The sequence below is a fragment of the Hesperophylax consimilis genome, chromosome 23 (assembly GCF_061612785.1).
Source record: "Hesperophylax consimilis isolate HC1 chromosome 23, BYU_Hcon_1.0, whole genome shotgun sequence".
Lineage (NCBI taxonomy): Eukaryota > Metazoa > Arthropoda > Insecta > Trichoptera > Limnephilidae > Hesperophylax > Hesperophylax consimilis.
In genome coordinates, this window is record NC_142858.1 from 28,571,058 (window position 1) to 28,715,236 (window position 144,179).

Below are 144,179 nucleotides of genomic sequence, written 5' to 3' on the forward strand. Positions count from 1 at the left end.
TGTTACAGTAATAAGTTAATAATATTCTTGTATTTATGGCCTGCACATTAAAGTTAATTAGCTGAAGTAACTCAGGGCTGTCAATTTTATTATGGATGATTTTAAATAAAAACTCTAGATCGGAAATAATTCTTCTCTCACTTAAATTTAACAAATTAAAAGTTTAGAAGTTTCTGGAAAACCTTACCCAAAACATGAAGTCGAACCATAGAAGTCGCTGAAAACTTCCAAAACCTAGTCCCCCTCAACACAGGATCTCCTAGTGAGGAGGACCACGAATATAATCAATATCTATTATACATATATATAAATATACATATTCTTGTTAAAATGTAAAAAAAACAAATATATATATATATATATATAGGTATTAAATAAAAAAATTCGTTAATCGTAACAGATAAGTGTAGTTTAGTTGTTCTTTAGGTATATTGAGTTTATAATTTAAAAAGCTTACTAAATTTTTTTCTACTCTTTTTATTGTTTGAGAATGCACGTTGTAGTGGGGAGACCCTATAGTTGAGTTATATTCAAGCTGACTCCTCACTAGTGATGTGTTCAGAAGTTTTAATCCTGTAATGTTGGTAAAATATTTGGCCACTCTCAGCACAAAACCAACATTTTTAAGCCCTTCTAAGCTAAGTTTAGAGTCAAAAGTTGTATGTCATTAAATTCGGAAAAAGATTGGAGATTCATTGTGTAATTGAACAAAATTGGTATTTTTTATTCAAAAAAACTCTCGTACTTATGCATTTATTAAAATTTAGGTAGAGCTTGTTTCGATATACCACTCAAATAATTTAGTTCATTGATTGATGTTCATTTAATTATTCAAGTTAGCTGAGATAGTATGACAGTCGTTCAGGCTTCAAATTATTTTAAAAAGCTTCAAATCATCTGCGAACATAAGTACATCGATGTCTTCAAAAATACTACTATGTGTGGTTCACAAAAAAGATAAATAAAACAGGTCCTATGTGGGATCCTTGCGGTACGCCACTGGATGGAAAAAAATCATATGATAATACCATTGATGTATTATACTAGATTAGCCCTGTCTAGTTAAATCCATTTTAAAAATGACACCACATAGCTTACGTCACAAATATGGAGATGAACTTAACAACCCAACTGTGTAAACTCCTTGTACAAGCGTTCAAACTCGTAAGCGAAACCAAGGAACAGTGTTCATTTTGTTACCGAGTTGTTGATTTGATATGAATACAAAGCCATCACCAGACTAACATTTTTTTGTTAAACCAGGTCTGAATCAGGTAAAGGACTAATAAATAACACAAAATGATTTTTATTTTCACATTTTAAGTTTTGGATTCTCTACACTACATATTGAACCAAAACGGGAAACGTACACGTATTTACTATTGAGTAGAAGTTTTATGAATTTACAAAATTATTTACTTAAAATAGTATATAATTATCAAAGAAAGCGTTTACTTTGTGGCTTGAAACTTTAATCAAATGAAAAGTTATTTTGTTTTTAACCGCTTTGTTAGGTTTATAAGACAGCATTATAAAAACTAGTATAATATTAAAATAAAGCGAGAGAAATCATATTAGACGAGGACAGAGCTTCAGAGAGGGTGTGGAGGGGTGGGACTCGGGAGGGTGGGGGTTACATGGTAATAATATCAATTTATTTATGCCCATTATATAAGCTTTTACATTTTTACATTGTGTTTGTCTCATTTTTTGAATATAGGCACAACTTTACATATCTATCGAAATAAAATGATTGTACCTTCCTTCCCAAGGATTGGAGTGAACCGCGCCAATAACCTTGCCAAATGCATGCCGATCGGACCGACATTTATTTCGTATATTAACTGCTGTAATGTCATACGATTTCAGAGAAATGCCTATTCGGTTTATTTTCGTAGTGCCATTTTTGTGAAATATATAGATGGTGCTTAATCAAAGCTAGACAATAACAACCAGTAATTAAAATAACCTTTCTCAGATTAAGCAACGACACCTAATTTGTGGGTATATTACATTCTCTCCTCCTCACAGCATGCTCAAAGATTATAAAGGACCTGAAGGAAATTGCAGTCTAAACGTTTGTGAAGAAAATGATTTGAGCACACACGGTTTCCTGATGATGGTACGGTCAACGTGTTCCGATATCGTGATAATTAATGTATTCAAAATTTACTAACAATTTAACAGGAAACCTGTTAATTCATTCATTAAGGGCCTGCAATCCCTTTTTTAAATAAATTAGAAAAACTCTGTTCCGACATTGTGATAATTAAAATGTATTTGAAATTTAAATAAATTAGCAAATACTTTTTTTTCCGTATTTGTAAATATACAATATGTTATAAATATTACCCGGTTATTTTCACTAAATTGAATCCGGATTGCTAATATCCATTGCTCAATTTTTTTTCGGTTTGTGGGGAAACCTAAGCGAAAATAAGACATTTCATTTAAAGGGTTAAGAATAATTATCGGAATGTATATAGAAAATATTTATTCCTATACCTAACATTTTAAGCCTATATGAATGTTCCTTTTCATGTAACATATCTTCCACCACCTTCATCACCTCTACAGCAATAGTTATAATAAAAAAGGTAAGTGTAATATATATATATAAATACTTTGTAATATATATATTTTTTAATGAAAAGAAAAATGTAATTAAAATAGTAAACACAAAATAAATTATTCAACAACGCGATTTTTTCATATAATTAGGTAAAAACGCGTGATTTTAACCAACACATCAATAATTATCATGTGCCAAGCTCGTGCCATGTTGTATTGTTTATATGTATTCGTTAAAAGCGTATAACACACTCCATGACGTCATGGTTGTGACTAGTTTGAAAGATGACATCAGAAAATTTACTTGTCGTTAGTGAAATTCTATTAATTTCTGATATTTGTTAATGCGCTGCCTCCAATCGATCTGTAAGGTACTTATATTTTTTTGTATTCAGATAGCTGATTACATTTTCTAAAAAAAAGTCTGTGATAAGTACAATCTAAAATTTTTGGAACTGGGTTATTTTTGTGATTGAAAAAATGAACTTCCCCAGCATAGCTGACAAGCAAAATAGCTTACTCTAGACCAGGTGTGGCGAACCTTTTTGGGCTCGCGTACCAAAAATCCTCAAATATTATTTCTAGATTGTGTGGCATACCCAAGCTGTAAAAAAATTAACCAAATAGATAAAATAAAATAAAGTTTTTTTTTTTTAAATTTAAACATACCTAAGCTTAAAAATTACAATAGAGTTTCATAAAAATAAAGTCATAATCAATAAATGTACATATAAGTTATTTATAAATGAGATTTTTGCTGTTGTACATTCAATGAAAAATTCTTAATATCTGTATCATATTTCGTCACTTTTAGTAACACACACACGACCAACTGGATTCATCAGTCATTCTCGTTCTTGAATCACATTTTATGAAATTCATTTCTGAAAATAATGACTCACAAGCATATGTAGAAGAGAAAATTGATAATATTTCTCTAATCGATTTCTCTGGAAAAATTGTCAGTTTCGGCGGGGAACATTGAATGAAATTTTCAAATGTAACGTAAGTTAAATTTGAGTTGAAACAACCCAATTCTGGTTTGAAAAAAATCAACAAAATGACTGTTACATTTGAAAAGAAAAGAAGAATATGTTCAGATATTTTTGAAACAACTGGTCAAATCAAAAAAAATATTTTTTAAAACAAAAAATTAACTTGGAAATCGTTAGTGTGCCATCCAAATGATCAAACGTGCCACCTCGGACACGCGTGCCCTAGGTTCGCCACACCTGCTCTAGACCAATGATACTCAACCTTTTTCTTCTGCGGGTCACATTCATATGTTTGTAAAGCTACGCGGGCCGCAACACTATACTGGTCAGTTTTGCCAACGGATCTTGGCCTGATGTCGCCGTTTTTCAAACATTAAGTAGCCGAATTTCAGTTGCAGTAATTCTAATGAACTCGCATAAATTCTGCCCACATATTCCCTGCATATTTGTCTGTCATATCTTTGTTTTTTGGAGATAGATCTGCAGTGTGATCTAGCGTGTGCAGTAGCAACACTCTTATACAAGATCTGATGTTGAAACGACAACGACTATCCTCTTCGGTTTCAATGTCTGTATGTCAAAGTCGCAATTAATCTCAAATTAACGTGATATAGAATGCCAGATTTTGTAAATCATGTTCCTGATATTAGATGTATTGAGGGCCGCACAAAATAGCTTGGCGGGCCGCAGGTTGAGTATGACTGCTCTAGACCAACAAAAGGTAAAACGCAATGCACAGTGCCCATTTCGCATTGCGACACAATGCGTGTGCGTTTTCATAAATGTGCAGGAGAACCAAACCAAAATTGTGTTGAGGTTATTTTTCAATGGTTATGCCTTGTCTAGTTGTATTTAGTCTATGGATAATACTGATACATGATAATAGTAATAAGCAGTAAACTTATGAAAATAACTTCAGCTGTTAAAATTCCTGGGACAGGTTATCACAGATCAATTGTTACAACTGAATTACCAAGGTGCTGATATGTAACACCCAATTGGGGTATGTTATGAATCTGAAGAGAGTGGGGAGGGGAAGGAGATAGAGAAGATGAAGTTAGCCAAGAACCTGGCTAAACACGGCTAAATCCATTTCGATTCGGAATGGTGGTCTTTCACCAGGGCGATACTGAAAGTATCTTTCACTCTAGAATGTGCCGCAAATGATCGTAATGCCACTTCCAGACGTGTCGTTTGGATGGCAATACCAACACGCAATGCAATGTATCGTCCAAACAATTTGGGTTGCATTACATGTAGCATTGCATTGCACGCTTTTGGATTGTGGGGGTGCTGCTCTACCAACTGAGCTAATGGGACTATTTCCATCGGTCATATTTAACTGTATCGTACTTTGAATAAAAACTACCAACATTATCTTCCTTTTACTCACCGCACATTCTTATTGGCTGCTATCTTTATGGATGATCACAAGATTCAACTCGAACTAAATGCAATCTAGATAGTGCCTTGGATAAATATTTCATATTTTTATTTTAATGTTCGACATCTGCAAGTCTAGGATGAATATTAGTCCGGTCAGTAGATTTTACCATATTACTTAATTAATATCATTCCTCAAAATATTAATATGCAAACATATGAAACTGCTAACAGCGGTTTAAAGCTAATGAATCCACCTAGATTCAACGTTTATTCTATATTTTTAGGTTCTATAAATTTGGCACATTATGGCAAAACAAACTTGACATAATATGCCAAAACTCGCTCGAGTGGATATAAATAAATATATTCTAATTTTATTAGAAAGATTTATTTTCTACTTGTCAAGGTAGGTTGGACGGCAAGTCAGTTGTTGGGTTCTCATTTCTTATGTTACCTGAGATACTTGTTTAAAAGGCAAAGTTTGCAATCTTGGAAAAGACGCTATTGTTTCACCAATTCAGCCAGGAGAATCTTCTCCATCCTTAGTGTAGTTGTCAAAAAAAAAAGTAAAAATGAAATGAAAGAATATTGGTAGATTCAGAAAATTTTATTTGTTGATATATTTTGAAAAGATGCACAAAGATTATTCGTAATATAGGTATTTAGATACAACATTGAACCATGTGATAACATTGAATTGATATAAACAGTAAATAGTAGAAGACGTGGGGGCAGTTATGTTATTATTGAATAAATATTCAAAGGATTCGTGAGAAGACCCACTACATTATTTTTTTATAAAAGAACATAACAAAAATAATGTTTCAACAATTGGCTAAGTATAATAACAGGAATATATTATATCACCTCTTCACTTCCCATTCACAATATGACAAGATACAAATATTACTAATAAACCATTTCAAAGGATAAACTTTAAGAGAGGATGTACATAATATATTAGATATTTATCATTAATTACCACCCTTGGAAAAGGATGTCTGTCCTTACAAAACCACTACATAACCACTCGAGTGATTGGTTGTATATATATATGTTAATATCATTTCTCAAAATATAAATATGGAAATATATGAATTGCTTACTGCATTTTAAAACCAATGAATCCACCTAAATTTCGCTGTCTATCCCATATTTTTAGGGTCCATAAATTTGGCATATTATAAGCGATCACTCAGAAACGTTTAAGCAAATTTGCCATAATATACCAAAAATGACTCGAGTGGATAAACTACATGTGGAAAGTTTGTTCTTATTAATTGTGTGCCATTTCGTGACTCAAGCCATTGGCCACCAAGTTATAGGATAAGCAAAGGAAGGTGGAGAAAGCTGTAGAATTGCTTTATCTCTTTACAACTGAATTCAGTTTTGGAGTTGGAACAAAGTAACTCTTCAAGTTTAGTAACTATTACAATATCAATGTTTATGAATACTTTGTAAATGGAGTATATTATTTGGTTAAGTGATCACAGATATCAGTGTTAGAGACTTCACTTAAGCTTCATACATAGGTACTTACAAACAAATGTCCAATTCCACCAATGAGAAAAAGATAAGAAATTTGATTTTGTAACATTTTCCAAGAGTGGACTTCAAGATAAATTTTATAATCAATTCACATTATTTTTAAAAACATTGATTTTTTTTCCAACAGTGTAAATATAATTTTCAAAGTTCCTTTCTTATTTTGGTTTTTAATGACTCAATATTATTTATTCTGACGATTCAGAGCATTGACCACATTACAGATGGTTTTAACAATTATTATAAAACTGCGAGTCCCGGAATGGACTCTTAATAAATATTATTTACCTACCTACCTAAATCAAGGATCTCAGAAAACAAACAGATTTGCTGAATTGCAGGATTCTCGATGATAAATGTAGGCAATATTTGAACTTAATTCCAGAATCCTTAAAAATTACTATTCATTCTGACAAATTACTGATCAAAACGCTCACTTGAAAATGAGAAATACGCCAAGAAGTTTGGAAGATATCCTTAATAAATACAAATTAGGTGATGTAAAACATTGAAACAATCAGTGACTGCAATTAGGTATGTGTTAATACCGACGACATAAGAAATAAACTTGGAAAAGAACGACACAATATCCAAAGATACACATATATGCAATTAGGTATGTATTAATACACATACTATGCACACAAATTCACTTCAAAAATATATTTCAAATATTTAGGAAAGAACATCTTAAAATTAAGCACTAGTAGCCTTTGCAATTGTTATTTTGATTGACTGTTTCCTTTTTTGTAATAATATAATACTCTAATACCAATCAATGCTTTGTCTTATTTTGAGATTAACATTCTTGTCTTTTGTTAGTTTGATGCCATGTAAAATGTTCTAAAGCCAATCTTTTGGAAAATAATAATATTTTTGAATGTATACTTTAACCGTTTTTCCATGAAGTACTTTTCTTTTGCACATGTAGCCGAAGGAAACAACAAGGTAAAAAAAAAACAATAAAAACATAATTTTTAATTTCAATGTATTTTCCAAAAGAATCGCATAAAGAAATCCTGTTCAAAGTAAACTAAATGAAAGAACACAGTAATAATGTAATACTTATAACTAATAGAGATTAACCAAACAATGTAGTTTAGAGAGAATTTTACCTGATGAAGGCTAAGTATTTAATTTAGTAAGTACAAAAAACTTTGCGAGCGGGTCATTGCGAAAGAACATTCATTTGTATCCATATTCCACATAGCACCAAATTAAATGATCCAATCATATTATTATAACTAAAAAACACATTACATACATGAAATGCAATAATTATATAAAGCGCATATTTAATACCAAAAATACAACCAAAAAATACTTCAAAAATTAAAAACTATAAAATCCTTTGATTGGAGTTCTAAGGAGTTTCTAAGATAGGTGGCCAAAATACGACAGGTAGAATTGGTGAATTAAAGGAACAACAATCCACTTCTAAATTGTCTGAATTCGTTGAAATGTGTTTGATTGTAATTTTATAAATAAATAAATACTTGGCTCAGAGGGAGATGAAATTATCTACTTTGAGAAATGTACACACACAGTATATAACTCACGCCGTTTTGCATGTTATTGTGTAAAATTGGCAGTTCAGTGTTGGGCACATGATAACCATAAATTACAAATATTTGTGATCAGACGGATAACATAATGCTTCTTCATAAATACATAGTTCCATTCCAGTTAAATTGAATGATTCAGATTATTACTAATTTAGCAAGAAATCATTTGATTATCATTTTGAATACGCAATTAGATTGTCTAATCACTAACAGAAGTGTGGAACAGAACCAAAAGCCATAAGGATCTGGACTTGGAATGAAGCAAACCCTTAAGTTGTAAGATATTTATTGTTATTTTATTACAACAAGTACAACACAGAATAAATGCCTAATATGATAAGATTGATAATTAGAATATAAGCATGCTTAGCAACATATTAAATTGTTACGTGGTAGAGAATTATAATTTCTGTTCAAAAGCTAATCGTAAGACACTGAGGCATACCAGATTACGTACAAGTTAATAAACTTGTACCCTTGATTAGGGGTGGAGCCAAGCCAAAAATGAAGTCTTATTACAAGAAATAAATCTAAAACCGGACTTGTTTGAAAGAGTACTAAGAAGGAAAAATGATCTAATATTAAATGAAGATATCATAGGCAATGGAAGTAAATGCATTGAGATGTATGTACATTATCTAAGTCATTTATAAACTACATGATGATGATGGAAAATTACCTACCTACATTTAAAAACTGAGGGAGCTTTCAATATCACTTAAAAGTACTAAAGAAAGCTAAAAGATTACCACTTAAGAGTGGCCACACAGAACTTAGGCCAATGACAAATATCATATTGCAATACTTGTTATGATAACGCACACAGGGTTGGTTAGGTTTATACAGTCGCACACAAGACACAAGTAATGTTTTAAAATGATATGAAGCTCAACTAACTGATAGAACAATTCCCTGTTTGGCCAATCAACACTTTCAGACACATTTTACAATTCGTGATAATTTCTACTATAGAAATAAACCGAATGTTCTTTCATCATTGTATCGCCATCCACAAAACAAAACCTTTTGCTCTAAATCATTATCAAATAGTTAAAATAAGTAAGAAATCTAAAGAATATCATTAGAAGAAATGTTAAGATTAAGAGAAGAGATTAACTATTACAAACTATAATTACTAATCCTAGTCAATATTCAGAAAATGGCAGTCTCATAAATGGTTAGGAAGGTAACCTGAAGCGTGAATGCAATACACAAGGGCAGATGTGTACCCAGCAATATGCAGAAAAACTAGAAATACTAAGTGTGATAATTATACATTTCACACTAAATTACCCAATATACAAATATTCTCCTTCACACACTATTAAGTTACATACACTTCAGGAATTATTTCTTCCTCTTCACACAATACATATTCATAGTTGAAGAATAACCTATCCTTTATTTACTACATCAAACATTACCCCCTGAATTAATAATCATTTACTTATATATACACACTTCCAGAATTACTTAATAACCCCTTCTTCTTCACATAATATTAAATTTACAAATTACCCATAAATTCCCCTCCAAATAATGTCAACTAATGAATGGTCGCGTACAAAAAAAAACAGAATTAAGATTAGCTTAGAAATTAAAAAATATCAATTAATTTTTTGTCTTCATTTTTTCTTTGTTGTGTTTCCGGTTACAAAATATATTGAAAAGCAATGAAGTACATTAAGCTAGTAACTAACCCTATTTAAAATAATAGAGTTTTACATGCTAAATGCATCAAATAGATAGAATAGCGCAAGAGGCCAATGGATGAGAAAATCCAAAACAAAAAAAAAAATCTTTTTTTTTTATGAACAATTTGTCTTGATTGTTTTTGTGAGTGAGATGCTAACGTATGTGTTAACGCAAGTTAACACTGTTCCACGTTGGTACCTTCCCAATCTCCGACAAAGGATCGTGCTATATTAAAATTCACCAGAACATATAAAAGGCGAAATAAATAAAATAAAAAAAATACTAATCTTAAAAGGGGAGAACAGATCGCATAATTTCACAAAAATAAATAATACATTGAATAAGGCATATCACATGGGCAATAGTTTCAGTACATTGACTGTACTTGAATATCACAATTTACAATTACGTGTGCCCCACTGAACATGTGCAACCCTCGGTGAGTTCATAAAATGAATCGCAATGCACTCGCTCGCAAACGCTTGTAAGGCAGTACAACGTAGACCCCGGCTACACCCGGTCGGAAGATGCCAATAAATTGTTCAATAACTCATCATTTAAAGACTTAGCAATGATCCAATAAATATAAGCCTACATGGAAATGATAAGAACAACAATTTTTCTAGAGAGCACTTTCATCATGTCATGTTGACCCCCAAGCTGCGGCTGGCATACTCGTAGACCACGTAGCTGATGGACACGGCGGGGATGACCTTGATGAAGTTGGGCGTGATGCCGCGGTACAGGCCCACGGCTCCCTCCTTCTTGATGATGTTGGTCAGCACGCCTCTCATGGTAGAATCCACGCCCTTTGTTACGTTTTCTGCAAGAATAGTAAAATAATATTAGTTAAAATATTAATACCCACTTGGTCATCAATATGTATTAGTTTTAAGCCACCAGATTCTTAGTTGCCAGCTTAAGTTTTAGTTGAAAGTCATATGTTATAAGTCACCAATAACAATTCTTAGCTATAAGTTATTAGTTATAAGTCAATTCATAAGTTACAGGTTAAAAAATGAAGTTGTAAAGTGCCCTTAAGGTGATTTTTCCACAAAAACAGTGCAATCATTATTACTATGTATAGATTAGACAACATTCAAGCAAACAATTAGATGAAGGATCATGGTACATACCCTGTGCTTGTAGACGCGTCCGCACCAGGGCCAGGGGATAGGAACACACCTGTCCCAGGGTGGAGGAGGCACTTCCACAAGCCAGCAACAGCAGGATGCTGGGCTGCTCCGATGGATGACTCTTCAAGTATTTTTTCTTGAGTGTTTCGTATACGGCCAAGTCGATGCCAGCGTAGGGAATGATTCCCAATATATTTGGAATGTACCCTTTGTAGAAACTTCTTAAGCCCTCACGTAGGTATATTTTTTTTGCTGCATCGGCGATACCGTTGTATTGCCCTGTCTTTCTCAGGGCTAATCGTGTTTTTAATACTTCTAGGGGATAAATCACGCTTTGGCTAATTCCTCCGGCCATCGCTCCAGCCATGAACCTTTCGTAAATTTCTAGTGGTGCTCCTTTCCTGTCACCGAGTATAAGTCTCTTGCACTGCTCGTAGGCAGCGAACTTCAACGCTGATTCAGGGGCAATCTTGATAATGTTGATGCCATTGCCTCTCCACAGTCCCTTGAGGCCGCCTTCTTTCAGCATGTTTCCCAAGCAGCTTGCCATCTTTTCTCTGGACGGATTGACCTGTAATGAACAGATAAATAAATATGTCAATTGTGTTTTACACTCAGATAGATGTAGTAATGAGGCAAAATATAAAATAAAGAGAGATAAGTAATTATCATTACATTTAGTCGGTTATTACGTTAGTGAGTTTATTGAAGTTTATTTGTTTGTTTGTTTACCTGAAGGAAAACTTTGAGCCTGTCAAGGGGCGCCGTGCAGGTTCTAGAGACGGCTCCCGCCACTCCCCCCGCCAGCAGATGTCTCCACCACATCCCCGTCTGCATTTCACTTTGGGTGAAGTCATCTGGCACATTCATATCCTCCCCAATGTCCAGATACTGAAATATTACAAGATTATGTTTAATTTTTTATCACATTAAAAGAGCTCCCATCTGTTTTACTAGTTGTTTAGATATGGATTGTATATAGTTATAGTTCAAATAATAAAGAATGCTTACAATAAATAAATACTGTGTTTTAAAACATGTATTATACATTCTAATGGGTTTTAGCCAGTTGTAGTATAGAAAATAAATCTTTGTGAATAAAAAAAATTATATATATCGTCAGTTTTTTTCCAAAAATAGTTAGGTCCATTAAAAGTGTTGGTTTAATTTTGATTTTTTTGTTAATTGTTCATATTGAAAGCACCTTTGTTTTTGATTTTCCTTTCAAAAAAGGTAATTTAACAAAGTATTTTATTTCTTATTGATTACATCCTGATTTATCCTTCGCTTGCAATATTTTAATTTCACTTTTCTCCAAACTTCAACTATGGATTGTTTTTCGAAGAATACCGACAATATAATATGTATACAGAGAGAAAAGGGCACAATAACCCAAAAAAGTGTATCATGTTAATACCGTTTCTGGGGTATTTAGCCAGTTTGATTGATTTATAAAAGATCTAAGAAGAAAAAAGCATAATAACCCAGAAATAAAATTAAAAAACGTAACCTTTAAAAAGGCAGAATAAGAATAATTATATTATGTATGCGTCTTAAAACCAATAATTTCTCAAATGTTGACTAAGCTTCAGATAATGGTATTTACAAATAGCATGAATCTACCAAATATAAAATTTATTTTTACTTCATCTACTTGTTGATAAAAGCTTGGGTAAAGCCTAACATATTTTATGTTATTGTTAATGAAAATGGTAGGTATGAAAGGGCTATTTTATTATTACTGAAAATACAACAATTCTCAGCATAAATTATCCTCATTTACTTTCATTCGATATGTCACGGTAAAAGTTGCGTAAAAAACATCAATAAATTACCAGGAACATGATGACAAAATGTTTTCATAAGAACAACTATGAATCAGTTAATTTATGCATGTAAACCTTGAGGTGATTTTTCTCAAAAAAATGGTGCTAAACAAATCATCAACTATTTATTTATTATAAAATATATTGAATGAGTTCCGAGAAATTTCAAAATTGGTATCAGCATATTTATATTGAGGGTAGGTTTTGCAATTCGGGCCGAATTCGTGGGACTTTTACAAACGACAATGTGCGCGTGACGTCATAATTACTGACGTTTCCGAATAAAGCGGCCTGTTGCTAGTCAGCCGCGCCGCTTTCGTCACGAATTGAGTAATTCGCATGTGAGCAACAATGTACCCACGCTGTAAGAATGGGCCTTCAAACCCTGCCATTGAGATTTTTTTAAGAGAACTGATAAAATATTACACAAGCCAAGAATAAATATGAATAACTATTTGCCAGGACTTTGGCGGGTTGGGTTAGGAACATCTGACAGGAAGCCACAACGTGCTCAGCGATGTCAAACACAATTTTACCGGATTTTTTTTTTTTTAAGTTTTGAATTTAAAAAAAAATTACCCTTGTGATGAGTTGTCGGAAGACCCGGTAAAAGTCTTCAAACACATCTCCCGTCGTCGTTCCATTAACATCTTTGAGTTCTAGAGACATTTTCGCTGAATCCTTTTTATAAACTTTTAAAAACTTAACGCACGTTTTATATATTATTTAAATTTCAGGTACTGGTAAATAATATCACTGTTCGAGTAACAAATTCTTTGGTTAAGAATAACGGAATAGAACACTTGGTATTGAAACTCGGAACTCGTTACCCGGGCGATGTGTGTGACCACGCTTTCGGCAACACAACCTTCCCGGTACAACTCCGTGACCAGACTGAATGCTAGAAGTGTGTCGTTCCGGCCGGAGCGAATCAAATGAGTCCGAGTCCGAAGGCGTTTGAATCGATCCGAGTCCGCAAAATAAAATGGATCGAGTCCGGACTCACTCTCACCTCTCGCTCTCAACTCTCACCTCTCGCTCTCGCCTCTCGCTCGAAACTCGCACCTCGAACCGAACTGTGTTTGGATTGTTGATCTGCACTGGTTGACGAAAATATTTTTCAAAAAGAAAGTTTAGTAAGTCTTAGTCAAAAGATAGCAACAAGCATTGCTTTTTCTTTTTGTTGGTCTGCATAGGGCAAATTTGCGGAATCTCAGATGATGTTCATAAGCAGTAATATGAATTTTGTGTAGGTTAGGTTTTTTGTTGGGTAAATGGACCTTTTGTATCATCATAAAAAAATTAAAGGACGTAATAAAAAGTTTCAATGGTGGTGGTTCCACTTCCAACGTACGATGTTTTAATATTCCTTAATTAAATTTGTAGATTATATATATTGTAACTGTCCGAGTAAGCTGCAGGTTGCGGTGTTAGTGATAAAACTGTTTTAATCCACTTGAAGCAAATTGGGAATGTGAAAAAGCTTGAAAGGTGGGTACCTCACGAATTGAGTGAAGCAAATAAACAAATTATTAAATAAACCTACTTATTTGATTTTTTTAAAATTGGTAATTTTTTAAAACTTTTGAAAATAAGATTTTATAAGACTTTTGGTGGCTTAAAACACAGTTTATTGTTTAGGTTACACAGATTACAATAGCAAAATAGTCACAGTTTACAATTTACACGAATACACTTTGAAAATAACATTTATCGACTAGGCAAGGATTTATATAGGGTCCTTGCGGGATAGTAATTGGGAACAACAAAATAGAATCGAGTCGCGGCACAACTGTTCGGGACTAGCCTAGGTTTGCTTGGGGCGGATTACTGTCTCTCAAGGGCTGTGCGCAGCACAGGTAGCCAAGAAGAGGAGCGCGCCTTTAGCGAGTCTAGTAGTCTTCAAGTCGGTTGCTTAGCAATGGTAGTAGATAGCTGTCCTCAGAGGGCCGTGCGGGGCACGGGTAGCCAGCTGAGGGAGGGTACTAGCCAAGGCAAGCAGACAGGAGAACTGTACTGTGTAAGGGTGAGTTGCTGCTTTTAAGGGCTTCATTCTGTGTCAGCAGCGTAGGGGATGGTCGGCCGCGTGGGGGGGGATGCGTAGAGAGCGTTCTGCGCATCTCGTCGCCTGCGTGCAGCAAGACAGGGACAATGCCATATGGGGAGAGAGAGATGGTGTATTGGCAGTAATATTCCGCGCGCTACATCCTCCCCCTCTGGATCGAGGAGCGTCTCGCTGAAGATCCAGATTTGTAGTAAGCGAGATTTCTTATTTATTCTTCTTAGGACGGCCCCGTTTGCGCAGGGGAATCACTGGAGCTGGTAGTGGTCTGACAAACCCTTGGTATGGAGTCAGCACCGATGTATGGTAAGTGCCAAGCGAAACATCCGGGGCTGTCATGGCAGCTATTTCGTAGCTTGTTGGTCCATGTTTTTGTAGTACTAGGTATGGGCCATCTCGCCGTGGAATGGGTTTGGCACTAAACTCCCTTGCAGCCTTGCTAAGAGCGTGTGATTGGACAAGGATATGATCCCCGGGCTGGTGCTGAGGATCCTCTCTTCTTTGTGACTGCCCATACCACTGCTAGAGCTTCTCTTTCTGTCGTGGAATAATTTCTTTCTGCGGGTAAGAGTAGGCGGTTTGCATACTCTACCGGATGCTCATCGGGGCCCTCCCCCTGGACCAGAACTGCTCCCAATGCGTAGTTACTTGCATCTGTTTGCGTTCGCTTTGTTGAATTCAGGAATTCTGCGAATTGTTCCTGAGTAAAGCTGATGAAAGCGCCTTCCCCATTGGCTTGCATCTTGAAGCGAGGGCTGCGGCGCGGACGCGAAATTTTCACTGATTTTAACACTTTTGCACAATGTATCTGGCCACTTAGTTGGGCGCCAGTTTATAAGACTTTTGGTGGCTTAAAACACAGTTTATTGTTTAGGTTACACAGATTACAATAGCAAAATAGTCACAGTTTACAATTTACACGAATACACTTTGAAAATAACATTTATCGACTAGGCAAGGATTTATATAGGGTCCTTGCGGGATAGTAATTGGGAACAACAAAATAGAATCGAGTCGCGGCACAACTGTTCGGGACTAGCCTAGGTTTGCTTGGGGCGGATTACTGTCTCTCAAGGGCTGTGCGCAGCACAGGTAGCCAAGAAGAGGAGCGCGCCTTTAGCGAGTCTAGTAGTCTTCAAGTCGGTTGCTTAGCAATGGTAGTAGATAGCTGTCCTCAGAGGGCCGTGCGGGGCACGGGTAGCCAGCTGAGGGAGGGTACTAGCCAAGGCAAGCAGACAGGAGAACTGTACTGTGTAAGGGTGAGTTGCTGCTTTTAAGGGCTTCATTCTGTGTCAGCAGCGTAGGGGATGGTCGGCCGCGTGGGGGGGGATGCGTAGAGAGCGTTCTGCGCATCTCGTCGCCTGCGTGCAGCAAGACAGGGACAATGCCATATGGGGAGAGAGAGATGGTGTATTGGCAGTAATATTCCGCGCGCTACAATTTTTTTTTTGAAAATTTGCCTTTTTGGGTAATTCGAATTTTTTAGAAAATTTGATTTTTTTTGAAAATTTTGACTTTTTTGAAAATTTTGACTTTGTTGAAAATTTTGACTTTTTTGAAAATTTTGATTTTTTTGAAAATTTTAACTTTTTTTGAAAATTTTTGTTTTTTTTAAATAGATTTTTTTTTTAAATTTGACTTTTTTTTAATCTTGCAAATTTTGTATTTTTAAGTATCCTTCCTGTAGTTAATAATAATATGTGTAACTAATTCTTTACCTTTCGAAAATCGCGAGTTGCGAAGTAGGTATAAGGCTAGCTTTAGACTTGTAAGTTTTTTCGTAAATTTACGACTTCTAGTCAATGGGCATATTGCATTTTGAAAATCCAATATGCCCATTGGCTAGAAGTCGTAAATTTACGAAAAAACTTACAAGTCTAGCTAGCCTTACAGATAACAGGATACACAAAATTATTATTTCGTGACACTCATTCTGACGTTCCACCGGGTTCTGCGAATCCAGCTGATTCAAATTCAAGTCCACAGGACTCGAACCTCAATCGAATCAAGATGAGTCCGGCGGAACGGTTTCTAGTTTGAGTCCGCCGGACTCATTTCAAACGTTCCGACTCAAACCGTTCCGCCGGACTCATTTCAAACGTTCCGACTCAAACCGTTCCGCCGGACTCGCTTGATTCGTTTTGTAGTATGAGTCCGGCGGAGCGGTTTGGTCGCCTTGATTCGAAGGAGTCGGAGCGAATCCAATGAATCGAGTCCTTTAGAATGAGTCCGGACTCTGATTCGAGTCCGAAAAATGAGCGGAACGACACACTTCTACTGAATGCTGTTTAGTGAAAACTGACACTGACTGACGGTTTGACGATAAAGTAAGCAGGGTTGCCGATGCACAGTTCTAAAATATTCGCAATAGATATACAAATTCCCCACAATTATCCAACAACTTTCTTTACCTCCAAAATTAAAGAAAATTCTATTGAAATAACATTTCTATTTTATTATCTAGCTGTTTTCTGATATTATCATTCGTTCAGGATTTTAAAAATGGAATTTTTTTTCTAAATAGAACGAAATAATTCAATATGCTTGGATAATCAAGAAATGGCCAGAATCCCCGATTTTTTCCACAGAAAGATTTCCTCCGCAAAATATAAATTTTTTTGAAAAAAAATTGGCAATTTCCCACGAATTGGCAACCCTGAAAGCAAGTGAGCCGCTGCTACTCGAACTTTGGAGGCCTACGGACCATGGACCTGATAGTGATAAGGGGATAGAGAGAGAGAGGGCGAGTCAGTAAGACAAGGAGGGGGCATTAATCAAATATTCAAAAGATATATGTATCAACTTAAATTTTCGCCCGTTAACGACAGTAATTGTCTTTACAGGTTGTTAAGCGCGGTCGCGCGAATTTTCTGAAAACTAAATTCATACCTACAACAAAGCGTGGTATAAAAAATTATTTTATCTCAACCTTTTTTGGACGACATTCAAATTTTTCCAAAAATGATTTTTGATTAGTGTTGTTTTCAGACGTAAATATTTGTAACAACGAAAATATTATACTGGTCAGTACGAACACCTGATCAAAAATATTGTAGTGTTTTCACTATCGAGACTACAGAATAAAGAAGAGACGATGTCAAAGATTCGGTCGAGTTATGAAAAAATATCACATTTTTATCACTTTTCATAAAATATCTGTCTGTCAGGTTACTCGGATGACACCAGCATGATTTTTTCGCGTCGTCATTGTATTGCCATCTCAGACATTTTATTTACATGCCGATTTTATCATTTAACGAATGGTGAATCTTTTGTTCTTTGCACGCGGAGAGAAAATTATCATTAGCAAAATCGGGTTCCACGAAAAACACGCGCAGGTAAACGAGGAAAACGTTTGGAAATACCGCCAATTATTTATGCTATTTACCACTATACAGAAAATCCTTGAAAATATAATCTATACCGATCTGAAAGAAAACGGTTAACGCCAATTTACTTAAGACTATTCTACTTCTAGGCAGGCCTATAAAATTGATCACAGCTCAAAAAAAAAACTATATGTATTTAAAAATGGATCAATTACCGTCGGAGATAAAGTGACCTTACTTCAGGCACAGATACACGCCCACAGCACATTTTTAAGTAGTATTTACAATCTATTTTAACATCAAGTTTCTCAATTCCGAAGTATGTAATGTAAACTCCACAATTAAAAACACAAATATTATGAATATTACAAATTTGAATTCATATTTTTTATGTCTGTAAATACGATTTATATTTTTGTGCCAAGTTTGAAAAATTCGACATTATAGAAAAAAATTGTTTTTTTAGGAATATTCAGTTTGGATTTCCTGAAAATATTCATACACCGAATTTTAGAATAAAAAAAAGAACACGTTTTCAGCTACAACAAAATCAATGATGCCATTTTTGTCATATTAGCACTGTAGTACACCCAATGTTCATTACATTACATTACATTAGTACATTTTAATTACAATATTTTTTCCTACTTCTCTTGATTCAGCGTAGAATACATAATGTAATATCTACAATAATATAATGTACACTCCTCTTATTATTATTAAATATTGTCATTGTAATTGTAAACCTTATTACTTATATGTACTTTTTCCTTTAATAAAAAATAAAAGTCACGAGCATGCCGAGAATGTTGTATAATATTAAAATTTCATCGTATGCCATTTCTGGTATTCGAATTTATTTAGGAGTGATAAATAAATTAGTGTAATAAATTATCAAGGGCATGTTATGATGCTAATGTAGATTAAGCAGACAGAAAATGATATATTTAAGAATATAACACATTTCTGGCGACCAGCAAAACTTTAAGGAGTGCAGATTCTGATAAATAATATTATATTTTGAAGACGGAAAAGATAAATTATTGTGTCTGATAAGGAAGCCACGATTCTTGGTTTGGATGTATATTATAATACATTTTGTATAAAATACATATTATTAAATTGGTCAAATTAATACTATGTACGTTTAATGTTATGTAATTTACAACTACATGATACATTGTACGAAAAAAGTAATACGTATTTATGTGCGAGTTACATTTGAACCACCCCAGCAGACCATAGTTTGTAAAAATTTGACCTTGTCGTAATATTATTACATTACGATTACGTTGAGTCAAAAATACATCAAGAAGTAAATATACAACCTGACAATATTAAATGCAAACCTCAGCGGAGTAATGGTAAGAGCCCAGCGCCAGGTTCAAAGGTCACACGTTCGATTATCGGTTATGTGGATTAATCGGATATCTGGGAAGCGAGGAAACGTCGAAAATTACCTACAGCAATCCAAGGGAAGGAATAACCAAGGAGTCTTCATCCAATGGATACAGAACTGCAGATGGCAACATGTTAACCAAAATAAATTAGCAAAATGACAACGTTTGAATTAATTCAAATATTGTATATTGCTTCGTCCAAATATTAAAAAAAGTCGCATTAACCACTCGGGTCAAGTAGTGGTATATTTGTCACCAATTGATCCGTCGCCACAGTGGGCTGAAAATCGCCTTTCATAAGACATAGAGACTTGAATTTTCAAGGATATTTTTTTTGGCTAGAAATGGATTCTGCTGATCATTATTATGCTATAAATTTTCGTATGAAGCAATTGCGTGTACAAATGAAGGAGTTATCATTTTTTTAAGAAAAAATTGTATGGCACTGACATTCAAAATGAAGCTATCTCTGGAATCATAAGGTTGGCCATTATACCCTTACAAACAGATATACTACTACTTGCAGAACTTGAAAATAACTGTGCGTCGTCGTAAAACTCGCACACGGCGCGATATGGTTCGTGAGTCGCGCTTCTGCTCAGAAGTGCGTACGCAGCACTATATAAACAGATTTGAAAAGAGCGAATGAGCATACTCTTTGCATTTAAAAGTTTATCATATAAGCTCTAAAACAATTCTATAAAATAGAAAAGCGCCGAACAGATCACACAGTCAAACGATTTAAAAAAGTGTTGTTATGTTACAAATTCAATTTTTTTAATTGAATTTGTCCGTTGTAATATTTAAATCTGATCTTTTAAAACAGTATTTTTTTGGGGTACGTTTAAAAACGGCAAATCTGTTTGAATTTAATGTCAAGCGAGAATACTAGATGTTTTATTTGTCTATACCAGAGGGGTTTATCCAAATAATTATAGATTTAAACTAGCCTTTAATATATGATGAAAAAGCACTTAACGTAAAACCATAAAGTAAGTACCCCATCAAACGAGCCTGTAAATGTCACTCGTCACCTCCATATAATTTTTATCAAAAGATTCACAAGGACAACAATGTTCTATCGGATGTAATAACCATATGAAATAAATATACAATATGGAAGTAATACTTCCCTATAGTAATATAAGGTTATAGTGCCGTGCATTCCATAAAGACTGAAAAGACTGAACTGTTCCGAGGTAAAGAACATGTAGGATTACTTATTAATTTATTTATTGCATCTCACTATACATTAAACACATTTATTTCACATAAAAATCAACCTCACTAGGACTAAGCCTGTAACGAGGTTAATTAATTTGTCCACAACACTCTATTACAACATAGTTTCAAAAGCTTCATGCATAGTAATTTTTTTACGCGAACTTGATAAACTACACACAGCTTTTGGTCACGGAGAAATGCACGCCACTATAGTTAACATTGACACCAGTAAATCACTTAAAGTATCTAAACTTAGCCGAAACTGATAAAAATAATTTTTTTTTCGGAATAACTTTATTGAGTAAAACCTCAAATTGTAATATTTAAATATTGAAGACAATTTGATAAAAATAACTTTAAACGCAAACTTCCAAGAAACTGATCAAAAACCTGTTGCACCACGAGTGCATAACTTTTAGATAAATTACCCTGTTCAGATTTATTCAGACAATATAATACATATATATTATTATATTCGTTATAAATAACATTTAGAACGCAAACATAGCTAAAGATTTGAAATAACTTTCCAGTGGTTTTTCTCTTGTAAACTTCATTTACCACTTTTTACGAAACTAAAAAACACATTAGACAAACGCACTATAAAGGTTATAATCACTTAATTATTTTTTTGATTACGCACATAAAAAAAATGACCGGTTTTAAAGAACTATTTCAAATTATTCGGGAGCGTCTATGGTAAAACTTGATATGCTCCCTTTAAAACTGGTTATATCACATTTCTGACCATAGTAAAAATGATCATTTGGTGACAGATATAGCACTACATGACCCGAGAGGTTAATTCATTATTCGGAAAAAATATATTGGAACCTACCGGATTAGAGCCGTGGGCGTACTTGCAGCCTCGCCGCGCGGATGCACTCACAAGGGGTAGACCCATGCCTCTATTAGTCGGGGTGTCTTTTCACGGCACGAGTCCGCTACCTTATCTAGAGACGCTCCCTTCTGCGCCGGTCTCGAACTCAAGACGGTCACAATCGGTGTGAACTCAGCGCACACATTTTGAACGAAACTAATCATAATTGCCGTGTTGTTAGTCTTCCTATCGGAAATTAAACGATACCTATTACTATCCCTTAATGGGTGCAAGCTTTTAGAAAGTAATTTCAGTTCGTAAATGGAAAGTTCCAAGAACTAAAGCAAATAGTACCTACCGTACTGCAATAATCCCTATGTACTCGCTTCACGATAATCTTATGTTATTATTGTTATTATCAACGACGCCTTTCGTTGTAGAGTGGTTACGATTCTTAACTATGAATTCAAAGGTCGCGGATTCAAATCCCGGGGTGCTTAAGTAAAAAAAAATGTTTTTTTTTTGTATTTTACAATCATCTAATATAATACATAGTATATTTGCGGCAAGTTCCTGAGTGTGATAGATACTTTCAGCACAGCCCTTGTGAAAGACCGTTGCTTGAAATGGCTTATGCCGTGTTTGGTGACAAGGTAGGATTCCTTTGCACTTCCTTCAACCTCACAACATACCCCAATTTGGGATGACGTAGTCTGACTGCAGCTGACATAGTCTGACGCTGAGCGCAGATTGTTGAGAGCAGTTGGAACTCTTGTGGGTTACTCGAATAAAAAATAATATATGCATAAAATATAGGTCGAGGGCAAGCTGAAGGTCGCGGGTTCAAATACCGGCGTGCGCAAGTAAATTTTATTTGATTAATTTATGTCATTTCACAATTTACTAATTCAAAATAATATAAAGTATATTTATGGCACGTTCCAGAGTGGAAGATACTGTCAAGAGATCAAACGTAATTCATAATTGAAACATTGCTTTAAATGGCTTTGGCAGTGTTTGGTGTCCAGATCTGAAAAGCGGGGTACTTTTCCACCTTCCTCTTACCATCTCCTTCCCCTCCCCACTACCTTCAGCCTCACAACACACCCCAATTAGGGATGCCAGTCTCACTGGCTTCAGACGATTGGGAGCAGTTGGGACTTTGGTGCGGTTGAACATAAAAAAATTCGTCGAAAAATAAACAAAATACAGATGGATAATGTAACTAAAAATATTAACAGTTACTACCCGGCTTCGGACTAAGTTCAACAAGTAGCAATGGCTCGCCCTAAAACATCCAAACAGCTGTTTAAATATTATTAACTTTGCGATCGGTAAGCACTGATGCTTACACAAACAGATTGTTAGCTGTATATATTCTACTAGCTTACGTGTACCCGGCGTTACTCGACTTTTCACTACTCTCTATAAATATAATATGGTTGTATTGTATACAAATATATACATATAAACCAGTAGAAATTATATAATTTTCGGTGAAAACCCTATCAAAATTGCGTATTTAGAGGAACTAAACGCACAAACCGGCAGACGCGGCTAGCGATTTTAGTTTGTACTATTCGTTTATTAGTTATAATAAGTGAAAATATACAGAATTAATTCGCGGTGATCAGTTGATATATATTGTCATATGGAAAATTCGATTGTTTGTATAAAGATTATACAATAACATCATTAATGCCATTTTATTTCAAGAGTCATGAGCCGCCATTGGCCGTGCTAGGTACACCCTCTCATTCCTCGTCCACCATCTCCTTCCCCTCACCAAAACATACAGCCTCACAACATAACCCAACCGGGAATGCCATAGTCTCACTGGTTCCAAACGGTTCGGTCCCTTGTGCAGTTTCGCATTAAAAAAACATGTTTTTGTAAGTTACCAACTTTTGGCAGTAACCCCACGAAACACGAAACATGTCTGTCGAAGGTATATTGAATATTGTGAAAAGGGTTTCAGTAAAAAAGACTGATGGTTTTTAAAAACATTATAATATTAATATTTGAATTATTTATTACTATTATGTACATAGTTGTATTAATTTATGAAATGGTAAGCATCTAGGTTTTATCGAAATCATTGTCAATTGAGCCCTGGTAATTCCCACAGTCATTGAAATTCTGAAGAAACCCGTGCGAAGATGCAGTAATGGGATTTACATCACCGATACGTACCATTTAAGGATCATTAGTAAGTAATTGATATACATATACTTTCATAGAACCTTCGTGAAATCGAACACTAATTAGTAATAATAAATGACTAATTATAAATGACTACCGTGAGAAGAATACGAAAGCCACGTCTAAATAAAATATCAACAATATAGGTGATTTGAATATGATTAACAACAAAGTGATAAATGTATTTCAAATTAACTGTCTTATTCATTAATTCGTGCTAGGCGCATGTAATTCAAAGTGCTGATATTGTACGACACGAATTCATGTTCACGACATCATTGTCAATTGAGTCTTTGTAATTCACACAGTTATCGAAATTCTGAATAATCCCGTGTGAAGATGCAGTAATGTAAAGCACATCGATAAAAAACAATCAGACTGCACTGGATCAAAGTGGATAACTTGGAAGCACTAAAGTTACGAAAGCAAAAAACATTCATGGCAAAGTCATCAACAATCAAATCAACCTGAATAAAAGCCCAATATTAGGTTCTTCCCTATTGACAAAGACCACTACCTTCATATACTCGCATATATCATATAAGCACGAAAAACTATTTATCTAAGTGCTAAGTGTGTAAAATGCTGCCGGCGACGTTCGTAAATTAGCGAATACGGAAGACGCGAATAAACGGGTTTTATCTAGTAAAACTTGGTTAATTTAGAGTCTGTCACGGGTAATGTGTACCTAAGTACCTACGCACGAGTACGGTTCTTCAGACACAAGTCTGTTCGTCTAAATAACAATAATAATACTATTCTTATCAGAGATGTTAGAAGGGCATAGTTATTTTATACGAGGAAACCAATTACATAAATAAAATTGACGGAACGAATCATACAATAATTATTCAAGACAGATTTTTGCAGCCAGAATCGTTGCATTCAACTATCAGGCGGATCGCATAAATAGATCACCCACACTGGGCGACAGAAGCGTAGAGAATGATGCAACAACCAACCAGATTGATGAAATGAAAACAACAGCGAGTCGCCGTTTCGTAATTACTAAAACATTGGTATACTTTTTGAAAAACAATAAAAAATCGCTATACACGAGAAAGTGCGTTAAATTTCCTTGTGTGGATTCAGGGATGACATTGAACTATTTACAGTGCGGTGGCACTAGGCCTAGTAGTAGCTATTTAAATAAGCGCCTGGAATGCGCAAATAAAATATATAAACAAAAAGTTAACGTTGACAGAAATCGGTGTTGACACAAATAATATAGAATATACAAATACCAGTATGATAGGAAATAACCGGTAGCCATGATAGCATCATATTATCTAGGAAGTTACGAGTAAAACAGATAAACGGGTCATTATTACAACAGGGACTGATAATGGATATAATGAACGAGTCGCCAGTGAATACATACGTATAGAAGAATTTCCCAGTGGGTGAAGCTATCATCTTTGAGCTTGTTGAGAGGGTTTTCAGCCCATATAAACATGTCCTCCATCGCGACCAACATTTGTCACTGAATCCACAGACCGAGTAAAACAATTGCACTGATTTTTAACTTTTATGCCACAAATCGATAGATAAGTCAAAACAATAATAAACGTTGTTAGGAAGAGCGGCGAATGCAGACCCCGCTGATAGCACTTGACAGTATATTATGAAGTGATCCAGATCATCCGAGAGCAGTACTAACGGGTTGGTCTGTGAATTCTTCGCCCGTGTTCCGGTAGCTATTTGTGCCCAGATCAATGTCAGGAAGCAAGTTCTGTCGTCTACGTATCCTCGCGTCACTCGGCTTCTCAAAGTGGTACGAAATGACGAGCTATTCGCTACACCTGAAAAATAGGAGATAACCCCCTATCGATCAGCTAAATTTTGTTGTAATAGTCACCTACCCAACTATATAGGATTATTATTGTTGGCGATGCGCTTTAGCACCGTTAGTGTTGGGAATAAAAAGCTCCCGGAGTTTTTTTTTTGCAGCGGCAAAAGGCCTTTTCCAAGTTACCTAACTTGAAATGGGTTTGAAATCTTTATAATTTGAGTAAAACGCATCACAGTTTGTTGTTATTACCTTAATGGCGGTAATTTTTGGTCAAGTTTTTGTCTGAACTCGATGGGAGCTTTTTATCTTTGAAATATAAATAGGAAATCACAGTTCTCTTTTGATCTCTCTTCTGAATGGACTAAATCATAGATTTCATAAGTATAGACTAAATATTCCATTCCGTTACTTTTACGTTCCACTTATAAGTTTCCACCAATATAGTTTCGGAATGGATGTAACTGATTATATATCAGAAATGTTAAACGTGAGTTTATTCGAGAAATGTTAAGTGAGACTGGTTGAGGGAGACCCTTTGACCTCTCCAACAGGACTGTCTCGGAACATCGCCTTGGACCGCAGTGGGAGGGATGGATTCATACGTCCGTCACTCCTAGACTCACTGACCCCCAGAACTTCACATCCTTCCTTTCCTAAATAGCCCCCCCACACAGCATCCCAAAGATGATATAGGACCTTAGGGGAATTATTTTCAGCGGGGCCTCCTGTGTAGAGCTAATGTAAAAATAAAGACTGGCATTTGGCACATGGCGGTGGGATTACAAAAAAAAAGAAAACTGATAAATCAAATAAAAGTTTTACTATGAGTCAGATAATGGCTATTGAAACTCACGTACAATAATGATTTTATTGTTTATTATTAATATTAACAACGAAGTTATAAACGCATTATTTTAAATGCGAATTTCGGATTAGTGAATTTAATGTTGGAAATGAGTCAGCACATTATAAACACTGAACAATTAGTAAAAACAAAGTTATGTTAATACCGACTATGGCATGCCGAATTCTTGTATGTTGTGAGGCTGAAGATAATAGGGGGGGAGAGGAAGGCAGGGAAGTGACTGAAAGATCTGGTCACCAAACACGGCAAAAGCATTGACAAAAGTATGAACTTGACTACAAATCGATAAAGATAACTTGGAGTCGGACTGCAGGGTGGTTATTGCAGATTTTGTGGATATAAAAAAAACACTGATTTAATAAACAGTTAGTTTGTTACATTTATCCTCTTTTGGACGCATACAAATATTATTGTGTAAAGCTGAACACTATTTGAATGCTTTATTAGAAGAAAACACCACTAGTTTGAAATAGAGCAAAATTCTGTCAACAAAAGCTTTAGATGCATTTAAAGATGCACTATGATTTTTTTCATGACTATAATTCAATAACACAAAAAAACGTGTTTTAAATAATTTTCCGAACTTATTTTGCGATTTATTTCTATCGAGGGAATTTCATATAATTAACGTTTTGGCATAACAAATGTATAAATATTATCTTAAAAAATAATATATATATTTTTTGGAACTTAAAGAGTTAACGAGAAACTTGTTATAAATTGGGTATGCATATGCACGTATGGGTAAGTATCGATGTTAACAAAACGATAAACACTATTTCGCCTATGGATGATTGAAAGAGGTCGGCGTACTCGGACCCGACAATAAGCAGTCATTTTTATTGATATTCAGCAACCAGCAATGACTGAAGACACATTTGGTTCCTCGGCCCAGTTTCACAAGACCACGTTTGCTCTGTGATAGAGAATTACTGCTAAATTACTCAATTGGCTGAACCGTAGATAATAAAAACTAGAAAGATGGGCAATAACCCATCATTAGACAGTCAACACGTTTTCATGCTATATTTCCCCTAGTTTCTATTATCTCTGGGTCGAACAATGCTTAGTTTTGTGAAAAGTAAAGCTATTTTCTCATGGCTCTATTTCATCTAATTTCACGGCGCCAGAGCTCATCGTTCGAGAACGCTTCAGCACATATAATTTCAAATTTACATTAAATTAAAGAAAATTTATAGCTCGATCAAATTTGGAAAAGCTTACTAGTATATTTTTTACTACACGTGTAATAATGTCTATTAATAAATAAGTGCGCAACCAACGTATACAAATACAAAGTGCAACAAATAAAAACATGTGTTTAATTTCCCTTCTAAATCGCAAGTCATTTTTCACGTCGTAATGTGTGTGAGTGAATATAAAATATATAATAAATAAATGATATGATATTATATTAGTATAATGCGTGTTAGTATTAATTTATTTTTCATTTTGATAATTAAAATCTGTATTTGAATAGAGGCGTAAGACAAAGAACGCGACATTATCGACGAAGCATCACACGGGCCAAGAGTCAGGGCCAAAATAGATCATCTGTTTGAAGACAGAGACGGAACCGAGTTCAGTGGATTCAGCTTCGAAATTAGCCAACTTGACGTTCAGCTCGGTTTACCACAGCGACCAAGTAGTGTGTCCAGTATTAAATATCGCAAATAACACTTTAAAATTTAAAATAAAAACACATCATTGTTTTTTAATGTTCGGTAGGTACCCGAACAAGATACCTGGGGAGGGGAGGGGGGGTAATGTGCACTAACTTCGGGAGGTGATTCTACATAATGGTAGAAGTTAAATAACTTAAAGGGAAGGGAAGGAGATGGGGATAAGGAAGGTTGGGATGTACTTGGATATTCAGATCTGGTTGCTAAACACGACTAAAGCCTTGTAAAGTTTCAATTCTGTAATGAAGTGATTCTGGATCGGACTGAAAAAATAGCCACCAGACAATAATACAAACTTGACGATGTGTTATTGAAATAAAATAAAAAATAATATTTACATCTCTTCTCATCGAACAATACATATTTAACCCCTTAACAGGAATTATCCTATTTCAGATAGAATAATTCATCCTTGATGGAAGTCAAGCTTTAAAAAACATATTTATCTTTGGGGATGCTGTGTGAAGGGTATTTTTGAGGAGAGGAAGGAGTGAACATGGGTCTTGAAGAGACCTAGTCTTGAGTAGTAGATTGTGCATACTAAATTACAAATCAAGAATAAAAATCTGACTGAAAGAAATTAATGAAAAAAACATTAAAAACGACGTAGAAAACTAATAAAACAGAAATGAATAACTTAAGTAATAGAGTTTATACAATTTACTATATATATTTATACTTAATTTCATATTTTGTATGTACAATGTTTAAATAGTCGCTATAATAAAAAAAATAATGATCAAAATATCTTTCCAAAAGTAAAAGTAAGTACCTAAGTACCATTTACATACTATCTGTATTATTATATATATAATTTATTATACTTTCCTTATTAAGGTAAGCGTTTGTCTAAATTTAGATCATAGACTTCAAACTAAAAAAAATCTCCATGTGACGTATTTACAATCTTTTCTCTACTGAGTTGATTAAAAAAACATAGGTAAAAAAGTCCTTCGTGGTTTGTTTTGATGATAATAATGAATAAAACTAAGTAGCTACAATTTGCGAAATCTACTAGTGGGTTAAGGATCATAGGGGCCTATCTACAAAAAACATAGTTCTGAGATAAACGTAAATAAAGATTGGAATGCTCATGTTCCCAACTATATCTCTTACATGGCTAGATGTACGTGTCGCTGAGCTTCGTGTCGCTAATAAAAATGATTAAGGCGTTAATGAAGCCAAGCTTAATTAGGCCCCTGTGATCCCGTGCCCACGTATTCACTGTAACAACGTTCACCATCAACGCCTTGTACCGAATTTTACGAACTACTGACCAAGTTAAGATTCGATTCAAGAAAAAAATGTACATAATTTGTCACAATAAATCGCATTGACTATCTAAGATATGCTGCTGCATAGGACAAAAAAACTAAAATCATATTTCTGGATAATACCATGATTTAATTTTCGAGTTACATATATTTAAAACTTATAGTGGAGTTCGTCTCTATCGAACTGAGTTTTGACGCTGAACTTTGCATGGCGGCTCGCCAACGGTTCCCCTTTTCCGAATGGTTTAGTATGAGACGATAAAAATATTTACGTTACATTGTACGGTCAAAAGTGAGAAAAATTGGCGCACTTTTAGACAAGGGTTTCTTAACCTGTGAGTCGTCATCTAATTTTTTCAACAATGTAAAGCTAAAATCGAGAAGAATCGGTGAAAGAAAAGAAACATCATTTCCCTACTCGACTTAACTTTTTGAAGATGAAATGTAAATGTCATTGAAAATTTAAACTTCGACAATCTTATGGTAGAGTTTGGTATTAAGTGAGGTATTTAACCCAAGGGTAATTGAGGCCTGCATGTCCAAAAGGCACTTGTTCCCTCAGTAACAGGACAACACAAAACAATGACAAATCAACAAGTGTTTGAAAAGTGATGAACAAAGATGTGGTTAAATAGGTTACGTAGGCTAGTTTTAAAGGTTAGTTTTTTATCACTCTTTCAAGAATCGATATTCTATAAAAACCTGTTAAAAGCTAAGGTTGGTATTAAGGCGGGTCTCCCGCGACGCGTTTCCACAAATATTGTGTCTGTCGACATTTTTGTATGCAGACACCATGTTTACGCAAACATTTGTTTCAATATACGTCATTTTCATTTGTTATGTCACCCCAAATAATTTGAATTGGCTGTTCAAAAGATTTGTATTATGGCTGAATGAAAAGGAAAGAACAGATATTCAAAATATTCTAAATAAATAACATTTCATACAATTTCTCACGAAATTATATAATATTCAAATAAAACAAATGCGAGAAACTGCAATTTTGCAATACTAATTATCATGTAACCGCTATATCTATATTCAATTGTCACAAAATTTAATTTTACTTTTATCTATGTTACATAGGCAATCTTCTCATGGAATGTAACTAATAAAAATAAAAAAAAAGTATGTATGTAAATATTTAATATACCACCACATAATTGTATCTTTTTGTCTTTTTACATACATATATATATATATTTTTTTTAAATACATACATTTCTTTTGGAACAAATATAATATGTGATTTACCCGCCTCAGAACAGACTTTGTCTAGTGAGGCGGGTAAAAGAAAAGAAAACAATGTAAACAACCATAAATTTAAATAAACGCCCGGGTTGCCGGCACTGAAACTGAACTGAATGTTTGTGGAAATGCTGAGTCCCGCCTTTAACAAGATTTAACTTTTGTACATTAAAATTAATTTTATTGCACGCTTTAAATAATATAAATTATGCGGGCTTAACTTGTGGGGAATCTTTGTACCTGGAAGTCTTTGTACCAGTTTCTGAATGCCGAAATAAGTGTCTATTATGTTCACACTTATAACAAATTTAAAATCCTACCTATTATGGGTAAACCCGGGTGCAGGTAATTTTCCGAGAAGTATAAATAATAATCCTACGCCAATAACTAATTTTAAACAATAGAAGATATTAGTTTTGGTCTAACGCAGTGATACTCAACCTTTTTGTTCTGCGGGCCACATTCATATGTTTGTAAAGCTACGCGGGCCGCAACACTATACTGGTCAGTGTTGCCAACGGTGTGAGCTTAATTCCCCCTTTTATTATTCGAAATGGGGGGGGGGGGGTTGTTAGGGAATTTCTGTAAAACATAATAATTCCCCACAAAAAAAATTCAAAACGAGTGCTCCCCACAAAATATTTGAAATCCATAGGGAGGGGGGGGGGGGGTTGTTACAGAACTTCGCTGAAAAAAAAATCCGCACAGCCAAAAACATCATATGTAATTCCCCACCCACAACAATTTTTCGAAATCCATGGGGGGGGGGTAGCTACGGAATTCCATTTTCGAAAATTTCCGGCCGCGAAAAACATTATATCAAATAGATATATAAAGATAAGTTCAAGAGGTTTTTGTTATGTTTAGTCGTTGGTAGTAACACCGGTAACCATTTAACTTTGGAACTGTCAAAAATGTATGTGTTGCCACGAGCAAAATTATTTGCGCGCATATTTGTCTGTCAAATCTTTGTTTTTTAGAGATATATCTAGCGTGTGCAGTTATGGTGTGCAGTAGCAACACTCTTATACCATATTATATTATATAGATAGTATATTATACTTATACTATCCTCTTCGGGTTTCAATGTCTGTATGTCAAAGTCGCAATTAATCTCAAATTAACGTGATATAGAATGCCAGATTTTGTAAATCATGTTCCTGATATTAAATGTATTGAGGGCCGCACAAAATAGCTCGGCGGGCCGCAGGTTGAGTATGACTGGTCTAACGTCTATTCCTGAATTCCAAAACGGGTAATAAATATTGCAAAAAAAAAAAATTACAAACTTCAAATAAAAGAAAAACCGTTACTGCAAGATTATAAATATCTTTATATTACTAGACAAGACAAAATCATGTAAAGCTAGCTTACAATTAACAATTTTTTTAAATAAGTAAAATAAATACAAAAATTACTAGGTAAATACGAAGATTCCATATTTTTTACAAGAGCCAATTAATTTGATTTATTGAAAAAAAAATCACTCAATACAGATTACGTTATTTATTGACTTAGCGAAGTCCTGTTTTAAATCAGCCGTTTTGCATTTTGTTCGAGTTTCATTCTTGGTTCAAGATGTTCACATTTTGGTGATGGTAGATTCTTTTTTAAAGTGTGATATCGTAGGGTTCATTTGGACTTTATTATTCAATTTTTTTTCAATATTATGATACCTACCTGACCGAAGAAAGTTTTAAAAAGGATTGTTATTAAGATAGTGACGTTTCTTTCGACAATTTGTATAATTAGTTATTAAAAATTAAAATATGGTTTATAATTAAGTAAGTAGGTAACAAATAAATAAAAACACTTTGTTTACACCACTTTTAATAAAAATCTACACATTTCAAAGCCAATGGCAATGCTTTGCCAGGATAATGAAAATTAAATAAATTTTATTGTTTGCATTTATATACTTTTAGAAATATTGAAGAAGGAAGTAGGTATTCAAGTTACTCTTTTGGAGGCAAAGTCTACTGTTCACAGAACTAATATTTTTTTAAATTATTTAATTTTTGATATATTTATAGTGCAGACCTTTGCGCCAAGCAAAACGATGGGATTAATTATTGCAGGTTTGCTAACTTTATCAATGGTTGTCATTCTGCCATCAATAACGTCTTGGAAAGGGAGGTAAGTAGGTACCTACGCAGATAAGTAAGTTCCAAAAGATACACAAGTTGCAAAATTAGAAATAATAAGTACCCCCTACAGGATTCGAAAACTTCTGTACGTCTAGCCTCCTTCCTACCCACCGAACTATCGACCACCTGGAATTATTACCTATGGAATCTATGCAAAAATTTATTAATATTTATGATCTTGATGAGAAAAAACATTAAAAATTAACAATAATAACCGTTACGTGACGCTTGGCAATTATTGTTTATTGTGATAAACAATGATTCCAATAATATTTGACAACATATATACGAGTACATTAATCAACTACATACATTAATTATATCAGTTGCGATTCAGCCTCATGTTAAAAACACAAAGGAAGTGAAAATGAAAGTAAACAAGTTTTCATATTTTTGATGGTAAATTAATTATTATTTAAGCATACACAAAGAAATATTATTCAAATACAAAATTCGTCATCATTTAGAATAGATTCTTTGCCAATTTTAGAGAGAATAGAAGGAAATATATCGCAGTTTTGGCGACCGGGCGGAAAGAGCCGATGAGTCACGAAACTGACCGAATGAAGCGTCATTCCGTGCAAGAGCGTCGTCCCGTCTTGCCACGCAAGAGTCGCTTTTACTCCCCCAAAAGATGTTTCACATAAACAAAACAAGATATCACAGCCAACATAAGATATCATAAGGCCATTGAATGAGGTTCATTCACACAATACGCACCAAGTTCGAAGATAACGTATCGGCCAAAGGTAAAATTAGCAGCGATTTTGATACTGGGTGGAACGTGTACTGGACATAGGCGAGCTAACACGTGTCGCTGGCACCGTTCGTGTCGTGCCACGTGACAGTAGAATTATGTACACAAGAGCTTCAATACCAATATCATATAATGTTCAAACAATGCCGGCAATTTCCTATATAGGAGATCATTTTCATAAGTGTTACTAGTGTTACTCTTATATAAGATTGTTGATTTGATCAACACAATTCGATTTATATTACAAATTACAAAAATTAAAAATTACGATTCACATACACATCGCGTTATTTATAGATACATCGTTTTGAATTTTGATTTTGTTTTCGGAAATGAATGAATGAAAACCTTGGAAGTGAAAATTAACCTACTTGCCGACATCTGTTTGAGTTGAAACTCAGCAGATAAGATTTTTTTCAATGGAATGAATGAATGCAAATCTTTGAAGCGGAAATTAACCCACTTCCCGACATCCGATCTCAGCAGCTCGTTGTCGATGCCAATGCATTATTTCAACTCTTGGTGGCAATCAAGGATACACACGCGGACCTGTACCCATTTCTCGAAAATTGGATGACATAACAGAAGTTAATCTAAAAAATATGTCGGTCCTGCCCAACAGAGATGTACATATTTTTAAATATGTACACCTATTAATACAAATATGGATAAGTAGTTAGTAAAAAAAATCATGCTATCATATTCTTAAAATAAATTTGTCTTCTTCTTTTATACTGGTTGGCATTTATTGGAAGATCTTCACCGCTCTAAAAAGTAATGAGTTCTTTGATTTTGACTTCTTTCGAAGGGGACATTTAAATTGGTTATATTTTTGCAAGTTATACTTACATTTATCGGACGTGATAGGCATTTTCCTCATCTCACGTTTTGACGATGACACATCTTCGATAAACCTTATCATAACTGAATACTGTATATACACTATCAATCCTTTTATTGTTTCCTCAAGAGACCAATGCAATTAATATTTACGGATTACGTCTCAAATATTTTGAACACCAACGAACAAGTTGACGTTTTGTATAATGATTTTGCGAAAGCTTTTGACAAAACTTATCATTTAATTTTACTAAACAAACATGAAAATTTTGGTTTATCACACCGACTGCATTTGTTCTTCCATAATTATTTGTCTAATAGTAAACAATACGTCGTTTACGGGCAGGTAGCTTCTAAACTTTGCCTCACAAATTCTGGGGTACCTCAAGGGTCTAATTTAGGATCTCTATTATTTTATGTTTATGACACCTCTGTTCATAAAATTTGTTAATTTTTTGTTATTTGCTGACGATATTGCATACGGAAATAAAGACGAAAGAGAACTCCATTCGTTCAAAATTCGATGTCGACGGCACAATAGAGTAGAGTAATCGAAATAAACTTTACTTTAACAGCGGAATGTGTACAATTATGTGCTTTACAAGGGTAAAGCATACGCTGTACTTTAGGTATAAAATGCCGGGAACTTCGTTAAAACATATTTATTAAACGAAGGATTTAGGAATCACTTTTGAAACGCTTCTGACTTTTCGTTCTTTATCCATTCGGTGTGCAACATTGTCATGCGAATGATAGGTTTTGTAATCTGCAACGCGAAATCTTTTTCTAAAACCGCAGTCATAAAAATGTTTTATTTAACTCTGGTTCGTAGCATTCTCGAGAGTGGCTCGGTAATATGGGGACCCGAAGATGCCATACACTCAAATGATAATAAAAAGGTACAAACAAAGTTTTTGTACCTTTTCTAGTTTTCAATTAACATCCTGATGAAGCTTGACTGAAGCGAAACCGGTAGATGTGAGAAAATTAATAAAAAAACCTGTGGTTATTAAACAAAGTATTTTATTTAAACATAGAATGTCTAATCACAAAGTATTTGCTTCCTAAAAATAAAAAGATTTAATAAATGTATAGAATAGATTAATGTACTTGTAGGTATATGATTACTTACATAAATGTTATTGGATTCACTTTTCACAAATAAATGAAAAATAAATTATTTAAATGAATTATCAGGCTTATCAGGCATTTACAAATAATCTCCTGGGTTCAACTCTACTATCTCACGCATTCCTGGGAAGAGATAAGGGTGATCACCACTATTAAAATAATTACCCCTAATAAACACTTGTGGGAAATGTACAATTTTGCCCAATAAACAGAGAGATTACTGGTACAAGCAGTCATTCATTCGTGGATAATTTTAAAGGAGCTATTTTTCTAAAATATATCCTGATAACAAAAGAGTAACTGTTTAATTGAGCCGTGGTACGGTTTATCCGGCTATTGTCTACATATATCAATTTCAATTTGGGAGACGGGTATGGGTACCGCCGCCCCGGGAAACATTTATTGGGTAACGAACATCTCTGCCATAGGTCACCCCAAGAGTTCGCTAGAGAGGCTGGTTTGGGGAGACCCTTTGACCTCGCCGCGGTGGGAGGGATACATTCAAATGTCCGTCAATCCTGGCATACTGATCCCTAGATTCCTATTCCTTTAAAAAGATCCACCACGCAGCATCCCAGAAGATGACATGGGCATGATATTATTTTCCTCAGGGCCTCATGTGTGGGGTTAATGTAAAAAGACGGTTGGAAGCAGTTGCGAGTCTTCAGCGGTATTCACATAAAAATCCCAATATTGTCGTCAGAAATACATACATAAATTTTGTTGTGAGTGGTCACACTCTATACAGATCGCTCAACATAGTAGACTAGTATCGTGTCTGAAAGTAAAATTTTCACCATGGCAATGTTATCAGTGGATTTTGTAATATATAAAAAATCTAATTTTAACTTTGTTTGCTAACTTTTTGCATCATAATTATAAGTGTCAAAAGCCATTACAAATATAATCATTCTGTACTGTGACTCAATCCATGAGGCTCGATACAAGATTGACAACGTTGATTAAATAAAGTAGATTGATTTGGCAATACGGTTAGTATTGAATTTTCCTCAATTATCTAAAACCGAGAACCTTTTTATTTACCAACTACAACCTCCAACATGATAAAGAACATATATGTGATAATGCATAGTTTATAGAAATGTGATTGTAAATTTGATAAAATTTGGCCATCGAATAAACCTAACTTGTTTGTAGAATATTAAGTAGATAGTATAAATAAGCATTTAGTTTAAAGAGTTGATAAGAAAAATTACCACGGTTTTACAGCTTTGTTTAGTCGTAAAAGACGAGGAATGTTATCAAAGAAACAAATTGTCAGTAGTTGAACGCCATGTACAGCGAAATAATATTGTCAACTGTCAAAGTGTTATACTGAAAGAATTAGAAGTTTAAGGGGATGCCATACGTAGTAATGCAAAATCATGTGTTTTTGGTTTGAAAATTTGCTCGCCTAGAAATGTTTCAGATGATTTAATTAAATACTGCGAGTAGAATACATCTTAGCCTTTGAAGTAATCGAGTATTTTTTAGATAAGTCTTTTTATAAACCCAGAAAAAAAAATGTAAGGCCTATGAAAACTACTTTAAAGTGCGTTAAAATCTCCTACTTACGAACCCATTTTCGGTTATGATTTTATTGTATAATGTGGCAAATTAAGTTATTTATAAAATGATCGAATTTTTTTTTATATTTATGACTGAACATCCACAAAATAAAATAAAAGGCACTTTTTGGCCATGTTTTTTTCTTGCATAAATAAAAACAGGCGGATGGTGTTAAGCGGGAATTTAAACCTTATCGCCATCTACGTAAGGGTTGTTATTGATAGCGGCTCGATTTAAAATACTACACGACGTAGTGCATCGCCTTAAGGGAACTACAGTCTTAGTAGACCTAGTGAGGTTGATTTTTATGAGAAAAACGTGATTTATAGGAGATAAAATAATTCAAAAAGGTTACATTGTTTATAATATAATATTACCAATGGGCAATGAGTGAAAACACAATATTAGTAAGTGAAAATAAAACATACATATTATTGTTACTGAGGCTTACAAAGTTGAAACATAAGATACAGAAAAAAACGTACAGAAGAAAATTGTACGTAGATCATTGATGTATAAATAGGTTCCGGTGTCCCGTTTAAATATATATTAAAATGATTAAAAGTTTTTTATTAATCTCTGCAAGAAAAAAAACTCAACAGCCACCGTTGATAGGCACACGGAAGACGACATTCACGCAAATATTCTCGTATGAAAGAGTTTTTTTCCATCCAAGGCAATATATAATTTAAATGAAAGTGTGGGATGATTTATAAAAATATAATATTAAATATTACCGATATCAGCAATAGCAATCAAGTTGAATACAAGAGTTGTCTGGAGTGTGTTATGATAATACGCAGACCTAATCATAAGGCTGGGATTCCCTCTAATGAGGAATATCGCCGTCCGGCTACAAGTCGGCCTAACGCACAATCATGATTCATAGAATTACTCATAGCTTAAATTACTCATGGACTTAAATTATGTAACAATATATTTTTGTATAAAAAAACTTTTTATCATTGCAGCTGTAAAGGAATTTTTGCTAGTTCTTTAACGTTACAGTCAAATCTATCGAAGCCAGAACCAAGTTAGCCTCTCAGAAGTACTGTACAGGTCCTGCAGATAGTACCAAACTGCTGAAACAGTACAAATCGTAAGCGCGTTTCGCTGTTGAATTTGGCAGCCACCTTTGGTCTAGAGCCCCAAAATACTCGACTCTGTGCAGAAATAGCGGTCCGATTAATAGATTCCCCTAACTTAACAAATGGACTGCAATATTTATGCATGCTGTCCTTGTTCTACCGATATTAAATTGGAAGATGCTGCGAGAAACTAGCGTCATTGATCCCTTCGGCACCAGTGCATAGTCGGGAAATACGCCAAACGAGCACCCAAAATATCTACACACATTTGTCGGATGATAACGTTTTCTTTCTCGAGTTCCCCTACTACTTGGGTATCTTCAAAACCCATGTTTACTCCTTCCTCTCCCCAAAGAGACCCACCACACAGCATCCCCAAAGATGACATAAGTCAATGATTTAACTATTCAATTATTGTGTTTAACTGTTCATTGTAGTAATCCGAAGAACTTCACTGGAATGTTTCCTCAAACTGTCTCAGACTATGGACGTTCGAGTGGTGTACAGTGCAATAACATTTAACAATGCTAAAACACTCAAACACTTGCTTCCGGGAAAACTTCTATCGGTATTTGTATTATTTTCTCGTGATGTGCTTCATAGATAACACATGAGGAGCGAAATTACAAAACTAAATTCCGTGCATGAATTTAATTGCCCGCAAAAAGAACAACTACGACCGTTGAAGAAAAGTGAATAGGTGCTCAAGGTCGTCCAAGAATACACTATTAATATTGAATACCGAATGAAGTGATTGTAAATTCCAGATATTTATAGACATAACGTATATGGATTGCCCACCTCACTCGATAAACCATAGTCATTGAAACCGGTTTTCGTTATTGTTTCTGTGCGCCTTGGGTTCAATTTAAATTAACTAATGCTTCGATTAGAATCTAGAACGGATAACTACTAAAATACTGTCATATACATTTATTATATTATTTAATAAACACGATTCTTCAAAATATTAATACAGAAACATGAAACCGCGGTTTAAAGCCAATTAATCCATCTATATTTCACCGATTATACCATATTTTTAGGTTATTTAAATTTGGCACATTATGGCAAGCGATCGCTCATACGTTTTTGCAAACTTGCCATAATATGCCAAAAATCACTCTTTAGAATAAGACGATAAGCCTTTTTCACTCGCTTATCTAATTGAACAATCACGACAAAAAATATTTACAGATCAAACTCAAAATCAAACTTCTGAGGAAATCAACTTCAGAATTTTCCGACAGTTGATAACATTTTTTATTTCCAGAATATATTAGTGTTATAAATTTTAGAATTTATAATGTGTAATAAAACTTGAAAAGTAGAATTCAGCTTAGAGTTTCTATTTGCAACCCTGAAAGAATTCAGTTTTTTAAAACGTTTTTCATTATATTCAGATAAGGATTTGCATAAAAAACAACCGATTTAACAGAATCTCAACCTTCGGAGATATTTTGAAACATTTTTAATTAAAAATCGATAATCCAATTGCATAAATAATTTTAATTGACGATTAAAATCTGGGAAAAGATAGAGTATTAGTCACCCTTGACGTGATTTTTTACAAAAATGGCGTCTTACACGTTATTTTTTTGTAATCCTTCCGCCCCGGAGGGGGGTAATATATACCCCATAAACAAGAGTTCGGTGCGATATCCAAGTTGTTTTTTACATCACATACTCTATAATTTAGGTACGTCTAGAAAAAATATTCAGCAATAAAAAGGAATTATTTCGTTACTATTATTATAATATCTATCCAATAGACTCTCCACTCCCCCCCCGATCCCCGTTATCTCCGCAAACAAGCCACCAATGTAGACGTAAAAAGTTCATTTTACTGGAGAATGGGCTACAATAATAAATGCACTTAACCTTCCAACGCTCGAACGCTGTTAAGTTAAGCTTGATTCTGTACCATCTCTTTTGCTGGTTTGCATTACTTAATGATTGACTTCTGGGCAAAAATGTGCGATATCTGAATATTACTGGAAAGGGCAAAAAGAGTATTAAGAGATACGGTCGCTCCGCGGTACGTGGGGGACCCTAGTGACCCCCCTTTCGGATGATACGTGATTTTAACCTTCAGTTACGTAAAGGTTAAAACTGTTGACTTGTGACATCACTGCTCTAAGATTTAGAGAACGGTCGACCGGAGATCGCAGTGAATTGAAATGCTTGGTTAATCATCGGCAGAAAAGTTGTGAAGGTTGTGTCCAGACACGCAGCCTTGGCATTCGGCGGGCATGCCTTTCATGCACTCAACAATATGATATCAGACGGATTGAACAATGTAATACTATCTAATCTCGCTGGAATTAAGTAATGTCTGGCAGATTGCACACAGAACACCGGGGAAATCTTCATAAGCCCACCACGTTCGATGTCAAAGTCGTAAGCTGATACAGGATGACCGGAAAGTAGAGCAACATTTCAACTGCAGATGGGAGACCCCAAGGCCATTCCGAAACCACAGCGGTAGATACTCTTCGTATCGTCTCGGTGAAAGACAACCGTTCTGAATCGAAAAGTTGCTTGAATGGCTTTAGTCGTGTTTGGTGACCAACTCTGAATATCCAGGTACTTCCTGACCTTCATCTTCCCCTTCTCCTCCCCGTACCCTTCGGTCTCAAAACATACCCCAATTGGGGATGCCATAGTAACCCTGGCTCCGGAAGCAACTGGGAGTATTTATTTAAATTTTCGGAACGGCTTTGAGGTCCCCATCACAGCCAATCAAAATTATGCACAACTTACCAGACAACCTGTATTTAACTTCAACATTTAATTAATATAAGGACGACCGATATTAATATATATATGAATTCTATACTTTAATAGATTTTCCTCATAAATACATAAATTTTATCTGCTCATAAAACCGCCACAATACACACGGGACACATTTATATAACATTATTATTTTATCGATTCTGATATCACGATCATTCATTAGAATACAATGACATTATAACAATGCGAAAATCGGATTATTATCTTCGCAATGTCAATAATTCATCATCTTGGGAATTTCAGAAAATATAATTTCTACACATGGAATACAAAACTGTTTTAACGTAAGTACAGGTACTAAGCATGAAAGAAATAGATTTAAAACCACAAGGGATGTATAGTTTACACACAAAATCGTGATATCTAAATAAGAGTGTCTGAGGTGGGCAGTGGGCGCACCGTGATATAACAATCAATTCTACACCCTTTTCCCGAGATTGATGAAATTTTGAACACCTAACCTTCAAAACAAGATGAAGATCACTGTCTACATGGTATTTTCGAAAAATCACCCCACCCCCATTTCGCATCCCTTAAAGCAGAATTGTGTTACTGTTGATGAAATTTTGCACACTTGACGTTCAAAATGAGGAAAAAATACTGTCTACATCTAATTTCGAACACGGTGTAAAGTCTGAACAACGCCGGGGACTTAGCTAACATACTAAAAAAATCATAATTATTTACGTAGGTACAGACGCGCAAGAGTCCCAACTGCTGTCTAGCGCCAGTGAAACTATGTTATGTTGTAAGGGAGTGGGAAAGGGAACGGAGAAAGGGTTGGAAGCACCTGGGTATTCAGATCTGTTCAAATTACACGGTTAGAGCCAATTAAAGTAATATTTCGATTCTGAGCGATGGTCTTTCACCAAGGCTATATATAGGGATACTCACCAGTACTGCAGATTATATTATATTAGTACGGCAGATTCTGAGCTAGCAAATAAGGCCTCTAAAGCCGGGGATGAAAGAAAAAGAGATACTTACCAACCTTGAATATATTTTTAAAATGAAGGTAATATTAGTTATTACGTTACTCGGAAAGTTCCACTCCTTTTCCCGCTTGAAGAGTTGAAAAAACACTCAACACTCGTAAAAACAAAGTTTCTTTACTATCCACAACACATCTATTTTTAATTTTCGATCTAGTGGCGAAGTCTCTTGGGGCGGTTAGTAGGTTTTGATTTGACTGTGGATTGCAGGACCTTCCTTTTAGGGACTGGCTCTTAAAGGGCTTTGAAAATTTATAATGTTTTGATTATTTTTGGTTCGACCGCGCAAACAAACTCACCAAATGCAGATCGGGTAGGACCGACACGTATTTCGTGTATTAACTCCAGTAAAGTCATCTGATTTTAGAGAAATGCGTAGGGGGGAGTCCCGTAACGCCGGACGGCACCTAGTGCCGGACACTCGTACTATCTCGGCAAGTTATCTTGATTCGACTTGTAACTTTATTTTCTTATATTATATCTGCCTTATGTCTTTGCTTCCATGTACTTTTGTCTAATCCTGTATTTTTAATTTTATTGTATTCGTGTTATTATTTTGTAATTTGGACGATGTCCGTTAATAAATAAATAAATAAAGTTACAAAACGTGCGATTCAAAAATGCCGACAGGGGTGCGGTGGAGCGCAACACAACAGGGTCACGGGACATAGCTGGCCAGTGACGCGAAATGGCCGAAGTGGGAGCTGGCGATTGCTGTTTTTGGCGGGAGAACGATGTGTCACTTAAGATCCAAGTTAGTGTTACCGCTAAGTTTTAATGTGTACGTGTTTATGGTTATTAATAATAGAGATATTAGTCCATTACTATTTGTAGATTGTGAAAGTTTTTGCTGATTTCCAAACCAGTTTTGATACTACACACGTAATTTTGGCGATTCCTTGTCCCTTAGCAACGGACATATAGGTGTCTCTTAACACCGGACAAGGAACAAGTTTTTTTCTTCTCTTAAGTATGTACACTTTTTTATAATAATTGTTCAAAACTACAATAGCCGATAAGGGAAAACAAACCAAGGGCTTGATGCTCAAAGGAAAAAGGGGAAAGAAAAAGGAACCATTAACTCCAATACCTGAACATGACACAGAAAAAACGACATGCGTAATTTGCTTAGAAGACCACAACGAAGACTGGATACAGTGCTATAGCTGCAATGGGTGGGCACATGAAGCATGTGCAGACATCCCTGAATGTGCAGATGCCTACTTATGTGATCGATGCAGATTGTTTTGAAAGTGTCTGGAACTGGGGGTCCGTCCGGTAGTAGGTACAACTTGCAAGAATTGCATTTTTTATCACCAACTTTTAATTTGGTTTTATACAATAGTTTATGCAGAAGTTGCACGTTTGTCGATTTAATACTTAGTTGAGTTAATTATTTCATAAATAAAGTGATTTTTCTCGAAGTGTTTTTTTTTTTTTTTTAAACCTTAGGTGTCCGCCACTGGGGGACTTCCCATTATATGTACGCGTGAGTATGTGATTGTCACCAAGAGTTGAAAGAAAGCATTGTCATCGACAACTAGTCTACCTGCCGAGATCGGATGTCGGGAAGTGGTTTAATTTCCGCTTCCAAGATTAGCATTCATTCATTCCCTTAAAAAATCTTATCTTGTATTATTTTTTTGATATCCACAAGGTTTTCCAAAAGTTCCACAGCTATTATGGAAGTGAAGTTGGGATTGGGAACTGAATTTCAATTTTGAAAGTTTTATAATTGAATTAAAAGGTAAATAATTAATGACATACGAAGGCTTCATAGCAACTGTGTTTGTTTTAGATTTAAATAATAATCAAATATGTGCACAAGATGTATGACGTTTTGCGTGCAAAAGTTTTACATTAAAAAAATATATATTATAGGTGATTATTACGTTGTTACCAAGTGGATGCGGCAAGTCGCCGGATTAGTATGTACATATTATGACTTAGGTATGACAGTATGTATGTATTATGACTTGTGACAGTATGCTTTTTTACACACAGTTCAGCATGCGCTCCCACCACTGAGAGGTCAGGTGAGGCTTCTGTTATTGTTGAATGCTTTGTTCATTAGAAAGGTGGAGAGGTTACAATGAAGCTATCGGCGGTATACCTTTAACAACCAAGTGTCTTTATTTTAAATGCTTCGATAGTGAAAAAGATTTATTTTTTTTAATTTGTGTGTTACAAAAATATTACCTACAGCATAGATTTTGACTGTCCAACTAGGAAGGTCTCCCGTTCTAGGACAGTCAAATTGACAGTGAATATACTTAATGGTGAAATCACCGATACAATTTATTTTGAGAGATTACAAGAGTGAAAGCGAGGATACGTGTAGCCTTTATATTACTATATTTTAATACATAATAAAATAAACAGTAAAATAATATGAAAATAATATAAATAAAATAAAAATAAAAGAAAATAAAATAAAAATAAAAATTTAAATTTGTAATAAAAATTTTAATTTGTAAACATAAGAAATAAATCAGGCGCTTGTATCACATAATTATCATACAATATTTTTTAACATCTTATTTTTTAACGTAAAATAAAATGAAAATAATAGAAATGAAATTAAAGTGAAAGAAAATAAAATTAAAATAAAAATTTAAATTTGTAATAAAAATTTAAATTTGTAAACAGAAGAAATAAATCAGGCGCTTGTATCACATAATTATCATACAATATTTTTTAACATCTTATTTTTTAACGTAAAATAAAATGAAAATAATAGAAATGAAATTAAAGTGAAAGAAAATAAAATTAAAATAAAAATTTAAATTTGTAATAAAAATTTAAATTTGTAAACAGAAGAAATAAATCAGGCGCTTGTATCACATAATTATCATACAATATTTTTTAACATCTTATTTTTTAACGTAAAATAAAATGAAAATAATAGAAATGAAATTAAAGTGAAAGAAAATAAAATTAAAATAAAAATTTAAATTTGTAATAAAAATTTAAATTTGTAAACAGAAGAAATAAATCAGGCGCTTGTATCACATAATTATCATACAATATTTTTTAACATCGATTGAAAGGTTAAGACGGTGCTGGCAGCCGTGTGTTTATATATGATATTTCGACGCCCGAAAGCCAAAAGGGCGTAAGCGACAATTTAGTAGAAAATGAGTAAAATATACAGTTTTCATCACACAAAAATTCTAATCGAAACTCTACGATTTACTAATTTTTAACAAAATTGTCGCTTACGCCTTTTTGTCTTACCCACGTCGATTATGGTTCGGCTAGTGAGAATCTGATACATTCGTTGATAATGAGAACGATGGAGATATAAGCGGTCAAAAAGCATCCCTTGGAACAACAAGGTTTCATCTGCCGTTTTGGCTAAATATATATTTTTTAAATTTAAATTTATCTATTTAAAACATTATCTAAAATACGTCGAACTTCTAGTTAAGTTTTCAGATAATAATATTTTAAATAACGCTCCTATTTATTATTAGAATAACAAGGTTTCATTTGAAATTTACAATCTACGTACTTAGTTTTTTTTTAAATACTACACATTTATTTTTTAGAGCAACAATTTTTTATTTGAAAATTTTGGGGGAAATTTAGTTCTATCTGCGTGTTATGTCCCAGGTGTAACTGTGTACATGGCACAGCTGATTCCCCTACACTACGCTACATACATAATTCATATTAATATTCTGCTACTTACAACCAAAAGTATTAGGAAAGGACACTGATCCCTAGATACCTAGATCCCCAACTCTCATACCTATTATGTTCCCAGAATGTTCTCTCCCTCCTTTCCTTAAAAAAGACCCTCTACACAGTATCCCACAATAAGTCATAGGCGCTGAAAGAAGTATTTTCTTCCTGTGTGGTGTTAATGAAAAAAAACTTATGGCGCATATACTCTTGCTAGCCGAAGCGCTGAGCCGAATCTGTGAACCGTTGATTGAAATTATTTTTTCAACGAACGTCGGTCGAACCATGGGAAAAGAAAGGAACTAATCAACCTCAAACTACGCGCAATCATACCATCCAGACCCAGACAGTTGTAAAAAATATTTGAATAAATAATAATACGTAGGTTGAATGGATTTCTACATAATTTAGACGAAAAGCAAACACAGGTCGAAATAGCGACGTATTGTTTAATTAACGTAACCTTATGTTATCTACCGGTTACAGACGTCACATCGGCACCGGGACAAGAGTCAAGACAAGGAATATGTCTGTAAGGATGATAATGATAACGGCAAGACATTGAGAAATTAGCAACAAAGTCGGGGGAGAGAACACGAGATTACGAATCAGCCGATACGCGCAGATCATATCGTTATTACGACATTTTAAACATTCATGCAATACTCTTCAGATTTGCATCATGCATAAGAGTGAAGGTGCGTGATTTATTCATGGTACAGATCAGAAACCTTATCATTTATGTTAATACCATTGTTATGTTTTAATAATCATTGGTTTGAATATTTCTAGGAATCTGCACGGAGAAAAAAACTGTTAAAAAAGTGACAGCATGCCAATTTCCCGATAAAATATTAGTAATTTAAAATATATCGAAACACGTGATTTTACCTAATAAATATCATGACGGAATGCGACAATATAAGTATTTGTCATGGTATTTGTATGAACACGTGTTCCGCCGTCCTCATAAAACATTCGCTTTTAACTGATACTTTGTTAGGAATTCTGTCAATTCATTCGTTAAAGGCCTGCAGTCCCGTTTTTAAAAGAAAAATGAAAAATTTGACTAGATTTTTAATAAATTAACACTATTTTATATCAGTAAGTTTTCTCCGTGTGACAACGATCGAATGAAATCCAAATACGAACAGGCGTTTTGATGGTTTGGACACGTAGAGTTGTAGAGCGGATAAGCGTAGCACGGAGAGTATTATTCAAGACGCAGTCAAGAATTGAACCTCTAGATTAAAATGATTGTCAAAATTCGCGATGGTGCAATTAAAGCCGATGAAATGATAAAGTGAAAAAGTAATAGTATAAATATTTTAACCGGTAGAGCCAATTTGTTCGCTTTTCGAAATAGCTCATACGATCTGATAGAAATCGTCGTGTCTCCCTCACTGTCATGGAAAAAATATGATCTAAACTTTGTTAGAAAGAGAAAACACCACGCTTTATTTCAAATGTACAAGTTAACCAGATAATAATTAAAATGTACACTTTTTTAAAACCAATGGTTTGAGAAAAAATAATTAAACTTTGTGAATTTTATATCAATTATTTTCACACGAAGCGACAAAAAATTGAGGTGGTAATAAGGTTTATAATATATATTTGTCTAATAAAATGTGTGTTTTTTTCGTTATCACTAATATTAGTTCAGTTTTTAGACGAAAAAACGTAACGGTGAGCCATTTAAAAACTTTTTAAATTTGATTTAAAAATTTTCTAAAAACTTTATATAAATAACACATTTTATCACCCTTCCAAAATAGTTTTTAGTTTTCTAACACGTTCAGAAATATCCCATTTATTAGTATTTTTTTGATACGGTCAATATGCCAGAGGCCTGAGGGGTTACCATTCATTCGGCGGGGATATGGGGACGTAATAGTTAGGCTATATGTAATTTATATTTTTTTCGTAAAGAAGTCACAGGCCGCCATTGCTACGCATATTATTTAATTTAATTATCTCATTCGTTCTTGATCTTCGCCATAGATTCAGTCGATAGAAAATCCACTTAATCCCCCGCGATAATACCATTACAATATACATTATGAGATTAGTTAAAACACCTATTAACAAACAGCAGCAGCTAAAATATTATGTGAAGAAATAATCCCAATAATTATTTCAACACATAGACTAAATACATCAATGTTTCAACAGCAATCGATAACATCAAATTGGGACGACTTTTTTGGGCAGAACATGACATCCCAGCTTCATGAGATGACAGTGGAAGTGTTGATCACCAAAAAGCTTGCTTTATAATTAATGATAGAGGCTTCAGGACGTACATAGGAGTGTTGAAGAAGCGCAGCGTTGCCAGATTATTATTTGATCAAAAAGGGAGCAAAATGCGGGACAACTCAAAACATGCACATATGAATACATATTTGTAAACGTACATTTCTGTAATACATTCTAAATGACAAAAAACTGCACAATTTTCCGAGTACTCGTACGAAACACGAACGTTCCTCGCGTTCAACATTACTTTTTTTTCTTAAAAAACGGAACATCCCGCAAAAATCTTTAGGTACCTCTGGCAATCTTTGAGAGTTTACAAATTTTCCGCAACCGTATCTGGGTAATATGATATTAAAAATAACTGGGATTATTGATGTAGTTGTAGCCGAAAACGAATTTTTTAATTTTTTTTCGAATTCGGGTTTTTAATGAAGATTTTCAGGAAATCGGTGCAGCGCACTGCAAACTGAAATTACCTGAAAATCTTCATACAAAATGATATTATCAAAAAAAAATATTTTGGACTAAACAACATTATTGATGTTGTTTAGTCGAATTTTTGGTCGAATTTTTTAAATTTAGCATTCAAAAGTCACCAGCCGCAACTGAATGAAAGATCATAAAAACGGTTATTTAACTATCGTAAAGAACGCTAATGAATACGTAAACAAACACCAAGAGAAAAGTTTATCTGATCGGAAAAAACAGCTACAAAGGTCAGGTGGTGGAACGCTGTTGAGGATACCACCAAGTCTTGGGGATTAAATAAATATCGGAAAACAAAATGATAGAGTTTACCAGAGGTAGACATATTGTAGCGCCGGTGATGACTGTGTTGATGAACGGTGCATTTTGTTGGTAGGTAACAAAATTATGAATAATCTATTTATTATTCAGAACAAAGGATAGATTTATCAATAAAATAAATTATTATATTTGTTGCTAGCGACAGAGATATAAAGGGGCACGGCATTACAAATATTGAGACAAATTTACTCTTATCAGCACAAAAACAATCATAATACTTTAAGTAAAATTAATATTACAAAAATCTTACGCAACAAGAATGGAATATTTATACGCGAAAACACTTTAATCAGAGCAAGTGATTGTCGAGACGGTCTACCCAGGTCAGGGCAACTCAGTTATACTTCGCTATGTAGATTGTTCTTTCATTGATTGTCTTTTTGACCATGTCTACAAATGCAATCTTTTCTTCTTCTAATTCAATTACTTACTTTATTTTCAGAACATTACAAAATAAATATTCATATCGTTTTTTTAAAAGATACACAGGAAAAAAAGAACAACCTTACTAATAAAAAACACTTCCCAACCGTTAAAAGGAATTTTTGTTAGACTGAATAAAGACTGGAAAACTGGAAACATTGTATATTGGAAGACAAACGCATGTGCCATGCGCGTGAGTTTCCCGGCAAAATGACAGTTTTGATGTGTGATACAAATCACGTTTTGTTCATAATTTCCATTTGAAGCCCAATTCACAATTATATTAATAAAATTCAATATATTTACTATTATTTGTGTTATTTTTGACAGTTTTAATCCATTAAAATGTCATGTTGTGAATTTTGTTTCATATTAGCATAGCAATTTTACAATATCTTCGAAATATTCCAAAATTCGATGAGAAATTATTATTATTAAGAGCATCTGAAAAATAAAGAAAAACTATGCAAAATGTGTTAAATCGTCATAAATCCTGAAAAATTGAAAAAAACCTTATATTCGTGTTAAATCGTCATAAAACCTTAAAAATAGTAGAGTTCCCGTATCGGGAAATCCGCGTGATCTCATTTGTCCCCAAATCAATATGGTTTCAAAACAGGTCTTAGTACAGATGATGTTTTATTTAATCTAACAAACCTCTGTGTCACTTAAATCTTAGGCAGCCCTGTGCAAGCGCAATTGGAGCAATTTGCTCCTAACGCCGAATTGCCAAGACGCCAAGGAGTTGAGGAACCAAAGCGATGATAAATATATATATATACGTGGCTACCCCGTTTGACTGTGCAATCTATCCAAGAACTATTTTATGGCTGTTAAATATCAGTTTTTATTTTACGTTTCTATTAGTAAGGTTGTCACATACACGGGCGTGTATGGACTGCATACATTTTCGCCACTAGTAAAGCTGCAAGTGTTTTACTGATAAATGCGCTCCTAACACTACACAACCGAAAAACAACCATTAATGTACCGTAAATGGCCTTGCAAAATCTAAAATACGCCAATCAGGGGGTTAATACATAAAATAAGATTTTCAGCAGTCTAAATTCTGCTTAATATTAAATATCCGAAATGATTATGTTTAATAACAAGATAGCTCTCCCCACCGGCAAGTTAGTCCTGGAGGCTGGAAGATAAAGCAGTCTATGATAGAGAAGATAGGAACATAGAAATGAATGCTGTCTATGGTAGTCGAGTTTTCAAACCATTCGCGAATCAGTCTGAAGAAACGTGACACAATATGCTCATCCCTTCTGTCTCTTAGATGGTTCTTTCAGAGCACGCCCAAGAGAAAGTCAGTTGGGTATACTCCCAAGGTAGAGAAATCTCAGAGATTACTTCCGAACTCCCTTCAATATGAGGGAATATTTCTATCTATGTCTGTGCGGGCTCGAAACCTTCGACCCACGTCTTCAAGTCTACTCCTAACCAATGCATTGCATTGTATTGTAATATGTAAAAGAATTTTAGAGAAACCCGTTTCTCTAAAATTCTTTTACATATTTCCTATTTATTCATTCTTCTCCATCACATATATAACACTACCGATTCTGTCAATAACATTGCACTGGAATATTTGTATTATACATTCCTGTGACCTACTTCAGTACAGGTTACGCCTAGTAAGGTAGGTAATGTAAATCACACAATTAAATGAAACAGAAAATTAATTAAGTACCTAATTACATTGTTTGTTGTTACATGAAACTTTAAAAAATCAATAAACAACACTGAAATCGATTTTTATTTTATTTGGTTGATAGGACCAGCATTTTCATAATAAGCAATAATTATTCGTCTGGAAAACCCATACAAATTGAAAAAACCTCCCGAATAAGAATAAATGCCGTCGACGGAAATTGAACCCGCAGCTTTCTGACTGCCGGTCAGCTGCTCTAACCATTATGATATATCGACTTATTCCAAACCCGCCAAATGATTGAATATGTAATAGTATTTTTCATTCAACAATTATTGCTCATAACAGTCATAACATTTTTTTTGTAGGAAAGGCTTTGTTAGTTTTGAATTTCCCACTAGATGGCGTCGAGATATCTACATTTATTGGTCAAATATTTTTTACTTTTCATACATTATTATTATTAATGATAAGTTAATGTTTATAAACAAGGTTTTTATGCAAAGAGCAAAGGATATCCTTAACTTTAACTTAACAGTCAAAGTAGAAAAGAGTGGTTAATCTTTAAGAAACCGGTTGGTTAAGATTATATTTTAAAGCGAATAATAAATACACAATTTATTGAAGAAAAAAAATAACAACCACTGTTAGAGAGTAAGTATCACATCACAATACGGACTTGTCTCAGTCAAAGCGTTATCGCTTGGAAACCGTCACGAGACTTAATAATTATGTTATTTTTATGGTCTGATAAACGTTTATTGGCTTATTTCACGTCTACCTTTTACCCGCAAGAATAAATATTATGTTCACGACATCAAAACAGACAAAATATACATCTTTATTATACCTACATTACAACTTACAACGCGTCAAGAACATAATTGAAGACTGAAAAATAAAGTTAATATTGCAGAGTGCGATCTTCAAGCTAAAGAAGAAATGGGAAAATTGCACTAATAAGAAGGAAATGGTGCAAACCCTCATATTATTTTCCATCTCATGCTAGAACATTTGTTCTGCTGTTCGGTATCATGAACAAGTCGTGGCGACTGCGTTATGGGCTATTGTTGAGTTATGCATTATGTAAAACTAGGTTTTGCAAGATTTGCGTCTTGTTTTAGGGTTAAATCTATTCATTGCCAGTAAGACCTTACATGGTGCATGAACCTCGATGTTTAATGATGCGTAGAAGGCAAAGGGTGGAGAAACTAAATATAAGCACAGACTTCTGAAAAGAGTCTACAAAGCGGCATACCAAGTGAGGGAAACAATAAACAACCCTAAAAAGATTTGCCGAGGACTAGCGAAATGAATGAATTGGACTTCCTTGGATGGAGGATGTAGTGTGGTTTGATTAATGACCAACGAAACAGCGGTGACGAAAACAAGCAGAACTTTATAATAATTATTTTTTCCCTGTATGGAATCAAACAACTCAAACATAAAAACCATAAATAGTGCATTATTGATCAAATAATTGCCACATTGTCTAACACAGTGCACATATCAAGCTTATTTATTTATTTTGATTTTCATGAATTTATGCATCTACCTATAACGACACTGAGGAGGTATTTAAAGTTAAATCAGTTCAAATTTTGAAGCGTAGTGCCTAAACAAAAGCAATAACAATAATATTTTGACGGATGGAAAAGAACGGATTTTTGGTAAAACAAAAGAGGGGAAACAGGTTGGAGGTTAAGGTAATGCGCCATGGAAATAATTTTTGATAAATTGGCATACATATAATACGTGTTAATTAATGATAATAATCATGAGAATAAGACATGCGCCAACTGTTGACAGATCACGCGTACAATTATAATACTTATATATTTTATTCGACTAACGAGCATAATAAATTTTTACGTAAATTTCTTTCTTGAACGATCAACAAATTTAATAGGAAAATTTATTTCTTGAACGATCAACAAATTTACTATGTAAATTTCTTTCTAGAACGATTAACAAATTAAATATGTAAATTTCTTTCTTGAACGATTATTAAATTTAATACCTACGTAAATTAATTTCTTGAGATGGATTAAATGTAGTTTTTATACTTTTAGGAACTCACAAACATTACCTACCTTTGGCATGAAATGCATTTAAGTTCGCGTGTTCGAACATGATTGCAACCAAAATTTTTATAGAATGCTTCGTCATCGACAACAAGTTTATCTGCCGAGTTTCAGCTCGAACTAATATCGAGAAGTGGGTTGATTATCGCTTCCAAGATTTGCATTCATTCACTACCGAAAACAAAAGTGAAATTCAAATAGATTTATTATGTATGTTCTAAATGTCTCGTTGCTTACACTGTACAAACAACATTAATATAAAACGCATAAGATATAGGAATATCACAAATTTCAGGTACATGTACGTATAAAAGGTCATGGGGGCAGTTTTACTATTTTGTGCGACTTACATAGTTGCTGAACTGTCTGTAAGTGACGATGAAAATGTCTATGGTCAATGCAGAATCGTTACGGAGTTGAGTCGCTCTGTTGATTGGCGCGCTCTGATAGACAGAAGTCCTCGCTTTGGGGGGGGTGAAAAAGTGCATGGGATCTTCTATGAGTATACTTGTTAGTGACAAATAAGTTAAAATCTTTTAATATAAGTGGATTAATATAGTTTCAGTGATAATGTGATGGAAGGAGTAAACACGGGTCTTGAAGAGTGGGTAACCATGGGTTTTGAATGGGGTAATTTCTTTGTTTTTTTCATTCTCTAAAAAAATAAAGATAATGAATGTATTTTTATGCTGATAAATAAATTTTCTATTTTCGCCAAAACGACATTTTGATGTCACGCCGGGCAGTGTTGATGACAGAAGTCTTACCAGCTTGCATCGGTTTCTATGTCATAATGACGTTGTAGCCAGTTGGAACCGTTTCGGAATGAGCGGGTTTTAAAATCAATAACTATGAATGCAAATATTAAAATTAAACATTTTTACCACAATTATCAGAAGCAGAAAAATAGTTTGTGTATATACCACATTGGTTCTGAGCGGACAGAAGAAACGTTTTGATTTATTTTTAATAAACGAAAAATTCACTAAAGAGTTGTTAAACCTATTACAGCATGCAAACAATGCTAATAATAATACAATTGCCCCAAATTTCTACCGCAAATATAAGTTCACGTTACAAACTGTCTTCAGGCCAATGTTAAGGCGACATCAGACTCAAATAACGGGGGTTTGCTAGACGTTCACATTTTAATTATTTCTGATGAACATTTTACTGCAATCTCAAATGTTTCTAGAGGGATCCCGATGAAGGTGAGTTATTTATGTTAAGGATTAATAAAACCAGGACCTTACGATTTAAATATTTAATGTAAAACGGTTTGAAAATTATAAAAAAAGTTCTTCAATCATAAAATTTTTTTAGACGATGAACTAGTGAATATCCGACGGACACCTCTAGAAACATTTGAGATTTTAGTAATACGTTCATCAGAAGTAATTAAAATAAATCCAATGGAAAGATCGATTTTCGAGGCCTGCAAGGGCAAAGTACTGGTTTTCCATTACGCCGAGCCGCGCGCCGAATATTGTTTTTACACGACTTCATCACTTATGTCGGATACCCACTTTATAGGGCAAATTGAACTGCGGGTCTGTCCAATACACCATAGCCGCGCGACGCATATTTTTGTACTCGGCTGCTTCACTTACGTCGTTAAGATTCTGGCTTTATTTTAGGGTATTGTCTCGTCTTAATGGAAAACCAGTATTTACCAACAAAAGTTAGTTACGCCCAATTTATGCGGTCTGGCCATCTTGCGCCAAACTGTCCAATGGCAAATAAGGAGCTACAGTGTAGAAATATATAAATATTAACATAATTTATAGAGCTACCGAACGTCATTTCTGATTACATAGATTTATTGTACTACACATACAGACCAGACTGACTTCGACGCAATCAATTGTCTTCAGATTTTCTCCCAATTGAGGGCGGTTTTGAAGTTACACAGTATTATTACTTACATATTTGTACGGATTCAAAGTCTCGCACTCGCGATTCCCCACCCTTTTATAAGGGGAGTCTGGTGCTATTGACTATATCTATATCTGGTGCACTGCAAGATACATCATACATCCGTGTCAATACAAATAGAGGCATTTTAGACATATTAAAAACCTCTCCGTCCTGCATCAAAGCAAAAATAATTGACTGAGCGTGGCGAAGTCTAACATTAACTTGCGCGCCTTGCATTTCGCCTGTCTCTCAATTTGTGTGTGTGTTTCGTGTCTGGTCAATCCTGTCAAGATGGTAGCCGTGTTGGATAGTACTTTTTACTCCGCCAGAGTTCGCATGAATGCGCTGTCAAACCGAAATAATCAACATTGCACGAGGTCTACTGTTTACAGAACTACAAGTTAGCTAATGAATCTGATATGTACTTAAATAAATGAAACAATGTAACTTTGTTTGAGACATTAAATATTTATTTTTTAATAGACGCCGACGGGTTTCGGAACAACCGTTCCAGGCATAGACATATGAATATTAGTAGACCTGCCCTAAGTGATTAAAAGCGTATTATCCCCACTCCCCATACCGGTTCCATTGAGCCGGCTGGGCTCGCGTACGGCCTCAAGTGAAATTTGAAAACGTGACGTCATCATTCTTGTGCGAACTATGGTCGAGGCATCATCGGTTAATTTTACGAAATAACACGGCAAAATGTTTACTTGTACTATGAAAACTGGTAAAAATAGATGCGAAAAAAGAGAATAAACCCAATTGTCGTATTACATTCCATATATAAGCATTATTTTATTTTATTTTAAGCATATTCACATCGTATAATATGAATCAGTTGTTACTATCACATCGAGAAACGTCTGGACGCGAAACACAAAGCTGGTTGGTTGCTGGGAAGTAAATTATGAACATTTATAAAAGTGTCTTAACTAAATACTCTGAAACTAACTACGGCTCTGAATATAGAAGCTGCCTTACTTTGCCGAATTTGGACTTCGCAAATTTGTTCATAACGTGGCGAGTAATTTGCGCTCCCATGTAAAAATGTCTATTCATTCAAAGCAGATTTTACTTTTAAGAAGTAAATGGTGATATTATAATGCGAGATGCCTATTTACTGTCAGATTGATTTATTGACGAATCACAGTCAGCTTCACTCCCTTCGTTCTTCAACAGTTGATTTTACCCCTCGCCTTTATCTTCTCGTCTATTAATTCCTATGTCTGTGGTTCCAGGGCAAAATATTTACGAATTCAACAATGGGTGAACATAATGTATTACTTGATGTAGTCACGCCCACAACCCCATTGATTAAAACAATGGTTTTTCAGTTTGGTTAGATATTTTGGCCTCAAATACAAATTTAGTTTGCATGAAGAGGGCGACACAGCCGTTCATCTTAAATATAGACATCGCAAAAATGTGCTCGCTAGTGCGGAGGACTGACGGAAGTTTAGCGCGTGTTACATGTTAATGTGTATTGCGATCACAGACATAGGAATTAATAGACGAGAAGATAATGGCGAGGGGTAAAATCAACTGTTGAAGAACGAAGGGAGTAAGGCTGACTGTGATTCGTCAATAAATCAATCTGACAGTAAATAGGCATCTCGCATTATAATATCACCATTTACTTCTTAAAAGTAAAATCTGCTTTAGAATGAATAGACATTTTGACATGGGAGCGCAAATTACTCGCCACGTTATGAACAAATTTGCGAAGTCCAAATTCGGCAAAAAAATTCGGTTCCCTTTTCAGAGTCGAATATTTCGTTTAAGTATTTAGTTAAGACACTTTTATAAATGTTCATAATTTACTTCCCAGCAACCAACCAGCTTTGTGTTTCGCGTCCAGACGTTTCTCGATGTGATAGTATATGTTTCTAAAACTGATCTATATTATACGATGTGAATATGCTTAAAATAAAGTAAAATAATACTTAATGTAATACGACAATTGGGTTTATTCTCTTTTTCAAATCTATTTTTACAAGTTTTCATAGTACAAGTCAACATTTTGCCGTGTTATTTCGTAAAATGAACCGATGATGCCTCGACCATAGTTCGTACAAGAATGATGACGTCACGTTTTCAAATTTCACTTGAGGCCATATGCGAGCCCAGCCGGCTCAATGGAACCGGTATGGGGAGTGGGGATAATACGCTTTTAATCACTTAGGGCAGGTCTACTAATATTCATATGTCTATGATTGCGATCAAATTTCCGATCAGTCAAATGTGACAAACGGTGAAAAACTGCAACCAGAGCGATGGCGGATATTAGGACCCTGTGATAAATTGACGAGGTCTCGTTCCTTCTGGCTTAGTTCGTGACGACGTGACAAGGTCTCCATTACAATAATTAACGCGCCGCCTGGAGGTTTATTAATGCATTGCATTTGACTGACGAACTGTCAGTTTTAAGGTGGAGTTCAAATTCCGTTCACATTTCGCAATATCCAGGAGTGTATGCATTACGATATTAAATAAAATATTCCAGTATTCAAAACCGAATGTAAAGCTACTTAGGGATGGTAAGTCAGCTTTTCCATATCACTCGGACATGCAACTCTCTGTATAAAAAGATATAATGTTTCATCTGAATACTGCTTTCATTACTGCCATAACAATTTTTGTACAGACATTTTCGTTTTGGTTGAAAGGTGAAAAATTTGATACATATTATATACCTACTAGCAGTTCTGTGAATAGTAGACCTCGCGAAACAAAAAAGCTTGTTTCTAAATTTGTCTTATTTTAGAAATCAAAACCAAAATTTGTCTGAAATCATTAAAATTATAAGGTCCTTAAATACCTACAAACTTCATTATAAACCATAATAATATTTAATGTAACATTTAAAAAAAATCTAATAAGATATATAAAAAATTGTCTAAAGAAACGTCACTATCTCAATGACCTTTTTTTAACTTTCTTCAGACAAGTAGGTAGGTACTATAATATTGAAAAGCTCAGTAAAAGGTTAGTAATGTAGTCAAATAAGATTTTCTGGAATAATAAAGTGGATGCTGCAGCTTTTCAAAACTGTAAACGAAACGTAAAAACAAAATTATGGACAGATGAAATACAAAACGGTCGAGTTCAAACAGGACTTCAGCGAAGTCAATTTTTTTTCCGACTTTATGTCCGGGTTGAATCTTCCGTATAGGAAAAACTAAACCCTTCCACACACTTTTCCACAAATGATCATCTAGTGACTAGATTCTACTCCATCCACATTATGCAAGTGCATTATATAAGCATAATAAATTCAAAACAATACAAGAACAACAAGTCATTAATAAAATTATTATTATTGCGATAGATATTATTGAAATAAAAAGTATTTTAAAATCTGATACTATCAGCGCGTACATGGATAAATATTATTTTAAATGTCTTTAATTAAAAGGAAAAGGAGTATCAACTTTATTTTATGAAATGTATTCGTTTGCTAATGAGTCTTATGAAAAGACTAGATTATTCACATTATTTTATGAAATGTATTCGTTTGCTAGTGAATCCGGTGAAATATAAAATATGACTAGATTATTCACATTATTTTATGAAATGTATTCGTTTGCTAGTGAATCCGGTGAAATATAAAATATGACTAGATTATTCACATTATTTTATGAAATGTATTCGTTTGCTAGTGAATCCGGTGAAACGACTAGATTATTCACATTATTTTATGAAATGTATTCGTTTGCTAGTGAATCCGGTGAAAAGAGTAGATTATTCACATATTTTTCAGTCGATTAATAATTATAATACATTTATATACTCGTAGTTCTGGGTTATATAAAATAACAAATGAATTTCAAATCGAGTATAAGTTTGCAAAACAATACCTAACATTGTACATTGCTTGTTGGACTTGCGTTTGGTAGATATACGAGAAGTGGATGATAGTACGCCTACCTAATAGAATACTCAACCGAAGGCTTTATTCCCCGGAGTTAGGTAACAAGGACTGATGGGATTTCCTTTAGTTGTGCTATTGGATCATGGCAAAGCAGATGTATATGAAGTATTTACATCAAAATTAAACGCAATAATGCTCTTGGAAATTGCTCTCCTTTGAGGGGACTTCTGATTTCAAATTGCAGGAATCCCCAAGAGGACAAAAGGCAATGAAGTAGCCGGGATTTGATGCGGAAGTTAATCTTGGCAATGCAGATAGGTCTACTTCTTGAAACGTTGTATTGCTTATTTAATCTTTCTTCAATCCTAGTGGAAAGAAAGTAGTTTAGTTTGTATTTCTTCAATCCTAGTGGAAAGAAAGTAGTTTAGTTTGTATTTCTTTCTTTCTTTTGTATTATTTTATTTTTATGCGATGGTTATTTAATCTTTTGATATGAGTTAATACACGTTTTTCTTTACTCGTGTAATAATCCTCGAACACCATAAAATAGGTTGTACATAGATTGGTGACCGAGAAAAAAAGTACTATAATTACTGACTAACTAACTAACCATCACGCCGTTTCATTGGTATGTAGAGAGGATGGACCGACAAATAATTCGGTCTTTGCACACTCCCTGCCTCGTTCACATTTATACATCGTCTCACGCATACTCTTCTGTTATTCTAACATAATTGCAATGTTTGTAATGAAGCTACATCAATAACTTTATGAAACTTTACGAAATACACACGGAGAGAATTGACTATTGCTAATTTATTAAGAAACTCTTAAAAGTATTGGTAATTCCGTTACAAACGGGATTGCAGGCCTAACAAATGAATTAACAGGTTATGAATACACTATCATGATGTCGGAATAAGTGTTCATGAAAATCCGAATATTTTTTTGTATCGTCATGATACCTATACTATTGAGGCAAGTCGACATTCTAAAATTGTTTATAAGACATGTTAATTTATCTTGAAGCCTGTTGAAATAAGCTCTTCTTTCAGGTTCAAGAAATAAGCGAAGGTTATAGGCATTTTGATGCGGTATTAAACTCGGTAATGCAGATTTATCGGTAATAATTCTTGAGATGAAGTAACGGGCTTTAAAAACCAAATTATTTATAAAATCTTACTATTTATAAATCTTAACTTCTTTTCGATATTTTATAATAAGCTATTTGCTAAAACGTCCGGTAATTGTTTGGTTTCAGTTGCCTCCTTGCTTGTACCTTTTAAAATGTCTGTTCAGAAGATTCTCAGTTCTGAGAACAAAATTTCTCCTGTTTTATATTATATGTTATATTTTTGGTTTAAATATTCTTGTTTTGTCCTGTCCTGCTGTTATTGTTATTTTCCTTTTTGTCATCACTTTGTATAAACAGTATATTTAGTGTTATAATATTAGATCTGTATTGGGCAAGGCTAAAATTGTAGGAATAATTTTAAGAACACGACCACTAATACTAAATTACCGTTTTTAAGTTTTGTTATAGTAAAGCGAACTTGAAGTGAAATGTCACTAAACTGAGCTATATAAATGCCATGTTGTTATTATTATTGCTCTTTGCAAGGCAGCTACGGTGGTTACCATCACTTGCATTTCAGATCTGCTCTTGTTTACTAGGTGTAGCATCATGATTTTGTGTCTTAGTACATTGACCTGCATTGAGGTACTGTTCTTTTGACAGAAGGTCTAAGTTGAAGATTACAATCGTAGCGTTTGTCTGATCTGCATACAATTGACATTAACATATATTGCCTCGGAACAGTTCAATAAATTAACGTAACAATCAATCATTGCACCAATAATTAATATGAACGACCGATATGTGGGAAAAATAAGGACTTATTTATAAATAGGCCGACATTATCTCGTAAAATTTTCGGAGAATATTTAGTTTAGTTTGTTATAATATAATTAATTAATTGAATTCAAACTAATTTTTTTATTTTAACAACTTTTCTTTAAATTTTGAAGGTTACACACATTAATGTAATATATCATTGTAGAAGAAGATAATAGATATCAACTGGGAATCGAACCAAGGATCTCTGTTACACCAGTAATATTTTACAGTAGTTCTCTTTTGTTGGTTTTCTTTTTCAATGATATTATATTACATTATATTATATTATATTACATTATTGCTATTAAATTGATGGGTATAAACATGAAAGCTAAAGAAAAGTTGTTCCAATAAGTAACCTGAGTACAAAAAGCGGAATATGAATATGTCACATATCTAGGTTACAAACGAATTCTTTAGAAAAAGTCAATAAGTAACCTGAGTAAATAAATCGGAATTTGGATTTGTTTAACCGAAACACTTTCTAGGTTACAAACGAATTATTTAGAAAAGGTCAATAAGTAACCTAAGTAGGTAAATCGGAACATGGATATGTTTAACCGAAACACTATCTAGGTTACAAACGAATTCTTTAGAAAAAGTCAATAAGTAACCTAAGTAGGTTAATCGGAATATGGATATGTTTAACCGAAACACTATCTAGGTTACAAACGAATTCTTTAGAAAAAGTCAATAAGTAACCTAAGTAGGTTAATCGGAATATGGATATGTTTAACCGAAACACTATCTAGGTTACAAACGAATTCTTTAGAAAAAGTCAATAAGTAACCTAAGTAGGTTAATCGGAATATGGATATGTTTAACCGAAACACTATCTAGGTTACAAACGAATTCTTTAGAAAAAGTCAATAAGTAACCTAAGTAGGTAAATCGGAACGTGGATATGTTTAACCGAAACACTATCTAGGTTACAAACGAATTCTTTAGAAAAAGTCAATAATTAACCCGAGTAAGTAAATCGGAATATGGCTATGTTTAACCGAAACACTATCTAGGTTACAAACGAATTATTTAGAACTTTGTGTTCATTCAAAAAAGAGAAAAATATTTGCAAGGTAATATATTGTTAATTCAAAATATGAGATGGACAAATATGACATATAATAATTAGGTCCCAATGGTAGAGTGAATAAAGACGTTGTCCCGGTAAGATGAAGATCCTGTGTTCGATTCCCAGTTGAGACCGTCATCTTTATATTTTCTGTGTCTTGTTCAGTTTTATGTTTCGTTTACAATTGTTAGTATTATCATCATCAATCAAATGGTATAAATAAGACTCATCCCAATAAAGAGAAGTTTGTTCTCGAACATAGATTTCTTACCCAGTAATGTGGTGTAAACAAAGTAATTTCATTTTAATACATTATCTTGTAAATTCCAGAATATTTTCGAAACTGTTAGTAATAGCAGTACACAGAATTAAAAATATTTAGCATTAGATTCATTGCCATGAGCGCCATCAACAAATTAATTTGAATGTGATTTGTTTATATAGTCTGAAACACTGACAAAATCGCCGGTGATCGAACACTATGATATTGTATAGTTGTGTAACTGGTAGGCTTTGTAGCCACTTAAGGAAATTATTGAAAGGAACCCGTGTAATGCGTCACGGGGGAGATATGTACGGTAAACATTACAATGGGCAGTGACGTCATATATCATTGGATGACTATGAGAATTAAATGTATTCGTCGGTGCCTATCTCCGCCTCTAGAACTAGTGAAGGCTTGACTCCTTTGGTCGTCCAATTAGGATGATTCACAAAACTGGTTGATAATACATCGAGATTGTTTTATTATTACGAAATATTGTTACAGAACATTTAAAGATAAGTAGGATTTCGTTTTAATGCTTTTTGGACTTAATAATATTATTATTATAAACGAGTTGGTATAATTATGAACAAACCCGTGCGTCTTCCAAATTTTGACCTTTAGTAAAATTTAAATTGGGTGGCGGAATCCCCAGGTGGTTCGCTACGTTTGGTTATTCAGCAGGGGTACCCGGGTTCATCGGGTGAGATCAATATTTATTACCCCTATTTCCCTGTGTTTTATGCGGTGCTTTCAGCAGGCCGCACCGATGGTCTTGCGGGCCGCAGTTTCCCACCCCTGCTCTATTGTAATGGATATTATCCTGTATTTTGTCCTTTTCCAGAATATTTTTACGACACAAGCACTATCCCGGGAGGTGGTAACTGGTAACCTACGATAATTAAAACCTGATTGTACGAAATATCAGAACTGTGATAATTTGATTGGAATTTTTGATATAATGCGAAGATTTTTGTGAATTGTGAAAAAGTACGTATTTAATTAAGTTGACATAATGAACACATGGATGTGAAATGCCATGATAATTATCGTCATTGATCATTAATAGCATTATCTAAAGAGGTATTTCCGGTAGATCAACGATAAAAAGATAAACATTAATATAATAACAGTATACAATGGGTTTCATTAACAGAGACAATACGTAGGTTAGTGTGTATGTATTTGGGAAATGACAAGATAACCAAATGTACAAGTCGAATATTGTATACTAAATACTGTGGAGGTGTGTGGACAGACAATTAATGCGCATGAACATTGTCAATTAAGGACTTTGAATTATTTCGATAACCTTTATCGAACACATGTACACTCGATTGTAATATTGGTTTTGTGAGCATTGCTCAAACTTTCCAAAAAGCAAAGCTAATATAAAACGAATTTGAATCAATAATAATAACATGTGTGTACTTTCAACACAAATACATCCGCCTAGCGGTCCAGTAATTATCACATTCGCACTACTACCCAGATGTCACTAGTGACGTCAATGGCTCATAAAGCATCCACAATTTATTGTTTACCAACTTATCAACTAGCGTAAACATTGAATTAATACTTATCAAGAGTTGCAAAATTATCAATCTTATTTCAACCCATGCAATGCGGTAGGTCGGGGGTCAAGGCTTCGACTCAAAGTGCACATCCAACGTGCCGTGTGTGTAGGGTTGTTTTGATTACGGTTTGGAGGGCAGAGAGAACGCTGCCTCGGATTTCAACATATTCTATTAAATTGTGAAGTCAAGTTAACCTCTCAGAGGGCGTACTGCACTATCATACATGTTGTGCCATGCAGGGACAGTCGGGGGCTTATATAATCATTTAATAGTATCTTCGTTTTAAAAACAAAAGTAGAGATTGACGTGAGAACCGATAGAGGGACCCATCTGTTTCTGGAAAGCGGCGTGTGCCCTCGTCTGTACTATTTTAGGTGACCGGAGAACTCATTAAAATGACAATTCAACACAATTTTAAAAGGTGTTATTTTTATTTTATTTTAAAGAAACAAACAGTACATGATTTACAAATAACAAACAATATACAAGAATAAGATACTTCATGTTATACCCATGATAGTTTTCCTTGTAATGTCTGCTAAGTGGTATGTTTATTCCTTAATTACCAGGCGACTTGTGTAGTTTATAGGTGTGTGTGTGTGACGTATGTAATGTATGTGTGAGTGTTTGTGTGTGTGTGCGCGTGTGTGTGCGTGTGTGTGTGCGAGGGTGTGTGCGTGTGTGTGTGGGTGTGTGTGTGCGTGTGTGTATGCGCATTGACTAGTTTAAATTATTGACATGATGCCAAGTTTGAATTTGGGCAGTGAATCCGAAAAAATGTCAATGTTAGAGTTAAGACAAATATTATTTAGAGTTGAAGTTTAGAAGTGATGAAACAAAAACTAGGTTAAAAATATAAGGTTAATACGTTAGGTTTTTTCCATCGCTTTTATCGACATTATATCATTTTTTTCAAAAATGCACCTTTCCTCTCTCCATAATTTACAAAATGACCTAGAACACTCTTGAAGGGTGAAAACCAGAAACATTTGATACAAAAAAGGATTCACGTGGTTCAGGAGTAACTATTAAAATAATATAAAGAGTTCACTATTTATCTATTTATTATGTCCGGGTTAGATATCAGGTTACCGTCTCAGTGGATGTTAAGGAAAATATGTTATTTAATTACATACACAAGTCAATATCAATATTCTGATAAAATTATACGATATACGAGAACTTTGTACAATATATCAACAACATTTCACAAGAGAGTAACGTGACCTTATAAATATGAGATTGAAAATTGCATTGAAAGTAATGCACCCGTCTGAACAGGGCACTTCATAATTCACTATTAAAATATAAAAATGATCCAACCCGTAAAAAAAAACAAACCTAAATACATCTATTTTAAAGTGTCTTTTAAAACATAAACAATTTTTTATTGCCTTGACAGAGTATTGAACCTTCCTACACAGGAACTGGATTCGCAAAATGCCGGTCGGGACCGACATTTATTTCGTATATTAACTACTGTAGAATATCCAAATTCTGTGAAATACGTGTGTACGTGATTGCTACCAAAAGTCGATAGAATGTATTTTCATCGATAACGAATCTATCTGCCGCTTTGATTTTGTTTCCGCTTGATCGGATGTCGGAGAGTGTTATTCCAAGATTTGCATTCATTCATTACTGAAAACAAAAGTATTTTTTGTTCAAACCTTTCGTAAAATTATGTTCAATTTATGGTGCAGAAGATATTGGCAATCGTAAACTATTCATTATTATCGTTGAATAATATTAGCAGTGTAAATTCTCAAGCAGTTTGAAGAAGTACAAATTAGACCGCTCCAATCCAAGGAAAATGTAATTTCTTTTAATGTATATCGATGGCCGCACAAGCGACTTAAATCCACCATGCGGTATTGTTAAAGTTGATTTTTATGATTATGATTATATCCTAGTAAAAATATGTAATTTTAATATTTTCATTCGTAATTATTGATTTAAAAAACTATCTAAAATCGCACATACCGAAACGGTTCCAACTGGCTACAACGTCATTATGACATGAAAACGCCACACAATTCACAAATAAAATCGAACATGTCGTTTTGGCGGCAAATCGAAAATGGCGCATTTTAAATCGTCACAGAGAATTTATTTGTCAACATGAAAATACCTCCATTATCGTAATTTGTTTTTGGTGAAAATATCCCATTGTATAGCGATATTGCTCAAGTTAGTAATCACTGCAATATTATCTTCAACCATTGAATTGGTTATGTTAAGCCGCGTACGTATTAGTAACAAAACACGCAAAGGAACAAAGGTTGCAATAAATTACATCGTTGTGCGCACGAACCGTGCACCGAAAGAGCATGCTACGAGCATTCGCAGGTTTTTCGACGAACACAAAGGATTCCCAGTCTGCTAGGTGCAAAGCTCTTGGACGGTTGTTCACAGTTTCACAGTAACAACGAGATTGAAACATGGAAACACTAAGGAAATTGAATGGATGGTTGAATCGGTAAATTGTTCACAACAGAATGTTCGCTGAAGATTTGCGTTTGGTGCCTGCAATGGGTTCACATTCGCGAGCGTTACAACCTTTGTTGCATTGCATGTTGTGTTGCTAATATCTGTGCACGGCTTTAGACATTGTGGGTGCAGCAGTAAGTAGCGACACTGTAGAAAACGAGGCCAATAGATACGGCAGGAAACAATCGGGGTTAGTGGAACACAGCTGATACAGTGCGACATTCAAGATTATCTCACGAAGACCACGTGTAACAGAAGCAAAGAGTTTGGTTTAATAAAACATCATCTTTTCATAAGTTTCATTAGGTACGAGGTACGAGTAATTAGCCTTATAAGATATTTTTTGGAAAATATCTAACCCACACAGAGAAAAATGAGTATTGCTTGTTTTTTAAAGAATCTCTACATTTTATTCGGAATCCGGTTAAAAACGGGATTGCAGGCCTTTAAAGGACGAATTGATAGGCTTCCTGTTAAGTTCAATTTTTGTTAAAATTAAAAAAAAATGAATGCATTTCTAAAGTGTGTTTCATTTCAAATCGGTTAAGTATAATTAATTGTAATCACGAAAATTTCAGATCTGCTAAAAGGTATGAGTAAAAAAAAAATGCATGGGGAATATTTATTGAAACGCAAGTCGGTCGGTAACTACGCTGTACATTGTGAATGGCAAAAATATTTAATTATTGTACTGTTACCTCATTTAGGTCAGATATATCAGTCATATTCATGGCTCAAATTTAAGCGGGCTAAATCGGCCGCTTAAGCCTTGGTAAGCCGCAGAATAGTTTCCCATTTAGACGCCGTGGCGCTAGCAGTGACACATGTCAAATATGACGTTTACGTGAGTAATTACATACTTCCATCTCACCATTCAAGTAAATTTCCTAATTGTATCAGTGTGGATTATTATATTCATCAAGGGATGAGGGATGTTGATGTTATTAATTGATAATCAATCTAAAAAATCAGGTAAGGTATTCTAAGAATTATTTCCAACGTCCGGTCCTGACAGTGTTATGTTTAGGTTTGTTTGTCATATTTTTTTCACGAATGAGTACAATGACTCCAGTAAAAGAAATCCCATTTAAAATTAGTATCATCGCATATAGTACACCATGCTGGTTGAAGTGAAGCAGATCATCAAATAATTAACTAGTCAATTAAACTCGCCTAAAACATTTGATATTTTGAAAGCTCTCGATCTCTCGACGACATTATAGAGCATAGATATACTATTCACATTGACAGAAATTTGGTTTGGTTTTATTCAGAAAAAAATCATAGTCAATACATGTAATATTGCGGATATAATGTTTTATATACGGATTTCGTTCCAAGCCGCGCTAAGATCGACAATTCAACCAAGCCTAGCTTAAAATCAACTGATATACCGGGCCTTGAATTTATAAGCAACCCAAATGTTCAGGCATTCATTACCTCTAGCAAACAAACGCATACATATATTTGAATGAGCATGACGTAAGAGTACGCGGGAAATTACCGGGCAGATTAGACAGAGGAAGTGGGGATTTGATGACGCCATGATTCCTGGAAATGTTTTGACAGTATGGGCGTACATCTGATACCTTCGTTGTAACCTTTTACGTACGCTTTCTCAAAAACTTCACATGTAACGAAATGAGATTAATTTATTTATTGTTATTAAGTTTAATTTGTTGAACTCCATTTTATTTTTTTATTTTTTATATATTCAATAATATTGTTATTGGGTTTATAAAAACAGTTTATTTTTAAACAAGTTCTGCTGTGTAATTATTATTACGCGTGACAGCTGTTTCGTTCGCCCTCTGAAGGCATTAGTCAAGGCATTATCAAACTGTCAGTTTGATAATGCCTTCAGAGGGCGAAACAGCTGTCACGCGTAATAATAATTACACAGCAGAACTTGTTTAAAAATAAACTGTTTTTATAAACCCAATAACAATATTATTGAATATATAAAAAAAAAAAAAAAATGAGATTAAGTTTACAATGGACCTCTCGCCGGAAGAATAATAATTTATAGACGACATGTAGGTATTAATATTAACGTATGTGCGGGAAATTAGAGAAATTTATTTATGTATTTAAAAAAAAAATCGTTGATTGATGATCAGCAGATCAAGGAATTCGTCAATGGTGAGATCTAGGCTAAACGTTTTCATTGCTTTAATTCGTGTTTTCGATATAGGTGGCACCTAGTTTCTTAAAAGTTTTTCAATCATTTCGCAAATAATTTCCGTTATTATCTTATGACGTAATTTGATCACAAAAATGTTTCACAATTTCCGCGTATGTACGGAATAGTCTAGATTGCGAACAGCCAGAACAATTTTTTTAAAGTTACTAATCGAAATTTTCGCCAAAAAGAACATAGTTTCAGATGTGGAACAGAATCTTCTCTGTATCTCTTAATCAGAGTATAATCTCTACATCAAAATACAGAAAAGAAGACGTGGCACGATCAAGTGAATCAGATACTTGAGGCGGGCCATGTCAAGATCCAGAATAATATGTATGATACGATGTATAATGAATGTGTTGTCCGTTCTCTCTGCCTACCCCTGCGAGAAAAACTTCGCGGTGTTACAAAACGTTAGTTGGTTACAAAAAAAAATGTCTACATGATACATTGACGTAGGCAATTATAGGAAAGAATGGACGTATTATTGAGTAGGTACTTTTTAAATACATAACTCAATTTTTTTTAAATTTGACCCAAGATTTTTTTAATTAATTTTTTAAAAATATAAAAAAAATTCTGAATTCTCAGAATTCAGAACTTATTATTCAACTGGTTGTTTCCGATATGTGTGAAATAGCGCGGCCAAACACGGCGTATAATAATGATTAATACCTAACATTAGTCCAATTGATTCAAACCTTGGCCAAGTTCAACGTGTTTACGCGACTGTGACGTCACCGGGCGAGCCTCTCATTGATATCTGATTGGTTGATATTATTGCGTAAATTCTACCACACAAAGGCGACAAATAATACAGATTAGTATTATTATTAAATGCTCTTATTCGACCACGATAGGGAAATCCGTTTTTTTTGATAATATTATGGCATTTTTATTTGACTATGTATTAAATTAATCTATGCCGGAATACCCAATCAAGGTTTAGTAACATTTTGTCCAATATTCACAATGTTTTTACAATATGTTGTGTTGGGTTGGGGTGCTTCATGGAACTTTATATTTGATATCGACAATCAGCGCCATTTTGGTTTTTGACAATTGAAAGGTGGTTAAGACCGCTTTTGGGAACAACTCATGTGGTCTCTGTAGGATGGCGGTTGTGTAGGGACACACTTTCGTAAGGGTATCGGTTTTAGAAAAAGAAAACAACAGTCTTTGTAATTAAATATAGAAGTTAACCACAAATGTACACCTATCTATATTTGTAAAACGAAACCAAAGGTTCCGACCGAAATTTGAAAAGATTATGATTTTTTTTTTTTAATAATTATTTTTATATGAAACTACAAAAAAGTGAGGAGGCAATAATGTTTATAATACATTTGTCTAGTAATTTTTTTTTCATTAAGAGTCATTTTAGCTCAGTTTTTAGTCAAAAAACGTTAGGTTAGGTGGTTAAATCTTTTCATTTTTTCTTTAAAAAAAATATATATATTTAAAAAGGTTCCATGAGGAATTGTCAACACAAAAGTCAAAGTAAAAAGTGATATAAAGTCGTTAGAAACGATGAAATTTTTTTTTAAACCTAACCTACTTAACCCAGTTAATTTGTTTTATCACTTTCCATGAATTTATATAACTTTTAAAATATGTGATGAATTATCATTTTGATGATTTATCCGGTCACCATTTAAAAATGATATGTTTATTTCTAATAATAAAATTTGAAAGCGTACCTATATAATCACTTTTTAAAACAGTTTTTAGTTTTCGGATATGTTTAGAAATATTCCATTTATTTGGATATTTTTGAGAAGCGGAAATTCACACAAATTCGCCACTTTCTGACAGCATCTTTAAGAAATATAATGGTCAATATTCCAGAGGCCTGAAGGGTTAAGTGATACTTTTTCATAAAATCGTAATCAATAAAAAGGTTAAAATCAAGCACCAGCGATTTTTCAATTAAAACAAAAAAAATTATATTTAACCATACGGCTACGAAAATAATTTAACAGTAAAAACAATATTAATAATAATAATAGCTGGCATTCGAATGGGTTGAGTTGGAATCTTACTCTTGTAACAAGCTAACTAACCATCACGTCGTTACTCCACAGGGGTAGGCAGAGAGGACGGACCGCCAAACAACTCGGTCTTGGCACATATTCCTAGTCTCATTCACATTCATACATCGTCACATACATACTCTTCTGTTATTCTGACTCTTGACATGGCCCGACTCAAGTATCTGTTTCACTTGATCGTGCCATATCTTCTTCGGCGGTCCCTGACTTCTGCTACCATTCTCATTTTTGTCATATATTCTCCTTACACTCCTTTCTTCACTCATTCGCTCTACATTCCGAAACCATCTAAGCGTCCCTTTCTTATTCTTACCTAATAATCTTAATCAGCCTTGTACTTTTTGCAGATGTCCACATTTCTCACACAATCATATATGGTTTTACCACATGCTTATTTCTTGAATTAAAAATAAAAAAAAACAGGTAAAATAGAATTTTCAGTGGAAATGGATGAAAAACATGTCCGACTTATTATTATACTACTTCAGTAGGTACCTAACATAATAACTGTCCCTTTCATACTATGTACCATGTTTAAAAATATATGTACATATTTATGCATCCAAATCCTTTCAGATGACAAGAAAGGTCTCGGTTTGGTTGATATAAGTTGGAAGCCATTACGTCTATAAGTGAAGATAATTTTTCACAAGTTGCATCACTTACAACTTAGTCTGTTGTCGTCTTGCAGAACCATCAAAAATATTATTCATTTGAAGTAATCATATCTTAATTAAGATTAATTAAGTCTTCACGCAGAAAGAGGTCAAAATAGAGAAGAGATAAATATCATATTTTTTCACACGTACATTAAAATATAAATTATACTGACGTCAGTGTGTGTGTTGCCTTTAGATTCCCACAATTACGAAATGAAAATTGCATGAAATAACTTAAGGTACAGGCACATTTTAAAGAGGAATCATTTGAATGTATTTGTGCTCGTCGATAGTATTGAAAGTTTCAAAAAAGTTTTTCCAATTAGTTTGGAACACCCGCCAAAGATACTGGGTGGGTAGCAATATTTATTAGTTTTCTCTAAATTTGCGTCCAAACAACAAGTATTACAAAATATTATACTATCAAAGGTCACATGAACTTTTCGTTACTACCATTCAATTACATAGTTCCGTTATGTAACATATATTGGATTGAAGGACTTACAATACGATCGTACCACCCCAGCCAGGAGCACACCTGTCCAGGTGCGACCAGTACACCAGGGGAATTGATTTGTTAGAACTTGGAACACATGCTCTCAGGATGGGAAGGAAGTTGGAGTTTAATTGACCGGTATACAGGCAACCTAATTAGCCAATATTGGAATTTAGGCAACAATAAAGGATTTAATTTGAATGTTATTTTTTCTTTTATTTTTTTAATGTCTTTGTTCTTCTTGCCTCTTTTTGACTTTTCCTGGTTTACCCCGTCACTTTTTGCTCTTTTTAGTTTCGTCGTCTCGACTCTTTTTATACATTCTTACGTCTTACAGCCCCAACTTGTCTCTGTTAGTCTCTTCTTAGCTGTATTAGTTGGTTCTTTTTGCCTCTTCTTGCATCTTCTCGCCCCTTCTTGGCTAGTCTTATCTCTTCTACTCTTGGTTCTTCTTGAACCTTTTTATTGATTTATTTTGATTAAATAGCACCCTCAAAGAAAACAATGTACAAATTTTTTTGTACTACACATTTTTCAAATGATCTTTCTTTATTACTACAATTATTTTACATAAAACTGTAACATAATTGTAAAACCATTAACCAACCATTTTTTCCTATTTACTGACACCGACAGCAGCGGTCAGTGGTAATAATTGATCAACTGACACTACTCAATCACTTAGGACGGGTTGTTTCGGAGAATTTGAACAGTTCATCAAATTTCAACGCTCATTTTCCAGTAATGCGAAAGATTTTTTCAAGTTCTGTTTTTATTTCAGTTCTGTCAAGCAAATAGCCTATAATGATATATTAACAGAACTTGAATAGGACTTTCACAGAAACCGGAAATGAACGTTGAAATTTGATGAATTGTTCAAATTCTCCGAAACAACCCGTCCTTAGAGTTACAAATGCATCTGCTAACATGACGCATATAATTTAAAAAAAAGAAACTTTATAAATTTAGATATATGCCATTTATACAAAGAATTTAACTGGGGGTACAGTATAAAGTGAAAAATTAAGCACGTTGGCTGACAGAAAGCGATTTATAAGAAGCGGTTTCCAACATGACCTATTTCACCGCACTTATACCAACGTATAGAATATTAGACGTTTGCACCACCCAATGAAACAGATGAATAGAGGTATGCCTTATTGACGCATAATATCCACGGTGAAAAGTTAAAGATGATTGATGAGATGATGAAAGTATCTACAACTCTGGAACGCGCAGCAAGAATGCTACATATTATGAAATGTGAAATAACTGATTAAAATTTACTACGAACCCATGAAAGTAGCAGTAGCAAATTCGACCAGGAGGCTGCAGAAATAGTTTAATCCTCTGAGCTAAACCTTCCATAATTATTGCACAAGCAATCATTTTCGCTTTTAATCCCGACTGCGGTTGGCTACATTTGCAGTCCAGTGAAATTATGACTACCTTGAAGTGATTTTAAATGTTTTGAACACATTTCGTTAATGTCCACGAAAAATTCAAAATAAAAAATTTGATTTTTTTTATTTATTTGATATTACCATGTTCGTCTATGCAGATAGAGAAACACTAGCGCTTTTTGCTTCATGTCCAAGAGATGGCGCTGTTTAAAAAAAATTAATTGTTTTTTTTTTTAAATCTGTCACGTGACATCTATATAGTATAGATATGTAAATCAGTGAAGAATTGTTGGAGATTTAAATAAAAAAAAAATGAACAATTACATTTTTATTTATGTAGATCATAAATCAGTGAAGAATTGTTGGAGATTTAAATTTAAAAAAAATGAACAATTACATTTTTATTTATGTAGATCATAGAATACATCAATGATGTAGATAGATAGATATTAAATTTGGCTCTGAGAAATTTACAAAATTATACCCGTCTCATAGTGGTTAATGATAGGAGTGGGTAACTACATACCAAGGATTATTGCCTTATCGAAGCATTTATATAACATGACACTTTTAGGAAAAGGGGATATAAAAAATCAACTATTTTTGTTTGTCTTTCAAAAATTATTATTATTATATATTTTTTGGTTTGACTGAATATTGAACCTTTCTACCCAGGAACTGGAGTCAACAACCAAGCCAAATCCTGATTGGATAAAACTGTCATTTATTGTGTATATTAACTGCCGTAATGTCATCCAATTTCAGAGAAATGCGTATATGTCTGCGTGTGTGTGTTGATTGCCACTAAAGGTTGATAGAATGCAATTTCATCTACAACGAGTCTGTCTGCTAAGTTTCAGCTCGATCGGACGTCAGGAAGTGGGTTACTTTCCGTTTCAAAAATTTTACGAAAACAAAAGTGAAATTCAAATAGATTTATTTAAAAATGTAATGTGACTTAAAAGTTGCCATTCACAAAAATAATGTTGTGTACGCCATCTAGTGAATTATTATCAAATGTGTTATCATGTTTGATGTAAAGTTGTGTTGTAAAGTGGGGTGCTTCGAAGCACGTGATTATTGACGGGACCTACATTAAGTAGGTTATCTATAAAACAAGCAGAAGCAATCTTCTTCATTTTTTATAAAGTAATATTATTATTTTTTTAGAACTGGTACTTATTGAAATTTTCTCCTTAAAAAATATAGTTAGAAACTAAATTAATTTATTTTTTAATTCTAGTCAGTTTTTGTTGAAGATCTGTTTGTAATATTGTGGTGATTCAGAATTTTTGGATGAAATATAAATAAACAGAAAACAATATTGTAACATGTGGTGACCGGATAAATCATCAAAATGATAATTCATCACATTTTAAAAAAGATATATAAAGTCATGGAAAGTGATGATACAAAAACTTTATTAACTGTGTTAAATAGGTTAGGTTAGGTTTAAATTTTTTTTTTCATCATTTCTAATGACTTTATATCACTTTTTAAAGGTGTGTTGAATTGTCACTGTGTTGAGTTATCATGGAACCGTTACATGTATATATTGTAGTTTATTTCTAATAGTATACAGTTCATGGATTATAGTAAACAAGCTTACTGAAGCATTTGTAGCATAAATAATAGTTAATATCTAATTCTATACTTATATTATTATCTTTTGTGATAATTTGAATACACCACTTTTTCTATTTATGATTTTTCATTGAATTGGTTGTAAGCAATAATGTTATGTCATTAGGATGTGATACCGAAAAAATATAATGTTATGTAGTTACATTCTAATCATAATATATGTTATGTGGTTACATTCTAATCATAATATACATAGTTCAAGCATTATATATTATTGGCAAAAATATATGTTTATTCCAATGTGACACCGCAGGAGAGGAGTTGAGAGAAATATTGTGGTGTTTGAAATAAATATTTAAAACTGTGATTTGTGGAATGTGGTCACATTTATAGATGGAGATAAAATCCAAAATGCGAAGCTACGGTGCACACATTATTACAAAGGCATAAAAAATGGCATAAAAATATTTCTTTGAGTTATTGTTTCAATTTTAGTACATATCATCGTTAACGCCAAAATACCATCAATGAGTAAATAAAGGTAAAGCTAAAAACCGATTTTTAAGAGTGAGATGTTGTTTTTTAAAACATTAAAAATACATATTATTGTATTTAAAACTAGAAACCGTTTTTTTATGTTTTAAAAAAACAATAACTATTAAAAATCAGTTTTTAGATCTTATAAAGATTTGTTTTGGGGTATTATGCCGTGTTGCGCTACTTCCTTCTTTAGCCAACGTTTCGGACAGCATTGCAGTGTTCATTGGCTTAAGAAGGAGGTAGCGCCACACGGCATAATACTCTCTATAATCCTCTTGGTCGTGAAAATCTCAAATCATACGAGTTTTTAGCTTGTCTGTTTTTGACACATGGGATGTATTTTCACGTTGACAACGACATAATGATTAGGAAATAATATGTAATCTATACTGACGTATCGGAAGTGTGTCACATATGCTGATATGTTTTTAAATACATACATAGAATAGAAACATTTTTATGCTCATGGCTAATTGCGAAAGTAAGCAATCAAAAGTGTAAAATAATATAGAACAGATGCATTGAGTACTAATACTCGGTGAAGAAGAATAATTACTCAGTGCTGCCGTTCTTAATTACAGTGAAACCTTTTCTCATCGCCAGAGTGATGCTTGTCGCAAATTTACTGGTCATATCTGAGGACCCAAAACTGTTTATGGTACTTTGAAGATAACCAAACTTCTTACCGCCTGCGTGGAAAAAAAAACATAGACATTGTACCAATTTGTAAGTGTGTGATGTGGTGAGGCTTATTTTGTAATATTCATATTGGTTTGGTAAGACACTTCAGTAATAAATTAATCATAATACGAAAATTATGAACACATACATGTGTACCTGCCTAGTTAAATAATATAATTTTGAAGGAATAATCAAAGACAATGTTGAGTTAAATATTTTATAAGATATAAATAAAGTTTCCTAGACATAATATAAATACAAAAATTAAAGATGTATCGAAAACACACTTCAAGTCAAACCTACATTTTACTGACTTACAAAACCTGTGTAAGTACTGACAGAATTTTCCACAACAATGCTATTTTCAAAATGACACCTTTTCTACTTTCACCAGAAAGTAGAATTGAAATATCCAAGAAACAAGTGTTTTCACCAACATTTGTGAACACTAATGCGAAAAATTTGGATAAAACATATTAAGATTGCAGATATATAGTTAAATTGTTGCATAATGTCTTCGTTCGACTCTTGGATATAATACTATTACAAATATGGCTAATTTACCTATTTAAAAAAGCGGAATGATACATTTTTTAACGTTTCTTAGCTCTATTTTATTATTTTCAATTTTTTTTATTGAAATTTGGGGTGTTTTTATTACTAAATGATGTTTGCTATATATTCAACTAAATTGCATACATCATTCTATTTTTATTTCCATTAGTTTTAAAACAAGATACTAAATAGCAAATTGTCATTAATTTGTAAGTATTATTTGTTACCAACAAAAGAAGAAAAGAAAAAAAGTGGTATAATTTTCAATCAGCTTTCCTGATTAATCAAAGATTGGCGAGAAAGACATAATCATAGGCATAAAATTATTATGAAAAATGACAGTTTTTTTTTTTTTTAAAGAAAAACAAACATTCCTGGGTTACGAATAACCTGACAATATTTGAAAATCTCCTACTACCACCACAGTAAGCTGAAAATGTCGCTTGTGTTGTGATGGAGGACTTAGCCAGCCGAGGAATTGAACACACTACGCCTGGGTGGGACCCAAACGCGATGTCAACTCGGCCACCGACCGGTCAAAGACCGGTTAAGACTATAACCACGAAAATTAGATCTGCTTATAAGATTGGCTGAAGAAACTGCCCCGAAAACGCTTTCGCTATGCAGAGCTGAAAATCTTATGTGTACATATTTGGAAATGCACGACGATGATATAAATTAAATAAAAAGTGAGTGGAAAATGACTTACAGTTGAATGTCTCCAGAAGTTGATGAGGCCGTGAATATCGGTGCTGGGAGCGAGGAGCAGGTAATCACGCCACTCGTCATAGCTGATGTTAAGACTGCCATCTTGGTCCATTCTAAAAAAACCAAAATATCAAGAAAATAAGTTCACGTCGCACAGTAAACAGTTAAGAAAATAATGAATTAAGATCGGTATTAATTATAGGATCAGTCGGACAGTTATGACCGCAACTATATTTGGCATTACAAGTGAGTTTCAATTGCGATATCAAATAAATTACTGAGTAAAATACTCAGAATTTCTGAATGCCACCTATATTTCACAAAGGAGGGTTATATAGGGGAATCAAGGGACGTACTTGACTTACTTTAACCAGGGATTTCTGACATTATTTAGAGTAAAAAATGTAAATAAAATTTTGGTCTCCGGTGACTTTTTTAATGTTTTTTTAATTAATAACCTTTTTTTGAAAAATATATTTTTTAAATATCTCCCACATGTCATCATAGGTCACTCAGCCGAGTAACAGCCTAACTCCTCACATGGACTCTAGCTTGTTATTATTGAGTAAAAGAAAAAAATTAAAAAATGTTACTGGAGATAAAAATTTCATTTACATTAATTACTCCAAATAATGCCAGAAAACATTGGTTAAAGTAAGTCTAGTTCGTCCCGTAACACCTTGTATAAGAAATGAAAAAAAATGCCATTGTACTCTCTTGTTCGATAAAATAAAGAAAATCCATTTAGAGTTGTTAATAGCTTGCTTTTAATCTCTGAACCTTTGTATTAAAAACAATATAAAGTAATAGTAAATCATTTCGAAGTCAACAAGGATAAAGTTAACCTTTTGTACTCTGTTGTCGCTGCAACAGCGACAACAGAGAATATTCTAACAAATCCGATGGCGCCGCAGCGGCAACATAGTTTACATTTTATATTAGTTGTATACAGTACCCACTGGTGATAGATTGTACTTTTTCATTCATTAAAATAACTATGCATTCATTTTATTTGAATAGTTTTTACTGCGCAATAAATATGGAGAATTTTTAATTCAGCGGTAGTGAAGACGAGTTTGTTTACGAAGTACAAAGTTACTTTTCCGATGAAACTTCTAATTAGGAGAAACCAAAAGTTATCATCGATTATACTAAATCGATGGGTGGGGTTGATCGTGCTGATCAGTACGTATAGTCGTATTGCTTCTTAAGAAAATCGCTGAAATGGTGGCGTAAATTCTATTTTTGGGCGATGAAGATATGTTCCATTAACTCATACATTTTATATAAATTTATTTAAAAAAATACATTCGAAAAACTATTGAGCCGTTTGAAATTTATCAAAATTTGATCAATTTATGGGTGAGTACAAAAAACCTAAAAGCAGACCATCTACTTTCACCCAATCAGACACCAGGCTCAATGGAAAACTCCATATTTTAGTAGATCAATTAGTGGGTGAGTACAAAAAGCCCAGAAGTAAATCATCTACTTTCACTCCACCAGAGACCAGGCTCAATGGAAAACTCCATATTTTAGTGGATCTAGATAGATAATGCTGTTGAAATATTGTTAAAATGTATGTCAGAGCATTTGGCAATGTTCCAGTTAAATGTGCTATCTGGGTTGCACTTTGTATTGATTTTCCAGTTAAGCGGTCAGACTTGACTGTTATGGGTTTAATGCAAAACAAATGAATGCACAAGAATTTTTTTTAGAGAGACTTTTAATGTGTTTGTGCACACCGATAGTATCGAAAGATTAACCCATCGGCATATTAATTTTTATTAGTCACATCTGTGCATACTTCAGAAGGATTATTACTGTGCAATATTGCACCCCATATTTCCTCAAATAAACACTTTTTATGCTTTTATATAGATTAAAATTTTATTGTGAACTATCTAACGTATGTGGGAAAAGTTTTAGTCACCCCAATGGGGCGAAAAAAAGTGCAGCCCCCAATCTTGGCGGCAAGTGTGCCGATGGGTTAGAAAAAGTTTTTCCAACAAGTTTGGAACACCCGCCCACAGTACCCTCTTACGAAGTTCCAGCAACGAATTGTCTACTGCCCTAATATAACGTGTCAAAAGCAAACTAAGGACGGGTTGTTTTACAGAATTTGAACCATTCATCAAATTTCAGAGTTAATTTTCAAGTTCTATGAAATTCTGTTATATCATTATTGTCCAGTTGCTTTACAGAACTTGAATAGAACTTTCAAATAACTTGAAAATTAACCTTTGTTAACCTTTCCCTTACTGTGCTAAAAAAATACACGCGTTCCGGTGATGTGTAGTCAATACACATCTCAAAATAAGCGATTTAATATCGGAAAAATATGAATATTCATAGCTAATCGATTATGTTTATTATATTTTATATCAAAAGTGATAATAATTGTAATTTAATTGCTGAAAACATGAAAAAACCATCGGCAGATGCTAAAGAAACGTGCGAGGGGTCCACATCTAACGACGGTTCGCGGCCAACTGGCTAGCGGCTGGCACAAACACAGCTGTGCGGTCGTAGGTATCGATGGTCTAAATCAAAAACTACAACTTCAGAAGTGTGGATGTCTCATGTTCCCGCATAGCGAATTAAAGCAGGACATCAATAGCGTGTCATTTCCTCGCACGCTCTTCGCGTATTAGTATCACACGGTTGATTGTATTGGTGTATTTGTTCCCGATTTTTAACAAAAAACTGTGATTTCTAATTGAATTTGAAAACTATGTAATATATTATTTTTTAATTCAGTGCATAAATGTATAACGGAGGAATACCTAAAATCTGAACCCAGAATATATTATATTTAAAGAGTTATTAAAGTGATTAGAAGCAATGTGTAGTAAATACACACCACAGATAAGGAAAGGTTAAACAACCTGCCCTAAATATGCAAAATGATGCAATTGACATATTTAAATCTCGACTGTATTTTACAAAACAATATTGATGTGTGCGCAACGCCCATTCAAGAGAAGACTTGTTTACTTAGTGTGGAAAAAGTCAAATCATAAATGTAGCAATCAGTGCCATCTGTTAGGATCTTTATATTGACTACTACAATTTTACTAATGAAATATTAAACATGTTATGTTGGCTTTCATGCAATTATGTGGTAGAAAAAAATATGGAGGTTTATAATATATCCAGTATTTGGCTTATAATATGAAAAAGGAGCTGATATGGATGCTAACCAACATCCATTCTTAGTGAAAACTTGCATAGTCTGTAGTAAGGTGGTAAATCAATATCTATAATTAATTTGCTATTTTCTTATCGCTTTCCCTGATCAGTGCACGCCATTGTACACTCTTGTATACAATGTTCTTATGGGTTTCTTTAAAATGATTATCCTGTAGTTAAATTATTTTATGTTCACAATTTAAATAATACGCAATAAAAAAATATTTCTACAATTTGTAATAATATTGTAAGAAAGGTTTTTGGCGGTACGCCTGCTTGTTGAATGTGTAAGAGCAAGATGACAGATAGTGGTATAAAAGATGACGAATGCATCTGCTCGCTCTCTTTACCCAACCGACAGCTCAGAAGATAGACGTAGACAATCCGTACTAAATTGTTAATAAACATTATAACCGAACACGCGTTCTAATTATTGGTATCCACCATGTCTGTAAATAACAGTGGCGCAGCCTACGGAAATCGTAAAAATTAACAACGATTAAAAGAATCGACGCGCGAGATTTCGCACGAAAAAAATACGCGATATTGTCGGAATAAGCTCGGATTGCAACATATTGTTCGGGTCGGTAAAAAAGGCCGGACCGAAATTATTCTTCACTGAAAGGAGTGAAGAAGAAGAAGCCACTGGAGCCAGCCAGTTTCTCGGAAGGGGGAAGCACGGAAGGGTCCAGGGCGTCAAGCGGCAGCATCTCCAAGGGTCAAAGGATCGGAGGGGTCCGGGCCACAAGAGTGGTCTGGGGCAGCCATCAGCAGCACCGAGGGTCAAGGATCGGTGTTACCAGGTCTTAGAAGCGGTCTGGGAAGAGCCATCCAGCCAACAAGGGTCAAGGAGCGGTTTCCTGAGAGGGTCCAAGGAGCAGATTGGAGAGCGGAGAAATCTCGTTGGGAAGTTTTTTTCTGTTTTTCTTTTCTTGTCTTGTGGGTACCTTTCTGGGCAGAGGAAGTATGGAGTCAGGATTGGGGTCCTTCAGTTTGCGTGACGGTAACTGGGAGAACTTCAAGGTCCGTCTCGAGCAGTACCTCCTTGTGAATGATGAAAAGTACGCATCGGATGTTAAAAAAAGAGCTATTTTCCTGAATGCTTTGCAAGATGATTGTTTTTCTCTACTGGTAAATTTGTGCATTCCAAAAAAAGTAACAGAGGTTGATTTAAAAGATTTGATATCTAAGCTCAATGAATATTGTTGTACGACAAAATGTTTTTTTGAAGAAAGATCACAGTTCTATTCAGCTAAACAAAGGAATGACGAATCAGTTCGCGATTTTGCTGTTCGTTTAAAATCTCTTTCTAGCAATTGCAAATTCGGGAATAGTTTATCAGATAAATTAAGAGATTTCTTTGTATTAGGTTGTAAACCCGGTAAGATTAGAGAAAAATTATTTCTCGATAGTGAGTCATATACTTTCGAAAAATGTGTGCTAGTAGCAGAGTGTATTGAACTTGTAGCTTCAACTCAATCTCAATCAGCTGATAACAGAGTTTTAGCTAATTTAAAAGTCGGCGGAGGTCGTGTCTCACCTAATACGCATGTGAAAAAGAGAGATGGATATAGTTTCAAGCGAAGCAGTAGTAATAATCGTGCGCGATCGCCGGTTCATCAAGTTACAAAGCGTAATTGTACGGTTTGTGGTTATAATAATCACACGGCGGTAGAATGTAGATTCAAAAATTATGTATGTAAAATTTGTGGTACTAAGGGTCATTTAGCAAAACAGTGTAAACGGGTAACAACACGTAAAAACGTGAATATTTTGTTATCGGATGGAATGGTTGGTGATACCATATTATATAGAAGTTTCACTCGACGGAATAAATAATAAATTCATGGTAGATTCTGGAGCATCTTGTAGCGTAATTCCCGAAGAGTGTTATTTCAATAAATTCAGCAGTATTGAGTTATTGCACGAAAACGTGAGCTTACGGAGTTTTGACAATACGCTCATTGGTGTGGTAGGTACTTTCACACCGATACTAGAGTATAACGGTTTACGACACCGACTCAAAATTATTGTCGTCCGTAGTTCGTCTCTATCGATTTTAGGACGTGATTTCATGAATCTCTTTAACGTGGGAATAACGGGGATCGTTAATTGTGTAAAACAAAATACATTAAAGGAGCGATTAGTAAAAAAATTTCCAGAAGTTTTTACGGATAAAATAGGAAAGTTTAACAAGTACGAAGTGAATTTAACCTTAAAAGATTCTGCCGTTCCGATATTTCGTAATTACAGAGTAATGCCGTTCGCTTTGAAGGAAAAAGTTGAAAGCGAATTAAATAATTTACTTTCTAACGGTATTATAGAGCAAGTTCAATATAGTGATTTCGCGAGTCCAATCGTGCCAGTGATTAAGAAAGATGGTAGCATTAGATTGTGTGGTGATTATAAATCTACAGTAAATAATCAGTTATTAATTGACGAGTATCCGTTACCTAGAATTGAGGAATTATTAACCAAAGTGAATGGGGGCAAGGTTTTTGCTAAAATTGATCTAAAATCCGCATATAACCAGTTTGTTTTGAAAAAGGAGTGTAGACGTTTCACAACAATCAATACCCACTTGGGATTATTTCAATATAAACGGTTAGTGTTTGTAATAAAAACACATAAATTTGTAATAAAAACACATAAATTTGTTTTTGACCACGATAGTTTTATTTTCATTCTACCGGTTTCGGAAGATCCCTTCCTTCGTCAGGAGAAAATTTAAAACTATTATATGGTGGTTATACGTGGTTAGTGTTTGGGTTATCACCAGCGCCAGCAGTTTTTGCTAAAGCAATGGCAAATTGTTTATCAGGATTACGGAACATGACGTTCTACTTGGATGATATTATTGTGATAGGAGAAGATGAAATCGACTTAGAAAAAAACGTGTGTCTCGTTTTAGATAGGTTAAAAAGTTGTAATTTAACGGTGAATAGTGAAAAGTGTGAATTCAATTTAAAAGTTATTGAGTTTTTAGGTTATAAAATAAGTGAGCAAGGGATTCAACCGTGTCAGCGGAATAAAGAAGCCATTTTAAACGCGTCAGCGCCTAGTGATTTAAATAAATTGAGAAGTTTGTTAGGTATGGTTAGTTATTATCGTAATTTTATTCCAAACATGGCAGATATATTGTCACCATTATACGATTTACTTAAAAAAGATGTTAAGTTTCAATGGGGTACAGAACAAGAAAACAGTTTTGCGATAATAAAAAAAATATTAACTTCGGATAGGATTTTAACGCATTTCGACGAGAATATTCCTGTGAAACTTGTCACGGATGGAAGTATGAATGGAATCGGAGCAACGTTAATCCACGTCTTTAAGAATGGCGTAGAAAGACCAATAGGGTTCGCAAGCAGAACTTTAAATAAAGCGGAAAAGAATTATTCGATTTTGGATATTGAAGCAACAGCTATAATTTTTGGGATTAAGAAGTTTTATCAATATTTGTACGGCAGAGAATTTATTTTAGCTGTAGATAACCAGCCTTTGATCAGAATTTTCGGTCAGAATAGAGAAATTCCTAAGATTGCGGCGTCAAGATTACAGCGTTATGCAGTTATGTTAGGATCGTTCAATTTTACGATTGAATACGTAAAGTCGAAAAATAATTGTTCAGACTTTCTGAGCAGGTGTCCAATAGAAAAGGTTAGCTGTGAAGATAATATAGAGTCTGGTTACATTAATTATTTTGAAAATAACGGGTTTAATGTGTCTTTAGACGTGATAAGAAGTGAGACCGAAAAGGACGAAATTTTAAGTCAAGTAAAACAATTTCTTATCGAGGGTTGGCCAGCATCAGTAAAAAAGGCACAAAATGTTAATTTTATTAGAGTTTTCTGGGAAAAAAGGTTAGAATTGTCATTGATAAATGGGTGTATTTTATATCAACATAGAGTTGTTATTCCTGAGTCTTTAAGACAAGAAGTTTTACAGATGTTACACAGATCTCATTTAGGGGTTTTTAAGACTAAAGGCATTGCAAAAAGCTTTGTCTGGTGGCCAAAAATTAATCAAGATTTGGAGAAAATAACGGAAAATTGTAGAGATTGTTTAGAAATTAAACCAGAATCACAAAAGAGTTCATTAGCAGTATGGCCTTATGAACCTGAAGTATGGTTCAGGGTGCATATTGATCATGGTAGCTTACATAATAAAAACTTTTTAATTGTGGTAGACTCTTCTTCGAAGTGGATCGAGTGTCTGGAAGTAAACAGTCTGTCTTCAAAAGAAAATATTGAAGTACTTCATAGATTATTTTCACAATTTGGTTTTCCAGCAACTTTAGTTAGTGATAATGGTACGTGTTTTTGTTCTGAGGATTTTGAAAATTTTTGTAAGAAAAATGGGATAGAACATATCACTAGTCCAGTTAACCACCCGAGTAGCAATGGGCAAGCTGAGAATGCTGTTAAAACCTGTAAAAATTTTCTTAAAAAAATTTGTAAAAATAATAGATTTCCTTCAGATTATAAAGAAAAGTTAGGTAACTTTTTAACTGACTATAGAAATACCGTTCATGCAACAACAGGGTGTGAACCATCTGTATTATTAATGGGAAGGAAAATTAGAACAGTATTTGACTCTCTGATTCCTAGGAAGGTTGATGAAAGAACGAATACTTCAGGTTCTACTCGACAACACGAAGTAAAGCAAAAGGTTATTCAGAGTCAAGTCAAACAGAAAAGACAATATAAGGGTAGAAATAAGTCAGATTTGAATGTAGGTCAGAAAGTGATGACTAGAGATTTCAGAGCTCGGGGTAATAGGTTATGGGTCCCTGGGGTTATTGTTGAAAAAAAAGGTAGCAAAATATATTTCATAAAAATTAACAAGTCTAATATGGTGTGGAAAAGACATTAGACCAGATAAAAAAATTACATGTTTCATGGCAGGAGGGAGATAAGCCGGAAGTCGGTACGTCTGACACAATGGAACTGTCGACGGATGAAGTTAATCTCTCAGGTATGTTACGTAATAGAAGTGACTCTAATACTGTTTCTCCATGTTTCAGGTCTAACCCATGGCAGGGAAGACTTCGTCCAAGATGAGGGTACTTCGCAGTCCAGGAGGAGGAGTGGACGCACGATGAGACAAGAGAAGGGAAGCAGAAAGAAACGCGGCATATGATAGTTAAATTTAAAAAAAAATATGTTGTGTTAATTTGTTAGAAAATGAAATATATAAAATAAAATTGTAATGTGAATATGTAGTAATAGGGTATAATATATGTAGATAGGGGCATTCAATTTTAGTAGGGGAGGATGTAAGAAAGGTTTTTGGTGGTACGCCTGCTTGTTGAATGTGTAAGAGCGAGATGACAGATAGTGGTATAAAAGATGACGGATGCATCTGCTCGCTCTCTTTACCCAACCGACAGCTCAGAAGATAGACGTAGACAATCCGTACTAAATTTTTAATAAACATTATAACCGAACACGCGTTCTAATTATTGGTATCCACCAAGTCTGTAAATAACAAATATAATGAGATCAAAGGCCTTTCTTCCACACAGGTACGCAAGTATATAACTCATGTTGTGTATTCACGTTGCAAACAACATGTCGCATATAAACCATACATGTCACTACTGCAATCACGAGACCTGCTTCCACACCAAACATTGATAGGTTTACGAAACGTCAAAACTAGAATGCTTTCATAAACTCACTCACAACCAAGCAGTTGCTGTAATTTTTATGTCCCGTCATTCCTTTTTGACTATTTTATTACTAGCATTGATCTAAATCAAACACATTTTTACAAAATGTCTGATTATGAGAGTGGTCTGATGGCCAGGCTGGTAGCGGAAGAATGGCGCCACTGACAAGTTTACAAAATGTCGGCAACCTGTGCCTGTGTACGAATCTCGACGCATATGTAAAGCGGTAGTCGCCAATTGTCGAGTATTGGATATGTGCGTATTCCTGTGGAAGAAGGGCCTAAGATGGAAAAAAATAAATTTATATACCTCAAAAACTTTATCAAAAAAAGAGTTGGCGATGAAATAATAATAGGATAGAATATTGTTTTCAGGAACTGTTTACTATCTTTCTATCCTTTCAGAGAAATGTAATGGATGAATCTAATGTACATATTGCTTATAAAATTAGTAACAAAATCAGCTCAAAAGTTGACAAATAAAACTGAGAGTGTGACTTCTATCGGTTGGAGGGAAAATATTAAAAATAAATATTTTTAAATGCCTAAATTCTGAACAAACCTTTTTAGCAAATTGGTGGCTTCTCTACGGTCCATTGCAATACCTAAGTCGGCAAACGCACATATGAGTTCTTCCAAGTCCACTTTTCCTGAAAATAATAGACACAATATATTAAAAACCAAAGAAACAATAATTTATTAATAAAAATATTATTAAAAAAAAATAAATCCTTTATTGACTGATGAATCTACATCACATAGAGAACTCTTAAAAAACTTTTCGATCTGATAATTTCAATTTATTTTTTAAAGTTTTTTCGTCAACTTAAAGTGTTAAAAAAAAACTTTTGGAGCCGGTCTGCATTATAGAATACATTAAACAGCTGAGATTAACCCCTTAGAGACTGACGTTTTTCAAATTTGACCTGAAAAATTCCCACTTAGGACTCGATTTACTCGAAAACGAAAACTAAAAAAAAAAAAAGATGAACACAAAATCTACTCCAAACATGACGTAGATTTACCGGTTTCCCGCTTGTACCACTAATTTCCGGACACCATGTATAATATGTTTGCATAATTATTCAATGTGAGCATTTTTCAACTACAAATGGATTATGTAGCCTACATTACAAAAAAGGCGGATATAATTATGTAAAGATGGTTGTGTCTGGAGTATCCAGGGTCATCTACACAACGTATTTTAACAATGAATCATATAACAATCGAAACCCACAGAAACATTTTCGGTAGATCAGTTTAAATAACTTACCATGAAAATATGTACAAGTAGAGGACAAATACATATACACGACATACACATACATTATGTAAATCATTGTCTTTGGTAAGCACAGATGTCCCAGGTGGGAAGGTGAGTTGTTTCCTAATTGCTGTAGTACGTAACCTAACAGTTCCTAATCAATAGATTGCTATCACATGCTATGTTTGAGTCGTTAACTTTTCAATGCCACATAAAATAATTAATGTGGAAATAAAATTGCACTATGAAACGTTCAAGAAAATATTTACGCAGTTTAATTAAAATTTTATTGGGACTGTAAATTAATAATTTAAAAATTGTTTAGTTTGGTACGCCGATATATTATACAAAGCCATTGGAGATTACCGTAAGGAACTGTGAAAAAATTAACACAATATAAAAAATAAAATAAAAAACGCCTAAATTTAATGCATTATTCAAATGTTTATTGGAAAGAAGTTATAAACCTGAAGTGCTTTTATATGAAAAGTTCAGTGTATAACTCATAACCTGTAAAATATTGTCATTTAGTTGACTAGTTACTGGGGTTAAAATAACACGTAGGTATATAATTCGTACAAAAAGTACTTATGTTAATGTATTTTTACAGACGCCAGTAATTATGTTTGGATTCAATTCAGGGCGGCTGAGTGAAAATGAATTGAATAAATTAGTTTTATTTATATCTTTAGCGCCCTTGAGGTGATTTTGCACAAAAACAGCGCTAAAAAAATCATCCAAATATTATTATTTATTTATCTTTAGCAAAATTTTATTACTGACAAACGATAGTAAAATTTGTTGAGTAAAATTTTCAACACATTTCATGACATGATTAAAGTTTTTTAATGTAAAAAGGTTTTAAAAAAAGCTCCGATACTAAGGTCCCGCCAGATGGAATGCTTTTGTTGTCATCAAATATTAAAATCTATCTAGTGGCCCAAGGGTTGTGGTGCAGAGTGGCGTGTATATTCTAAAAATGGACCATTGTCCGTTGGTCGTTAGTGAGCTTAGGTTATTGAGCAGGGAAAGGGGTCAGATAAGAGCCTCAAAATTCACTCTAAGCGACCAAACAATCAGTCATAACTTCGCAACAGAAAGGGTTACATGAGTTATTTGTGCGTCGTCGTGTAGATCCTGAGGTGCTCTAAAAAGTAAGTTGAGCAGAAAAACATAAATTATGCTCAGTGACAAATGAAAGACTTGTACACAAAAAGTAACAGTAAGACACAATCCACCTCATTTAAAAAAAAAATTCTATCTAAATTTCCACGCATTATTACTTTGATAAAATCTTTACAGTCTATACCTACACTTTTCTACTAGTTTCTTTAATACATAAAACAAATCCATTTATATAAAATGTTACTCATGATAAATGATAAAACCTACAGACATCATAACCTTTATTTTCAGTAACTAAACAATGGAATTTTTTTGTCTACTAGTTTGAATGTTTATCTTGCAACACATCTATATAAATTTCATACTTACTCATTTCTAGATAATCTCATCTGACAAAAGCAAAGGTAGATAATCATTCCATTGTTTAAACAAATTGTAGATAAGTATAGATAAAAATCATAATTACCATCTTGGTTTTTATCCAAGTGTGTAAATTGGAGTTTTAGGTTCTTCTCATGCTCTCTAACATAGTGAATAAACTCTGACAAGCAAACGTCTCCACTCGCGTTGGAGTCTGATTGTGCAAGGAATTTCTGGAAACATACATAAATACGCAAAATGAGTCATACAGTAGTTAAAACATATATTTGATAACTGTTGTGGCCCTGTTATTGTACAATTAATTACAAAAAATATTCATAAAAAAGTATGCCATTATTATAAACAGATATTAATGTTGGAAATATTTTACCAATGTCTTTATATACAGCATATTTGGATTAAAAAATGTGGATGTCATTTTGCTGTCTGATGACATTTTTTTCCATTTTGATAATAAATATTTTTCTACAACACATCGCCACAGCGCAACACGTGATACACACTCCGTCTCATTCCAGTAGCACTGTGCAGACAGAGCGCGTATCACATGATCCGTTGCAACCTGTAACAGTGTGATCAATAACGATGTGCGGTAAACAAATATATATAATAATTGAAATAAAGAAAAACCATCACGGAAAAATGACAACTACCGGTTTTCTCCAAATAAGCTCAGGAAATGCTGGTTGAAGTCTTTCGGGTTCATGCTGTAAACCATGTATGTTGCTTTTGTATCTCAGGAGTATTCATATAATATGTAATTGTCGAACGATTTTAGAATACCATTATGGAAATAATACCATCAATTATGTGACTTCATGGCATTGAAATACTAATGACATACACATACAACTAATTTACACGTCTGATTGCTTGACAAGAACAATGTCAAGTTTATAAGCTTGCACAATTTTGATAAACATAAAAATGTTTATTAAGTCACCTCCAGTGAAGCGAATGAACCAAAGACTGAACAGGTCTCTATAGTCCAGTCAGTGGGGAGTTTTACCTTGCAAAAGGTTAGGTAGTAGCGATTTTGATATATGTTGTTAAGATTGGGACTCTAAAGAAAAAAAAAAGTTTTCGACCTTGAGAGGGTCGAGCTCGATCCGCCATCTTGGATTGAAGGTGCCAAAATTTGTTTTTTTTTAAATAATTGTGAAGTGGTCGTTTTTACAACCAAATTGTTGAAGGCAAACTTAAAGACAACTAAATTACCTACATTTTTTGTAGAAAGTTTTTTTTTGTAAGTCTAATAGGTAACGAGTTACAGTGGCGGAAATGTGAATATTTTTCAAAAAAGTGATGAAATTCCCAACTTTGTAATTTTTGCGGGTTATTCATTACATAATTATAATAATTTTGTTAACTCATTTCCACACCACCATGAGGTAGAGAACATTGCGCATTTTTTTTTTATTGTGGTATCCCCAGTAGGTCAACTCCACAGATATACCAGCGTTATGCTACAGTAAATTATGTTACATTACTGTGAATTATGTTACTATAAATTATGTTACTTAATAACAGTCTTCGTCATCAATGTCATCATCTAACTCATTGCCTGTGATATTTGGGCTTCCATTGACAAAATCTCTTCTTCTTCGTCCTCGACATCGATGTGAACCTCTGGCGAATTTCGGCATGTTTGACCATTACAGCACCCACATACAATAGAACACTTCAATCCAGCTTTCCTGCAGCCACATGCAACGCCGCATCCTTTTTTACAATTGCATGAAATAAATTTTAATAAAGTCTCGGGTGCTGGTTTCTTTGTCATTCTTACTGGAACAAGCCCGTTGATGTCACGTTTCCCGGCCCAGTTTTCTGGATTTTTTTGGATTCCATACCATTTTTGGACTTTATGGTACGTTCTAAATGCATGGTACCGTGTAGCGTCGTTCGTTAGTGGCAAAGAGGCAAGATTGAATTTGCTTTTTGTTGTCGACTTTGCGAAACGTTTGTAGAGGACTTTTTCCAAGGTTTCCTTATCCATGTCACCCCCGTATAAAGCAACAAGAAAGCGTGTTCCTGCAACTGCTATGTCTTCTGGTGTTGCATCATGTTGTTTGAAGATTCTTATCATGGCATTGAGTCTTGTGTCGTTTTGCACAAGCGAACAAAATTTATTTTTTCCTTGGTTGAAGAAGGACGATGTTGTATCGCAGCCGCTAAAGGCATGAAGAAACAGAATATTCTCAGCCGCCTCTTTGTATTTCACACTATTCGCGGAATACAATCTTTCAAAAGTTTTGCCTCTACCGGGTTTGCGAAGATATATACTATTTTGTTGTGGTGCTAATGCTGTCATGCTGTCAGCAGAACTAGGAGATCAACGTCTTCGCCAATAATGAAAACAGCGTCATATGATGAACACAAGGAAATCGCAGTATTGACAATCAACTCATCAGCATCTTCTTCAGCCTGCTTAACTGTAAAATCATCCTGTATAAATTGCTTTGTAAGCACCGAAATCAGACGGACTTTGTTATTTTCATTGGCTAAAAATCGTTCTTGTGAAACTTGAACTGGCATTATTTCATCGAAAAGAACATCTGCAGACATGTGCTTCTTCGATCGGCGAAGTCTTTCTGCGGTTTTCGTATTTTTTTCACCATCATCAAGCGGATATCCATCGAAAACAATGACTGCATATGATCCATAGTGATTTCTTACATAGTGAACGTACTTCTCGCAAATTGACCCAAAATAATCATTCCGATTCCATACAACTTTATGTAAAAGATATCCTCCATCTACAACATTAATTTTGCTACCTTCAAGTTGCACGCCTTCTGGAAGTTGTTCGAAAACACCATAAAATGATGATTTCGTACCTTTGCGCACAAGCACACTGAGTGACCGAGCATCCAGGCAACGTCCTGTAACCACCCCGACTCAATCAGTGTTGCCAAGTCAGCTGTAGACTAGGATCCCACTATAACAAATCAACGTCATCGAGCACACGGATGATGCTATATAAGTATATTGTAACGTAGAAATACGTTAAAATGATATTGTGTAATATGTTCGTACAAAATGTATCAAGAAAACTGGAGTTTTACAATTTTTTGTCAAAATTTTCTTCTTTCAACCGCTGTAACTCGTTACCTATTAGACTTACAAAAAAAAACTTTCTACAAAAAATGTAGGTAATTTAGTTGTCTTTAAGTTTGTCTTAAACAATTTGGTTGTAAAAACGACGACTTCACAATTATTTTGAAAAAAACAAATTTTGGCACCTTCAATCCAAGATGGCGGATCGAGCTCGACCCTCCCAAGGTCGAAAACTTTTTTTTTTCTTTAGAGTCCCAATCTTAACAACATATATCAAAATCGCTACTACCTAACCTTTTGCAAGGTGGAGCCCTTTTTTATCCCCCACTGACTGGACTACTAATGGTCGAGAAATTTTTTGTTAAATAATGTTTCACAGCTATTTGTAACGCTTCAAAGAGGCAAATAATGAATGCATGATTATATTTAACAGCTATGGATCAGATAAAAGTACAGTCGCTAAATTTCTGATCGGTAGTTGTTGAATTTGTATGTAAATTAAAGCTGATAAGTAGCAAAATGAAAAAGTTTTTTTTTCAAAATTATTGAAGTGAAAGAAATGCTCGGTTATGCCAAGAATAATACAAAGTCTAAGAAAAAAAACGTAAACATCAAAATTCTATAATTAAGCTTTACGAAACTCTGTTGTCTGGGAGTTAAAAAAAAAACATTACCACAATATGTAATTATAGACGAATTGGGGAGATGCCATAAATGTGTGAGCTAGATGAGTGTTTCCCCGGATATGTGAAGTCGTTCTGTGTTTACTATTTTTTGTTTACCCGAACGACTGCTATTCCATTACAAAATGAAATCACCGCTGTCTGTGTTAAATGTATTCTTTTTGAATCCATTTATTTCTGTTGGATGCAAGATCCAAGAAGAAATTTGCCAGGCGACAAGAAATTTATTTATTTTATTTGAAAATAATTATTTTGGTTATTTATGTTTCTGCTGCAGAATTGTTGGTGTAACAAATAAGTGGACACCGTATCTCTTTAACATATATAATATTCAAGTATAAGACCGATTGCAAAATAATGCATCACAGATCTGATTTCGATAATGTCACATGAAAAAAAAAATCATCAAGGGTGTTTCATTCACAGTACGCAATTATTCAATTTATAACAACACAAACGCAGTAATTATTATTGAAGCAACAGTTTCTGTTTCTTCTTCTTTTATAATTAATTACTTTAATTTCTAGCTTTTTACAATGTGCAGCATATGTTGCGGTTTTTCTTAGAAATTCAGATTAATTTGTAGAAATTGGCAATAAACAATTTCACAGCAGGCCCCAGATGCAACGATTTGTATCAATTTATTTGAATATTATTAAGTACACAATATAACAATGCCAAAATATTATTAGTTAATTACATTGACATTTAATAAATAGGAACCAACAGTCAAGTTGGTTAAGACGCCTGTCCCGGTAAGACAATAGATCCTGGGTTCGATTCCTATTTGTGACCGTTATCTTTTTATTTTTCTGTGTCTTGTTCTGATTCATGTTTCGCTTAAAATTTTTAGTATTATATTCTTCAATAAAATAAAATGCAAAGTCTCAATAAAGACTAGGTAGGTACCCATATTTTTTTATACACTGAAAAAATTCACAATCAAGATTGTGCGTATATTCTTATGCCGGGATAATTATTCAGCGCTAAACAATGTGTCAATATTTGGAGGTTGAAATAATTTAAAGAGAATTGTTAACTCCGTACTTTCAAGTTTTTTTTATTGCAACCACGTTGGACTCTTCCAATAAACATTACATAACTGATTTTACTTGTAATATTTAAAAAAAAAATCCTTCGCAAAATATTGTTTATTTAGGACATTATGCCAGGTTTATCAGACATGCAATTAAAATTAATGTACATAAAAAAATATACCAACCTTTATATCGCACACATTTAAAAAATTACAAGACATACACATTGAGATTATGCATTCGCTTTAAAACAGTTAGAAAAGAATTAGGAAATATTACATATAGGGGTCAAGCATAGGGGGGTGGAAGAAATACAATCTATGTCATAGATTTATGAAATAAAAAATATTTTTCTGCTATGTTATATAAATTCATAAAAATAAATATATAAATAGTATAAAATAAAGTCGCTATCCGCGTTTGTTTGTTTGTGCGCTTAGTTCTTCTAAACTATGCAACGGATTTTGATATGGTTTTCACTATCATTTAGAGAATTTCTTCCGGAAGGTTTACATATTTAATACATGCATATTACATTTATAGAAAGTAGAGAAAAGTCGATGTTTTATAATCGAGTTGTAAAAATATGTTTTCGGGCACTACATTGTTAACGCTGGCTAAATCTTATGAGATACATCAAAATAACCAACTACGGAATTGTATAGAAAAAAAAAAACATGCGAGCAATTTTAGGGCTAAAAGTCAAGAAATGTGATCTACAAAGAAACATACCAATAATTCGAAGGCTTAAAATCAAACAACTTTAGCTACAAAAAAATAATTATTGTATTATGTCTTTTCGTGGATAACTTTGTTTGACTTCATACCCTCTAATTATTGGTATGTTTTTTTTAGGTGGCATTGCTTGACTTTATGCCCTCAAATTATTGGTAAGTTTTTTTTTTTAGATAATGTTGCTTTGATGTTATTAAGGATTGATTGGCTTTGTGGAATTTTAGTATTAATCCAAATAAATAAATAAAAAATTGATAAACAATCATTATTCTAAGAAAATAAACTTTCCAAGATGTAATCGCTGCTAATCTTTATGAGCAAGATTATCAAAGGCATGTCACGGTTTTAGAGTTTAATATTAAATAGGTAATCTTTTATGGTTTCTTGCACCTTGGAGCCTGAACCAATATAAATGTGAATGTCTAACATATGGTCTTTGTGTTCTGTCTGTTTATTTGTCATTCCAACAGAATTAATGGTCACCTAATGCTTAATTATCTTTTATATAATGACTTGAATGATAGAAGTAGCATGATTGATCACAATGATTAGATTTTTTTAAATAATCAATTATTATACTTCCTCATAGTTGCGTAATGCCATGTTAGGTGTACAGATATTAGCAACACAACATGCAATGCAACAAAGGCTGTCACAACAAATTACCATAGCGTTCATGCCTGTTTGGTGAGCAGTTTGTGCGCACAGCAACGTACACAACGCACATGCACCACAAAAGCAATGCAAATGCACACGTTGCTGCAACATTTGTTGCATTGCATGTTGTGTAATATCTACACAACATTCCTCCTTCTTTAGCCAAGGTTTCGGACAGTGTTAAAGTGTCCATCAACAGGGCAGTTATATAGATTGTGGTGAAGTGTTTGTTTATGAATGTAGAAGCGATAACGTGTTTCATGCGTCAATATTCTTAGGACCGTTATTTCAGTATAATTTGAAAAATTAATATACTGTTCAGCATTTAGTTTTGGTGTAGATGTCAAGGACTATTAAGCTTAGCACTGCCGTCTCTACACCAAAAATAAGCGCCGAAAACCATATTCATTTCACTAATTATACTGAAATACCGGCCCGAAGAAGATTGACGCATGTGGCACGGTATCACTTCCATTTGTATAAATGCAGACTTCTCCACAATCTACACATCTGCCCTAATGATAGACATTGTAACAATGTCTGAAATGTTGAGTAAAGAAGGAGGAAGCGAAACACGGAAGAATACCCTAAAAATAAATCACGATTATACTTTGGGCCATGAAAATCTCAAATCACGCCTTTTTTGTGATTATTTGTGCGCGATAGAGTTGTGGAAATAATGACTCTTTCTAAGTCATCCATTTTCCAATGACCCAAAGAGTCAAAGGTGTATAGGTTATAAATGATCCCTATAAAATACTGTGTGTCTGAATAGAGCTTTATGAATGAGGTTCCTAAGTAGCGCAGGAGAGGGTACTTGGAGTTGGCGTATCAAGTGCAGGCTTAAGTGGTGGAAGATAATGAACTGGTTTAGTTATTTGCTATCAATCAGGATTAAAGATAAGGTAAACTGTATGAGGGCAGAAGGGCATAAAGCATGTTAATATAATTTCACATCATGTGTAATTATTTATCAGGGAAGGAAAATTTATTTTAACTCACTTGGAATAAACATAAAAGAGTTACAACAGTATGTAACATACTCCACTACTGCCATTCCTGGGAATGTGTAAAATAATATCGTTCATATTCTTGCACAACATAAATGGTCTACCAGATGTTGTGGTTTCACAATAAATTAAAGCTACCAACCTCAAAACCACAGTTTTCAAATTGTGTACGTGTTTTGAAAGTTTAAAATTGTGATATCTTTAAACTGCGTTCATGAGTGCGCTGAATTGCTGTACTGGGACTAAATTTAGGAACATGTTAGTAGTTATTTCAGAAAAAGAAAGCAGATTGTTAGCCACGCATTCAAGAGTAATATATGTATTATTGAAACAGCAGCCGCACATTTTAATCTATGAAAATCTGTCTGTTTAGTCTTTTAATTTATGTGGTACATAAATATTTGAATAATGATTAACTTACAAAAAAAAAGAGTATTCAGATATCATGACAGATGTTATTTATCACTGAGGACGAGGACTAGGTACACACATGTCTTCAGCAGGGCCATGAGTGTATTTTTAGAAGTGTTGAGAACAGTAAAATGAATATTCAACAGCAAGAATTCTAACGCGAAGTGCTGTAAACAATGTTAATAGTTCTTTAACAAAGAGAGCAACGAGGTTTATTTCAAGAATTTATTAAATAAACCGTTTGATAGAACGCGCGAAAAAAAAAACGCATGCGTTGATACGCTCTTTAACAAGGAAAATATAAAATAAGGTAAAGCTCAATTAGAACAAACGTACGTATGAACTGTACGTATGTCTCTTGAAACTTCACGGGCATAGTGAATTCAAGAAGGAACAGACATATCATTCAACATTACAAAAAATATAAATCGATGTACGGACCTCTGCATATCTGTGGTGAAGGCCGAATTCACGAAGTGCTAGTGAAAGATCATGGATGTCTATCTTCCCATCGCCATCAGAATCTAACTTGATGAACAGTTTCTCGAGGCGTTCTTCATCTTCCTTCGGCAACTCATCGATCTTCAACGGCGGGTGACAGTTCACCGCAGAATCTTGCAACTTCTGGTTTCCAGGCATAGTTAAATGATGTCACAACTATTTGAAATCGCGGATAAGTGAATAATTTACAGTTGTGGCACTCAGTATGGACACGTCACAATTACATGCCGGCTCATTTTATAACATGTTAACACAAAAAAAATGAAGTAATTATGTTAAAAGGAGGCGGTAGTAGTATCGCGCTAGACCTCGTGCACCCTTATAAAATGACAGTAGGGGCGAAGAGCAAGCGAAACGTGCATCCCGTGCGGATGTGCGGTACTAAGCCTGAATTGGGTCAATGAGAGAGCCGCTAGTGCCATCTAGCGGCAGGGCCTTGAAGCAGACAAACTGCTGTATTATCGATCCGTCATTAGTGCGACATTTCTCCCGCTAGAGTGCACTCAAGGACGAATATTATCAGCAGGTGGGCGGTACATTTGAATTTTATGTTCTTTCGTCGCTGACCGCAAGAGCGATTCAAATATTTTAAATTCAATATTATTTTTGTGGTTTTTGATTGTTATGTATAATAAATATATACTTTATAATTTTTACTATTTGTATGTAAGAGGCCCATAAAAAGGTAGGTAATAAATTTATGTACATATATATCGAGTATAAATGTGAGTATGATATTGTATTTGTGACATAAAACTATATATTTATTAAAAAAATATATAATAATAGTGAGGGTGTAATCAATTTGATTGTATCGAAAGATGATTACAGATTGACACACTTTTTTGTGCAGACGGTCAAATGACGAGTATTACTTTTACTCGAGTCTGGATGGAGTCAGTAGGTACCTAGTACCTACCTACTTGCGTCGAGCTACTAAACAACATTAAACAAAAATTACCCGCAATCTCCGGATTTGTAGAAGAGTGCCTCACCCCTCGACCACGGAGGCTGTCGATAATTATTAATGTAAATACTAATCTGGGTTACGTATCCGTAGCTCTAATAAACTCTAGATATGACTTGGATTTTGAATTTAAATGTAATTTTCAAAATTTGAACTGTTATTTGAACAAATTCAGACAAGTGATAAAATACCCACCTACCTATAATATAATATATTAACAGAAAATTATTTATCTTGTCTTTTTCAAAATTGGAATTAAAATATCTCGTGATTATTCACTCGTCTTTTTATACATTAACCCCACACTCCTGGCCATGAGGAAAATAATTTCCTACAGAAGTCCACGGATAATAATGTCAGGAATCACTGGTTAAAGTAAGTTTCTGAACACCCTGTACAAATAGATAAGAATAGTGATTTAATAATATTGTTTCTACATAAATCATATGTTATGCAGGACATGTAGGACGTAGGTATAATCATTTCTTGTAACTGTTTGAATAATTTGCTATGGATGCTATTTGTACGCTATATATTGTCTTCTAGCTGTCTCAACTTTTCCCGGTCCTCCCGTATTCCTAGCTCTCCAGTGTTTTCAATTTTTAAATATAAATTTACATGACAATGCGTCATATAATAATTTTTTATGTATATTAAAAAAAGTTCATGTTGAAAGGTTATTTATGTGTTCTTGGTCCACTGTTACAATTCTTCGCTGCCATATGTGTTTCCATAATTCTCGGAACTGTGAAACTTTGTACATTGCTGTATGAATTATATTATATTTACATTTTACCCATAATCATATCATGTTTACATATTAATTATATAATATTTACATATTATATATTAATATGTAAATATTATTATTATCCTATTTTATTCGTATATTTAATAAAAAGCAGTAAGGTCGTATGTAGGTTACCTAATTTTTTTATCGATTTCTATAATTTATTTTCGTAAAATAAAGAACAATAATAATAGTACCATACCATTGTTACATTGCAGGTACCAAATCAGAAATAAATTCAGTAATGAACCGACCGCACAGTGCATGGAATAAATCACATGAACACCAACGTTACTGAATGTCGTATCAGCCTATAAAAACATTGATATTAAATAATAAAATTTACAAATTTACATTGTTATTAAATATTAAAATAAAAAAACATTGTTATTAATAATAATAATAAAATACTTCTCACAAAACTTAACAAAATTGGCATATCTGGCACTCCACTAAATTTACTGATGACGTACTTGACAGGACGAACACAACAAGTACAAATAGGCCAACAAAAATGCAATCCTCTTCCAATAAACTACGGCGTCCCTCAAGGAAGTGTCTTGGGGCCAATCTTATTTCTCATCTACATAAATGAAATTACCAAACTTCCCATCAATGGAAACATAATTAGTTTTGCCGATGATACTGTTATGTTATTCCACAAAAAGGACTGGATGGACACTTATAAAGAGGCTGAACATGGACTAACTGCACTTCAAAATTGGCTTCGGATGAACTCTCTTACGCTCAATATAATTAAAACTAATTATCTAGCCTTTTCAATAAACTCAAGAGGTCAACCGGGTAAAGAATACACTCTAAAATTGCACGAGTGTCAAAACAATAAGTCACATTGCTCTTGCCCTATTATAACAAAGGCAAAAAGTATTAAGTATCTAGGAGTGGAAATAGACGAAAACCTTAGATGGGACATACACATAAATGGAATCACTACAAAGCTTACGAGACTTGTATATTTCTTCAAAAACCTAAGAAACATACTACCTAGGAAAGACATCAAAAAAGTATTTTATGCTTTAGTTCATTCCCGTCTTGAGTACGGAATTCTAGTATGGGGATTTGCTACAGCAAATCATATCAACAACTTAGATATTGCTCAGAAGAGCATTATAAAAACCATACTAAAATTACCCATCAGAACCCCCTCAAAAGATATTTTTAAGTGTTTTGACATTCTAAATTCAAAACAAATATATGCCAAGAATATTTTAATGCACCATTTTTAAAACAGAAAATCTCCTAATGAAACTCGGATACATGATACAAGAGCCTCAAAAAGGGATATACGAGATGTTCCTAAATTCAAGACAAGTTTTGGCCAAAGAAACCACATATATCAACTTTACAACATCCTTCCTCCAAGTTTGAAAAAGATAGAAAAGGTAAATAAGCTTAAGGAAAAAATCAAAACATGGGTGAAAGAAATTAATGCAGACATACTAGAAAATGTATTAAAAACATCATAGAAACTAAATAACAGAAAATCAAAGAAATCTACCAGTCCGCCTCAGCACAGGACTACCTAGTGAGGAGGACTAAGAAGAAACTATATGAATGAAATATTATAGATTTTTATATAATGTAACTCTCATCAAACCTTTTTTAAATAGACACTAATAACAAAAAAAAAAAAAAAATCTGTATGTTTATATTGATAGCTTTGTAATGTTTATAAATTTTCAATGTATCCAAATTTATAGGAATGCGCATCCTATAGTTTACTCTGTTTGTTGCTTTAAGTTAATATTTCTATATTTGGTATCTACATATTTTATTGTTATATCTCTTTTACACTATGATTATATCAAATGTATTTTTAATTGCATCATACGTAAAAGCCCTAATTGGGCGTTTACAAATAAATAAATATAAATTAAAAAAAAAAAAACAACATATTTCACATAAAAAACATTAACATTTATAAAAGAAAACAAACGGGCACAACTCTCGCCGATAGGATGTGCTTGGATGTGCTAGTGTAACAGGTTGACATCAGAATGTATAAGAAATGTCAGAAGTTGGTATTATTAATATTATCGGGTATTTGCTATTCTTGCCTTCGGTCGGCCCTGGCGGAGGTGATGGCTATCCCCGATCTTCCTAATAATAGATATTTGTCATGCAAATATAACTATGTTATCCTAAAAGGAAGCCATGATGGATTTCTATTATTATTGCTGAGGGGGTTGATTAACCCATCTACAATGCAGTATAACCCTTGAATCAAATGGCAGCTGATTTATTGGTAACTCTAAAATTAAATTCTACTTTATAAATAGAAAATAATTGGCATTATTTTAAATACCTATAATTATTCAAAATGAACTAAATAGAAAAATGGTAAGAACATTATTTTCATGTTTTACAGAGACTCCAAATTACTAATAACCTTTCTATTACCAGTAAAGGATAACAAATAGTACTAGGTAGGTATGGTAATCAAACTTGGCACACAAAATAGTGACTTTATCAAATAAAAAAAAATACTAAAACTGTTTTACTTTTAAAAAAAAATACATCTATTTGAATTTAATTTTTGTTTACGGTAATGAATGAATGCAAATTCTGTTTAGAAATTAGAGACTAGACATTATTAATGAATAAATTAATTTGTTTTACTTTATATGAAACTAGTGGGCCCAGGCAGACGTTGTCCTGCCACAGACCGACTTCTTTTGGTAAAATACCAAGTTTTATGTAGGTAAGTTAAAATTTGTGGTTGTATGTATTTTTGGATGAGAAATCTGAAAAAAACAAATTTAGACCTCGCAACATCGCCATCTATCGGGTTAAAAACTCTCTTATGTTTCAAGTTGGAACCGACCACACATTCACAAAATTTCATTTAAATCGGTTGGGCGGTTTTGGAGATTAGCGTGTACGAACACAGTGACACGTGATTTTTATATTAAGATAAGAAATAAAAAAAAATCGTAAAATACAGCAATTGGAGTAATTTTAATCGGGAAGGCGGTTATGGGTACCGCCACTCCGGAAACCATAATTTCAATAACCAACACCCCTGCCATAGGTCACCCCAAGTGGTTCGCTACATTTGGTGACTTAGCAGGGGGTGTTCGGGTTCATGGGGTTAGGTTTGTCCAGGTCTTGGCGGTGGGAGCGTTTCCCCACTTACTGCGTGGCGGTTCGGATAGGGAGAGACTGGTTGAGGAACATCTTTTGACCTTTCCCATTTCCCTCCTTTCACCATTCCCCATTTTCAAACCTAACCCCATGAACCCGGGCACAAAGTCACCAAACTTAGAAAATCATTTGGGGTGACCTATGGCAGGGGTAATAGTTATCCAATAAATAGTTCCCGGGGCGGCGGTACTATATTTATATATATATATATATATCGATTTTGTAGGCTTAGTAAGTCTAACATACTTTTCATAAATTCGTTTATGATTTCAGAACGGAAAGACTGAAATAATGATTGTTTATTTAGTTCCTACTCATCGTCTATGCCTGTTTACCCTGTTCTTACATAATAAACATCTTGGAATACACAAGTATTAAATAATACTTATTTTTGAGCATTCTGTTTGCCAATTAACAAGACCGCCGTTTTTGTTTGATGTCGGCCCCAAGGCTAGATTAACATTCGAACATCGTCTAATTATTTTACAAGGCAATATTCCCGGATGAAATTCATTTAACCGCACCCGAATTTATCAAACAACAAATCAAACAAAACCACTGATTTTTGAAAACAAAGAAAACAATATTTTCGATATTTATTATTGTGGTGGTTTTCACAAAGATAATTGACTCCAATTTAAGTTTACTTGGAAGTAGTGTTTAACCTGGGAATTTTAAAATTTAAATTAAAACTTCCTGATAAAAATGTTGATAATTAAAGAAAAATTTCTTCAAATTATTCGTATTCCTGTTAAAAACGGAATTGTAGGCCATTAACGAATGAATTGATAGGTTTCCAGATAAACGTTTAGTAAAATACCAATGTTTTGTCACTATGTCCGAACACGCGTAATTTTTTTGCAATTCATTATGATTATTAAGACAAACGTAGGTGTATGAATGCGTGCTCCTATATTATTACGAAATTATCAGGAAGCGGCTTAGTTACCACTAATTTTAAGAGATTTTTTAATAAAATCGACATAACAAATTATTCTCCCTGTACCTCGTACCTACCTGCTCAAATTAGGAGCCATCAATCACAGAAAGTGAGTAACAACCGGTGAAGGGTTGTCATTACTTTTATTCAGATTTTATTTGTTTCACGGAAGAGATTAGTTTATTTTTACCTTGCTTCCAAAGAGATGTAAATCAATATATCATTGAAAAAGAAGATTTTACTTACAAATCTAAACTAAGCATAAACAACATCTTTATCCACTTGACCGTTAATACTTATTATTATAAGTCATATTTGTCGATCTTATATTTAAAATTAAGAACTAACAATATTATCTTCCAACAATTTTTTTGTATAATTTTGACAGATATCTTTTGAATGGTTAAAAAGTTCTAAAGAATTGGTTTGTAACCTAGATATTGTATCGATAAATATAACCGATTTTTTTAAAAATTATATGGGATACATAAATATGAAGTATTGAATAATAATTATGTCCCAATGGTCGAGTAGATACGACGTTGTACCGGTTGGCAAAATAAAAAAAAAAGAATTTTCGTTGAGAATCTCAATTTGAGATAATGATTATTTGGACAAATTGTATAATTCATTATTTGAAAGTTAAAAAATGTTAACTTAAAATTTACGTTTTTAGAGTGCAAGATACTCTCAGTATCGCCTTGGTGTAAAACCACCATTCAGAATATAAGCGTTGCTCGAAATGGCTTTAGCCATATTTGGTGACCAGATCTGAATATACAGGCACTTCCCCACCTTCCTCTACCCCTATCTTCTTCCCCTCCCCACTACCTTCAGTCTCGCAACATACTCCAATTAAGGATGCCATAGTCTCACAGGATCCAGACGGTCGGGAGCAGTTGCCACTCTTCTGCGGTATTCACATAAAAAAGAAGCATACTTTTTTGGACGCGAGGTTGACTACTGTTCACATCACTTACACGAAAAAAAAATAACGAGAAAGTTTAGATTTCCGCTTATAAGATTTTATTGTATTCTCGAGACCAAGCCTGGTTTAAAACATACCCTACTCTGTACTGTAAACCCTTCTCTGAATACTTATATAATATTTATATATATATATATATGTATAGTTCAGTCGGTGGCCGACAGGGGATTGTCCTGTTTCACACAGAATTTATTTTCAGCTGCTTTCAGTGCGAACTGCGAAATAATTCAGTGGTGTTGAGAACGCCATTCCGGGAAGATTCAAAGTGTGGCTAAAACATCGATTGAGTTTGAAAAGAAATTGGATTCTTCCTCTGAATATACATTCGCAAGAAGTGTGTTCAATATACCTGTGCCGTTTGAGAGAAAACTGATAGTCAGTTTACATGAGATCTTTCGACACACTTCTATCGGTTTATCTGATTTAACATTTATACACAGAATTTTAAGCAATAACATCGACTGTACCGAACTTCTGACCCTAATGAAATTTAACACACCTTTTGTGACGTACATGACAAACAGCGCTATTCCACACGCTTAATTACAAAACAAATGCATCATCGAATTCCCCAATCAACTGTGATCTTCATACATTCAATAATACTCGTATTTGTACAAATTCTAACATAGATATTTTTTCGGATTCACTGTCCAAATTTAAAAGTAGCATCATGTCAATGATATAAACTGTTCAATGCGCATACATACACACACATCTATGCACTACACATATCACCTAGTAATTGCTGAATATACATACTACATTTAATACATTACAAAGAAATATATTAAAGGTAAAATATTTAATATTTTGTTAATTGTTTTGTCACTGTTACCAATGTACTGTTTGTTTCTATAATATAAAATAAATCAATGTCTTCAGTGGATTCTTATGTATCTAATCTTTTAATAAACTAACCCTGACTCTTTTAAGGAGATGGATATAGGATTATTAATAAATAATTCTGAATAAAAGCTTATGTAATTGATTTTAGGGAATGACTATCGCTCTGGTGAAGGACCACCATTCAGAATCGTAATGTTGCTTAAAACGGCTTTAGCCACAGACATATGAATATATAGACTAGAAATTAAAGGTGAGGGGTAAAATCAACTGTTGAAGAACGAAGGGGGTAAAGCTGACTGTGATTCGTCAATAAATCAATCTGACAGTATATAGGCATCTCGCATTATAATATCACCATTTAGTTCTTAAAAGTAAAATCTGCTTTTGAATGAATAGACATTTTTACATGGGAGTGCAAATTACTCGCCACGTTATGAACAAATTTGCGAAGTCCAAATTCGGCAAAAAAAATTCTTCTATTTTCAGAGTCGAATATTTTGTTTACGTATTTAGTTAATACACTTTTATAAGTGTTCATAATTTAATTCCAAGTAACAACGATGCGCACACTTGAGAATCGCTACATTCGACCAATGTTGGCTCGATGTGATAGTATATGTTTCTACAACTGATTCATATTATACGACGTGAATAAGCTTAAAATGATGCTTACATGTGGAATGTAATACGACAATTGGGTTTATTCTCTTTTTCACATCTATTTTTACAAGTTTTCATATCACAAGCCACTATTTTGCCGTGTTATTTCATAAAATGCCTCGACCATAGCTCGACGCTAGTTCGAACAAGAATGATGACGTCACATTCTCAAGATTCACGGGAAGCCATACGCGAGCCCAGCCGGTTCCAATGGAACCGGTATGGGGAGTGGGGAATAATACGCTTTTAATCACTTAGGGCAGGTCTACTAATATTCATATGTCTATGGCTTTAGCCGTATTTGGTGACAGATCGAAATAGCCAGGTACTTACCTACCTTTCACATCCCCATATACTTCCACTCTCCACTCCTTTTAGCCGCACAATATTCCCAAATTAGGTGATGCCTCAGTCTCACTGGCTCCAGACGGGTGGGAGCAGTTGAGACTCTTTTACGGTAGTGACATAAATATTATTATCATTTAATTGTTTAAACATCTGGCTGCTCGTTAGGGTTTCTAAAGTCTGTACAGTGCAAAGTCAGGTAAGCTACGGTTGGGCGAGGTTGTAAGAAAGGTTAAGAAAAGCCTGTAAGAAGGGATTTGTAGGGGAAAATTTTGGGTTTGCCGTGAAAACAAAAAAAAAACAAACAAGCCTCTGCCCTCGTTGAAGAAAATACAGATTTTAATGGAAAATACCAGAATGTATAATAAACTACAAATACTTAGGATGGGTTGTTTCGGAAAATTTGAACAATTCATCAAATTTCAACGTTCATTTTCAAGTTCTGTGAAAGATTTTTTCAAGTTCTGTTTTTATTTCAGTTTTATCAAGCACCTAGCCTACAATGATATAATAACAGAACTTGAATAGGACTTTCACAGAACCCGAAAATGAACGTTGAAATTTGATGAATTGTTCAAATTCTCCGAAACAACCCGTCCTTATTAGAGTTTATTACTGAACTGTTATCACGATTCTGAAACAATTTCAGGTAACTTTTAACGGATATTAAATCTGTCTAAACCCGTGAACAAATTTATCCGAATTAGTTAGATATTTTAATTATGTCTGAACGAAGCACAATGATATTTTTTAACCAGGAGATGTACATGTATCTAATTCAGTTGTAATTCATTCTTTCTGGTATATTTGTCTCTTTTGATTTAGATACAACCTCTAAGTAATTATTTATAAACAGAAAATTACTATACTTACCAAGGAAGAACTTTCTTCTATCGACTACCAGAAGAAACTAGAAGCATTAACGACAAATCCAAACATTGAACACTGGGAAAAAATATTTGTAACTCAAACTTATCAAAAAAAACTTTCCACATGAATTGCTCTTTAAAATAACCCTTGTCACTCATTTTCTATATACAGCGTATTTCTTGCATTTATATCAAATTTACCAAACAAATAATTTCATTATTTTTAGTTTTTCACTGCAACTACAACAACTATAACCTATCATATTATTGATAACTTATAAATAACTACAATAATAGGAGAGCCTACCCTAATGTAATGTAAGTGAGGCATTAAACTATAAGAGAAAGGATGAAAGTAGATTGATCCCTGAGGCGTATGTGTGGTAAAACCACGTGTGATCTTGTGAGAAATGTGGAGATCCGCAAAGAGTGTAAGCGTATTGAGTAAGATTAAGAAAGGGACGCTTGTAAGGTTTGGGCATGTAGAAAAAATGAATGCGAATATTAGCAGAAGTCGGATACGCTCGAGGAAGACATGGCACGATCAAGTGAATCAGATACTCGACTCGGGCCACGTCGAGAGTCAGAATAATAGAAGAGTATATATGAGACGATGTATGAATATGAATGAGGCAATAAGTGTCTTCTAAGAACGAGTTGTTTGGCGGTCCGTCTTCTCTGCCTTCCTCTCCGGGAAACGGCATGATGGTTAGATAGTTAGTTAGTTAAATTCCTCTTCCAAATAAGTAGTATTCAAATCTCTTGATATGTAGAAACCTTAGTAATAGGTAGATACTGAAAACATTCTTACCTGGGAAGTCACTTCAGATCAGTTGGTATTTTATTTTCCTTTCATACTATCGATTTTTATATTTTTTAGATGATTAGTGGCAGAAATAGAGTTTTTGTTCAAAATGCTTCTGTATTTCACCCTTCAAGGGAAAAGAATAGAATAGGAAAATGGGAAAACAATAGAAATAGAGGAAAGATGAATTTATATAATAATTTATATGGAAGATTGAAGTCGAGTTCCGACTTAGAAGAGATGAGATGTTGATTGGATAGGAGGCAATTTTAGTTAAGGCTTCATAGAAGAGAAGAGAAAGATAACCAAAAAATACGTGATCTAAAGTTTCCACTTCTAGACCACATAATGCACAATCTGTGAGAAGCATTGGAACAATGTACAATTTTCCTTCGGACACGTGAGAACATTTTTTTTTTTTAAAAATGGTGGAGTTTTTGATACTGCGGTTTTTTTGGGGTAATCGTTTGTGTTGGATATTATTTATTTTAAATATTAAAATTTTAGGACTGAATTTTTAAAAATATAAAATGACATTTAAGCTTGAAAAAATTGCTTAGGTTTAAGTAATTGCTCACTAGTGCATGAAATAATTAACATTTTTTATAAGTGACTTTAGGTAAGTACTAACTGCCTATGCGGTTTGGGTGTGCATCTAAAAATATAAGTTTTAAGTTCAGCTCTGACATCTGTCGAGTCTGTAAACATTATTACATTATTTGCCAGTTTATTCCAGGCTTTCGGTTTTGACACTCCTAAAGCACGCTCACCGAACTAAGTATCTGGTGGTCGCTTTAGTTTCTTCAACCTCCCGATAGCTAATGACACTGCTAACCTAAGGGTTCACTGCCGTAAATCGATAAGTAAGCCGGAGCCATTTCGTTTTGTTACTTAAATATCTAATCATTGCCAAAATATTAGCGATTCTTAAACGAAATTTTGAAACAGAAAAATCAGATAAAGATACGGTCGCATCTAGGAATGATTAAATATCACAATCTGGGGTTTTACTCATTTGGTTATTCAAAAATGAAAATATTCTCCGTAGACTTGCACAAAAATTAATAGATGTCGCACTTTAAAATAAAAACGGATATATTTATCCAAGACACTATATAGATTGCATTTAGTTCGGGAAGAGTCTTGCGATCATATATGTATTAAAATATCAGCCAATAAACAAATGCGTCAAGAAAGTGAAGATTTTTTTAGCATTAGTTCCACAAAAAAGGCCCTGAAAAAAAATCCTGGAGATGCTGTGTGGAGGGTCTTTAACACGGTTTTATTTCAAGATTGATGGAATATTGCACATTCGACCTCCATAAAAGGAACAACATCACTGTCTACATAATATATCAAAAAACAACACCAGTCCCCTTTTCTCACGCGGAGAGAAATCGACTTTTGCCTTCACGATAAATTAACAGATCTTATCAACAAAACTGCTATTTAAGAATGTTTTTATCGATTTGCCTTGATATTATATCATAACAATACAAAATGATTTCGTTTTAATGCAAACAATTTTCATGAACACGTGTTCTGGCATCATGATAAAATGTTCAAAATTATCAGAAAACCTGTTAATTCATTCGTAAGATCTGCAATCCCGTTTTTAAACGGAATTACCAATAATTCGAAGAGATTCTTAATAAATTAGAAATACTTATTTTTCTACGTGCACCCCCTTAAGGCAGAATTTTAAAAATAATGATTGATGACATTTTGCTCACCTGACATATGATTATGATTATATGATTTGTAAAAACTTTGCGTAAAGCCCGGGTAAAGCCGAGGACTTCAGGTAGTTCTTGTTAGTTTTTCTTCTTTCCATGAGCGTTGTAAGGTATGACTAGAATAAACATAATATGTCGGGCCTTGTGGGGTAAGTCTAGAGATGACATAATCGCTATGCATGAATTTCCGCTCGTTAGCGAGAACAAACATCACCTCACACTCTCAATTCCATTTGCATACAAAGCGTAAGCTTATGAAAAGAGAGACAAGTTGAGCTCTAACATGAATATGGGCTGATCTCAGAGGCGGCCGGTGATTCTAATTTTAGAGGGTGCATTCAAAACAATCGTAGGTACGATCCTTGGTTTGTCAATACGATTCAATACGGACAGTAGATCCCTCTGTCACTTGATCACTCGGATACTTGATCCCCTCAAAGAATTGTTTCTGCTGTACCTTTTCCCTTAAAAGGTACGCAGAGTACGGCCATATAAAAAAGTCATTAAATAATGATGTAAAATATTTTTTTTAAAAATCGAGTCCCAGATGTGGCCGTTTCCTTTTCTGATTTTTCTGTTTCAGATTTTCGTTTAGAAATCATTAATATTGCCTTCAATATTTAAATATTACAATTTGAGGTTTTACTCAATAAAGTTATTCCGAAAAATAAAATATTTTTTTTTATTTGGTATATTATTATTTTTTAGTGAACTTTCTATCCTGATGAAGAAACCATTGGTTTTAAAATATGATTATTATTTTTTTATTAAATAGACGTTTGTACAAAGTAAGTTATTTTAATTACTTAAAATGTAGTCACACGGTGATTTTGCTAGTATTGAAGAAATAACAAAATTCTCATATCAGCAGGCGACTTGAATAGAAATACGCTGTACAATTTTTTTTTCTAATAATAATTCCGTGCCTTCGAAGGAGTATGGAGAGAAATTATACCGGCGAATAACAAATTATGACATACTTATTCGTACAAACGTTGTGCAATGTTTATTGTGTTGCATACGTTACAAGGAAGGAAGTAAAACAGAAACAATCTTTTGGGGTTAAGTGTCCGAGGGATGAAATGTCCGAGAAATCAACTATCCGGGGGATTAACCCGGGGATAAACTGTCCGGACAATCAACCGTCGAGGATCAACTTTCGGAAGATGAAGAGTCGGGTTGTCAACTGTCGGGGGTTCAAGAGTCAAGGAGTCAAGAGATCAATAGTCGATTGAACAACTGTACGGAGATCAGAAGTCGGGTCACAGTGAATACGCATCGATTACATGATTCTAAAAGTCTTCGACAGACGATACCAAAGATGTAAATGAACGTGCAGAAAAAAAAAATTGTGACATTGTGTTTCGATAGCTCTTGAAAAACTTTAGCGTCTTGTCGGGTGCAAATTGATCGATATACGGGAACGGGAATAGGAAATTTGAGGATGCCACCAGAATTAAAGGAAAGTCCTACCTTGTACTGGTATCTCCTTACAGCTTCCGTGATAGCACCAAACTCACACAGTATTAATCTATTTCCGTCACTAGATATCGACCACGAAAGAAATGTCCATTGAAATGTGACCCGAGACGCGTATCGGTAGATGGTAGAAATTGTACTAGCGAGCGCCGGTCAGAACAAATCCCTATATCCCGATGGCAAGGTGGGAACAATAGGATGTAGGTAATAAAATAATTATAATTTATTAGCGTTATGCCCGAACATATACCGCCCGCCAAAATTAACAATTTTTCAATACCCATCGAAACTGGTCGAACCCGAAAAAAAATAAAAACAAATAAAAACAAATAAGCTACAAAAAAAAACAGTAGGTATGTGAAAAGAAACTTAATCCTAACAGTTAGTCTATAATACAAAAAAATATATATATACGACCGTTACTATTTATTCTATGGGTAATAGGCAAAGCTTTGTCACAGGCCGTAGATATACCCCGTCGTTAGTTTTAACTGAGGCTACTCTAACGACCCCGTCCGAACCTGGTTTCACCTCTCTTATCCTGCCGAGCGGCCATTTTAAAGGAGGACTCCTGGTATCCTTAATGACTACCAGGTCATTTACTTGGAGGTTACGTGTAGCCTTGTACCATTTAACGCGATTTTGTAACTCTTGTAAGTACTCGGTATTCCAGCGCTGCCAAAAATGTTGCGTGATTTTCTGCAGGTGTTCCCAGCGATTGAGTCGGTTGGTCTTAACCTCGGAATAATTATATTCGGGAATTGAAATTAGCGGTTCACCTATTAAGAAATGACCTGGAGTGAGAGCTTGAATGTCTTCAGGGTCTGATGATAAGGAACACAGCGGTCGCGAGTTTAGTATGGCCTCAATCTTGGTTAAAATAGTAGTAAACTCCTCGTACGTTAATGAACTATCTCCTAATACCCTCTTTAAATGATTCTTTACCACTCTTATGTTACCTTCCCATAGTCCCCCGAAGTGGGGACTGGAAGGAGGATTAAAATTCCATACTATTCCCCTTTCCGAACATGTGCGCATTATAAGTTCATCATCACGACATTTATTTAAGAATTTTTGTGCTCCAATCAAATGGCGTTTAGTCCCAACGAAATTTGTACCACAATCAGAATAAATGGCTTGACAGATACCCCGTCTTGAAACGAATCTATTAAGTGTAGCGATAAAGGCCTCAGACGAAAGATCCGAGAGTACCTCGAGATGTATCGCCTTCGTTGACATGCAAACAAAAATCGCAAAGTAAGCCTTGTATGTTTTAGCACCTCTGCGTTTTCCTTCCTTTATGCTATATGGGCCCGCTAAATCCACCCCTACACAACTGAATACGCGACTCGGTGTGACACGAGCTTCTGGCAGACTGGCCATGAGAGGAGTTGTTGGTAAGGCTCGCAATCGTGCGCATCTCACACATTTTGAGACTAAATTCTTTATTTTATTGCGGGCAAATATAATCCAGTAATTTTGCTGAATCAGGAACTGCAAGGTTCGTGATCCGGCATGCAAATATATATTATGGTAATATAATATAAGAAGCTCAGCTATTTTACTATTCTTCGCAAGGATTATTGGAAACTTAGTATTGTAATTTAAACGAGAATTGCAGAGCCGCCCGCCAACGCGAAATAAATTCTCGTTGTCAATGAAAACATTTAATTTTTGAAAAGCCACTGTGGTCACCCCATCTCCTTTGAGCTTTCGGAATTCAGCAGGAAAATGAAACTGTTGATCGCATTTTAACAAGACCATAGTCGCGTGGTTTATTTCTGAGCAGGTTAGAATTCCACGCTTACAACCGCTCTTGCTCTGTTGCCTAGCATTGTTTATGAATCTGAGGGACCAAGCAACCACATTCACGAGACGTGTCCAAGATGAAAACCGGAAAAATCCTAGGCCCTTAAAATAGTCATGCGGCTCATAAACCGTTGAGACGTGAGACTTTACCTCTGGCAATTGTTCAACCCTTAATGTTTCCGGTAAAGCTAACGGCCACTTCTGTAACGACTGAACTAGCCACGGAGGGCCTTGAAACCATAATTCATTATCTATTATTTGAGGCGGATATAAACCGCGAGAAGCTAAATCTGCTGGATTCTCCTTTGAAACAACGTGATACCACCTTGCGTTCTCGACTTGATCGAGTATTTTAATTACGCGGTTCGCGACAAATGTTTTTAAGGTATGAGGAGGTGCCTTAATCCATGATAAAACAATTGTAGAATCCGAAAATAATATTATATCTGTAATTGGTATAAGAGTTTCAATCGACGATTTCGTCATTTTTATCAGTTTCGAAAGCAGATGAGCTCCCAGGAGCTCAAGGCGCGGTATTGACAATGTCTTCAGTGGCGCAACTTTAGATTTACTAGTAAGCAATGTCACTTTAGGGTGTGCTTCCTTCGTAACCAAATATACACAAGCAGCATAACCCAACTCACTAGCATCCGAAAATCCTACTAAAATACAGTTTGACTGTTTAATTGTATTGCAATGTCTAGGTATTTGTAAAAAACGTAACGATGGTAATCCATTTAAGAAATTTTGCCACAAAATGACAATATTTTCAGGGAGCGAGTCATCTCAACCTATCTTGATTTTCCATATTTCTTGCAAAAGGCATTTTACTTTGAAAACCACAGGGGTTATTAATCCAATAGGATCGAATATGCGAGCAACACAGCTTAGTATTGCACGCTTTGAAAATACCGTTAACTTTTCTTCCACGGAGTATGAAAAGGTATCCTTTTCTGGATCCCAAATTAAGCCTAAAATTTTTAACGAACCAGATGTTTCATCATTAAATACAACCTGACCACTTGAGTGGATCCGATGTTCACTCGGGATGTCCTTTAATACCGGCAGCGAATTACTCATCCATTTTCTTAATTGAAAGCCTCCTTTCGCAAGTAGCTCTTTCAGCTCCCTCTGAAGCTGAAAGGCGCTGTCTGGCTCCCAATCACCAGTAACAATATCGTCCACGTATGTATCCGACAACAGTGCCTTGGAAGCCTTTGGGAATTGTGCACCCTCATCCTGCACTAGCTGATGTAAAGTTCTGATTGCCAAATAGGGCGAAGAAGTCACACCAAACGTGACTGTGCTAAGTGTGTATTGCCCTACCGGCTGCAAAGGAGAAAAACGCCAAAGAATCCTTTGATAGCTAGTGTCTTCTTCTCTTATTCGAATTTGCAAAAACATTTTTTGAATATCCGTAGTAAATACTACCGGGTATATGCGAAACTTTAATAAAATTTGTCCTATCTCATTTTGTAATTTGGGACCTGAATATAAACAATCGTTTAAAGAAACTTGTCGGTCTGATTTACAGGAAGCGTCAAAAACCACTCGAATTTTAATATCATTACTAATTTTTTGCACGACCGGATGATGGGGAATGTAATTGGTATTCCGTATCTCAGTCGATTGGGTAACTCTTGACATGAAGCCTTGCTCTATAAAATCCTTCATATATTTACGATAATGTTCCGCTAAGGTTGGATTTAACGACAAACGTTTTTCCAAATTATATAATCTCTTAAGAGCGATATCATATGTACTTCCTAAATTTACTTCCGATTTATTTTTAAAAGGTAGCGCTACTACATATCTGCCACAAATATCCCGTTTAACCGTTGCCTTAAATATCTTTTCGCATTCACTATCATCTTTATTATGAATAATTTCGTTAGAAATCTCTTCGACTTCCCAGAAACGTCTTACAGCGTAATTTAAGTCGTTGTTTTCGACTGCAGTTAAAGCTGACGTCACAAAAGCCTGTGTTTCATCATTCATTTGTGCTACACATGAACCCATGACTACGTATCCGAATATTGTATTCACGGCCAGCAAATTACATTTACGGCTTGAAATACATCCTGGTCTCCATATTTTTGATATCAAGTCAGTTCCCACTAAGAAGTCGATATCGCCTGGAAATTGAAAATCTGGATCCGCCAGCTTCAACTGTTTGAATTCTTCAAACGGTTCATGCATATTAACGGGCGGAAGCTTGGACGTAATATTTGAAATAACTATCGCTTGTCCTGACACAAAAGAATGATTCTGAATGGGATATATTTTACAAGTAACTAAACCTTGCACATTGTTGACTATTGCATTATTGACCCCAGTGACAGTACCTAACCATTTCTTCGATTTTAATCCCAAAGCATTATATAATTTTTCAGACATGAACGAAATCTCACTGCCCGAGTCAATTAATATTCTGGCGCGTTTTCTGCGTCCTGAAATGTCAAGGAATTCTGCCAGCGCGGTAGGTAAAATAGAGCGTTTTGTCACTGTGTACGCAGCATTACAGTTTGCTAAATTATCGTTTTCAGAATCGCGGTTCGGTGAAGGTGACCTTTCGTCACTATGTAAAAGGGTATTGTGTGACTTGTTACAACTTCTACATCGAAATTTAGATCGGCAATTTTTAATTAGATGTGGATTTAAACAATTGAAACATAATCTTTCTCTTTTGACGAAGTCCCTCCTACTGTCTACTTGTAATCCAAGAAATATTTTACATTTTGTAATGTGGTGATCGGCTTTGCAATGATTGCAAATAATTTTCTTCGTGTAATCATTTTTAACAAATAAAACCCGTTTAGACTTACGATTTTCTTTTAAATCTGAAAGCATATTTACGCGGTTTTGCGTTGCCAAGAAATCAATTAATTTTTCGACATTCGGAATTTCATCCTTATCAATCCTAGATTCAAAGGACCGCCGCGTATTCAAATCTATTTTTTGTAAAACAAAATGGCAAATAAATTCCTCGAATAATTTGTGTCGTTTTAGTTCGTATAGACCGGAAAGATTTTCACGTAAACCATTTAATATCTCCACATTGCTAGTGAAATCGCAATTTAAAATAGAGTTTGCATAGTGTATAAATAATGCTCTCGACTCCGAAAATTGATTTAATAATGTTTCCCAGGCTAATTCATAGTTTTCTCGTATTATAGGAATTGTTTTAACCAGGGATAATGCTGTGCCCTTCAAAGAACTTAGTAGGTAGTGAAATTTTTCAATATTAATGAGAACTGTATTTTCGTGAACGAGACTCCTAAATAAATTAAAAAACGGAGGCCAATCTCTAATGTGGCCACTGAAAGATGGTATTTTTATTTCTGGTGCCAGAAAACTTCGACCCGGGCGCTGCAATTCCTCGCCTGATGAGTCATTATGACCATTCTTATTCGCCTCGAGAGTGTCACGCGCCGACGTGACCTCGAAGTACAATTCATCAAAAACACGGGAAACTTCCAAAATATCATTTTTTGACTCAAATTCGGGAAGTGAAACCAGGTCCGACAGTTCGCATTGTATGTTTTGAAATTCCTCATATGTCGACTCGATTTTATCCATTCTAGCCTTGAATTGACATAACTTTGAACTTATACTTAAATCTTTAATAAGATCATATGCGGCTTGTATACGCCCAAATAATCTTTGCCTTTTTAACTTTAAAGAAGCAATCTTAGATTCATTCTTGTCCATTTTGAAATATGTACTGAAATTACTACCCACCTATGAAATACAACCGCGGCGCGCGGTAAGAAATAATAACTACTTGAAATAATCTTTTAATCGTACGATTATTGAACCATTTACTATTTGAATACAATTCCTACGCATTAAACTAATCTTATCCGGCTGAAGACCAATGTTTCGATAGCTCTTGAAAAACTTTAGCGTCTTGTCGGGTGCAAATTGATCGATATACGGGAACGGGAATAGGAAATTTTAGGATGCCACCAGAATTAAAGGAAAGTCCTACCTTGTACTGGTATCTCCTTACAGCTTCCGTGATAGCACCAAACTCACACAGTATTAATCTATTTCCGTCACTAGATATCGACCACGAAAGAAATGTCCATTGAAATGTGACCCGAGACGCGTATCGGTAGATGGTAGAAATTGTACTAGCGAGCGCCGGTCAGAACAAATCCCTATATCCCGATGGCAAGGTGGGAACAATAGGATGTAGGTAATAAAATAATTATAATTTATTAGCGTTATGCCCGAACACATTGTGTTCCTTAAAGCTATGTAATTCGTTCATAAATAAATGTGCTGGGAAGGGTACTAAATATAAAATTTTACACTTTCACTTAAAACCCCTTTGGTGAAATCTAATCGATTTTAAGATTGGAAGCTATGCAAGTTACTGTATACAAAGCCAATAAGATATGAAGATAAACAGGGAACGCTGTGACTTCAATAGACTCCACGTAACTATACATGATTATTTATTTATCTTTTCCGATTATTATGTCCGGGTTAAATCTTCCCCATAGGAAAAACTAAACCCTTCCACACACTTTTCCACAAATGATCATCTAATCAATCAACATTATGCAAGCGCATTATATAAGCAAAATAAATACAAAACAATTCAAGAACAACACATCAACCCACCAGATATCAAATGGGAAAATAATTCACCGACTCCAGATATTTTCATATCAGAGGGTTCGGCTCGGTAGAACTTCTAACAGGGCCTATAAATCCTACTGATCCTTCAACATAAATATTTAAAAAATCTTTCGTTTATTGATAGTTTAATATTAATTGATATGTTACTATTTATTTGTGTCTGATTTTTTTGTTTTATAATGGATAGTGCAAAATCGCTAAAGGTCAGATATCCTTTTTTAAGATAGACAAATATTCCCGGGTTACGAATAACCCAACAGTATTTTAAAATCTTCAACTACCACCACGATAAGCGGAAAATGTTGCTTGTGTTATGATGGAGGACTTAGCCAGCCGAGGAATTGAAAACACCACGCCTATGTGGGTACCACACGCGATGCCAACTTAGCCACTGACCGGTCTGAATTAGAGTTTCACTTCGTTTCTTTTTTTCAATTTCTTTAATTTAAAACATTTAAATAGCCATCAATTGATTTACGCAGGCAGCGAAGACATCATCAATGAGTTTCAGATGATTAAATTATTAATATTAATAGAACCCACTTAAATTAAGTCATATTTCCGAATTCTCCCTCGTTCTCTAATTAATACGTTTCTAATTAATTTTGAGTTAAAAGGAAAGTGGGACATGAATACAATACTAGGTTCACAAAAAATGAAGGAATGCTTGATTCAAAACATAACAATAAATACGGACAGCGAACCCTGGAATACAAAGTGCCCAAAATATTCAACATGGTACCAAGCAATATAAAAAATGGCGAATTACCTAAGAGACTCAGATATATGCTGAAAACATACTATTGATTATGGCAGTGGTTAGTGATAAATATTATATTGTAATTAGTAATGATATTGTAATTGAACATGAACATCCTGTTGACAAACTGCTTAATTGCGGTTTAACGGGATTGTACTTTGAAGAACAATAAAAATATAGACAAATTAAACAGTAACGCTATATTTGTTGTTTGTTTTTGGGGTGTTATGCCGTGTTGCGCTAACTCATTCTTTAGCCGACGTTTCGGACAGCGTTGCAGTGTCCATCATCAGGGCAGATCCGGTAGATCCGAAGATGTGTGATCTACCGGATCTGCCCTGATGATGGACACTGCAACGCTGTCCGAAACGTCGGCTAAAGAAGGAGTTAGCGCAACACGGCATAACACCCCAAAAACAAACAACAAAAATGCTTTTGGCCGTGAGAATCTAAAAACTTACCTCAGTAACGCTATAATTCGAAAGCGAGGATTCTGCCTATCAGTACAAGCGAATCAAGAAAGCGACTCAACTACTCTGCATTGACCATTGTCATTTTTAACGTCACTTACAAACAGTTCAACAAATATCATTTGACGTAGATATGTCACAAAATAGTGAAACTGCCCCCATGACCTTTTATACTTACATGTACCTTAAGTTTGTTATTTCATCCGTAATATATTGGTGCTTAACCATTTCGTGGAGAATATGAATAAATAAATAAATATTTTATTTTTTAATAATTTAATGAGTAAAACCTGAAGTTGTAATATTTAATTATTGAAGAATGTGATGTCTGCGCGAATGTATATGAGTGCAAGCGAGATAGCATGCTTGCGATTTCTTATAAAAGGCGATGCACGTAAGTTGTGTGCCTCTTTTGTTACAATAGCTCCCCAATAAATAATAATAACCAGTACATAGATCATCTAAGAGTGTTATTGCAGACTACCCGACACGCTACAATAAAGGCACGACAATACTCTATACACTACATTTGGCGCAGCCGGTAGGATTCAAACCTACGCTCCCAAAGGGGAACTGATTTCCAATCAATATTAGCGATTCCTAAACGAAAATTTGAAACAGAAAAATCGTAAAAAGATACGGTCACATCTAGATATATCCTAGATCCTAGATGTGACCGAATATTTTTCTGTTTCAAATTTTCGTTTAGAAATCGCTAATATTGTCTTCAATAATTAAATTTGCCTCTAAAATTATAATATATCGGGGTCTATCATGGCCTATATTTTAAGTAAAAAAAAAAAACAAGATGAAACTTTCCTTAGCGTACAAAAGTATATGCCATACCATCTAATCATAAAAATCTTCCAGTGAAGTTAGGTTGCATAAATTGTAAACTTTTAGAAATAACAACTTGACTTTGTGACTAATCGTTTGAATCTCTCTGTTAGTCTCTCTTCAGAGTGCCTAGTGCCTACCTGTGATGACCTCGGATTGTAGATTGAAATACACTGTCATCCACATAAGCTCAACCCCATTGTTCAGAGTAAGTACATAAGGCCGGCTCAAGAATCGGGGCTCTATAGAAGCCCGAGTAAATCTGGCGCACAGCAAACTGGACGTCTTGTATAGAGATAGCAGTTGCTTCAATAGTAATAAGCTGCAAATCTCAGCTGGGCATGCTGAATGTGTTCTACAGGTATTTTAATGGAGCCTGCTCTAAGGAGCATTGATCCCTGGTGCAGCGGTACACGTGCTTGATACTTGACGTACATGAGCGGAACAACAGTTCACAGTTGATGTTGGCTTCAGTAGAACGGGTCGCTTCCGCTACTCTTTTTGTATAAGTCGGCATCAAACAAAATTCATCATCACAATTTCTGGAGGGAATAACTGATTGTTTTCTAAGTAATTATCTTATAACTTTCCGGCCAGCAATGCCGGTAAATCCTAGTTATCTGACATCTTTTAGAACGATTTAAATTTACTATTAAGACTACCAGTAAAGACATCTACGCTTTTCTGTTCAAACTATCACAGTCTCGGATCGACATTATTTATTCATAAAAATACTTCGAGGTCGCCGACAGCACTTTTAACAGGCTTAACGTTGGAAGTCTCTTTCGTGGTCTGCTGTCTATACATACAAGGTATTGAATCAATTCCCCTTTTATAAATTAATGTTCTTATTGTGTTTTAATTTTTTTTAATATTCTCCTGGGGAAGGAAGGGTTGTTCAGAAACCGGTAGAGTGTAAATAAAATTAAAGTGGTCAATAACAAATGTATGTATTTTTATAGTAAATTTTGACGAACCACAAAGTCAATGCTTTTTATAAATATGTTTATTTATTTTTCTAAAGCAGTATAAACGTATTATTAGTTTATAAAACAGAACCCAGTAAAACAAATAAATAATATCTGAAATTATGATTGCATTGTCGAGTAAGTCTGCCTGCTTTGGACGTTTTGAAGGCATATTAAATTTCATACGAATGGCACGCTTTTAATTATTCAGACCCGAGACCTCAACTGGCGATATTATTCTTGAGCTTTCGATCTACTTCATTCGAGTAGTAACTGTCTTCAGTGGTTGTAGTTGTATATTCATATGTAGTTGTAAATAATAGCACCGAGATATTTCAGGTGGGTTGTCAGGAAATGGCTTGGCGAGATTGAATAACGAAGTTAAAGCCTTCATCTAATTAGAACTTTGTTGTTTCATTTTAAGGTTATTGTTTGTTTAGTGTTAAATGGCAAAATTGAAGATACTATGTGTATATACAATTTCTTATTGTTTTAGAAACTTCTAAACAACCACGATACTCATTTTTATGTACATCGATTAAAGAAAAAAATTGATGCAAAATGATATTGTTAATTCTGAATTCGAAATATGACGCTTAGTAAATAGATCCCGATTGTCGAGTGGTTTAAGAAGGAGGTCCCGGTAAGACAAGAGGTCCTGAATTCGATTCCTAGTTGTGACCCTATATTCATTTTTATGTGTCTTGTTCTATTTCAAATGTTTGTTCTACCCAGTCGATAATGTCGTTCGGTATGCAAAATAACTGACTAATTATTGAGTGGAGGTGAACTGAATAAGTTCTTAGAATTGAAAGAAATCATATACACCATCCACAGACTTAATTAATTCACCTAAGACGCGATCAATAAATTTAATTTCTGTTTGGAGAAAAAAAGTTGTTAGTTATGAGTAAAGACCTCATTAACTAATTAACTCTTTTTTTAGTGTCAAAATACATATGGACTACGTATTATGTATATAAAAACTAATATTTCAATTGGAAGTTATCAATTTATCAGTATTTAAAAGTTTGATCTAGGCGTTTAACGTTTGTTTGGAAGTGTCAATTCATAGACAGATGTGTGAGTGTTACCAGCGTATATCGATTTGCATTAACAATATCGGCGTGGCTATCATCAGAGCGACCGTGCTCTGAAAATCGATATAAAATCATTGGTAGGCCTATCTAAACCCCCCAGCAGTGTCTAGCATAATTTGCATGCCATTCTGTCCAAAGGTAGTTGTACCAAAATATTTTTTTGCAGTTATTTATATGGCTCGGGTAGTGCGCGAAGTTTGTCTTGATTTTAATTGCGTAATAAATGTAATAAACAAACCAGAATGTTTCTTCCAACAAGCTACTTTATGTTCATTATATTGATAGTATTGAAGATAGCATCGGTGCTGGTAGAAAGAGGAGATTTAGAATATTTGTTGTGCTTAAATGATGGGATAGAGGGCAGTAAGAGAAATATTACCGCCAGCTTTAAACTATTTTTGATTGTCTCGATCCCCAGGTAAGTTACTAATTTATCATTATTTTTTTGGTAAACTAATGTTTTTAAGACAAGATTTTTTTATGCATAGCACAAAGGGTAACAATTATTTTACAAGCAATAATTATTCGCCTGAAACACTCATCCACATTGAAAAATATCCTGATAAAAGATACATGACGCCATGTATCTTTTATCAGGAGATTTTTCAATGTGGATGAGTGTTTCAGGCGAATAATTATTGCTTGTAAAATAATTGTTACTAATTTATCGTCTAGAAAAATAAAATTTGGTGCTTACCGCTAATGTTATAGTTGAAAAACGTTTTATAAAATTTTCAAACCGTTTTAAATAAAATATATTAATTATAAGGTCCTCTTGTTATTAATCTTAAATATAATAAATTTACATCCGTAGGGATACCTTTAGAAACATTTGAGATTTAAGTAATACATTCATCAGAAATAATTAAAATGTGACCGTCGAGCAATCCCCCTTATGTCGCCTTAAATTTGTTCCCATTATTTCTTCCCTCTTCTAATCATCCTTTCCCCACTAAATCTTTAAGTAGGGGAGAGTACGTAATATTGGACCGGTCGTTAAATTGGACCAGCGTAAAATTAACGAAACTACAAAACATATTTTGTTCCTGGCAATACTGAATGTTGCGCACCTAACTTCAATTACCGACCGGCATCACATTCAAGAAGAATTAACAGAAGTGACAGGGACAAAACGAAATCTCTCTGCTTGGATGTAATATTTGGAAAACTTTCATACGTCTTTAACTGCAACCATAGGTAACGTTTTTTGAATAACTTTTCATATTATAATCGGTAATTTTCATAGTTTTACGCCCGCAATAACCTGAATATCCAAATATGTAGGTTTGATAGAATTTTTTGTTTGAAAGAAGTAATAGTTCATTTATTGTTACGAGTATTAAGTTTAATTTGTAGAACTCCATATATTTTTTTTTAATATATTCAATAATATTGTTATTGGGTTTATAAAAACAGTTTATTTTTAAACAAGTTCTGCTGTGTAATTATTATTACGCGTGACAGCTGTTTCACCCTCTAAAGGCATTATCAAACTGTGGGTAGCCCACTTACAGACGATACATTTATATTATTTGTAGGTAGGTATTTTAATTTCAATTACTGATTTCTTAATTGTCTTCCGAGTAAAATGTTAGAAATTATTAATAGTTATTACCCCAGTAAATTTTCCCCAATTAGTGTAATGTTTAAATTTGACTGAATGTCTTTATGTTAGTTATTCCCAAACGATGACTCATAGGGTTATTTTAATAGCATAATTAAGTACTTCATAGTGCACTCATATTTGCACTAGGTTTGAAGATATCTAGTAGGGGTGAACGAATTATATTTGTTTGTTCATTAATTAGAATAGCTTTCGGATTATTAGAGTTTTTGTTAATTTTTGTGTTTGTTATTATTAATTTACCTTAAAAAAAACCTTAAATTACTTTAGCCAGCGACTAATAATAAGACGAATAATATAGTATATAATAGGTATATAATATATAATAGGCACTGTCTAAATAGATAAATCATCTGTGGTACCTCAATTCTGAGCAAGTCGCATTTTCTTTCTTCGATGAAAATTTAGAAAAAAGTGTCAAAACAAGCATGGCTGTAAAAAGTCTACAATTAATTCCAATTGAAGAATAAACATGTGATAGCGATGTGAAAGCAAAACTCCATCAAGTGGATAATTTATTGGACAAAGATATCGATTTTTTGTTTCTCATCAAACTCTAAATTTTTTCAAAAGATTTGACAGAATTACAGAATTTTTAAATACGGATCCTGATATATGGTGTGAAAATGCACATTATTTAAAAGAAAAAAAATATAGTGAACCTTTTCAAGGTTGTCAATGACACAGCTGAAAGCGGGGTAAAATTAATCCAAGACTTCAATTCCTGTTTGACATAAGACGAAGAACAAGTTGTATCGGAATGTCGATATTTTTTTCCTGACTCTTCAAAAGCCACGTTATCTGAGCCATTACCACCTTAATCTGATAATTAATTGTAAATGTAAATAATAATAATAATAACTTCTTTCTTTCATAATGCTTTCTTTTGTATATTTTAAATAATAAAACTTTGAACATTATTTCTTCTTGTTTTTTATTCCTTTTTGCATTTCTTTTCTCGTAAATCCATCATTTTCAATTTGGATTGTGCTGTTTTTACTTTGAAAACAGTTTTAACTACACCCTTTTTTATGTACCAATTGAGAAAATAAATAAAGCAAACTCTGGACAGCACATGTTATTAAATCTTGCAATATTGATAGGTATTTTATAAAAAAAAAAATTATAGAAAGTTAAACATCAACCTTGATAAGGCACGGGTTAACCTTATCCAATTGAGCTGAAACTTCACCAATCTCATTTTTTAGCAGCTTTTAGGGGGGTCAGCACAAGAAATTCCAGCATTGATTTTTTGTAACCACCCTAATGTACCTACATTCTAACAATAGAATAATCCTAGGTCCAATTTAAAAAACCCACAGGTCCAATTTAACAAACCGGTCGGTTAATTTGGAACAAAGCCTAACACGAAGTAAAATATTTTTAGTAAAACAACTATTACCATTTAATATAAAATAATAAACGGCCTATGTAGTCTGATAACGCACCTTTCATGTCAGTATATTTGAAGTCCTCTAATGTAATGTCATCCCAATAAATTTACTACATTCCGAAAAATGGTCCAATTTAACAGAGTCTCCCCTATATATTTATATTTTAGTTTTAAATAAACTTTGAAGAAATTAGCATTGCTTACGAAATATGTCGGTTGTAACAAACAATAAAAGTGGTTAAAACTAATTGTTAATTATTTTTAATTAAAATAAGTATGCGGTGTTTGAAGGAAAAAAATAAACAGAAACCCTAATCTTACATAGTAGACCTAGTTTTTTCATTACTTTATATCATTTTTCGAAAGTGGTCACAATTCATCGCAATTATTACCTTCTAAAAATTTGTAGTTTTTTTTTTTTAATTTATTCGTTTTTTTTAAAACATCACAGCGAATGTCCCATCTAGGTACGTTATGTTTTGTTTATATTTGGCAAATCGTTTTATTTTTGATAATTTTATTTTAGGTATTTTATCTTCAAAGAAAACGTACATTTAATACTTTGCTACTTAAACCACATAAATGGTATAATCTACTATAATACCCACGCAAAGCCTGTGTGACTTTGTGGAATTTTTTATATCTTTTTTATATTTTTCAATATATTCTTATTTGTATAACAATTCCAATGCTGTATCAAAATATTAAATAAAAAATTTTTTTTTAGGTAAAGATAAATATATAAAGTTTCTTATATTAAAGGACGCATATGAAAATCTATCCGTTGATCACAAACACATTCAATATATTTTAACTCGATGTGTATTCTGTGACCCCTACACTACTTACTCGACAACTTTATAATAATTTGTATGAACACTTACAAATAATGTTCTGTTATACTACTTATTACAGTGTAATCGGTCTGGAGTTGGTATAATATTTACCCATTGACTGCATAAAGTTTTTAATTAGATTTGTTCCTCAGAAGTATTCCGGCGTTAAACAGCGGAGAAAAATAATTAGTTTATTGCGAACAATGAGGTTAGTTTTTTTAAGTGAAACATCTTTTGGCGCTGGGGGCAAAAGTGAATCTTACGTAGCAAGCAAGGCAAGACGGGACGACGCTCTTGCCAGCTATAAGTATATTTGCTTCTCTTTCTATTCTCACTAAATTATGATGAATTTTTAGTTTATAATATATTTCTCTGAGTGTAATTTAATAATAATAAAACAATTGGTTCATTTTCAAAAATATAAAGACTTGTTACATCTGCTAGGCGTCCCGTGAAAGTTTTTTATAGGTAGGTACTCATCAATGTAATATTTAATCTCTATTTAAAATCAAGTAATAAAAGGTATTGATCGAGACTGGGGATCGAACCCAGGACGTCTTTCTTACGCCAGCCTATATATCGGAATTATGTGTCCGACAAAACCTAAGCGATAGACAGCTTACTCTGAGGTCAGCAGATCTAGATGTTACCAATCGTTTAATCGAACTTTCTCGGTCAAATCGAGCTGTTTACTATGATCGCTCTTTTCGTGTAGCTGGCCCACTCATTTGGAATAAACTTCCCCCAGCCCTTACCAATATACAAAATTTGGCTGAATTTAAACGGGTTTTAAAAACAAAATTATTCAAAAAATCATATTTAATAATTTAAAATCATTTATATTCTCATGAATCTAAGCTTCTTTTTTAATATACTATAAAAAGCCAGGTTTTGAAGTTTTCCGGTAATTGTTTGGTTTCGGTTTCCTCCTTATTGTACTTTTATGTTTAATGTCCACCTATTATGTAATATTTTAATGTTTTCCTGTTTTATATAATATTTTAATTTTAAAGTTTTTTTCGTGCACTGTCACTGTCTTTTATTGTTGTCCTCTACTAAAATAGCACTGTTATTGTTAAATTTTATTCTCTGCTTTTGTGTAAACCGTTTATTCTTTATTTCATATTATGTAATTAATTTTTTTTAAAGGAACACAATAGGAAATTTTATTTTAAGTTTATTATAGTTAAGCGCACTTGAAGTGAAACAACACAAAACTGCGCTATATAAATGTTATGTTATTATATTTATTATTATATTACGGGTATAAAACTCAACCACCGAGTCCTGATTATTTTTCTATCGGTCTTATATGTCAATTTATCCCTAATTAATTATTATTATAACGACTTATCAATTAATTGTAACCTCAATTAACTCCCCTTTTTTGTATGATTACAAATATTTGTATTCTAGATGGTGTATCGGATAAAACATGTACGATTTTTTTTATATGTTTCACCCATTGACAGTCTAGAATTCTAGAATGAATATTCAATTTATCAGAATGCCTTTTAGAGGTTATTCACGTAGCTTATTTTAACTCAATCGTTTTGCATACATTCTGCCTGTAAATTTGTTTGTATGTTCCGTTTCCGTTTCAAAGTGATTTTAAAAACTAAAATCATCGTGTTTATTTGTAATTTCTATTTGGAATTTTGCCGATGTTATGGGACGTACCTACCCAAAGAAAGTTTTCAAAAGTAATTGCATTAAAATGAAAATATACATAAGAGATTAAAGCATTACCTTTTTCTTTGTTCATCACATAACTCTAAATTTACCATAAGTAAGTATTTGATTAACTTGATTGTGCCATGTCTTCCTCGGGCATCACCGACTTCTTCATTTCGCTTCCACGTCATTCATTCTATTTACACCCCTTTTTAATTTAAATTTAAATTTTACCATTCACATGTATGAGAGTAAAATTAAACATTACATCGATTTTAATTCGGCTATATATCTCATTCCAATGAATAGATAACATGTTAAGTCTTCCTCGGGTGTCCCCAACTTCTTCTATCATTCAAATTATCTCCAAACATACTTGGCAATAATAAAAACATCAAGATTATCCAGCAATAATAAGTGTTTAGAATCATTATTAATGAAGAGATTAGTTTAGTAGGCTGGGTTATGAAAAACAAGATTAAAAAGGTTTTCTCGTGGATATTAAAAAATACGCAGTAATTGATCTAAATTTTGCTGTGAATCGGTAGAAAAAATCTCACATTTTTTGGACAGTTTTTATGGTGCCGTTTAGTAGTAAACATCAATTTGAAGGCTTGACTTTTAACGTGGCTAATATTTTTTGATTTGGAATTGTTTTTTTGTATTTGACCACTATAACTTAGGTGAATTGAAACAAAATTAACAATTTTTCTTCATTTTGTTTAGATTTTACCGAAACAAAAACTTTTAACAATGCTGACACAATCCATCACAATTTAATAAAGTTCATTTATGTAAAAACAATGCTACAAACACCGAATGTCTTTTGGAAAACAAAAAAAAATACTATAGAGCCTATAAACACACTAATATACGTGTATTTGCAGCTACGACGTGGACAACTCTTAACGCGTAAATATATCGCTAGACGATTTAATTTATTAATAACTAGCTGATGTACTCGGCGTTGCTGCGTTACACGGTTTTTAAAATCAGATGTAATCGTAGACAATATTTTTCTTCTCATTTGGTGCAAAACTTCTTCATTCATCTTAACTAACCAAAGTAACTAACCATCACACAGTTTCCGCGCAAGAGTAAGCATGAAGTATAAGCGAAACAACTCTGTTTTGGCTTACACTTCATGCTTCATTGATATTTATAATAATAATAATAATATTTGGATGATTTATATAGCGCCGTGTTGAGCAAAATCACCCCAAGGACTCTATTTATATATACTCTTCTATTATTCTGACCCTTGATATGGCCCGACTTAAGACTTATCTGATTCACTTGATCGTACCATGTCTTCCTCGGGCGTCCACGACTTATTCTACCATTCACATCTGTGTCTTATATTCTCCTTACAATCTTTTCTTCGTTCATTCACTCTACAAGCCCAAACTGTTCCTTGCTTAATCTTACCAAAATTACATATTTTTATTATTCGTGCTAGTAAAATGGCAACAAAAACGAGTGCTTTAATTCGCCGTCTTAGAATCACAGGGGCCTAACTACAAAACTGGTGTTATTTCAAAAACATTTTAAACATTTCCAACGACCGTTCTTTTGACATTTATTTTTATTAGTGTCCAACTAAAATGTTTTTTATTATTATTTAAAATTCGTGTAGCTATTCATACACATGGTTCACAAATCGCATCGTCCATGTTTCATATCATATTATGTACTGTACGGATATATGGGAAATTTATACTGCGCGACGAGATGAACTCTCCAATACACGCGTTACTCCGACAGCGGTTTTCAATGCTCATGTCAGCTGACGATGATGTGTGCATATAATGTGTTCTAGTTGATGTCGACTTGTGCGTAATCAAGTTGATGTAAATATCATAAATGCAGTTTCATCACCGAATCAGTGTTTGTCAATTCATGGACGGATAGAAGAGTTTGATTACACAAGTAAATCAAATTAAAAAATGATTTTAATAAATTCTGCACGTATTTTTGTTTTAATTATTGTAATAGTTTTATCGGTGTTTAGGTCATTATCAAGCTGTTCTTAAGCCACCTTGAAACGGCTAATTAAACAAATATTTGTACTAAACTAGCTGACATGTACTCGGCGTTACTCGTCTTTTCTCTACTTTCAATAAATATAATATTTATGTATTGTATGTAGAAACCTTCCGGAAGAAATTTTCTAAATGATAGTGAAAACCCTATCAAACTCCGTTACATAGTTTAGAAGGATTAAGAGCACAAACAGACAGACGCGGATAGTGACTTAGTTTTATACTATTTAGAGATACCAATGTATTGTCACGATTACGAATTTACATTAAAAATTTTATACCATTTTACCCTCCGATCCACTTACCCTTGATCCAACTGACGTCGGGAACCATACATCCAATATAAGCAATATTGAGGTGACACGAGAAACTGTCTTAAAATACCTTAAGGAAATTGATACTCGCAAAGGTGCCGGTCCTGACGAAATACCTTCAATCTTTATCAAATCCCTAACCGATTGCACTGTCCCTGTTATATGGAAATCTGCTTATGTGTCTCCTATCTTCAAAAATGGTATAAAAACAGACGTTAAAAACTACAGGCCAATCTCCAAACTTTGTATATTTAACAAAATTTTTGAAAAAATAGTCTTTGACCAACTATATTCTGCTCTTAAGCCCAGCCTGAATACGACCCAACACGGTTTCATTAGTGGTAAATCTACAACCACAAATCTTTTAACCTTCACAGAGTACCTGCAGGATAATTTGGATAACAGAATACAAGTGGACACTGTCTATACCGACTATAGTAAGGCGTTTGACAAGGTCGATCACTCAACCTTGTTGAACAAGCTTTTAAAGATTGGTATTCACGGCAATCTTTATCGTTGGCTCTCTTCTTATATCTCCAACCGTAGTCAAATAGTAGTGGTTGCTGGATTTAAATCCGACTCTGTTGCTGTTACATCGGGTGTTCCTCAAGGCAGCCTGTTAGGACCGTTACTATTTAATATCTATATCAATGATATTGGTCACTGCTTTTTATACTCGCAGACCACCCTATATGCAGATGACATGAAAATCTTCTCACCTATAAACTCAATCGAAGACTGTCACAAGCTGCAAGAGGACTTACAACGTTTAAACGTGTATGTTAATGCCCATTGTCTGGAATTAAATATATCCAAATGCTTCATCGTAAGCTTCACTAGAAACAAAAACATATTTTTACACAAATACTCAATTAATCATCAACTTCTATCTACCAAATCAGAAATTAAGGACCTTGGGGTTATACTTGATAGTAAACTGAATTTCAATAAAAAAATTGACCACGTAGTTACTAACGCATCTTCTATGCTGGGTTTCATAATCCGTTCCTGTAAACAATTCAAAGATATTATACTTTCAAAATACTGTATTTCTCATACGTTCGTAGTATCCTTGAATACGCATCACAAGTGTGGAACCCAGGCTATGCAATACATAAAAATAGAATTGAAAGTGTTCAAAATAGATTTTTAAGGTACCTTAATTTCCGCTCTTTTCGATCTCATATTAGCAATGAAGACTATGCAAAGTTCTTCAATATACAGACGTTAACTTCACGAAGAAATATAGCAGATTCGGTAATGTTATTTAAAATTATACATAATTTAATCGAGAGTCCTGATCTTCTTCAATGCCTATTATTCCATGTTCCCAATCGCAACAGCAGACCGTCGCTTACTTTTAATCTCCCTCATTGTAAGACCAATTCCAAACAAAACTCATTTATCTACAGATCCACAGATTCATTTAACTTAAATTATTACCATGTTGACATTTTTAACTCGACTTTACAGAGTGTTAACAATTATTACATTTATATTATTTGGGTGGGAAAGTGCACAGATATTAAAACCCCAATTAAAAATGTTCACAGCATGCGTAAACAAGGTTTGGTTGATATTAGGCGGAGATGCTAGTAGTGAAAGAAAAAAAATAAATAATAATAATTAAAAAGAAATATAAAACATGAATATTAAATATGAAATTTAAAATACAGTAAATGTACAGAGAAAGGATAAGGAAGAAAAGTAAAGAAAATAATAAAGCAATTATATCTCTTAACTGTTCTCCATAACATATCATGGTAGAAGATTGTTAATTTGTTTTTTAAAATATGCGAGACTGTTTGCGAATATATCTATAAGGTCACATTCAACTGTATTGTACAGACGACACATTCTAGATAGTGGATTGAAATATCCAATATTGTTTTAAATATTTCAATATGGAATATATTTTGGCTCATTAAATTATGTCTATTAGGGACTTTAATATGAATATTGCTCAGACAATTAGTGGTAAGAAGTTTATCATGAATAATTTTATATAAACATATTAAGTCCGCAAATTGTCTTCTTTTTTCCAAAGTTGTAAATTTGAAGTTTAGTAGTCGTTCTTCATAATATTTCAGTGAGGCATTTAATTCAAGTTTAAATGATAACAGTCTAAAGAATTTTTTTTGCACAGATTCAATACTTTTAGAATATTTTATATAATGTGGGTTCCAGATAACACTCCCATATTCCAATTTGCTTCTGACAGAACTAGAAGTTCAATTCCTATATATTCCCGTCCTTTGCCTCTCAATCCTTATCTTATATTTCCTCCTCCTCCCCCCCACCCTCCTTTATTTTAATATTTTCTAACTAAACAAGAAATTAATTTAAGAGAACATCTCTATGACATTGTACACCTTACCATTAAGTATTCATCAGTGGAAAGTTCATAATTGGCATAATTAATTATATTATTATTGTATCGTTGTATAATTAAAGATTTGCTGTCAACTTTTCCTAAAACATATAAATAAATAAATAAATAAATCAGGAAACGGGCTGTAATCCCGTTTTTAGTTCATTATTATCTGGGATGTTCCGGGATGTTCCAGAACGTTCCAGACTATTACAGAACATTCCACAACATTCCAGAATGTTCCGGGATGTTCTGGAATGCTCTCAAATACTCTCGAAAGTTCTGGACTGTTCTAGAGATTTCTAGAGGGCGAATCTTCCAGCCCTTATATCTTCAAAAGCACATATTTTAGGTAAAAACAGGAAACTTATTTATGGATGGGGGATAGAGGGCTACCACACCATATAACTCCCTTGATCGTATATGGACTTAATTGTGAGTGTTAGCGGCACGCACATTGTACACTTACTTTTATAATAAATATGTTGTAATTTTTAATGATAAACTAATGTTTATAAAAGAAGGTTTTATGGATAGCATAAAGGATAACAAATAATTATAAGCAATAATTAGTCGCCCGAAATATTAATACAAATTGAAAATATCTCCCGAGTAAAAATAAATGTGAATCATTTGGCGGGTTGGAAATAAGCTGACATAGCTCAGTGGATACAGAGCACCTGACCGGACATCAGAAGGCACGGGTTCAATTCCCGTTGGCGGCATTTATTTTTACTCGGGAGATATTTTCAATTTGTATTAATATTTCGGGCGACTAATTATTGATTATAATTATTTGTTTTATATATATATTGATCGAGATTATTGACGGTCTTTGTGGCCGAGGGGTAAGGATTTTAACTAGAAATCCGAATTGAAATCTCTGCGTACGCAAGTAAATTTTAAATTATAAATTTGGGTTATCATAAACTCATCAAAATGACAATTCAATAAAGTCATGAAAAGTGGTAGTCAAGATCCTTACCCCACAGAAGACCTTCATTAATCTAATTTAATATAAATATTTCTAATAATCTAAATTAATGCGAATACGATAACTTCATTGTAAACATTTTTTTTAGAACCAGATTGACATTTGTTTGAACATACGTCCATCGTAGTCGAAAGTGTTGCACCAACTCACTGTTATTGAGTTTGTTAATACAGTTATACGCCAGACTGTAGCAGGGTTATTCTAAACACTTACTTTGTGCTCCGGAACAGTAGTTAGTTTCAAAGGTGAGATTATTTGAATTATTCACTCGCTAAACTAACAACTAAGAAGCATGTTAAAGCGACGCTACTTAGAAACATACGCTAATTTAACGATACCATCCAATTGTCACTTGACGGTCAAGGAACTGCGACCGTAAAAGTTTTCTCAAATACTAAAACTGAAATTTTTGATGGTATATATTTTGAAGCTTTTTCAAATTAACTGAAAAAAAAACCAACTCGTAAAATATACAGATATTTTATTTATTTTTTTGAATTCTACCTCCATTTCCAGGGACTGTAGTCAACCGCGCTAATAACCTCGCCAGATTCCGATCGGATACGACCGACATTTATTTCGAATATTACATATTACTGCTGTAATGTCATCCGATTTCCCGCGTGTGTTTTCAAAAGTTTATAAAATGCACTGACATCGAAAACGAGTCTATTTGTCGTGTTTCAGCTCGACTGAATGGGCTGGAAGTCAATTAATTTCTGTTTCTAAATTCGTTTTAGAAAAAAAAAAATTTTTTTTTTTTTAAAACGTGTATTTAAAAATATTACAATATAAAACGAAACGATAGGAAAACCATCAATTTATCTAGAGCATATTTTTTGGTATTCATAATGTACACCAATTCGTTAAAAAAGATTAATCCAAATAGTGATTTACCTTAAAAGAGCTTCGCCTTAACATATAATTGAGTGACATGTTTTTTCTACAAAAATATTAGGAACGATCCTAACATAACATTAATTAATAAAGTAAGGAAAAATATTTTTTCCCCACATCTCCACGAGACCTAAACAGTATAACACATTTCAATAAGCTAACAGCAGTCATGTCATTATTAAACAATTAACAAAACAATGCCATTTAATGTAGGAGCAACAGATTTCAAAGTACCCCGCAGAATAGACAATCTATTGTAATTGGATGGGGGTAAATAGAATCATATAAATTAATCGTCTCAATGTGACCTAATAACGATTTGAAAATATTATTGTAACGGACGTACTGCGCCGGGTTCGGCCGCGGTCGCCCATGTTATGATCGCCCATGATCTACATCATCTATCTATTAAATATACTGCTAATTAAATATGCTGCCGAAATATAAAATGTAAATGTATGTAAAATTATGTGAAATTGTAATGTAAAACCTAAAAAAATGTTATAATAAATGAAACTTCGGAGCTTGGCTAGGGGACACGGGCAGAGAAGTATACTGAACAAAGAAAGGCCGTGGTCGCGTTCGACCACGGGCCCGAAACTACCGGCCGAGCGGCGGTAGACGGCCCGGCGGGGCGCCGCGATAGCGTCGCAACACGGCTCACGGATTCCAGGAATCAAAGAGAAAGTGGACCCGTGTGAGCGTCGCGCGCCCGCCGGTGGCCTATAAAACGGGCAACAGGCCCTCAAAACGTCAGATCTCCAGAAACCACCACCAGCTCTACACCTCTCTCTCTGCTCTGCCCTCTACCTCGCTCCGACTTCTGCCTCTGCTCGCCTTCTTTCACTCTGACCCCCGCCTCACCCTGGACCACGGACTTGCCTACCCCTTCGGACCAGACTCGGAATCAGCTCAACAACAAGCGATCGGACCAGCTCTACAGCGGCTACAGAGACAGCCCCGTTCTACCCCTCCACGCCACTGAAGGACGACGCCTTCCGCCTCCACAGATTGGGATCACCGACCCCATTTACAGTCTTATGTGTCACCATTACGTCTGATACAATTATTGAATGCCGAAACCGCTGTCACAACAATGAAAGATTAAAATACTGACAGAAATTAATAATAACATCATTCAATTTAATTTACATTAAATTTAGTAAAATATTTGTTTTAGGGTTTTAAAAATTAGATTATTTTTATAGCGCCGTTTTCGTGAGGAAATCATCTCAAGGGCACTTAACAACTTCGTTTATACATTGAATGTATTCCTAAGACTTAGACTTATAACTTATTACTTGTGGCTTATAACTAAGTATAATAGCTAGTGATTTATAACTTAGACTTTTAACTAGTAACTTAAAACGGTACAATTTTTTATCACCGTGTCGGTATATACATCTGCCTCTATAATACGACGATATGTTTATAATGAAGACCTACAAAATATAGCGAAATGGCTGAAATTAAACAAATTAAAACTAAATATAAACAAAACAAAATATATGGAAATAGGCAACAAAATGCATAACACACAATTGAAATTGACAATTAATGATGAAAAAATTGAAAAAGTAAATGAAATTAAGTACCTGGATGTAATACTCGATACAAAACTCACTTTCATAGCAAATTTTGAACATTTGTTAAAGAAGGTATCAAAAAAGTCAATTTTCTTAGAAGATTAAGAAATAAACTAAATTGAAACACTATATAGCTCATTTATAAAAAAACTGCCTAATGTACAAAGGACTAAATATGTATGATGAAATGCCTGAAAGTCTGAAGAATGAATGTATTTAAAAATAAATGTTATGTAAAAATATTTAAAGTTTCAAAATGAAATACATATTATCTTGTTTACATTCAAATGTTGTATGACCTAAGTTAATAAATAAATAATAACAACTACGACACTAGCGATTATCGACTAACATACATAATTATGGTAAGGTATAAAATTTAAATAAGTTGTCATAATTAAGGATCACAGTAAATTTAATATCATATAAACGTTAAGCGAGAGAATGAAAACTAAACAGAGAGAATACATACATAAAAAATGTGTTTAGGATTGCTTCCAAAAATAGCTTTGTTCTAATATTAGGTATTGTGTAGTTTACAAATGTTCACATGTAAATAATTAATTAGTTCGTGCTCTACAAAATAATGAGGGTGGAAAGTTGTCACGTTTTTAAAGACCGAAATGTCTGTCAGTTTTCTCTGCTTTCTCCTTCGAGAAGCCTGATGGCTGGGTGTGTAATGCGCATGCGCCAGGAGTGGATCCGCCGTAGAGAGCTTTCAATATTTTGTTGTTCAGACGATTTCCGCAACCGCCACGAATGGTTGCCTTCTTCCGGTTTCATAGTAAACTTAGTTTAAAGCTTCTTTCGTAAAGAAATGTAAGCGCTTATAGTTTCGCGGTTAACCTTTTGGTTTTTGTTTTATTTTTTTCAAAAACAATTGATACAAATTATTCTATTTGGTTTGAAAAATTCGTCCAGAAATATAATTAAAAAACGCTTAAACCATCGCATAATCAGTTAATCTCAATAATTCAAATGTTTCTTTAAAAACTGGCTACTTAGTGGTGATAAAACATTAATAATTATTATCCAGCTTTGTGTGCAAAAACAATAAACGAACAAAGCAGGTTTAGACAAGTTCGATGGGAGTTTTTCATTCATAAGTGAGAACAATATTTATGGTTCATTAAACGAACCACTTAAAACTCATTCAAGCTTGTTCCGTGGATTCCACTTTCTGGTGTGGGCTACATATATTATTTAGACTAAAACTTAGCCGCTAACTTTAAGTCTCCTTTAGTAAACTTTTAAAAAGATATATAGATAACAAATTAATATATTATATAGCCTGCTTAAACTTAGAACTAAAGTTTTAAACTAACATACTTACAATAAGTTATTTCAATCTTTAATATAAGTACGTAATTTAATCTTTGAAATCATTAATAATAAATCTAATAATTAAGATTAAAAATTAAAATATTAAAGTGTTAATATTTATATTTTAAAAAAGTGCAGATGAATAATCGGTATATTATTTAGTGAGTGCTTTCAATAATTGGTTTAAAAATATAAAACAACTAGCTAAAGTCTCCGGCGTTGCCCGGGCTGTAAATAGAGTTTTTTTTTGTTTTTAAGTGTACAAATTTCACCCAGAAACATCAAACTTCCGTTTTAAGGATTGGAAAAAGTCGATGGTGGTGGTTTTCGAAAACTAATGCAGATATAAACCTCACTCTGGTTTCGAAGTTGAAGTGTGCAAAATTTCATCAGATCTCGAAATAAAACGGTATATTTGTATAAAAATCAAAATCAAGCCGCTCGCAAGAAAATAAACTTCACAGACAATCTTCTCGTATAAAAATAGATTGATGCACATCGAAGTGTGAATATTAAAGTCGTATTATCGGATTATCGTAACTGCGACAAGATGTTGGAACTACTGTCGCAATTGTACTGCCTCATCGGATGCGGCATCAGCCAGGGGATGGGGGCCTCCGCGAGTCTCTGGATGAGAGGGTGCCGGCCCAGCGGGGTCGGGACTGTGAGCACGCCTTCCGTGTAAGCCGCCAAACTGTCTTCGGCGGGGAACCCGTCCGGCGTGGCAGACCGGGGGGTGACCCCCGCGCCCGCAGCCCCCCTCAGCCCGCTCCCGCCTCGCTACCGCTTCCGAGACCTCATCATGGGGGACTACGCGTACAATGATGACGGCGAAAGGTAAGTCCTTGATACATTCTCACATTTCACCACGTACATTGTAGTCATAGACCGAAAATATATAATCACTCGAAACTGATTTAAATAAGCTAAAAAAACACTTCTTCTAATCCTCCGATTTTATTGTCCGGGTTAAATCTTCCCCATAGGAAAAACTTAACCCTTCCACACACTTTTCCACAAATGATCATCTAGTCCAGAGGTTCCCAAACTTTTTGCCCCGTAGACCACTTGCCAAATATTTATTTTTCCGTAGACCCCCTGCCTGCCGAATATTGAATTTTCCTAAAACTATTAACATCCCATGTGATAATAATTTATTTTTTTAGTAAAAAGATGCCCTTCCCTTGCCTGCCCAATAACCGGGCGGCGGTATAGTTGCTCTGTCTTTACATTGTGCAGACAGGGGCACCCTTGTGAGGTATTACACCAAATGAAAATGGAGCAGGATAAGCAGCGGGAATTTCTTTCTGTAGCTAGCCCTGCAGAAATTCCCCTTGTTCTTTGTCAGTGCTTATTCCGGTCATTTCTTCTTGTCACATGTTTTCCAATTCTTCAACGTTCCATTTCGATAGTCAAAATGTCCTCAAACTTAGTTTCGAAGTCTGTGTACATTTAAATGTTGAACGTCAGTACCCTGGACGTTTTTCAAAAACAAGTTGGAGAACTAGGAAAATTTGCGGCTTCCAATGGGCAATTTTTTGCTTGAATATATTAATTCTGACGAGAAAAGGAACGTAGACTCTATTCACTTACCTCAATGAACAACTTTGCGAAATATAAAAATGCAAATATCAAATAAGTAATTTCTCAGTCTATTATATTTGTGTAAGGTCTATTGTGTCACTTACGGAACTCCTAAATGTTGAATTGAGGTAAATGAGTGTCCGTTCATATGTACCGCCATTTGAATCTCGTGAACCCCCAAATTTTTTCCTCGCTGACATAGACCCCCAGCAAGCCGATATCGACCCCTGGGGGTCCATATAGACCCCTTTGGGAACCTGTGATCTAGTCAATCAACATTATGTAAGTGCATTATATAAGAAAAATAAATACAAAACAATACAAGAACAACACGTCAAATCACCAGAGATCAAATGGGAAAATAATTCACCGACTCCAGATATTTTCACATCAGAGGATTCGGCTCGGTAGAACTTCTAACAGGGCCTATAAATTCTACTGATCCCTCAACATAAATATTTAAAAAATCTTTTGTTATCCTACATGTATTCAAAATGACCGACTTTTGCATCTTTATATATAATTTTTTTGATAGATCTAATTCGCCTAAATTTTTAATTAGAGAGCTAGGTATAATGCCAGTAGCCGTATTAATTGCATATTTACTTTGTGGCGTCATTTTGATTTTAATAAAATAAATCACATTCGAGGCTCCATTATTTAATCAAAATAATCGACATGCTTTGAAAGCAATGATTTCTTCGAAACATGTCGATATTTTTGATAAAATAGTGGTTTACACAAAGTGATTTATTTTCATTAAAAACACTGTTTACCGCGAAATTAGGCTATTTTTATTGTTAAACTTGTAAGAGTTTAGTTAAGTTAGTGTAGAACAAAATTCACAATTAATTTAAATAAGCCAATTTAGTAAATAAATTGATTTATTTTTAGCCATTGAATAAAGAATAACTCAAATATGTGCCCAATTTGGGCCGATATTTCCATACAAAACTGTATTTTAGAATTTCTAATCGGTTGGTTGATTAATGTAACTGAGACAGAGCGCTGAGGGGGTTGGACAAAATTGAACATTTGTTTCAATTGAAATTTGTATGGATGGCATTTCTAGTGTTATATTCTTTATTCTATACTTTTAACGATTTTTGATACGTTGTTATTTATTTATTTATATATACGCCTAAAAAGGCTTTTACATAAAAGTGATAGATGATGCAGTACAATAAGAGAATATGTATTATACAGGAGACGTTGACAGTAAATAGATGTAATCCATTTTAAAGAAGGTAAAAAATACACACTTCTTAAATTGTGATTGCAAGTATAGTGGAAAATGTTAAAAAATATGAAGCAATATTAGTAAAACGTAAGAGTAACATAAAGTAAAAAAGAAATTACAACAACACTACATATAAGACAAAACATTAAAACTAATTTACTAACACAAAATAAAAAATGGATTAAAGAACAAAAAGACAATATTACCAAAATTCTATAACATAAAAGAATAAAACATATACACGCAACACAAAAAAATATATAAAACACTCAACACGCACAAACACATAAATCATTATAAATGCCGATGTTCCGTAACGCTGATTGCTTTTGACAGGCTGTGTAATAACCAATCGTATCGTCAGAATTTAAACTGTATAGTTTAAGTTCGCACAAGTCAGCTGAAACGACGGAGAGCCGTGAGCCGAGCCAGTTGAAAAAACACCGTTCGTCCTGTCAAATCTCGATCGCCGGTTGTCTAATCGGAATAATCATAAGACGTATTTTTATCGCAATTTACTTTAAAACAACGAGTGTTAAAGAACCACAATTCCGTTCCAGTGCTGACAGATGAGGCTTATGCAGACTTCACCATCATTTCACCGGTAAGTTGATTGTGAAGTAACGTTACGCATTGTGTTTCCGCATTCGCCTGTCAAAATCCATATAATTAATTTATTTGTTATCTGTGTGGAATAGCCCTTGAGTCGGCTATTCCAACCCTTGTTCGTTCCTCGAACAGCCGATTTACATTCTCTTTTAAAAATTTTCTTTTAGTGCGATAATTATATTTTAATTTTTAATCTTTATCTTTAGTTTAAATTTATCTTTATTTTAATGTTGTTTTTCTTTTTTTTTAAATGTATAAATTCTTATATTATAAAATGGGGGCCTCAGCACGGGTAAACAACCCAGTGAGGCCAACATTACTGAAATAGAATATGAAATATTGTAAAATAATGCATCAACAATAAAATAAAAAAAACGCTACTATAATTTGTAGGATTCAACAAAGTGTTGGTGTAGATTATGCTTAATTCACATTCACATTATGTAACACACATTCAATGTACGTTATAGGTAGTACCTATTAGGTACCTACTTAAACGTTAAAGAAATTACTAAAATACGAAAGATCTTATAACATCAGTTTTCATCGTCATCGTCACATCGTCTAGTCTTTGTGTTAGACTGTCAGGCCGTAGAAATACAATAATTAATTAGAACGATGAACTTGGACAAAAATAAATAATGAATTAAAAGGATTACGTACTCCTTAAACTTTGTACGACAACCTTTATCAGTTTCTTTTAAACAATATTTTAGTTATTCTGGAAGCACATGCACGCGCCTGAGTAAAGCTAACGAAGTTTTGGCAAATTTTTGGCCGAAACACGTTTGATGGCTGAAACTGAAACCGAAACTTCGTGGGTCACTAATAACATTGTTGGCGGCAAAATGTGAACCCAACAACTATAAAATAAAAACTATATAAAATAAAACTATAAATATTCTATTGTATTGGAATCTTTTGATATATTCTTTCAAATTATTTGAATATATTTCACATACTATCTTAAACGATATACTCTATATTTTCTTTTAAATTGTATTTTTTTTATACGTATTTTAATTTCTTCTATATTTCATATTTGATTCATTTTTTTTTGTACTGTATATTTAATCAACCACCACAACACGGGCATGTGCCTAGCTTGGTGGTTTTAATATACCTAAAAACTGTAAAACCAATAAAAACACTGAATAAAGAAGAAAAAACATTAAAAAAACATGTGTGTTTATTTCGGCTATAATATATTGCCATTTGGAGACATACTTCTGCTACTAAACTCTTGAAGGTGGAAGCCGCATGTCTCACAACGGTGGATCATGGCCAAAACTGCAAAACGTGCACCTACTTAATCGTGAAGAACACAACAACACACTGCATACACAGAACCTACATTTTTTTCTTATCAATACTCACCTAAATATACATATAGAAGCGCAAAACACCACGAAGTACTAAATAAATTCAACGTGCCGCCATTGAAAGCCAATAACGCCTACACTAGCGCATAGAGTTGTTGATATTGCCAATATTTTACTTCAGTTGGACGTATTATTATAAATATGGTATTTGCTATGATCACATATGCACACATATTTATTTGATCTTATTTTCAAACATATAGGGATACCATCTCAAATATTTTTCATTGTGAGCTTGCATTCAGTTCATTGGTATTATAAATGCGATTCCGGACATATCCGCGCTCACATGCAACATGAATATAATTGAACAACTTTTGTTGGAATTCCTACAATCTAACAATTATACACCAAAAATATAAGGAGTATTGTCAACATTGATGATTTCCCTTTTTTTCTTAATTAAATACTTAATATTGATTTGAGTGTTGGATCAATAACAATTATTATACCTCCAAAGTGACACAATTACACTGAATATCGTACAACTAAACATCGTTAGATAAATATTTTATTAATAAATTTAGTTTTTTATATCTTCAAACATGCTAATTTTGGTTAACTGTGCGTTGAATTTAACTGTCATTTAAAAAATTAGAACTGATTGTTTGAAGAATTCAGACAAGAGATTAAGTACCAACCTACAGTACGGTCAGTGACTGAGTTGATATCGCTTTTGGGTCCCACCCAGGCGTAGTGTGTTCAATTCCTCGGCTGGTTAAGTCCCCCATCACAATACAAGCAATATTTTCCGCTTACTGTGGTGGTAGTAGGAGATTTTCAAGTATTGTCAGCTTATACGTAACCTCGGAAATTTCGTCTTTCTTTTAAAAAAATTATAATAATATAAAAAAATATTTATATCGCCATTTTCAAAATTGGAACTGATCTGTCGAGAATTCAGACTTTTCCGTGTTTTTCATATAACTGACCTTAAGAGATTTCGGAATATCCACTATAAATAATCATATAGAGTTACGTGGAGTCTATTGAAGTCACAGAGTTCGCTGTTTATCTTCATCTCTTACTGGCTTTGTATACTGTAACTTGCATAGCTTCCAATCTTAAAATGTGTTTTTCTGTTTTTTTATGGCAGTATGTAAAGATTACGTAGATATAGATATATAACATGATTAAATTCCTTCTCTATTTATCTATGGGATGTGTGGGATTGCACTAACCTCCCCACATCCTGGAATAAAGAATTTATTATTATTATTATTATTATTATTTACTGGGCTGCTTTTATGATGGCTTAATAACATTTTGTTGATTATTATCTAATTATCACATTTTATTTCATTTACCCTTGTACAATATGTTACCAATACTGGTATCATTCAATCAATAGTAACCATGTAGACTCCAATTAGTTGCATGAATGCTTAAACTTGATTGTCCAACTAACTAACCAACCTAAACATCGCGCCGTGTCGTCGCAGAGTTAGGCAGAGAGGACGGACCGCCAAACAATTCGAAATTGGTACACACTGCCAGTTCAATGCCTCACTGCAATACATCAAAGTTTCGATCGGGCCACTCAACTCTCCACCAACTCCTGCGGGTGGTCGAACAAATTACAAACGGATTCAACTCTCGCCAACACACTGTGGTCCTCTCCCTAGAAGTTTGGCACAGAGGTCTCATTTATAAAATGTACCTCCTGGGTATTCCCCTTTCAATGCTTCAACTCATAGCTAATTTTATTAAAGACCGTAAATTTAGAATCAAATTAGATGGAATTTTTTCCACAGTGAGATCGCTAAGAGCAGGTGTCCCTCAAGGCTCTATTCTCTCGCCAGCTCTTTTCAATATATACCTAAGCGATATCCCCCGCCCCAGCATATATAACTATCGCACCAAAAAAACCAAAATAGGCAAATTTGCAGACGACACTGAAGTCATGTCGACTTCAGTAAGCGAAATGACCGCTACACGACGCGTCCAAGACCACGCGTCGAAACTAGAATCATTTTTTTAAACAATGGCGAATTAGCATCAATCCCTCAAAAAGCGCCGCTTGTGTTTTCTCCCGTAGACGCCCTAAACGACCCCCTAACATCCACTTGTTCGGCGAAAACGTACCCTGGAAAAAAACATTAAATACCTCGGAATAACTCTAGACAGCAGATTAACTTGGAAAAAGCATATCACCGAAACTCTAAATTCAACCAATAAAACTCTTGCAGCCCTTTACCCCATGATAAGCAAAAATAATAAAAAATTATCTCCAAGGAATAAACTACTAATATATAAATCCACTATAAGACCTAAACTCACTTACGCTAGCCCTATCTGGGCACACGCTTCAGAGCCTCAGTTAAAAAGACTACAAACATTTCAAAACAAATCCATTCGCATTGCCCTGGGAGCTCCTAGTTGGATGAAGGTTGCTCCACTACACCGGGACTCTGAAGTTCCCCTCCTTAAAGACCATATCTTAAGTCTCGCGGAATCATTTTATGCGGGCCTCCCCACCCATGAAAACGCGTCCATCAACTGTCTCGCACAGTACGATGAAAATATAATAACTACCTTTAAAAAACCCAAACAAATCCTCCGTAAACCTTAAATCCCCCCATATTGCAGGCATGTTACCTTGCAAAAATATTTTCCAAAAACAACCAAAATTAAATTAAAATATCCTACAACCAATATTTAAAATCATGATGAAAGAGAAAGGGGCCTTTTTGGCCCGGAGCTCTGTATGCCAATATTTCATAAGTCATAAGTCATACATCAAAGTAGTTACAGCGTTCAGTTTACGTTCATCCTTCCTCTGCCAGTTCCATGCCTCACTGTCATACATCAGGGTAGTTATAGCATTTAATCTACTTTCATCCTTCCTCTGCCAGTTCCATGCCTCACTGTCATACATCAGGGTAGTTATAGCATTTAATCTACTTTCATCCTTCCTCTGCCAGTTCCATGCCTCACTGTCATACATCAGGGTAGTTATAGCATTTAATCTACTTTCATCCTTCCTCTGCCAGTTCCATGCCTCACTGTCATACATCAGGGTAGGTACCAGCATTCCACTGAGGACTGCTAGCTTCGCTTCCAGAGCTAAAGCATTTCATTGATGAAATATGTATAAATATGTACTAAATAATGATAAAATAGATTTAAGTATAATTTTGCACTAGAAAATGAGGCTGTAATTTCCATATTTGCTTCCTCTTTTTCCTGAAACCGATCCTTTAAAGCGGAAATTTCAATGAAGTACCTGGAAAAAAAAGGAAAATTGATTATTGTGTTCGTTTCATGTGCTTCAAAATAAATTAGCAGTCGTCGCAGTACTAATAACAATTTGTAACAATTCTAAAATTGATTCCACAACTCAAGTTAGTAGGTCTTTTCTTCGAATTGAAACATCTACGTAACACGCCAGGGCCTCAATTCTCGACAAAGTCATTCCGCTCAAACAGCGAGTGGTTCGACCCATTCGTTGTTCGAGTGGAATGAATTTGACGTGTGGCGTATGTAAGTATGTACTTCAATGAACGTCGACCAACATATGTAATTTACTAATGCGATTGCGAGCGGCCTGGATTGGAGAATCAATACCCTAGGCTAT

At 34.0% G+C, this 144,179-nt stretch overlaps 1 protein-coding gene across 2 annotated transcripts; it reads right to left on the reverse strand.

Moving 5' to 3' along the window:
- Window positions 1-5,571: 5,571 nt before the first annotated feature.
- Window positions 5,572-96,906, reverse strand: SCaMC (Short Calcium-binding Mitochondrial Carrier). 2 transcript variants are annotated; one of them, XM_089646109.1, is made up of 7 exons: window positions 96,487-96,906; window positions 88,538-88,664; window positions 86,245-86,332; window positions 76,819-76,930; window positions 11,626-11,784; window positions 10,894-11,464; window positions 5,572-10,580 (listed from the first exon to the last, which is right to left on the reverse strand). In XM_089646109.1, exons 1-7 carry the CDS (start codon window positions 96,682-96,684, stop codon window positions 10,396-10,398), a joined length of 1,440 nt encoding a protein of 479 aa, XP_089502235.1. In that variant the 5' UTR covers window positions 96,685-96,906; the 3' UTR covers window positions 5,572-10,395. The 2 variants fall into 2 exon arrangements, with proteins under 2 accessions (XP_089502235.1, XP_089502236.1); XM_089646110.1 differs by lacking the exons at window positions 76,819-76,930; window positions 86,245-86,332; window positions 88,538-88,664; window positions 96,487-96,906 and adding an exon at window positions 13,299-13,599.
- Window positions 96,907-144,179: the final 47,273 nt, after the last annotated feature.

Bases quoted from the DNA above. Each gene is read 5' to 3' on its own strand.
- SCaMC (XM_089646109.1), bottom strand. From the start codon at position 96,684: ATGCCTGGAAACCAGAAGTTGCAAGATTCTGCGGTGAACTGTCACCCG. The intron at 86,333-88,537 runs GTAATTATGATT...TATTATTTTCAG, and splicing joins CTTGGATAAAAACCAAGATG to GAAAAGTGGACTTGGAAGAA. The intron at 76,931-86,244 runs GTTTGTTCAGAA...TGGTTTTTTTAG, and splicing joins GCCACCAATTTGCTAAAAAG to AATGGACCAAGATGGCAGTC.